General features: G+C 43.0%; 4 protein-coding genes across 10 annotated transcripts; 2 read left to right on the top strand and 2 right to left on the bottom strand.

The window, feature by feature from the left end:
- The first annotated feature begins 11,062 nt into the window (after positions 1–11,062).
- On the top strand, positions 11,063–23,979 carry LOC124011448. Of its 6 annotated transcripts, none has more exons than XR_006834581.1 (6): positions 11,063–11,239; positions 14,188–14,596; positions 21,807–22,042; positions 22,308–22,533; positions 22,671–23,107; positions 23,202–23,979. XR_006834581.1 is itself a non-coding variant. In XM_046324844.1 (5 exons), exons 2-5 carry the CDS (start codon positions 14,554–14,556, stop codon positions 22,793–22,795), a joined length of 630 nt encoding a protein of 209 aa, XP_046180800.1. In that variant the 5' UTR covers positions 11,063–11,239; positions 14,188–14,553; the 3' UTR covers positions 22,796–23,979. The 6 variants fall into 6 exon arrangements, 3 of the variants coding, with proteins under 3 accessions (XP_046180800.1, XP_046180801.1, XP_046180802.1); XR_006834580.1 differs by having other exon boundaries at positions 23,155–23,979; XR_006834579.1 differs by having other exon boundaries at positions 22,671–23,573; positions 23,666–23,979.
- A 27,665-nt stretch (positions 23,980–51,644) lies between these two features.
- Positions 51,645–54,830, bottom strand: LOC124011258 (CXXC-type zinc finger protein 5-like). The gene is made up of 3 exons (XM_046324450.1): positions 54,535–54,830; positions 52,884–53,820; positions 51,645–52,191 (listed from the first exon to the last, which is right to left on the bottom strand). The coding sequence occupies exons 2-3, from the start codon at positions 53,676–53,678 to the stop codon at positions 52,147–52,149; spliced, it is 840 nt and encodes a 279-aa protein (XP_046180406.1). The 5' UTR covers positions 53,679–53,820; positions 54,535–54,830; the 3' UTR covers positions 51,645–52,146.
- Positions 54,831–57,272: 2,442 nt separating this feature from the next.
- LOC124010604 (ubiquitin-conjugating enzyme E2 D2) lies at positions 57,273–63,803 on the bottom strand. 2 transcript variants are annotated; one of them, XM_046323259.1, is made up of 7 exons: positions 63,420–63,803; positions 61,915–61,978; positions 60,386–60,417; positions 60,149–60,226; positions 59,823–59,928; positions 59,506–59,599; positions 57,273–58,327 (listed from the first exon to the last, which is right to left on the bottom strand). In XM_046323259.1, the coding sequence occupies exons 1-7, from the start codon at positions 63,441–63,443 to the stop codon at positions 58,282–58,284; spliced, it is 444 nt and encodes a 147-aa protein (XP_046179215.1). In that variant the 5' UTR covers positions 63,444–63,803; the 3' UTR covers positions 57,273–58,281. The 2 variants fall into 2 exon arrangements, with proteins under 2 accessions (XP_046179215.1, XP_046179214.1); XM_046323258.1 differs by having other exon boundaries at positions 60,386–60,529; positions 63,420–63,746.
- A 1,572-nt stretch (positions 63,804–65,375) lies between these two features.
- Positions 65,376–115,915, top strand: LOC124010636 (serine/threonine-protein phosphatase 2B catalytic subunit alpha isoform-like). The gene is made up of 6 exons (XM_046323307.1): positions 65,376–65,779; positions 100,505–100,705; positions 109,310–109,434; positions 109,883–109,994; positions 115,078–115,223; positions 115,772–115,915. The coding sequence occupies exons 1-6, from the start codon at positions 65,731–65,733 to the stop codon at positions 115,913–115,915; spliced, it is 777 nt and encodes a 258-aa protein (XP_046179263.1). The 5' UTR covers positions 65,376–65,730.
- Positions 115,916–144,179: the final 28,264 nt, after the last annotated feature.

Here is a 144,179-nt window from a genome sequence, read left to right as displayed (position 1 = left end):
CTATATTACACCACACCACACTACACTACACCACACCACACATACCCACACTACACCACCCCACTACACCACACCACACTACACTACACTACACTACACTACACTACACTACAAAACACCAAAATACATTACACCACACCACACTATATTACACTACACCACTACATTACAACACAACATTACACCACACTACATTATATTACACTACATCACATTACATTACACTACTCTACACCACATTACACTACAAAACACCACAATACACTACATTACAGTACACCACACTACACCACCCCACTGCACTACACCACACTACATTACACGACATTACACCACACCACACCACACTACATTACATTACACACACTACACCACCCCAATAAACTACATAACCCTACATTACACAACCCCACACGACACTACAATACACCACACTATACTACTTTAAATTACATTACATTACATTACATTACATTACACACTACACCACATAACATTATTTTACATTGCACCACACCACACCACACTACATGACATTACACTACACTACATCACATTACACTACATTGCACTATACCACTCTTCATTACACTACACTATTTTACACCACACTACAGTACACCACACTACATTACACTACACTACGTTACACCACACTACTCTACATTACACTACACCACACTAACCACCACACTACACTACACCACACCACACCACTCTACGTTACACTACACTACACTACACCACACTAACCACCCCACTACACCACACTACACTACATTACATACACCACAATACACTCCCCACACTACACCACCCCACTACACAACCTCAGTACACTACATTATACCACAATACACTACAATACACCACAATACATTACACCACACTACACTACATTACACTTGACCACATTACACGACACCAAACTACACTTCCCCACACGACACCACTACATTACACCACCTCATTACACCACACTACATTATATTACACTTCACCACATTACATTACACTACACTACACCACACCACTCTACATTACACTAAACCACACTAACCAACAACACTAACCACACTACTTCACATTACACTACATCACATTACATTACATTACACTACTCTACACCACATTACACTACATTGAACTACACCACACTATTTTACACCACACTACATTATACTACACCACTCTACATTACACTACACCACACTAACCACCCCCCTACACTACACTACACCACACCACTCTACATTACACTACACCACACTAACCACCACACTACATTACACTACACCACTCTACATTACACTACACTATGGTACACCACACTACTCTACATTACACTACACCACACTAACCACCACACTACACTACACCACACCACTCTACACGACACCAAACTACACTCCCCACACTACACAACCTCAGTACACTACATTATACCACACTACACCACAATACACCACAATACATTACACCACACTACATTACACTAGACCACATTACACGACACCAAACTACACTTCCCCACACGACACCACTATATTACACCACCTCATTACACCACACTACATTATATTACACTTCACCACATTACGTTACACTACATTACATTACACCACACCACACTAACCACCCCACTACACTACACCACACCACTCTACATTACATTAAACCACACTAACCAACAACACTAACCACACTACTTCACATTACACTACATCACATTACATTACATTACACTACTCTACACCACATTACACTACATTGCACTACACCACTCTGCATTACACAATACTATTTTACACCACACTACATTATACTACACCACTCTACATTACACTACACTACATTACACCACCCCCCTACACTACACTACACCACACCACTCTACATTACACTACACCACACTAACCACCCCCTACACTACACTACACTACATTACACCATGCCACACCACACTACACTACACCACAATACACTACACTACACTACACTACATTACATTACACTACAGTACTACACTAAATTAAACTACACCACACTACACTACATAACAGCACACTACACTACTCTAAACCACACCACACTACACTACACCACCCCATATTACACCACACAACACTACAATACACTACACTACACTACATAACACTACTCTCAACTACACTAAATTACACTACATTACACTACACTCCACTACACTAAATTACACTACTCTCCACTACACTACATTACACTACACCACAATACACCCCACTACACCACATTACACTACATTGCACTACACCACTCTGCATTACACTATACTATTTTACACCATACTACTCTACGTTACACTACACCACACTAACCACCCCCCTACACTACACTACACCACAATACACCACTCCACACCACACTACACTACACTACACTACACCACACTACACTACATTACACTACAGTACTACACTAAATTAAACTACACCACACTACACTACATAACATCACACTACACTACTCTAAACCACACCACACTACACTACACCACCCCATATTACACCACACAACACTACAATACACTACACTACACTACATAACACTACTCTCCACTACAATAAATTACACTACTCTCCACTACACTACATTACACTACACTACAATACACCCCACTACACCACACAACACTGCATTACAACACAGCACACTACACCACACTACACCACACAACACTACACTACACCACCCCACTGCTCTACATTACACTACAGTACTACGCTAAATTACAATACACCACACTACACAAGACCACACTACACTACTCTAAACCACACCACACTACACTATACCAACCCATTACACTACCTTACACCATATTACACCACACTACACTACAATACACCACACTACACTACATTACACTACACTACATAACACTAATCTCCACTACACTAAATTACACTACATTACACTACTCTCCACTACACTAAATTCCACTACATTCCACTACTCTCCACTACACTCCATTACACTACACCACAATACACCACACTACACTACACTACACTACACTACACTACATTACACCACACTACATGACATTACACTACACTACACTACATTACATTAAACTACTCTACACCACATTACACTACATTGCACTACACAACTCTACACTACATTACACCACACTACACTACATTACACTACACCACAATACATGACATGACACTACATTACACCACACTACACTACATGACACTACACTACATTACACTACACCACACTACAACACCCAACTACACTACACCACACTACACTACATTACACCACACCACATCACCACCTCACTACACTACATTACACTATATTACACCACACTACACTACATTACATACACCACAATACACTACCCAAACTACACCACCCCACTACACTACACCACTACACTACATTACACCACACCACATTCAAATAAAATAAAATGTATTTATATAGCCCTTAATACATCAGCTGATATCTCAAAGGGCTGTACAGAAACCCAGCCTAAAACCCCAAACAGCAAGCAATGCAGGTGTAGAAGCACGGTGGCTAGGAAAAACTCCCTAGAAAGGCCAAAACCTAGGAAGAAACCTAGAGAGGAACCAGGCTATATGGGGTGGCCAGTCCTCTTCTGGCTGTGCCGGGTGGAGATTATAACAGAACATGGCCAAGCTGTTCAAATGTTCATAAATGACCAGCATGGTCAAATAATAATAATCACAGGCAGAACAGTTGAAACTGGAGCAGCAGCACGGCCAGGTGGACTGGGGACAGCAAGGAGTCATCATGTCAGGTAGTCCTGAGGCACGGTCCTAGGGCGTAGGCCCTCCGAGAGAGAGAGAGAAAGAAAGAGAGAAAGAGAGAATTAGATATAGCACACTTAAATTCACACAGGACACCAGATAGGACAGGAGAAGTACTCCAGATATAACAAACTGACCCTAGCCCCCCGACACATAAACTACTGCAGCATAAATACTGGAGGCTGAGACAGGAGGGGTCAGGAGACACTGTGGCCCCATCCGATGACACCCCCGGACAGGGCCAAACAGGAAGGATATAACCCCACCCACTTTGCCAAAGCACAGCCCCCACACCACAAGAGGGATATCTTCAACCACCAACTTACCATCCTGAGACAAGGCCGAGTATAGCCCACAAAGATCTCCGCCACGGCACAACCCAAGGGGGGTACAGGAAGATCACATCAGTGACTCAACCCACTCAAGTGATGGACCCCTCCTAGGGACGGTATGAAAGAGCCCTAGTAAGCCACATCACCACCTCACTACACTACATTACACTATATTACACCACACTACACTACAATACACTACACCACACTCACCACCCCACTACACCACACTACATTATACCACACCACACCACTGCATTACACCACAACATTACACCACACTACATTATATTACATTACACCACACCACACGCCATTAGACTACACTACACCATACCAAACTACACTACACCCCATCAAACTACAGCATACTACACCACATTACACTACAATGCACCACACTACATTACACTACATTATACCACAACACACCACACCACATGACATTACACTACACTACATCACATTACATTACATTACACTACTCTACACCACATTACACTACATTGTACTGCACCACTCTACATTACACTACACTATTTTACACCACACTACACTATACCACTCTACATTACACTACACAACACTAAATTACACCACACTTGTTACGGATACAGTTATCCTGTGTGTGTGTATCCTGTGTGTGTGTTTCTTTTCTCTCCTTCTCCCCTCACAGGTGAAAACCATCACTCCCCAATCAGTCAACAATCAATCATCAATCAGAAGACACACCTCCTCCTATTTCCTGACCTATCACAGTTCCTTCCCCATGGTTTAAAAACCCCATCATTTGTTCTAAAGCTCAGCTCAGCTCAATCTCTAGCTCAATCTCAATCTGTAAATGCCATGTCTGTAGGTCTCTGTGTTTCACTCTCGCTTTGTGTCTTAACCTCTCTTTTGTTTAAACACCTCCATAGCACTGTCATCCCCTGTGAGTATTGTTTTTGGTTATGGTGTTTGTTTGTTTGCTGGTGGGAAAAGGGGAAACCAAGACAAGTTGCCCATGGGCATACACTACCCGTAGGTGAACTTTGTTAAATACACTAGGTAGAACTGGGCGGACCACCCACTGTATTTTTGGTTAGTTAGTTAGCTGTTAAAGTAGGCTAGTCTAGCTTAGGGGTGTGTTTTTGTATATGTATTGTTTCTTTCCTTGGGTCCAGCTCAGCCCCTTTTCCTGCTCCCCCCATTACCGTGTGTTTATAAATAAACCTAGAGTTTGACGGTAGATTTCTGTTGTCGTGGTTATTTCGTTCACACTTTTACTTTGTCACAATAATAATTTGCATGAGTTATGTTACGGATCTCATTACCATCCCCCCTAGACTGTCGGGCCAAAAGGGATTCGTAACAACACTACTCTATATTACACTACACCACACTAACTACCCCACTACACTACAACACACTACACTACACTACACCACACCACTCTACATTACACCACACCACTCTACATTACACTACACCACTCTACATTACATTACACTACACTACACTACACTACACTACACTACACTACACTACACCACCCCACTACACTACATTACACTACAGTACTACACTTAAGTACACTACACTACACTACACTACACCACCCCATTACACTACACTAAACTACACCACACTACACTACACTACATTAAACTACACTACATGACTCTACGCTTCATTAAACTACATTACACTACATTACAATACATTACACTACAATACATTACACTACACTACACTACACTACATTACAATACATTACACTACACTACATTACAATACATTACACTTCACTACACTACATTACAATACATGACTCTACGCTTCATTAAACTACACTACATTACATTACACTTCACTACACTACATTACAATACTATTTCACTACACTACTAGCATCGAATAGCCCCTGCGATATGCAAATTTTCAGGCAAGTTAGAAACCAATATATACAGTCAGTTAGGAAAGCAAAGGCTAGCTCTTTCAAACAGAAATGTAGAGTTTTGGGACACTGTAAAGTCCATGGAGAATAAGAGCACCTCCTCCCAGCTGCCCACTGCACTGAGGCTAGGAAACACAGTCACCACCGAAAAATCTAGGATAACCGAGAAATTCAATAAGCATTTCTGTACAGCTTGCCATGCTTTCCAACCGGGCTTACTACCCCGGTCAAGCTGATGTTCTGAAAGAGTTGCCATGCTTTCCACCTGGCTAACTACCCCGGCCAAGCTGATGTTCTGAAAGAGTTGCCATGCTTTCCACCTGGCTAACTACCCCGGTCAAGCTGATGTTCTGAAAGAGTTGCTTTTCCACCTGGCTAACTACCCCGGTCAAGCTGATGTTCTGAAAGAGTTGCCATGCTTTCCACCTGGCTAACTACCCCGGTCAAGCTGATGTTCTGAAAGAGTTGCCATGCTTTCCACCTGGCTAACTACCCCGGTCAAGCTGATGTTCTGAAAGAGTTGCCATGCTTTCCACCTGGCTAACTACCCCGGCCAAGCTGATGTTCTGAAAGAGTTGCAAAATCTGGACCCCTACAAATCAGCAGGGTTAGACAATCTGTAACCTCTCTAAAATTATCCGCCGCAATTGTTTCAAACCCTATTACTAGCCTGTTCAACCTCTCTATCATATTGTCTGAGATCCCTAAAGATTGGAAAGCAGCCGCGGTCATCCCTGTCTTCAAAGAGGGTGACACTCTAGACCCAAACTGTTACAGACCTACATCCATCCTGCCCTGCGTTTCTAAAGTCTTCGAAAGCCAAGTTAACAAACAGATCACTGACCATTTCAAGTCCCACCGTACCTTCTCCGCTATGCAATCTGGTTTCAGAGCTGGTCATGTGTGCTCCTCAGCCACGCTCAAAGTCCTAAACGATATCATAACCGCCATCGATAAAAGACAGTACTGTACAGCTGTATTCATTGACATGGCCAAGGCTTTCAACTCTGTCAATCACCGCATTCTTATTGGCAGACTCAACAGCCTTGGTTTCTCTAATGACTGCCTCGCCTGGTTCTCAGATCGAGTTCAGCGTGTCAAATCGGAGTTCATGTTGTTCGAACCTCTTGGCAGTCTCTGGGGGTGCCACAGGGTTCAATTCTTGGGCCGATTCTTTTCTCTGTACATATAAATGATGTCGCTCTTGCTGCTGGTGATTCTCTGATCCACCTCTACGCAGACGACACCATTATGTATACTTCTGGCTCTTCTTTGGACACTGTGTTAATTAACAAACCTCCAGACGAGCTTCAATGCCATACAACACTCCTTCCGTGGCCTTAAACTGCTCTTAAATAGTAAAACAAAATGCATGCTCTTCAACCGATCGCTGCCAGCACCCGCCCGACTAGTTTCACTACTCTGGACGGTTCTGACTTAGAATATGTGGACAACTACAAATACCTAGGTGTCTGGTTAGACTGTAAACTCTCCTTCCAGACTCACATTAAGCATCTCCAATCCAAAATTAAATCTAGAATCGGCTTCCTATTTCGCAACAAAGCCTCCTTCACTCATGCTGCTAAACATACCCTCGTAAAACTGACTATCCTACCAATCCTTGATTTCGGCGACGTCATCTACAAAATAGCCTCCAACACTCTACTCAGCAAATTAGGTGTAGTCTATCACAGTGCCATCCGTTTTGTCACCAAAGCCCCATATACTACCCACCACTGCGACCTGTATGCTCTCGTTGGCTGGCCCTCGCTTCATATTCGTCGTCAAACCCACTGGCTCTAGTTCATCTATAAGTCTTTGCTAGTTAAAGCCTTGCATTATCTCAGCTCACTGGTCACCATAGCAACACCCACTCGTAACACACGCTCCAGCAGGTATATTTCACTGGTCACCCCCAAAGCCAACTCCTTCAACTACACTACACTACATTACATTACACTAGACTACACTACACTACACTAGACTACACTACACTACATTACACTACACTACATTACTCTCCACTACACTAAATTACACTACATTACACTACACTACATTACACTACACTACATTACTCTCCACTACACTAAATTACACTACATTACACTACACTACATTACACTACACTACATCACACTACACTGCACTACACCACATGACATTACACTACACTACACTACACTAGACTAGACTAGACTAGACTAGACTAGACTAGACTAGACTAGACTAGACTAGACTACATTACACTACATTACTCTCCACTACACTAAATTACACTACACTACACTACATTACACCACATCACATTACATTACACTACATCACACTACACTGCACCACACTACGTCACATTACATTACATTACACCACACTACACTACACCACCGTGCATTACACTACACTGCACTGCACTACACTGCACTACACCACATGACATTACACTACATTACACTGCACTACAGTATACCATACTACATTACACTACACTAATCTAGATTACACTACACTACACCACACCACCATTACACTACATTACACTACACTACTCTACATTATACTACACTACACCACACTACATTACACTACACTACAGTACACTACAACACAATACATTACACTACACTACACTGCACTACAGTATACTTCACTACATTACACCAGGTGAGTTAGACAGCTATTACTTGTTGTTATGTGAATGTGGTTTCTTTATAATCCTTCATGTATAATTAGTGTTTCTAAATGATAAGGAATCAAACGGTTACAGGAAAGGGTGTGAGTCATTTCCTGGTATTGAAATGCTACTTGGTACTTAGTGGCCAAGTGAAAACCAATAGGTCTGTACAAACATACTCTCCTGTTCACAATCACAACCTTAGACACATCAAGACTCACTTCTACATTTCTTTATCTGATTGCCCTGGAAAAAGAACCAACCTGTGCTGGGTGGTTTATGACTAATGTGTTTTGTGTTTCCCCCAAAACGTCTACATGGTGCTGCTGCTGGTCTGTGTTTTCCCTGAGACTACCTTGACCTGGCCGGCCTGATTCCAACGAAACAGGAAAAGGACCTTGAGCTTGCTGTCGCAATACAGAGTAAGCAGGAAAGACAGGGAAAGAGATAAGATATATTCATTTATTGTAAGTGATTGAAATTCCTCCAAACCAGCTAAATATTTCCTTTCCCTGCTTCAATTCAATCAAGACTCATACCCAACATGCTCTACCCCAAACAAACATACGTTTACATCACGTTGTTATTGTTGTGTACCGTAATTCGTCTTCCTGAGTTCATGTTTTGCTTTATCCGTGTATTGACTGGAAGTCATGAGGCGGCACCAGGAACCAGACATCTGAGAGATACATGACCCGAAGGCATATTCAGAGACTCTCAGTACCATAACGGCTATAGAGTTCAACAGAGACTCTCAGTACCATAACGGCTATAGAGTACAACAGAGACTCTCAGTACCATAACGGCTATAGAGTTCAACAGAGACTCTCAGTACCATAACGGCTATAGAGTTCAACAGAGACTAACAGTACCATAACGGCTATAGAGTACAACAGAGACTCTCAGTACCATAACGGCTATAGAGTACAACAGAGACTCTCAGTACCATAACGGCTATAGAGTACAACAGACACTAACAGTACCATAACGGCTATAGAGTACAACAGAGACTCTCAGTACCATAACGGCTATAGAGTACAACAGAGACTCTCAGTACCATAACGGCTATAGAGTACAACAGAGACTCTCAGTACCATAACGGCTATAGAGTACAACAGACACTAACAGTACCATAACGGCTATAGAGTTCAACAGAGACTCTCAGTACCATAACGGCTATAGAGTTCAACAGAGACTCTCAGTACCATAACGGCTATAGAGTACAACAGACACTAACAGTACCATAACGGCTATAGAGTACAACAGAGACTCTCAGTACCATAACGGCTATAGAGTACAACAGAGACTCTCAGTACCATAACGGCTATAGAGTTCAACAGAGACTCTCAGTACCATAACGGCTATAGAGTTCAACAGAGACTAACAGTACCATAACGGCTATAGAGTACAACAGAGACTCTCAGTACCATAACGGCTATAGAGTACAACAGAGACTCTCAGTACCATAACGGCTATAGAGTACAACAGACACTAACAGTACCATAACGGCTATAGAGTACAACAGACGACTCTCAGTACCATAACGGCTATAGAGTACAACAGACACTCTCAGTACCATAACGGCTATAGAGTACAACAGAGACTCTCAGTACCATAACGGCTATAGAGTACAACAGACACTAACAGTACCATAACGGCTATAGAGTACAACAGAGACTCTCAGTACCATAACGGCTATAGAGTACAACAGAGACTCTCAGTACCATAACGGCTATAGAGTACAACAGACACTAACAGTACCATAACGGCTATAGAGTTCAACAGAGACTCTCAGTACCATAACGGCTATAGAGTACAACAGAGACTCTCAGTACCATAACGGCTATAGAGTACAACAGAGACTCTCAGTACCATAACGGCTATAGAGTTCAACAGAGACTCTCAGTACCATAACGGCTATAGAGTACAACAGAGACTCTCAGTACCATAACGGCTATAGAGTACAACAGAGACTCTCAGTACCATAACGGCTATAGAGTACAACAGACACTCTCAGTACCATAACGGCTATAGAGTTCAACAGAGACTAACAGTACCATAACGGCTATAGAGTACAACAGAGACTCTCAGTACCATAACGGCTATAGAGTACAACAGAGACTCTCAGTACCATAGACCGGCATTAACCTGTCTAGACACTGACCAGTCATTAAACTATGGGTGGGGTCAGCCACTGATGATGACTACTTATGTAATCGTGTTTATCAATCCCTGTCAATGGCCTGTTATCATGCTTCCTCCTGCCTATAAGAGTTCCTGTGATATTACAACTAAGAGAGAGAGAGAGAGAGAGAGAGCAGTACACAAAGGGGCAGGGGATCATCATAGCCAGCATACCGACTCTGCTACACAGACTCAGACACACACACACACACGTCACCCAGATACAGTCAGTCACAGTGTAACTCACACCAGGACCAGGCATTTTTCAGGCTGGGCAGTCACAGTAAGTAAAGTACGCTTGATTTCTCAGGGTTTCTCCTCCTCTCTACATTCTTCTCCTTATAACTCGCTCGCTTTTCTTTCTCCTACTTTCTTGTTCTTGTCTGAGTTCATCCCCTCTCTGTCAGTTACAGTAAAACAGGCTCTGTTTGAAAACTCAACAAAATAAATACTTCTCCCTTAGTATGCAACACACATAGTCTTTCTCTCTCCATTCTGTCCTTTTGCCTCTGCTCTGGCATTCTCTATATGTGAACAGTGACGATGGTAAACCCTAAATGTATTCGCATGCTGGCATAGATTCAAAACTCCCCGCTTTGTGTTACTGTGTGCCTTTCTGCCATGGGTCAGTGTGTTACAGGTTCCTGTTAGTCTCTAGTTACACCAGTGCATGTCTTTTGTTGTGTATCAATGTTGTTATAATGAGGTTATAACAATGTTTTAATCACTGTAAGATTAGATTCCTGCAGTGCTTTATGTAGTGGTATTCCATATATGATAGTAATTGTTGTTGCAACTGTTCTGTCTTCACTGATGTCCTGTGACTGTGTGAATGTACAATACATGTTTGTTGGTAGTTTGGTGGTCTGGCCCTCTGTGTTGAGACATATACAAGGAGACTTATTGATCATTATCTCATTCCCTTGCTGATCATGTTTTAAAAACAATATGAGTATAAGTAAGGTAAGAGGGTAGGACCCATGAGCCTTAGGAGGGGTGATACATAGATCTCTCTGTCTCTTCTGGTTTTGTCATTAGATATAGCTGGTTATCTCTCTGTCTCTTCTGTTTTCATCATGAGAGATATCTGGTTATCTCTCTGTCTCTTCTGTCCTGGTCATGAGAGATAGCTGGTTATCTCTCTGTCTCTTCTGTCCTGGTCATGAGAGATAGCTGGTTATCTCTCTGTCTCTTCTGTCTTGGTCATGAGAGATAGCTGGTTATCTCCCTGTCTCTTCTGTCCTGGTCATGAGAGATAGCTGGTTATCTCTCTGTCTCTTCTGTCCTGGTCATGAGAGATAGCTGGTTATCTCCCTGTCTCTTCTGTCCTGGTCATGAGAGATAGCTGGTTATCTCTCTGTCTCTTCTGTCCTGGTCATGAGAGATAGCTGGTTATCTCTCTGTCTCTTCTGTCTTGATCATGAGAGATAGCTGGTTATCTCCCTGTCTCTTCTGTCTTGGTCATGAGAGATAGCTGGTTATCTCCCTGTCTCTTCTGTCCTGGTCATGAGAGATGCAAAGTCTCTTCCACCCCTTTTCTCTCTCTGTTTCTGTGTGTCCCTCTCTTTCTCTTCCTGTCTCTAAAAAAGTATAAACAGTGCCAGCATACTCTCTTTCTCTTCCTGTCTCTTCCTGTCTTCTGTCCTGGTCATGAGAGATAGCTGGTTATCTCTCTGTCTCTTCTGTCCTGGTCATGAGAGATAGCTGGTTATCTCTCTGTCTCTTCTGTCCTGGTCATGAGAGATTTTCTGGTTATCTCTCTGTCTCTTCTGTCCTGGTCATGAGAGATAGCTGGTTATCTCTCTGTCTCTTCTGTCTTGGTCATGAGAGATAGCTGGTTATCTCCCTGTCTCTTCTGTCCTGGTCATGAGAGATAGCTGGTTATCTCTCTGTCTCTTCTGTCTTGGTCATGAGAGATAGCTGGTTATCTCCCTGTCTCTTCTGTCCTGGTCATGAGAGATGCAAAGTCTCTTCCACCCCTTTTCTCTCTCTGTTTCTGTGTGTCCCTCTCTTTCTCTTCCTGTCTCTAAAAAAGTATAAACAGTGCCAGCATACTCTCTTTCTCTTCCTGTCTCTAAAAAAGTATAAACAGTGCCAGCATACTCTCTTTCTCTTCCTGTCTCTAAAAAAGTATAAACAGTGCCAGCATACTCTCTTTCTCTTCCTGTCTCTAAAAAAGTATAAACAGTGCCAGCATACTCTCTTTCTCTTCCTGTCTCTAAAAAAGTATAAACAGTGCCAGCATACTCTCTTTCTCTTCCTGTCTCTAAAAAAGTATAAACAGTGCCAGCATACTCTCTTTCTCTTCCTGTCTCTAAAAAGTATAAACAGTGCCAGCATACTCTCTTTCTCTTCCTGTCTCTAAAAAAGTATAAACAGTGCCAGCATACTCTCTTTCTCTTCCTGTCTCTAAAAAAAGTATAAACAGTGCCAGCATACTCTCTTTCTCTTCCTGTCTCTAAAAAAGTATAAACAGTGCCAGCATACTCTCTTTCTCTTCCTGTCTCTAAAAAAGTATAAACAGTGCCAGCATACTCTCTTTCTCTTCCTGTCTCTAAAAAAGTATAAACAGTGCCAGCATACTCTCTTTCTCTTCCTGTCTCTAAAAAAAGTATAAACAGTGCCAGCATACTCTCTTTCTCTTCCTGTCTCTAAAAAAGTATAAACAGTGCCAGCATACTCTCTTTCTCTTCCTGTCTCTAAAAAAGTATAAACAGTGCCAGCATACTCTCTTTCTCTTCCTGTCTCTAAAAAAGTATAAACAGTGCCAGCATACTCTCTTTCTCTTCCTGTCTCTAAAAAAGTATAAACAGTGCCAGCATACTCTCTTTCTCTTCCTGTCTCTAAAAAAGTATAAACAGTGCCAGCATACTCTCTTTCTCTTCCTGTCTCTAAAAAAGTATAAACAGTGCCAGCATACTCTCTTTTTTCTCCCTCCCTCTCTAAATCAAAAGGATGGAAATAATGTCAGGTTTATGTCTCTTTCTCTATTGACATGAAATGCCGTTCTGTCACCCAGCTAGGTTGTTCTCTGGTCTCTTCTTTACCTTCAAATGTTTAAAAGCAGTAGGGCAGCTCTCTGTGAGGGGGTAGTAGAGGGAGTGGACACACACACACACACACACACACACACACACACACGCACACCTACAATTGTGTTTTCCAAAGAGGGAAAAGCTGTGAAGAAAGGCAAACGATGTAATCATATGTATATACTCTCTACTGCTCTAGAGTACCAGCAAGGAATCAGTGACCATCCAAACTCCCAGCAGAAGCCATACAATATTACTGAGGGAACGTCTGAGAAGTTGCAAGAGAACTCTTCAGCATTTTGGAATTTGGACTGTACCAGATCCACCAGACGCTGGGATTTAAAGCCCTCTGTTGAACCAGGCCGGAAACAGCGTTTTAGACAGTCCCAACAGCACCAGAGGAAGGAGGTTAATCTAGGATCAGACAGTATGCTGGCTCAGATCCTACAGGAGATGTGGGTGGACCCAGAGGTTCTGGAGGCCCTGAGTGAAGACCAGAAGAGAATCTTATTCCTGAAGATGAGAGAGGAGCAGGTCAGACGCTGGGAAGAGAGGGAGGAGAAGGATGAGAGAGAGAAGAACCAGGGAACATGCCAGGTCTAAGAAAGGTACAGCACACACACACACGCACACACGCACACGCACACACGCACACACACACACCAGTGCTAGTGAGTACAGAATAAATGCAGATCATTTACTGTAAACTAGAGTATACTTCAGAACACGCCCCTGTTGTTAGGGTAAGGGTAAGAGGAGTTAGGAGTGTCTATTTTATAATTTAGGATTTCCTTTCCCTGGGTGGTCACACCCACCTCTGCCCCCCTCTGAATCCTCTCCTCTCTCTGCCTCCTCTCCTCTCTCTACTAAATGACTTAAATGTACCTACTCTCCTTTCTCTGTCTCCTCTCCTCTCTCTGCATCCTCTCCTCTCTCTACCTCCTCTCCTCTCTCTGCCTCCTCTCCTCTCTCTGCCTCCTCTCCTCTCTCTACCTCCTCTCCTCTCTCTGCATCCTCTCCTCTCTCTGCATCCTCTCCTCTCTCTACCTCCTCTCCTCTCTCTACCTCCTCTCCTCTCCTCTCTCTACCTCCTCTCCTCTCCTCTCTCTGCCTCCTCTCCTCTCTCTACCTCCTCTCCTCTCTCTGCCTCCTCTCCTCTCTCTACCTCCTCTCCTCTCTCTGCATCCTCTCCTCTCTCTGCATCCTCTCCTCTCTCTACCTCCTCTCCTCTCTCTGCCTCCTCTCCTCTCTCTGCCTCCTCTCCTCTCTCTACCTCCTCTCCTCTCTCTACCTCCTCTCCTCTCTCTGCCTCCTCTCCTCTCTCTGCATCCTCTCCTCTCTCTACCTCCTCTCCTCTCTCTACCTCCTCTCCTCTCTCTGCCTCCTCTCCTCTCTCTACCTCCTCTCCTCTCTCTGCATCCTCTCCTCTCTCTGCATCCTCTCCTCTCTCTACCTCCTCTCCTCTCTCTGCATCCTCTCCTCTCTCTGCATCCTCTCCTCTCTCTACCTCCTCTCCTCTCTCTGCCTCCTCTCCTCTCTCTGCCTCCTCTCCTCTCTCTACCTCCTCTCCTCTCTCTACCTCCTCTCCTCTCTCTGCCTCCTCTCCTCTCTCTGCATCCTCTCCCTCTCTCTACCTCCTCTCCTCTCTCTACCTCCTCTCCTCTCTCTGCCTCCTCTCCTCTCTCTACCTCCTCTCCTCTCTCTGCATCCTCTCCTCTCTCTGCATCCTCTCCTCTCTCTACCTCCTCTCCTCTCTCTGCCTCCTCTCCTCTCTCTGCCTCCTCTCCTCTCTCTACCTCCTCTCCTCTCTCTGCATCCTCTCCTCTCTCTGCATCCTCTCCTCTCTCTACCTCCTCTCCTCTCTCTGCATCCTCTCCTCTCTCTACATCCTCTCCTCTCTCTGCATCCTCTCCTCTCTCTGCCTCCTCTCCTCACTCTGCCTCCTCTCCTCTCTCTACCTACTCTCCTCTCTCTGCCTCCTCTCCTCTCTCTGCCTCCTCTCCTCTCTCTGTCTCCTCTCCTCTCTCTGCCTCCTCTCCTCTCTCTACCTACTCTCCTCTCTGCCTCCTCTCCTCTCTCTGCCTCCTCTCCTCTCTCTGCCTCCTCTCCTCTCTCTGTCTCCTCTCCTCTCTCTGCCTCCTCTCCTCTCTCTGCCTCCTCTCCTCTCTCTGCCTCCTCTCCTCTCTCTGTCTCCTCTCCTCTCTCTGCCTCCTCTCCTCTCTCTACCTACTCTCCTCTCTCTGTCTCCTCTCTCTCTCTCTCTGCCTCCTCTCCTCTCTTTACCTCCTCTCCTCACTCTGCCTCCTCTCCTCTCTCTCCTACTCTCCTCTCTCTACCTCCTCTCCTCTCTCTACCTCCTCTCTTCTCTCTGCCTCCTCTCTTCTCTCTACCTCCTCTCCTCTCTCTGTCTCCTCTCCTCTCTCTACCTCCTCTCTTCTCTCTACCTCCTCTCTTCTCTCTGTCTCCTCTCTCTCCTCTCTCTCTCTCTCTCCTCTCTCTCTGTCTCCTCTCTCTCTCTACCTCCTCTCCTCTCTTCTCTCTACTCTCTCTGTCTCCTCTCTCTCTCTACCTCCTCTCCTCTCTCTACCTCCTCTCCTCTCTTTACCTACTCTACTCTCTCTGTCTCCTCTCTCTGCCTCCTCTCCTCTCTCTACCTCCTTTACTCTCTCTACCTACTCTCCTCTCTCTGCATCCTCTCCTCTCTCTACATCCTCTCCTCTCTCTGCATCCTCTCCTCTCTCTGCCTCCTCTCCTCACTCTGCCTCCTCTCCTCTCTCTACCTACTCTCCTCTCTCTGCCTCCTCTCCTCTCTCTGCCTCCTCTCCTCTCTCTGCCTCCTCTCCTCTCTCTGCCTCCTCTCCTCTCTCTGTCTCCTCTCCTCTCTCTGCCTCCTCTCCTCTCTCTACCTACTCTCCTCTCTGCCTCCTCTCCTCTCTCTGCCTCCTCTCCTCTCTCTGTCTCCTCTCCTCTCTCTGCCTCCTCTCCTCTCTCTACCTACTCTCCTCTCTCTGTCTCCTCTCCTCTCTCTGCCTCCTCTCCTCTCTGCCTCCTCTCCTCACTCTGCCTCCTCTCCTCTCTCTACCTACTCTCCTCTCTTTACCTCCTCTCCTCTCTTTACCTCCTCTCCTCTCTCTGCCTCCTCTCTCTACCTCCTCTCCTCTCTGTCTCCTCTCCTCTCTCTACCTCCTCTCTTCTCTCTACCTCCTCTCTTCTCTCTACCTCCTCTCTTCTCTCTACCTCCTCTCCTCTCTCTACCTCCTCTCCTCTCTCTACCTCCTCTCCTCTCTTTACCTACTCTACTCTCTCTGTCTCCTCTCTCTGCCTCCTCTCCTCTCTCTACCTCCTTTACTCTCTCTACCTCCTCTCCTCTCTCTACCTACTCTCCTCTCTCTGCCTCCTCTCCTCTCTCTACCTACTCTCCTCTCTCTGCCTCCTCTCCTCTCTCTGCCTCCTCTCCTCTCTCTGCCTCCTCTCCTCTCTCTGCCTCCTCTCCTCTATCTACCTCCTCTCCTCTCTCTGCCTCCTTTCCTCTCTCTGCTTCCTCTCCTCTGCCTGCACAGATTGATCTGTCCGCAGATTCAACACACCAAAGGGTCTAAAGTGTAGGCTAGGGAGAGAGGAAAACCTTTCAAATATAGAAAGAGAGAGAGGGAACAGGAGGGGGGAATGAAAGATGTGGAGGTAGGGGGAGAGAAAGGGAGATCAGAAGTATGAGGGGAAAAGAGTGAGGACAGGAATAGAAAGAGGCAGAGAGAGGGAGAGACAGTGAGAGAGAGACAGGGAGAGAGAGACAAGGAGAGAGAGACAGGGAGAGAGAGACAGGGGGAGCGAGACAGGGAGAGAGAGAGAGAGACAGGGAGAGGGAGAGAGGGAGAGAGGGAGACAGGGAGAGAGAGACAGGGAGAGAGAGACAGGGAGAGAGAGACAGGGAGAGAGAGACAGGGAGAGAGAGACAGGGAGAGAGAGACAGGGAGAGAGAGACAGGAAGAGGAAGGGAAAGAGAGGCAGGGAGAGAGAGACAGTGAGAGAGAGACAGTGAGAGAGAGACAGGGAGAGAGAGACAGGGAGAGAGAGACAAGGAGAGAGAGACACACGGAGAGAGAGACAGGAAGAGAGAGACAGGGGGAGAGAGAGAGAGACAGGGAGAGAGAGAGAGAGACAGGGAGAGAGGGAGAGAGAGAGAGAGACAGGGAGAGAGGGAGAGAGGGAGACAGGGAGAGAGAGACAGGGGGAGCGAGACAGGGAGAGAGAGAGACAGGGAGAGAGAGAGAGAGACAGGGAGAGAGGGAGAGAGAGACAGGGAGAGAGAGAGAGAGACAGGGAGAGAGAGAGAGAGACAGGGAGAGAGGGAGAGAGGGAGACAGGGAGAGAGAGACAGGGAGAGAGAGACAGGGAGAGAGAGACAGGGAGAGAGAGACAGGGAGAGAGAGACAGGAAGAGGAAGGGAAAGAGAGGCAGGGAGAGAGAGACAGTGAGAGAGAGACAGTGAGAGAGAGACAGGGAGAGAGAGACAGGGAGAGAGAGACAGGGAGAGAGAGACAGGGAGAGAGAGACAGGAAGAGGAAGGGAAAGAGAGGCAGGGAGAGAGAGACAGTGAGAGAGAGACAGTGAGAGAGAGACAGGGAGAGAGAGACAAGGAGAGAGAGACACACGGAGAGAGAGACACACGGAGAGAGAGACAGGAAGAGAGAGACAGTGAGAGAGAGACAGTGAGAGAGAGGCAGGTTTACAGGGAGAGAAAGACAGTGAGAGAGAGACCGGGAGAGAGAGACCGGGAGAGAGAGACAGTGAGAGAGAGACAGGGAGAGAGACAGGGAGAGAGAGACAGGGAGAGAGAGACAGGGAGAGAGAGACAGGGAGAGAGAGACAAGGGAGAGAGAGACACACGGAGAGAGAGACAGGAAGAGAGAGACAGTGAGAGAGAGACAGTGAGAGAGAGGCAGGTTTACAGGGAGAGAAAGACAGTGAGAGAGAGACCGGGAGAGAGAGACCGGGAGAGAGAGACCGGGAGAGAGAGACCGGGAGAGAGAGACCGGGAGAGAGAGACCGGGAGAGAGAGACCGGGAGAGAGAGACAGGGAAAGAGAGACAGGGAGAGAAAGAGGCAGGGAGAGAGAGACAGGAAGAGAAAGAGACAGGAAGAGAAAGAGACAGGGAGAGAGAGACAGGAAGAGAGAGACAGCGAGAGAAAGAGACAGGGAGAGAGAGACAGGAAGAGAAAGAGACAGGAAGAGAAAGAGACAGGGAGAGAGAGACAGGGAGAGAAAGAGGCAGGGAGAGAGAGACAGGAAGAGAAAGAGGCAGAGAGAGACAGGGAGAGAGAGACAGGGAGAGAGACAGGAAGAGAAAGAGACAGGAAGAGAAAGAGACAGGAAGAGAGAGAGGGAGGGAGAGAAAGAGACAGGAAGAGAGAGACAGGGAGAGAAAGATGCAGGGAGAGAGACAGGAAGAGAAAGAGGCAGGGAGAGAGAGACAGGGAGAGAGAGACAGGGAGAGAGAGACAGGGAGAGAGATACTGGGAGAGAGAAAGAGTCAATGAGTAATTGAGCATGCTTGAGCACCCACTCCACTATTCTGAGAAACACAACCCTGAAACCACACTCTTATCTACAGAGAGAGCCTTCAGATCAGGCCTAGTTCCACATGTCTCTCTTTTCCATTCTATCCCCCTCTCTGTCTCTCTTTTACACATTCTATTCCTCTCTCCCCTTGTCCCTTTCTCTATCTGATAGGATATAGAATATAGAATCTCCATTGGTACTAATAGAACAGTATAGTGTAGTACCCAGCCCTCTATAATCATAAACACAGCGGCAGCGATTGATTCATTCCACATGCCTGCCTGCCTGGCAGATTGAATAGGAGTGAATAGAATTGAGTAAGCCCTGTGGTTTGGTGAGGCTCGCTGCTTTTAGCCCTGAATATCTCGTTACCACTATGTCTTTCCAATCTGTGTGTGTGTGTGTGTGTGTGTGTGTGTGTGTGTGTGTGTGTGTGTGTGTGTGTGTGTGTGTGTGTGTGTGTGTGTGTGTGTGTGTGTGTGTGTGTGTGTGTGTGTGTGTGTGTGTGTGTGTGTGCGCGCGCGTCATCTTAGTAGCAGAAGGTCAGGCCAGGTCACCTCTTAACACGTGGTGTCAAACTGACCAGCAGAACAGAGTGTTGAGCATCAAACACTTCACCATTCTTCTCACAGGCCCCATGGCCCAGAAAGACTCTCCTTATGTAAGATAGTAAGTAGGCAACACAGTACAACTCCTAAATGTCACACATGCACGAGCAGATATACGTACGCCCACACAGAAAGGGAAGGATGCAGGCGCACACACAGCTTGTGGTCCATCCTGTAGGCTTAAAAAATACATCACATATTTCCAAGATGATTTGCTTCCACACCTTTTCTTGCAATTGTGCTCTTCCCTTATTATATAGAGGCTTATTTTCAATTATCTGAATTGAAATGGGTCGTTTTTTCAAATTTAGGCTAGTAGCCTGTTCATGTGTATCGTGTTCATATCACTGTAATGGTGACCTGGCTGTAACTAGAGACTAGAGGTTGTAACTAGAGACAGGTTGAATCCCACTTATGACACCAATTAGCACAGGTCTAAGGTCAGATCGGAGTGATTACTGGAAGGTGAAGACCATAGTCTAGTGTGTCAGTAAGGGGGTTTTCACACTTGGTCCCTTTCAGACAATTTTTGTGAATTCAGTTGTGGATCGCTTAATGTGCAGTGTGAACTCAGACCCCTTAAGAGTCCCCAAAGCAAACCAAACTGAGACCATCTCGAGAGGCGGTCTGAGTTTGGTTCACTTGAATTCCGCGTTCCGGTTCCCTTTTTTTAGGGCAAAGTGAACACAAAGCTCCCCAGGTTCGCTTGTCACAAAAGAGACAAGATGATAATGTCTAGTTTCGCTGAAAAAGTGTGTGCTGTTTTTGGATATTGATTTGCGATTGTCAAGGATGCACAGAAATTCCCCAAAATGTGTGTAGTTTTGTACGGACTCGACGTTCAGATGATTTGTTTGACATATGTCATCTATAGGCTGAGAGCTTCACACACTGATTATTCCATTGTGGGCTTTGAATAGTGTGAGAAGACAATAGGGTACAAAATCAATGCTAGCTCTTAAAGGGGGTACAATTTTCAATTACATCGTTATTAAATCTGCAGTTATTCTTCGGCTATTTATTTTGTTACCAATAATATTTACATGTTAATATTATCTTTTGATTATAATAATGATGTCAAATAACTACATGCAATCTATTAGCTTCCGATAAGACAGAATGGCTTGTCTTGTACCCAGAGTGCATTGAGTAAATGTTGGAAAAAAATCTTGGTTCCTTTCTAAACATAGCAATGTGAATGCAAAGAGAACTCAGACCACAAAATAGGTGAACAGTGAACTGGAAAAATAGTTGAGTCCTCATTCAAAGGAGAGGACAGTGTGAATACAAAGACAACCGAGTTCTCTTGCTTTTTTTATTTTTACCTCAGAGTTCACTTTAAAGAGGACTGAGATTGGGTTCTTTTAAAGAGGACTATATGTGAAAACACCCTAAGGCAGTGTTTGTGTGGATCCTATTCACTGGACAAAAGATCAAACTAGGCAACTGCAGACGTCAGTGACGTGTTTGTTCACTGATAAGACAACAGCACCATCTGCTGGGCTGGAACCAGTATGACAACTTCATGATGAACTCTTGACAATGGATCTAAAATAGTGATAGGTTTGAAGAGTTACCTTCCATTGTATTATATATGATAATTACACAGTGTGGCATTCAAATTGTCTGAGTGTTTCTTTGTCTCCTCAGGTCACAGTAAGAGCGTGCGCTGGCTCTTGGGTCGTGATGGGGATGTGAGTGTGAGCGTGATCGGAGAGGTGGATGAATTTAGATCCTCCAAACTCCTCCAGACCCTTCGTACCAACACCAGACTACAGAGTACAGAAATTAACAACCTAGTGGTTGATATCCATACTGTGTCTCTACTGACAGACAGAGAGAACCACCAAACCATCTCACAATCAGCCATACTGATGCAACTCAGCGTAAGTGTGTGTGTGTGTGTGTGTGTGTGTGTGTGTGTGTGTGTGTGTGTGTGTGTGTGTGTGTGTGTGTGTGTGTGTGTGTGTGTGTGTGTGTGTGTGTGTGTGTGTGTGTGTGTGTGTGTGTGTGTGTGTGTGTGTGTGTGTGTGTGTGTGTGTGTGTGTGTGTGTGTATTTGCATTTGCATGAGACACAGAAAGAGAGGGAAAGAGAAAGATATCAGCTCTACCATACAGGATGTAGCTCACCATTCTTCTTCTATTTCCAGGAACACTCAGACGGGTCTAAGGACTCTGAGGAGGACCAGTACACAGGTAGTGCTGAGGTCGACCCAAAGGACACCAGGGAGGACAGCATCGACAGTGTGTCAGGCTACAGCACAGATGACCTAAAGGACTGGGGCCTCTGCTACAGACCCCACTGCAGCAACATCAGCCTCTGTCTCCAACCCCAGCTGTCAGCCAGAGAAAAGGCCTGCCCACAGAGCAGAAGAGGTGAGAGAGAAAGAGCGATAGAGAGAGAGTGTTTTTTGTGTATGCATAAGTGCGTGTGTATGACATACTCTACACTTGATTCAAGCTCATTGACTTAACATGTATTTTTACAATCGTTTCCCTCTCTATCTCTCTAGTGGTGGTCAGTCATGAAGAGGAGAGCCCAGCATTTGGTGGTCGGGTGGCCCAGCTCAGGAGAGCATTTGCCACGTCCTCTCCCACCTCCATGCCCCGTGTGGCCACCAAACCCTTTCACCTGTAGCCAGCAGCCAAATCTTCCCTCGGGTAACACCAGGGTCACCTCCAGTCAACCAACCACACAGAAGAGGTACTGCCCACTTGACGGGCTCATATGAATACCAGGTACAAGTGACCTACGGACAGACACTCACCTGAGGAACGGTGCTGAGAAATAGGAGCTCCAAACTTAGCCGAGTTAAAGGTGGACATGCACGGCTGAGTGGGAGGAATGCTTGGCGCTGGTATTCTGGTGAAACGGCTCCCTTTAAAGGTGCCTGGAGACTGAATGGTAGTCATACAGTTCTATCTCTCCTTGAAGCTAAATACACAAGAGGTTTGGACATGGCTAACACAAGAGCTATTTCTACATATGTACAAGAGGTTTGGACATGGCTAACACAAGAGCTATTTCTACATATGTACAAGAGGTTTGGACATGGCTAACACAAGAGCTATTTCTACATATGTACAAGAGGTTTGGACATGGCTAACACAAGAGCTATTTCTACATATGTACAAGAGGTTTGGACATGGCTAACACAAGAGCTATTTCTACATATGTACAAGAGGTTTGGACATGGCTAACACAAGAGCTATTTCTACATATGTACAAGAGGTTTGGACATGGCTAACACGAGCTATTTCTACATATGTACAAGAGGTTTGGACATGGCTAACACAAGAGCTATTTCTACATATGTACAAGAGGTTTGGACATGGCTAACACGAGCTATTTCTACATATGTACAAGAGGTTTGGACATGGCTAACACAAGAGCTATTTCTACATATGTACAAGAGGTTTGGACATGGCTAACACGAGCTATTTCTACATATGTACAAGAGGTTTGGACATGGCTAACACAAGAGCTATTTCTACATATGTACAAGAGGTTTGTATCTGATTTGTACATGGGGTGGAGGAAAAGATTTAGCTTCACGTTTCTTATCATGAATTATGTAAAAAAAGAAAAACCCCAGCTGTAATAAGGGGCGTGGTATGTTTGGGCTCTAGGTCAAACCATCCTGTCATGTTTTTAGTTGCCTGATCTTTTGCTTTGTTAGTTGTTGTTATCTAACGGTCTAACCTCGTAGATTTTCTGGTCATATTCTGTTTGGAATATCTGCGCTCTAACTACATTTGTTTGAGGAGGTTATTTCAATACTGTGTGTGAAACATGCTTGTGCAATACACAAATGAATTTGACCTGTTGTCATCTAATTCAGCTGAATACAAATGTGGGAAAAATGTGCGAGGGTGTTTAAGATAGAGAGAGGACTAATAAAGAGAGAGAGGATTAATAAAGATAGAGAGAGGACTAATAAAGAGAGAGAGAGGACTAATAAAGAGAGAGAGAGGACTAATAAAGAGAGAGAGAGAGGACTAATAAAGAGAGAGAGAGGACTAATAAAGAGAGAGAGAGGACTAATAAAGAGAGAGAGAGGACTAATAAAGAGAGAGAGAGGACTAATAAAGAGAGAGAGGACTAATAAAGAGAGAGAGAGGACTAATAAAGAGAGAGAGAGGACTAATAAAGAGAGAGAGAGGACTAATAAAGAGAGAGAGAGAGGACTAATAAAGAGAGAGAGAGAGGACTAATAAAGAGAGAGAGGACTAATAAAGAGAGAGAGAGGACTAATAAAGAGAGAGAGAGGACTAATAAAGAGAGAGAGAGGACTAATAAAGAGAGAGAGAGGACTAATAAAGAGAGAGAGAGAGGACTAATAAAGAGAGAGAGAGGACTAATAAAGAGAGAGAGAGGACTAATAAAGAGAGAGAGAGGACTAATAAAGAGAGAGAGAGGACTAATAAAGAGAGAGAGAGGACTAATAAAGAGAGAGAGGGGACTAATAAAGAGAGAGAGGACTAATAAAGAGAGAGAGGACTAATAAAGAGAGAGAGAGGACTAATGAAGAGAGAGAGAGGACTAATAAAGAGAGAGGATTAATAAAGAGAGAGAGAGGACTAATAAAGAGAGAGAGAGGACTAATAAAGATAGAGAGAGGACTAATAAAGATAGAGAGAGGACTAATAAAGAGAGAGAGAGGACTAATAAAGAGAGAGAGAGGACTAATAAAGAGAGAGAGAGGACTAATAAAGAGAGAGAGAGGACTAATAAAGATAGAGAGAGGACTAATAAAGAGAGAGAGAGGACTAATAAAGAGAGAGAGAGGACTAATAAAGAGAGAGAGAGGACTAATAAAGAGAGAGAGAGGACTAATAAAGAGAGAGAGAGGACTAATAAAGAGAGAGGATTAATAAAGAGAGAGAGAGGACTAATAAAGAGAGAGAGAGGACTAATAAAGAGAGAGAGAGGACTAATAAAGAGAGAGAGAGGACTAATAAAGAGAGAGAGAGGACTAATAAAGAGAGAGGATTAATAAAGAGAGAGAGAGGACTAATAAAGAGAGAGAGAGGACTAATAAAGATAGAGAGAGGACTAATAAAGATAGAGAGAGGACTAATAAAGAGAGAGAGGACTAATAAGGAGAGAGAGAGGACTAATAAAGAGAGAGAGAGGACTAATAAAGATAGAGAGAGGACTAATAAAGAGAGAGCGAGGACTAATAAAGAGAGAGAGAGGACTAATAAAGAGAGAGAGAGGACTAATAAGGAGAGAGAGAGGACTAATAAAGAGAGAGAGAGGACTAATAAAGAGAGAGAGAGGACTAATAAAGAGAGAGAGAGGACTAATAAAGAGAGAGGATTAATAAAGAGAGAGAGAGAGGACTAATAAAGAGAGAGAGAGGACTAATAAAGATAGAGAGAGGACTAATAAAGAGAGAGAGGACTAATAAAGATAGAGAGAGGACTAATAAAGAGAGAGAGAGGACTAATAAAGAGAGAGAGAGGACTAATAAAGAGAGAGAGAGGACTAATAAAGAGAGAGGATTAATAAAGAGAGAGAAAGGACTAATAAAGAGAGAGAGAGGACTAATAAAGATAGAGAGAGGACTAATAAAGAGAGAGAGGACTAATAAAGAGAGAGAGAGGACTAATAAAGAGAGAGAGAGGACTAATAAAGAGAGAGAGAGGACTAATAAAGAGAGAGGATTAATAAAGAGAGAGAGAGGACTAATAAAGTGAGAGAGGACTAATAAAGATAGAGAGAGGACTAATAAAGAGAGAGAGAGGACTAATAAAGAGAGAGAGGGGACTAATAAAGAGAGAGGATTAATAAAGAGAGAGAGAGGACTAATAAAGAGAGAGAGAGGACTAATAAAGAGATAGAGAGGACTAATAAAGATAGAGAGAGGACTAATAAAGAGAGAGAGAGGACTAATAAAGAGAGAGAGAGAGGACTAATAAAGAGAGAGAGAGGACTAATAAAGAGAGAGAGAGAGGACTAATAAAGAGAGAGAGAGGACTAATAAAGAGAGAGAGAGGACTAATAAAGAGAGAGAGACTAATAAAGGACTAATAAAGAGAGAGAGAGGACTAATAAAGAGAGAGAGAGGACTAATAAAGAGAGAGAGAGGACTAATAGAGAGAGAGAGAGACTAATAGAGAGAGAGAGGACTAATAAAGAGAGAGAGAGGACTAATAAAGAGAGAGAGAGGACTAATAAAGAGAGAGAGAGGACTAATAAAGAGAGAGAGAGGACTAATAAAGAGAGAGAGAGGACTAATAAAGAGAGAGAGAGGACTAATAAAGAGAGAATAAAGAGAGGACTAATAAAGAGAGAGAGACTAATAAAGAGAGAGAGAGGACTAATAAAGAGAGAGAGAGGACTAATAAAGAGAGAGAGAGAGGACTAATAAAGAGAGAGAGAGGACTAATAAAGAGAGAGAGAGGACTAATAAAGAGAGAGAGAGGACTAATAAAGAGAGAGAGAGGACTAATAAAGAGAGAGAGAGGACTAATAAAGAGAGAGGATTAATAAAGAGAGAGAGAGGACTAATAAAGAGAGAGAGAGGACTAATAAAGAGAGAGAGAGGACTAATAAAGAGAGAGAGAGGACTAATAAAGAGAGAGAGAGGACTAATAAAGAGAGAGGATTAATAAAGAGAGAGAGAGGACTAATAAAGAGAGAGAGAGGACTAATAAAGATAGAGAGAGGACTAATAAAGATAGAGAGAGGACTAATAAAGAGAGAGAGGACTAATAAGGAGAGAGAGAGGACTAATAAAGAGAGAGAGAGGACTAATAAAGATAGAGAGAGGACTAATAAAGAGAGAGCGAGGACTAATAAAGAGAGAGAGAGGACTAATAAAGAGAGAGAGAGGACTAATAAGGAGAGAGAGAGGACTAATAAAGAGAGAGAGAGGACTAATAAAGAGAGAGAGAGGACTAATAAAGAGAGAGAGAGGACTAATAAAGAGAGAGGATTAATAAAGAGAGAGAGAGAGGACTAATAAAGAGAGAGAGAGGACTAATAAAGATAGAGAGAGGACTAATAAAGAGAGAGAGGACTAATAAAGATAGAGAGAGGACTAATAAAGAGAGAGAGAGGACTAATAAAGAGAGAGAGAGGACTAATAAAGAGAGAGAGAGGACTAATAAAGAGAGAGGATTAATAAAGAGAGAGAAAGGACTAATAAAGAGAGAGAGAGGACTAATAAAGATAGAGAGAGGACTAATAAAGAGAGAGAGGACTAATAAAGAGAGAGAGAGGACTAATAAAGAGAGAGAGAGGACTAATAAAGAGAGAGAGAGGACTAATAAAGAGAGAGGATTAATAAAGAGAGAGAGAGGACTAATAAAGTGAGAGAGGACTAATAAAGATAGAGAGAGGACTAATAAAGAGAGAGAGAGGACTAATAAAGAGAGAGAGGGGACTAATAAAGAGAGAGGATTAATAAAGAGAGAGAGAGGACTAATAAAGAGAGAGAGAGGACTAATAAAGAGATAGAGAGGACTAATAAAGATAGAGAGAGGACTAATAAAGAGAGAGAGAGGACTAATAAAGAGAGAGAGAGAGGACTAATAAAGAGAGAGAGAGGACTAATAAAGAGAGAGAGAGACTAATAAAGAGAGAGAGAGACTAATAAAGAGAGAGAGAGGACTAATAAAGAGAGAGAGAGGACTAATAAAGAGAGAGAGAGGACTAATAAAGAGAGAGAGAGGACTAATAAAGAGAGAGAGAGGACTAATAGAGAGAGAGAGAGGACTAATAGAGAGAGAGAGGACTAATAAAGAGAGAGAGAGGACTAATAAAGAGAGACTAATAAAGAGAGAGACTAATAAAGAGAGAGAGAGAGGACTAATAAAGAGAGAGAGAGGACTAATAAAGAGAGAGAGAGACTAATAAAGAGAGAGAGAGGACTAATAAAGAGAGAGAGACTAATAAAGAGAGAGAGAGGACTAATAAAGAGAGAGAGAGGACTAATAAAGAGAGAGAGAGGACTAATAAAGAGAGAGAGAGAGGACTAATAAAGAGAGAGAGAGGACTAATAAAGAGAGAGAGAGGACTAATAAAGAGAGAGAGAGGACTAATAAAGAGAGAGAGAGGACTAATAAAGAGAGAGAGAGGACTAATAAAGAGAGAGAGAGAGGACTAATAAAGAGAGAGAGAGAGGACTAATAAAGAGAGAGAGGACTAATAAAGAGAGAGAGAGAGGACTAATAAAGAGAGAGAGAGGACTAATAAAGAGAGAGAGAGGACTAATAAAGAGAGAGAGAGGACTAATAAAGAGAGAGAGAGGACTAATAGAGACTAATAGAGAGAGGGACTAATAAAGAGAGAGAGAGACTAATAAAGAGAGAGAGAGGACTAATAAAGAGAGATAGAGGACTAATAAAGAGAGAGGATTAATAAAGAGAGAGAGAGGACTAATAAAGAGAGAGAGAGGACTAATAAAGATAGAGAGAGGACTAATAAAGAGAGAGAGAGGACTAATAAAGAGAGAGAGAGGACTAATAAAGAGAGAGGATTAATAAAGAGAGAGAGAGGACTAATAAAGAGAGAGAGAGGACTAATAAAGATAGAGAGAGGACTAATAAAGAGAGAGAGGACTAATAAAGAGAGAGAGAGGACTAATAAAGAGAGAGGATTAATAAAGAGAGAGAGAGGACTAATAAAGAGAGAGAGGACTAATAAAGATAGAGAGAGGACTAATAAAGAGAGAGAGAGGACTAATAAAGAGAGAGAGAGGACTAATAAAGAGAGAGAGAGGACTAATAAAGAGAGAGAGAGGACTAATAAAGAGAGAGAGAGGACTAATAAAGAGAGAGAGAGGACTAATAAAGAGAGAGGATTAATAAAGAGAGAGAGAGAGGACTAATAAAGAGAGAGAGAGGACTAATAAAGATAGAGAGAGGACTAATAAAGAGAGAGAGGACTAATAAAGAGAGAGAGAGGACTAATAAAGAGAGAGAGAGGACTAATAAAGAGAGAGAGAGGACTAATAAAGAGAGAGAGAGGACTAATAAAGAGAGAGGATTAATAAAGAGAGAGAGAGGACTAATAAAGAGAGAGAGAGGACTAATAAAGATAGAGAGAGGACTAATAAAGAGAGAGGATTAATAAAGAGAGAGAGAGGACTAATAAAGAGAGAGAGGACTAATAAAGATAGAGAGAGGACTAATAAAGAGAGAGAGAGGACTAATAAAGAGAGAGAGGGGACTAATAAAGAGAGAGGATTAATAAAGAGAGAGAGAGGACTAATAAAGAGAGAGAGAGGACTAATAAAGAGAGAGAGAGGACTAATAAAGATAGAGAGAGGACTAATAAAGAGAGAGAGAGGACTAATAAAGAGAGAGAGAGAGGACTAATAAAGAGAGAGAGAGGACTAATAAAGAGAGAGAGAGAGGACTAATAAAGAGAGAGAGAGGACTAATAAAGAGAGAGAGAGGACTAATAAAGAGAGAGAGAGGACTAATAAAGAGAGAGAGAGGACTAATAAAGAGAGAGAGGACTAATAAAGAGAGAGAGGACTAATAGAGAGAGAGAGAGGACTAATAGAGAGAGAGAGGACTAATAAAGAGAGAGAGAGGACTAATAAAGAGAGAGAGAGGACTAATAAAGAGAGAGAGAGGACTAATAAAGAGAGAGAGAGGACTAATAAAGAGAGAGAGAGGACTAATAAAGAGAGAGAGAGGACTAATAAAGAGAGAGAGAGGACTAATAAAGAGAGAGAGAGGACTAATAAAGAGAGAGAGAGGACTAATAAAGAGAGAGAGAGGACTAATAAAGAGAGAGAGAGGACTAATAAAGAGAGAGAGAGGACTAATAAAGAGAGAGAGGACTAATAAAGAGAGAGAGAGGACTAATAAAGAGAGAGAGAGGACTAATAAAGAGAGAGAGAGAGGACTAATAAAGAGAGAGAGAGAGGACTAATAAAGAGAGAGAGAGGACTAATAAAGAGAGAGAGAGGACTAATAAAGAGAGAGAGAGGACTAATAAAGAGAGAGAGAGGACTAATAGAGAGAGAGAGGGGACTAATAAAGAGAGAGAGAGGACTAATAAAGAGAGAGAGAGGACTAATAAAGAGAGATAGAGGACTAATAAAGAGAGAGGATTAATAAAGAGAGAGAGAGGACTAATAAAGAGAGAGAGAGGACTAATAAAGATAGAGAGAGGACTAATAAAGAGAGAGAGAGGACTAATAAAGAGAGAGAGAGGACTAATAAAGAGAGAGGATTAATAAAGAGAGAGAGAGGACTAATAAAGAGAGAGAGAGGACTAATAAAGATAGAGAGAGGACTAATAAAGAGAGAGAGGACTAATAAAGAGAGAGAGAGGACTAATAAAGAGAGAGAGAGGACTAATAAAGAGAGAGAGAGGACTAATAAAGAGAGAGGATTAATAAAGAGAGAGAGAGGACTAATAAAGAGAGAGAGAGGACTAATAAAGATAGAGAGAGGACTAATAAAGAGAGAGAGGACTAATAAAGAGAGAGATGACTCATAAAGAGAGAGAGAGGACTAATAAAGAGAGAGAGAGGACTAATAAAGAGAGAGGATTAATAAAGAGAGAGAGAGGACTAATAAAGAGAGAGAGGACTAATAAAGATAGAGAGAGGACTAATAAAGAGAGAGAGAGGACTAATAAAGAGAGAGAGGGACTAATAAAGAGAGAGAGAGACTAATAAAGAGAGAGAGAGGACTAATAAAGAGAGAGAGAGGACTAATAAAGAGAGAGAGAGGACTAATAAAGAGAGAGAGAGGACTAATAAAGAGAGAGAGAGGACTAATAAAGATAGAGAGAGGACTAATAAAGAGAGAGAGAGGACTAATAAAGAGAGAGAGAGGACTAATAAAGAGAGAGGATTAATAAAGAGAGAGAGAGGACTAATAAAGAGAGAGAGAGGACTAATAAAGAGAGAGGATTAATAAAGAGAGAGAGAGGACTAATAAAGAGAGAGAGAGGACTAATAAAGAGAGAGAGAGGACTAATAAAGATAGAGAGAGGACTAATAAAGAGAGAGAGAGGACTAATAAAGAGAGAGAGAGGACTAATAAAGAGAGAGAGAGGACTAATAAAGAGAGAGAGAGGACTAATAAAGAGAGAGAGAGGACTAATAAAGAGAGAGAGAGGACTAATAAAGAGAGAGAGAGGACTAATAAAGAGAGAGAGAGGATTAATAAAGAGAGAGAGAGGACTAATAAAGAGAGAGAGAGAGGACTAATAAAGAGAGAGAGAGGACTAATAAAGAGAGAGAGAGGACTAATAAAGAGAGAGAGAGGACTAATAAAGAGAGAGAGAGGACTAATAAAGAGAGAGAGAGGACTAATAAAGAGAGAGAGAGACTAATAAAGAGAGAGAGAGGACTAATAAAGAGAGAGAGAGGACTAATAGAGAGAGAGAGGGACTAATAAAGAGAGAGAGAGACTAATAAAGAGAGAGAGAGACTAATAAAGAGAGATAGAGGACTAATAAAGAGAGAGGATTAATAAAGAGAGAGAGGGACTAATAAAGAGAGAGAGAGGACTAATAAAGAGAGAGAGAGGACTAATAAAGAGAGAGAGAGGACTAATAAAGAGAGAGAGAGGACTAATAAAGAGAGAGGATTAATAAAGAGAGAGAGAGGACTAATAAAGAGAGAGAGAGGACTAATAAAGATAGAGAGAGGACTAATAAAGAGAGAGAGGACTAATAAAGAGAGAGAGAGGACTAATAAAGAGAGAGAGAGGACTAATAAAGAGAGAGAGAGGACTAATAAAGAGAGAGAGAGGACTAATAAAGAGAGAGGATTAATAAAGAGAGAGAGAGGACTAATAAAGAGAGAGAGAGGACTAATAAAGATAGAGAGAGGACTAATAAAGAGAGAGAGGACTAATAAAGAGAGAGAGGACTCATAAAGAGAGAGAGAGGACTAATAAAGAGAGAGAGAGGACTAATAAAGAGAGAGAGAGGACTAATAAAGAGAGAGAGAGGACTAATAAAGAGAGAGAGAGAGGACTAATAAAGAGAGAGAGACTAATAAAGAGAGAGAATACTAATAAAGAGAGAGAGAGGACTAATAAAGAGAGAGAGAGAGGACTAATAAAGAGAGAGAGAGGACTAATAAAGAGAGAGAGAGGACTAATAAAGAGAGAGAGAGGACTAATAAAGATAGAGAGAGGACTAATAAAGAGAGAGAGAGAGGACTAATAAAGAGAGAGAGAGGACTAATAAAGAGAGAGAGAGAGGACTAATAAAGAGAGAGAGAGGACTAATAAAGAGAGAGAGAGGACTAATAAAGAGAGAGAGAGGACTAATAAAGAGAGAGAGAGAGGACTAATAAAGAGAGAGAGAGGACTAATAAAGAGAGAGAGAGGACTAATAAAGAGAGAGAGAGGACTAATAAAGAGAGAGAGGACTAATAAAGAGAGAGAGAGGACTAATAAAGAGAGAGAGAGGACTAATAAAGAGAGAGAGAGGACTAATAAAGAGAGAGAGAGAGGATTAATAAAGAGAGAGAGAGGATTAATAAAGAGAGAGAGAGGATTAATAAAGAGAGAGAGAGGATTAATAGAGAGAGAGGATTAATAAAGAGAGAGAGGACTAATAAAGAGAGAGAGAGGATTAATAGAGAGAGAGGATTAATAACGAGAGAGACTAATAAAGAGAGAGAGAGGACTAATAAAGAGAGAGAGAGATTAATAGAGAGAGAGGATTAATAAAGAGAGAGAGAGACTAATAAAGAGAGAGAGAGGATTAATAGAGAGAGAGGATTAATAAAGAGAGAGGACTAATAAAGAGAGAGAGAGACTAATAAAGAGAGAGAGAGGACTAATAAAGAGAGAGAGAGGATTAATAGAGAGAGAGGATTAATAAAGAGAGAGAGGACTAATAAAGAGAGAGAGAGAACTAATAAAGAGAGAGAGAGGACTAATAAAGAGAGAGAGGACTAATAAAGAGAGAGAGAGGACTAATAAAGAGAGAGAGAGGACTAATAAAGAGAGAGAGAGGACTAATAAAGAGAGAGAGACTAATAAAGAGAGAGAGAGGACTAATAAAGAGAGAGAGAGGACTAATAAAGAGAGAGAGAGATTAATAAAGAGAGAGAGAGGATTAATAAAGAGAGAGAGAGGATTAATAAAGAGAGAGAGAGGATTAATAAAGAGAGAGAGGACTAATAAAGAGAGAGAGAGGATTAATAGAGAGAGAGGATTAATAACGAGAGAGGACTAATAAAGAGAGAGAGAGGACTAATAAAGAGAGAGAGAGGATTAATAGAGAGAGAGGATTAATAAAGAGAGAGAGAGGACTAATAAAGAGAGAGAGAGGATTAATAGAGAGAGAGGATTAATAACGAGAGAGGACTAATAAAGAGAGAGAGAGGACTAATAAAGAGAGAGAGAGGACTAATAAAGAGAGAGAGAGGATTAATAGAGAGAGAGGATTAATAAAGAGAGAGAGGACTAATAAAGAGAGAGAGAACTAATAAAGAGAGAGAGAGGACTAATAAAGAGAGAGAGGACTAATAAAGAGAGAGAGAGGATTAATAGAGAGAGAGGACTAATAAAGAGAGAGAGAGGATTAATAGAGAGAGAGGATTAATAACGAGAGAGGACTAATAAAGAGAGAGAGAGGACTAATAAAGAGAGAGAGAGGACTAATAAAGAGAGAGAGGGGATTAATAGAGAGAGAGGATTAATAAAGAGAGAGAGGACTAATAAAGAGAGAGAGAGGATTAATAGAGAGAGAGGATTAATAACGAGAGAGGACTAATAAAGAGAGAGGACTAATAAAGAGAGAGAGAGGACTAATAAAGAGAGAGAGAGGATTAATAAAGAGAGAGAGAGGATTAATAAAGAGAGAGAGAGGATTAATAAAGAGAGAGAGAGAGGATTAATAGAGAGAGAGGATTAATAAAGAGAGAGAGGACTAATAAAGAGAGAGAGAGGATTAATAGAGAGAGAGGACTAATAAAGAGAGAGAGAGGACTAATAAAGAGAGAGAGAGAGGATTAATAGAGAGAGAGGATTAATAAAGAGAGAGAGAGGACTAATAAAGAGAGAGAGAGGATTAATAGAGAGAGAGGATTAATAACGAGAGAGGACTAATAAAGAGAGAGAGAGGACTAATAAAGAGAGAGAGAGGATTAATAGAGAGAGAGAGGACTAATAAAGAGAGAGAGAGAACTAATAAAGAGAGAGGATTAATAAAGAGAGAGAGGACTAATAAAGAGAGAGAGAGGATTAATAGAGAGAGAGGATTAATAACGAGAGAGGACTAATAAAGAGAGAGAGAGGACTAATAAAGAGAGAGAGAGACTAATAAAGAGAGAGAGGGGGATTAATAGAGAGAGAGGATTAATAAAGAGAGAGAGGACTAATAAAGAGAGAGAGAGGATTAATAGAGAGAGAGGATTAATAACGAGAGAGAAGGACTAATAAAGAGAGAGAGAGGACTAATAAAGAGAGAGAGAGGACTAATAAAGAGAGAGAGAGGACTAATAAAGAGAGAGAGAGGACTAATAAAGAGAGAGAGAGGACTAATAAAGAGAGAGAGAGGACTAATAAAGAGAGAGAGAGAGACTAATAAAGAGAGAGAGAGACTAATAAAGAGAGAGAGACTAATAAAGAGAGAGAGAGGACTAATAAAGAGAGAGAGAGGACTAATAAAGAGAGAGAGAGGACTAATAAAGAGAGAGAGAGGACTAATAAAGAGAGAGAGAGGACTAATAAAGAGACTAATAAAGAGAGAGGACTAATAAAGAGAGAGAGAGGACTAATAAAGAGAGATAGAGGACTAATAAAGAGAGAGGATTAATAAAGAGAGAGAGAGGACTAATAAAGAGAGAGAGAGGACTAATAAAGATAGAGAGAGGACTAATAAAGAGAGAGAGAGGACTAATAAAGAGAGAGAGAGGACTAATAAAGAGAGAGGATTAATAAAGAGAGAGAGAGGACTAATAAAGAGAGAGAGAGGACTAATAAAGATAGAGAGAGGACTAATAAAGAGAGAGAGGACTAATAAAGAGAGAGAGAGGACTAATAAAGAGAGAGGATTAATAAAGAGAGAGAGAGGACTAATAAAGAGAGAGAGACTAATAAAGATAGAGAGAGGACTAATAAAGAGAGAGAGAGGACTAATAAAGAGAGAGAGACTAATAAAGAGAGAGAGAGGACTAATAAAGAGAGAGAGAGACTAATAAAGAGAGAGAGAGGACTAATAAAGAGAGAGAGAGGACTAATAAAGAGAGAGGATTAATAAAGAGAGAGAGAGAGGACTAATAAAGAGAGAGAGAGGACTAATAAAGATAGAGAGAGGACTAATAAAGAGAGAGAGACTAATAAAGAGAGAGAGAGACTAATAAAGAGAGAGAGAGGACTAATAAAGAGAGAGAGAGGACTAATAAAGAGAGAGAGAGGACTAATAAAGAGAGAGGATTAATAAAGAGAGAGAGAGGACTAATAAAGAGAGAGAGGACTAATAAAGATAGAGAGAGGACTAATAAAGAGAGAGGATTAATAAAGAGAGAGAGAGGACTAATAAAGAGAGAGAGGACTAATAAAGATAGAGAGAGGACTAATAAAGAGAGAGAGAGGACTAATAAAGAGAGAGAGGGGACTAATAAAGAGAGAGGATTAATAAAGAGAGAGAGACTAATAAAGAGAGAGAGAGGACTAATAAAGAGAGAGAGAGGACTAATAAAGAGAGAGAGAGGACTAATAAAGAGAGAGAGAGGACTAATAAAGAGAGAGAGAGGACTAATAAAGAGAGAGAGAGGACTAATAAAGAGAGAGAGAGGACTAATAAAGAGAGAGAGAGACTAATAAAGAGAGAGAGAGGACTAATAAAGAGAGAGAGAGGACTAATAAAGAGAGAGAGAGGACTAATAAAGAGAGAGAGACTAATAAAGAGAGAGAGAGGACTAATAAAGAGAGAGAGAGACTAATAAGAGAGAGAGGACTAATAAAGAGAGGACTACTAATAAGAGAGAGAGAGGACTAATAAAGAGAGAGAGAGGACTAATAAAGAGAGAGAGAGGACTAATAAAGAGAGAGAGAGGACTAATAAAGAGAGAGAGAGGACTAATAAAGAGAGAGAGAGGACTAATAAAGAGAGAGAGGACTAATAAAGAGACTAATAAAGAGAGAGAGAGGACTAATAAAGAGAGAGAGAGGACTAATAAAGAGAGAGAGAGACTAATAAAGAGAGAGAGAGGACTAATAAAGAGAGAGAGAGGACTAATAAAGAGAGAGAGAGGACTAATAAAGAGAGAGAGAGGACTAATAAAGAGAGAGAGAGGACTAATAAAGAGAGAGAGAGGACTAATAAAGAGAGAGAGAGAGGACTAATAAAGAGAGAGAGAGACTAATAAAGAGAGAGAGAGGACTAATAAAGAGAGAGAGAGGACTAATAAAGAGAGAGAGAGGACTAATAGAGAGAGAGAGGGGACTAATAAAGAGAGAGAGAGGACTAATAAAGAGAGAGAGAGGACTAATAAAGAGAGATAGAGGACTAATAAAGAGAGAGGATTAATAAAGAGAGAGAGAGGACTAATAAAGAGAGAGAGAGGACTAATAAAGATAGAGAGAGGACTAATAAAGAGAGAGAGAGGACTAATAAAGAGAGAGAGAGGACTAATAAAGAGAGAGGATTAATAAAGAGAGAGAGAGGACTAATAAAGAGAGAGAGAGGACTAATAAAGATAGAGAGAGGACTAATAAAGAGAGAGAGGACTAATAAAGAGAGAGAGAGGACTAATAAAGAGAGAGAGAGGACTAATAAAGAGAGAGAGAGGACTAATAAAGAGAGAGAGAGGACTAATAAAGAGAGAGGATTAATAAAGAGAGAGAGAGGACTAATAAAGAGAGAGAGAGGACTAATAAAGATAGAGAGAGGACTAATAAAGAGAGAGAGGACTAATAAAGAGAGAGAGGACTCATAAAGAGAGAGAGAGGACTAATAAAGAGAGAGAGAGGACTAATAAAGAGAGAGGATTAATAAAGAGAGAGAGAGGACTAATAAAGAGAGAGAGGACTAATAAAGATAGAGAGAGGACTAATAAAGAGAGAGAGAGGACTAATAAAGAGAGAGAGGGGACTAATAAAGAGAGAGACTAATAAAGAGAGAGACTAATAAAGAGAGAGAGAGGACTAATAAAGAGAGAGAGGACTAATAAAGAGAGAGAGAGGACTAATAAAGAGAGAGAGAGACTAATAAAGATAGAGAGAGGACTAATAAAGAGAGAGAGAGGACTAATAAAGAGAGAGAGAGGACTAATAAAGAGAGAGAGAGGACTAATAAAGAGAGAGAGATTAATAAAGAGAGAGAGGACTAATAAAGAGAGAGAGACTAATAAAGAGAGAGGATTAATAAAGAGAGAGAATAAAAAGAGAGAGAGGACTAATAAAGAGAGAGAGAGGACTAATAAAGAGAGAGGACTAATAAAGAGAGAGAGAGAGGACTAATAAAGAGAGAGAGAGGACTAATAAAGAGAGAGAGAGAGGACTAATAAAGAGAGAGAGAGGACTAATAAAGAGAGAGAGAGGACTAATAAAGAGAGAGAGAGGACTAATAAAGAGAGAGAGAGGACTAATAAAGAGAGAGAGAGGACTAATAAAGAGAGAGAGAGGACTAATAAAGAGAGAGAGAGAGGACTAATAAAGAGAGAGAGAGGACTAATAAAGAGAGAGAGAGGACTAATAAAGAGAGAGAGAGACTAATAAAGAGAGAGAGAGGACTAATAAAGAGAGAGAGAGACTAATAAAGAGAGAGAGACTAATAAAGAGAGAGACTAATAAAGAGAGAGAGGGACTAATAAAGAGAGAGAGAGGACTAATAAAGAGAGAGAGAGGACTAATAAAGAGAGATAGAGGACTAATAAAGAGAGAGGATTAATAAAGAGAGAGAGAGGACTAATAAAGAGAGAGAGAGGACTAATAAAGAGAGAGAGAGACTAATAAAGAGAGAGAGAGGACTAATAAAGAGAGAGAGAGGACTAATAAAGAGAGAGAGATTAATAAAGAGAGAGAGAGGACTAATAAAGAGAGAGAGAGGAAAATAAGAGAGGACTAAAGATAGAGAGAGGACTAATAAAGAGAGAGAGAGACTAATAAAGAGAGAGAGAGGACTAATAAAGAGAGAGAGAGGACTAATAAAGAGAGAGAGAGGACTAATAAAGAGAGAGAGAGACTAATAAAGAGAGAGGACTAATAAAGAGAGAGAGAGGACTAATAAAGAGAGAGAGAGGACTAATAAAGAGAGAGAGGACTAATAAAGAGAGAGAGACTAATAAAGAGAGAGAGAGGACTAATAAAGAGAGAGAGAGGACTAATAAAGAGAGAGACTAATAAAGAGAGAGGACTAATAAAGAGAGAGAGGACTAATAAAGAGAGAGAGAGGACTAATAAAGAGAGAGAGAGGACTAATAAAGAGAAGAGAGGACTAATAAAGAGAGAGAGACTAATAAAGAGAGAGAGAGGACTAATAAAGAGAGAGACTAATAAAGAGAGAGAGAGGACTAATAAAGAGAGAGAGAGGACTAATAAAGAGAGAGAGAGACTAATAAAGAGAGAGAGAGGACTAATAAAGAGAGAGAGAGAGGACTAATAAAGAGAGAGAGAGGACTAATAAAGAGAGAGAGAGGACTAATAAAGAGAGAGAGAGGACTAATAAAGAGAGAGAGGACTAATAAAGAGAGAGAGAGGACTAATAAAGAGAGAGAGAGGACTAATAAAGAGAGAGAGGACTAATAAAGAGAGAGAGAGGACTAATAAAGAGAGAGAGAGGATTAATAAAGAGAGAGAGATTAATAAAGAGAGAGAGAGGATTAATAAAGAGAGAGAGAGGACTAATAAAGAGAGAGAGGATTAATAAAGAGAGAGAGGATTAATAAAGAGAGAGAGACTAATAAAGAGAGAGAGAGGATTAATAAAGAGAGAGGATTAATAAAGAGAGAGAGAGACTAATAAAGAGAGACTAAAAGAGAGAGAGAGAGGATTAATAGAGAGAGAGGATTAATAAAGAGAGAGAGAGACTAATAAAGAGAGAGAGAGGACTAATAAAGAGAGAGAGAGAGGATTAATAAAGAGAGAGGACTAATAAAGAGAGAGAGAGGACTAATAAAGAGAGAGAGAGGACTAATAAAGAGAGAGGACTAATAAAGAGAGAGAGAGGACTAATAAAGAGAGAGAGAGGACTAATAAAGAGAGAGAGAGGACTAATAAAGAGAGAGAGAGACTAATAAAGAGAGAGAGGACTAATAAAGAGAGAGAGAGGACTAATAAAGAGAGAGAGAGGACTAATAAAGAGAGAGAGAGAGGATTAATAAAGAGAGAGAGGATTAATAAAGAGAGAGAGAGGATTAATAAAGAGAGAGAGAGGATTAATAGAGAGAGAGGATTAATAAAGAGAGAGGACTAATAAAGAGAGAGAGAGGATTAATAGAGAGAGAGGATTAATAACGAGAGAGGACTAATAAAGAGAGAGAGAGGACTAATAAAGAGAGGATTAATAGAGAGAGAGATTAATAAAGAGAGAGAGAGGACTAATAAAGAGAGAGAGAGGATTAATAGAGAGAGAGGATTAATAAAGAGAGAGGACTAATAAAGAGAGAGAGACTAATAAAGAGAGAGAGAGGACTAATAAAGAGAGAGAGAGGATTAATAGAAGAGAGGATTAATAAAGAGAGAGAGGACTAATAAAGAGAGAGAGAGAACTAATAAAGAGAGAGAGAGGACTAATAAAGAGAGAGAGGACTAATAAAGAGAGAGAGAGGATTAATAGAGAGAGAGACTAATAAAGAGAGAGAGAGGATTAATAGAGAGAGAGGATTAATAACGAGAGAGGACTAATAAAGAGAGAGAGAGGACTAATAAAGAGAGAGAGAGGACTAATAAAGAGAGAGAGGGGATTAATAGAGAGAGAGGATTAATAAAGAGAGAGAGGACTAATAAAGAGAGAGAGAGGATTAATAATAGAGAGATTAGAGAGAGACTAATAAAGAGAGAGGACTAATAAAGAGAGAGAGAGGACTAATAAAGAGAGAGAGAGGACTAATAAAGAGAGAGAGAGACTAATAAAGAGAGAGAGAGACTAATAAAGAGAGAGAGAGGACTAATAAAGAGAGACTAATAAAGAGAGAGAGAGGACTAATAAAGAGAGAGAGAGACTAATAAAGAGAGAGAGAGACTAATAAAGAGAGAGAGAGGACTAATAAAGAGAGAGGACTAATAAAGAGAGAGAGGACTAATAAAGAGAGAGAGAGAGGACTAAAGAGAGAGAGAGGACTAAAGAGAGAGAGAGGACTAATAAAGAGAGAGAGAGGACTAATAAAGAGAGAGAGAGGACTAATAAAGAGAGAGAGAGGACTAATAAAGAGAGACTAATAAAGAGAGAGGACTAATAAAGAGAGAGAGAGAGGACTAATAAAGAGAGAGAGAGGACTAATAAAGAGAGAGAGAGGACTAATAAAGAGAGAGAGAGGACTAATAAAGAGAGAGAGGACTAATAAAGAGAGAGAGAGGACTAATAAAGAGAGAGAGAGGACTAATAAAGAGAGAGAGAGGACTAATAAAGAGAGAGAGAGAGGATTAATAAAGAGAGAGAGAGGATTAATAAAGAGAGAGAGAGGATTAATAAAGAGAGAGAGAGGATTAATAGAGAGAGAGGATTAATAAAGAGAGAGAGGACTAATAAAGAGAGAGAGAGGATTAATAGAGAGAGAGGATTAATAACGAGAGAGGACTAATAAAGAGAGAGAGAGGACTAATAAAGAGAGAGAGAGGATTAATAGAGAGAGAGGATTAATAAAGAGAGAGAGAGGACTAATAAAGAGAGAGAGAGGATTAATAGAGAGAGAGGATTAATAACGAGAGAGGACTAATAAAGAGAGAGAGAGGACTAATAAAGAGAGAGAGAGGACTAATAAAGAGAGAGAGAGGATTAATAGAGAGAGAGGATTAATAAAGAGAGAGAGGACTAATAAAGAGAGAGAGAGAACTAATAAAGAGAGAGAGAGGACTAATAAAGAGAGAGAGGACTAATAAAGAGAGAGAGAGGACTAATAAAGAGAGAGAGAGGACTAATAAAGAGAGAGAGAGGACTAATAAAGAGAGAGAGAGGACTAATAAAGAGAGAGAGAGGACTAATAAAGAGAGAGAGAGGACTAATAAAGAGAGAGAGAGAGGATTAATAAAGAGAGAGAGAGGATTAATAAAGAGAGAGAGAGGATTAATAAAGAGAGAGAGAGGATTAATAGAGAGAGAGGATTAATAAAGAGAGAGAGGACTAATAAAGAGAGAGAGAGGATTAATAGAGAGAGAGGATTAATAACGAGAGAGGACTAATAAAGAGAGAGAGAGGACTAATAAAGAGAGAGAGAGGATTAATAGAGAGAGAGGATTAATAAAGAGAGAGAGAGGACTAATAAAGAGAGAGAGAGGATTAATAGAGAGAGAGGATTAATAACGAGAGAGGACTAATAAAGAGAGAGAGAGGACTAATAAAGAGAGAGAGAGGACTAATAAAGAGAGAGAGAGGATTAATAGAGAGAGAGGATTAATAAAGAGAGAGAGGACTAATAAAGAGAGAGAGAGAACTAATAAAGAGAGAGAGAGGACTAATAAAGAGAGAGAGGACTAATAAAGAGAGAGAGAGGATTAATAGAGAGAGAGGACTAATAAAGAGAGAGAGAGGATTAATAGAGAGAGAGGATTAATAACGAGAGAGGACTAATAAAGAGAGAGAGAGGACTAATAAAGAGAGAGAGAGGACTAATAAAGAGAGAGAGGGGATTAATAGAGAGAGAGGATTAATAAAGAGAGAGAGGACTAATAAAGAGAGAGAGAGGATTAATAGAGAGAGAGGATTAATAACGAGAGAGGACTAATAAAGAGAGAGGACTAATAAAGAGAGAGAGAGGACTAATAAAGAGAGAGAGATGATTAATAAAGAGAGAGAGAGGATTAATAAAGAGAGAGAGAGGATTAATAAAGAGAGAGAGAGAGGATTAATAGAGAGAGAGGATTAATAAAGAGAGAGAGGACTAATAAAGAGAGAGAGAGGATTAATAGAGAGAGAGGACTAATAAAGAGAGAGAGAGGACTAATAAAGAGAGAGAGAGAGGATTAATAGAGAGAGAGGATTAATAAAGAGAGAGAGAGGACTAATAAAGAGAGAGAGAGGATTAATAGAGAGAGAGGATTAATAACGAGAGAGGACTAATAAAGAGAGAGAGAGGACTAATAAAGAGAGAGAGAGGATTAATAGAGAGAGAGAGGACTAATAAAGAGAGAGAGAGAACTAATAAAGAGAGAGGATTAATAAAGAGAGAGAGGACTAATAAAGAGAGAGAGAGGATTAATAGAGAGAGAGGATTAATAACGAGAGAGGACTAATAAAGAGAGAGAGAGGACTAATAAAGAGAGAGAGAGGACTAATAAAGAGAGAGAGGGGATTAATAGAGAGAGAGGATTAATAAAGAGAGAGAGGACTAATAAAGAGAGAGAGAGGATTAATAGAGAGAGAGGATTAATAACGAGAGAGGACTAATAAAGAGAGAGAGAGGACTAATAAAGAGAGAAAGAGGACTAATAAAGAGAGAGAGAGGATTAATAGAGAGAGAGGATTAATAAAGAGAGAGAGGACTAATAAAGAGAGAGAGAGGACTAATAGAGAGAGAGGATTAATAAAGAGAGAGAGGACTAATAAAGAGAGAGAGAGGATTAATAAAGAGAGAGAGAGGATTAATAAAGAGAGAGAGGAATAATAAAGAGAGAGAGGACTAATAAAGAGAGAGAGAGGATTAATAGAGAGAGAGGATTAATAACGAGAGAGGACTAATAAAGAGAGAGAGAGGACTAATAAAGAGAGAGAGAGGACTAATAAAGAGAGAGAGAGGATTAATAGAGAGAGAGGATTAATAAAGAGAGAGAGGACTAATAAAGAGAGAGAGAGAACTAATAAAGAGAGAGGATTAATAAAGAGAGAGAGAGGACTAATAAAGAGAGAGAGAGAGGATTAATAGAGAGAGAGGATTAATAACGAGAGATGATTAATAAAGAGAGAGAGAGGATCAATAAAGAGAGAGAGAGGATCAATAAAGAGAGAGAGAGGATTTATAAAGTGGGAGAGAGAGGATTAATAAAGAGAGAGAGAGGATTAATAAAGAGGGAGAGGATTAATAAAGAGGGAGAGGATTAATAAAGAGGGAGAGGCTTAATAAAGAGGGAGAGGATTAATAAAGAGGGAGAGGATTAATAAAGAGAGAGAGAGGATTAATAAAGAGGGAGAGAGGATTAATAAAGAGGGAGAGGCTTAATAAAGAGGGAGAGAGGATTAATAAAGAGGGAGAGGATTAATAAAGAGGGAGAGGATTAATAAAGAGGGAGAGAGGATTAATAAAGAGGGAGAGGATTAATAAAGAGGGAGAGGATTAATAAAGAGCGAGAGAGAGGATTAATAAAGAGGGAGAGGATTAATAAAGAGGGAGAGGATTAATAAAGAGAGAGATGATTAATAAAGAGGGAGAGATGATTAATAAAGAGGGAGAGGCTTAATAAAGAGGGAGAGAGGATTAATAAAGAGGGAGAGGATTAATAAGGAGGGAGAGGATTAATAAAGAGGGAGAGAGGGTTAATAAAGAGGGAGAGGATTAATAACGAGGGAGAGGATTAATAAAGAGAGAGAGAGAGGATTAATAAAGAGAGAGAGAGGATTAATAAAGATGGAGAGAGGATTAATAAAGAGGGAGAGGCTTAATAAAGAGGGAGAGGCTTAATAAAGAGGGAGAGAGGATTAATAAAGAGGGAGGGGATTAATAAAGAGAGAGAGGATTAATAAAGAGAGAGAGAGAGGATTAATAAAGAGGGAGAGGCTTAATAAAGAGGGAGAGGATTAATAAAGAGGGAGAGAGGATTAATAAAGAGGGAGAGGCTTAATAAAGAGAGAGAGGATTAATAAAGAGGGAGAGGATTAATAAAGAGAGAGAGAGAGGATTAATAAAGAGGGAGAGGCTTAATAAAGAGGGAGAGAGGATTAATAAAGAGGGAGATGATTAATAAAGAGAGAGAGGATTAATAAAGAGGGAGAGGATTAATAAAGAGAGAGAGAGAGGATTAATAAAGAGGGAGAGGATTAATAAAGAGGGAGAGGATTAATAAAGAGAGAGAGAGAGGATTAATAAAGAGGGAGAGGCTTAATAAAGAGGGAGAGGCTTAATAAAGAGGGAGAGAGGATTAATAAAGAGGGAGATGATTAATAAAGAGGGAGAGGATTAATAAAGAGGGAGAGGATTAATAAAGAGAGAGAGAGAGGATTAATAAAGAGGGAGAGGATTAATAAAGAGGGAGAGGATTAATAAAGAGGGAGAGGCTTAATAAAGAGGGAGAGAGGATTAATAAAGAGGGAGAGGCTTAATAAAGAGGGAGAGGATTAATAAAGAGGGAGAGGATTAATAAAGAGAGAGAGAGATGATTAATAAAGAGAGAGAGAGGATTAATAAAGAGGGAGAGGCTTAATAAAGAGGGAGAGAGGATTAATAAAGAGGGAGAGGATTAATAAAGAGGGAGAGAGAGGATTAATAAAGAGGGAGAGGATTAATAAAGAGGGAGAGGATTAATAAAGAGAGAGAGAGAGTATTAATAAAGAGGGAGAGGATTAATAAAGAGGGAGAGGATTAATAAAGAGAGAGAGAGAGGATTAGTAAAGAGGGAGAGGATTAATAAAGAGGGAGAGGATTAATAAAGAGAGAGAGGTTTAATAAAGAGGGAGAGGATTAATAAAGAGGGAGAGGATTAATAAAGAGGGAGAGGATTAATAAAGAGAGAGATGATTAATAAAGAGGGAGAGGATTAATAAAGAGGGAGAGGCTTAATAAAGAGGGAGAGAGGATTAATAAAGAGGGAGAGGATTAATAAAGAGGGAGAGGATTAATAAAGAGAGAGAGAGGATTAATAAAGAGAGAGAGAGGATTAATAAAGAGGGAGAGGATTAATAAAGAGAGAGAGAGAGGATTAATAAAGAGGGAGAGGATTAATAAAGAGAGAGAGAGAGGATTAATAAAGAGAGAGAGAGGATTAATAAAGAGGGAGTGGATTAATAAAGAGGAGAGGATTAATAAAGAGGAGAGAGAGATTTAATAAAGAGGAGAGGATTAATAAAGAGAGAGAGAGAGGATTAATAAAGAGGGAGTGGATTAATAAAGAGAGAGAGATAGGATTAATAAAGAGGGAGAGGATTAATAAAGAGAGAGAGAGAGGATTAATAAAGAGGGAGAGGATTAATAAAGAGAGAGAGAGAGGATTAATAAAGAGGGAGAGGATTAATAAAGAGAGAGAGAGAGGATTAATAAAGAGAGAGAGAGAGGATTAATAAAGAGGGAGAGGATTAATAAAGAGAGAGAGAGGATTAATAAAGAGGGAGTGGATTAATAAAGAGAGAGAGAGAGGATTAATAAAGAGGGAGAGGATTAATAAAGAGGGAGTGGATTAATAAAGAGGGAGAGGATTAATAAAGAGGGAGATGATTCATAAAGAGGGAGTGGATTAATAAAGAGAGAGAGGATTAATAAAGAGGGAGATGATTAATAAAGAGAGAGAGAGAGGATTAATAAAGAGAGAGAGAGAGGATTAATAAAGAGGGAGTGGATTAATAAAGAGAGAGAGAGAGGATTAATAGAGGGAGAGGATTAATAAAGAGAGAGAGAGGATTAATAAAGAGAGAGAGAGGATTAATAAAGAGGGAGTGGATTAATAAAGAGAGAGAGAGAGGATTAATAAAGAGGGAGAGAGAGGATTAATAAAGAGGGAGAGGATTAATAAAGAGAGAGAGAGAGGATTAATAAAGAGAGAGAGAGAATTAATAAAGAGGGAGTGGATTAATAAAGAGAGAGAGGATTAATAAAGAGGGAGTGGATTAATAAAGGAGAGGAATAATACAGAGGGAGAGAATTAATAAAGAGAGAGAGAGAGGATTAATAAAGAGGGAGAGGATTAATAAAGAGGGAGAGGATTAATAAAGAGAGAGAGAGAGGATTAATAAAGAGGGAGAGGCTTAATAAAGAGGGAGAGGCTTAATAAAGAGGGAGAGAGGATTAATAAAGAGGGAGATGATTAATAAAGAGGGAGAGGATTAATAAAGAGGGAGAGGATTAATAAAGAGAGAGAGAGAGGATTAATAAAGAGGGAGAGGATTAATAAAGAGGGAGAGGATTAATAAAGAGGGAGAGGCTTAATAAAGAGGGAGAGAGGATTAATAAAGAGGGAGAGGCTTAATAAAGAGGGAGAGGATTAATAAAGAGGGAGAGGATTAATAAAGAGAGAGATGATTAATAAAGAGAGAGAGAGGATTAATAAAGAGGGAGAGGCTTAATAAAGAGGGAGAGAGGATTAATAAAGAGGGAGAGGATTAATAAAGAGGAGAGAGAGGATTAATAAAGAGGGAGAGGATTAATAAAGAGGGAGAGGATTAATAAAGAGAGAGAGAGAGTATTAATAAAGAGGGAGAGGATTAATAAAGAGGGAGAGGATTAATAAAGAGAGAGAGAGAGGATTAGTAAAGAGGGAGAGGATTAATAAAGAGGGAGAGGATTAATAAAGAGAGAGAGGTTTAATAAAGAGGGAGAGGATTAATAAAGAGGGAGAGGATTAATAAAGAGGGAGAGGATTAATAAAGAGAGAGATGATTAATAAAGAGGGAGAGGATTAATAAAGAGGGAGAGGCTTAATAAAGAGGGAGAGAGGATTAATAAAGAGGGAGAGGATTAATAAAGAGGGAGAGGATTAATAAAGAGAGAGAGAGGATTAATAAAGAGAGAGAGAGGATTAATAAAGAGGGAGAGGATTAATAAAGAGAGAGAGAGAGGATTAATAAAGAGGGAGAGGATTAATAAAGAGAGAGAGAGAGGATTAATAAAGAGAGAGAGAGGATTAATAAAGAGGGAGTGGATTAATAAAGAGAGAGAGAGAGGATTAATAAAGAGGGAGAGGATTAATAAAGAGGGAGTGGATTAATAAAGAGGGAGAGGATTAATAAAGAGAGAGAGAGAGGATTAATAAAGAGGGAGTGGATTAATAAAGAGAGAGAGATAGGATTAATAAAGAGGGAGAGGATTAATAAAGAGAGAGAGAGAGGATTAATAAAGAGGGAGAGGATTAATAAAGAGAGAGAGAGAGGATTAATAAAGAGGGAGAGGATTAATAAAGAGAGAGAGAGAGGATTAATAAAGAGAGAGAGAGAGGATTAATAAAGAGGGAGAGGATTAATAAAGAGAGAGAGAGGATTAATAAAGAGGGAGTGGATTAATAAAGAGAGAGAGAGAGGATTAATAAAGAGGGAGAGGATTAATAAAGAGGGAGTGGATTAATAAAGAGGGAGAGGATTAATAAAGAGGGAGATGATTCATAAAGAGGGAGTGGATTAATAAAGAGAGAGAGGATTAATAAAGAGGGAGATGATTAATAAAGAGAGAGAGAGAGGATTAATAAAGAGAGAGAGAGAGGATTAATAAAGAGGGAGTGGATTAATAAAGAGAGAGAGAGAGGATTAATAGAGGGAGAGGATTAATAAAGAGAGAGAGAGGATTAATAAAGAGAGAGAGAGGATTAATAAAGAGGGAGTGGATTAATAAAGAGAGAGAGAGAGGATTAATAAAGAGGGAGAGAGAGGATTAATAAAGAGGGAGAGGATTAATAAAGAGAGAGAGAGAGGATTAATAAAGAGAGAGAGAGAATTAATAAAGAGGGAGTGGATTAATAAAGAGAGAGAGGATTAATAAAGAGGGAGTGGATTAATAAAGGAGAGGAATAATACAGAGGGAGAGAATTAATAAAGAGAGAGAGAGGATTAATAAAGAGAGAGAGGATTAATAAAGAGGCAGATGATCAATAAAGAGAGAGGATTAATAAAGAGAGAGGATTAATAAAGAGAGAGAGAGAGGATTAATAAAGAGGGAGAGGATTAATAAAGAGAGAGAGAGAGGATTAATAAAGAGAGAGAGAGAATTAATAAAGAGGGAGTGGATTAATAAAGAGAGAGAGGATTAATAAAGAGAGAGAGAGGATTAATAAAGAGGGAGTGGATTAATAAAGGAGAGGAATAATACAGAGGGAGAGAATTAATAAAGAGAGAGAGAGGATTAATAAAGAGAGAGAGGATTAATAAAGAGGCAGATGATCAATAAAGAGAGAGGATTAATAAAGAGAGAGGATTAATAAAGAGAGAGAGAGGATCAATAAAGAGAGAGAGAGAGAGGATTAATAACGTGGGAGAGGTTTAATAAAGAGGGAGAGGATTAATAAAGAGGGAGAGGAATAATAAAGAGGGAAAGGATTAATAAAGATAGAGAGGATTCATAAAGAGGGAGAGGATTAATAAAGAGAGAGGGGATTAATAAAGAGGGAGAGGATTAATAAAGAGAGATAGAGGATTAATAAAGAGAGAGAGGGGATTAATAGAGAGAGGCTTAATAAAGAGAGAGAGGGGATTAATAAAGAGAGAGGGGATTAATAAAGAGAGAGAGGGGATTAATAAAGAGAGAGGATTAATAAAGAGGGAGAGAGGATTAATAACGAGGGAGGATTAATAAAGAGGGAGAGAGGCTTAATAAAGAGGGAGAGGATTAATAAAGAGAGAGACAGGATTAATAGAGACAGGCTTAATAAAGAGAGAGAGGGGATTAATAAAGAGAGAGAGGATTAATAAAGAGAGAGAGGGGATTAATAAAGAGAGAGGGGATTAATAAAGAGAGAGAGGGGATTAATAAAGAGAGAGAGAGGATTAATAAAGAGGGAGAGAGGATTAATAAAGAGGGAGGATTAATAAAGAGGGAGAGAGGCTTAATAAAGAGAGAGGATCAATAAAGAGAGAGAGGATTAATAAAGAGAGAGGATTAATAAAGAGGGAGGATTAATAAAGAGAGAGAGAGGATTAATAAAGAGAGAGAGAGGATTAATAAAGAGAGGATTAATAAAGAGAGAGGATTAATAAAGAGAGAGGATTAATAAAGAGGGAGGATTAATAAAGAGAGAGAGAGGATTAATAAAGAGAGAGAGGATTAATAAAGAGAGAGAGGATTAATAAAGAGAGGATTAATAAAGAGAGAGGATTAATAAAGAGAGAGAGGATTAATAAAGAGAGGATTAATAAAGAGAGAGGATTAATAAAGATAGAGCATCAATAAAGAGAGAGGATTAATAAAGAGAGAGAGAGGGTCAATAAAGAGAGAGAGAGTGAGGATTAATAACGTGGGAGTGGATCAATAAAGAGAGAGGATTAATAAAGAGAGAGAGAAGATTAATAAAGAGGGAGAGGTTTAATAAAGAGGGAGAGGATTAATAAAGAGGGAGAGGAATAATAAAGAGGGAAAGGATTAATAAAGATAGAGAGGATTAATAAAGAGGGAGAGGCTTAATAAAGAGGGAGAGGATTAATAAAGAGAGAGAGGATTAATAAAGAAAGAGTTGATTAATAAAGAGGGGGAGGATTAATAAAGAGAGAGAGAGGATTAATAAAGAGGGAGAGGATTAATAAAGAGAGAGGCTTAATAAAGAGAGAGAGGGGATTAATAAAGAGAGAGAGGATTAATAAAGAGGGAGACGATTAATAAAGAGAGAGACAGGATTAATAGAGAGAGGCTTAATAAAGAGAGAGAGGGGATTAATAAATAGAGAGAGGATTAATAAAGAGAGATAGGGGATTAATAGAGAGAGGCTTAATAAAGAGAGAGAGGGGATTAATAAAGAGAGAGAGGATTAATAAAGAGGGAGACGATTAATAAAGAGAGAGACAGGATTAATAGAGAGAGGCTTAATAAAGAGAGAGAGGGGATTAATAAAGAGAGAGAGGATTAATAAAGAGGGAGACGATTAATAAAGAGAGAGACAGGATTAATAGAGAGAGGCTTAATAAAGAGAGAGAGGGGATTAATAAAGAGAGAGAGGATTAATAAAGAGAGATAGGGGATTAATAAAGAGAGAGAGAGGATTAATAAAGAGGGCGAGAGGATTAATAAAGAGGGAGGATTAATAAAGAGAGAGACAGGATTAATAGAGAGAGGCTTAATAAAGAGAGAGAGGGGATTAATAAAGAGGGAGAGAGGAATAATAACACACACACACCAACACACACACACACAAAAGGATCAAAAGGACCTAGTGGTAACTTGATTAGCTAGTGGCGGCATGGTGGCGACAGAAACAGGCTGGCTGCATGAGCACATTCAGCACAACTATATCTCTACCAACTCAATAAAGCATGTCTCATGTACCACCAGCACAGATGAAAGTGTGTCTTTAGGATTCAGGAACAATGGCCTCTTCTTCTATGATGCCCTGCTAGCACTGCTGTAGTAGGATCCAACCAGTGTAGCATTACTGAGCCATGCAACAGCTGGCTGCAGGGACTAACATAGCTAGGTCCAACTGTGGATTGAGAGGACAGACTTAGAACCAGGGTCATTCTATATTTTCAACAATGCATCCATCTTTATTCCTCCATCTCTCTACCTCTCCATTTCTCTAGGGATCGGTCCGACCACTTCCCTTTTTTTACTTGCCCCTTCACTCTTCCCCTACTATCTCCATCTCCTGTCTCCCCTCCCCCTCCCCTCCCCTCCCCCTCTCCTCTCCCTCCTGCCATCTAGCAGGGCATCAGAGCTAGACTCTGCAGGCGTTTGGGGAGGCTCCAGACCTCACGGCCAGAGGGTGACACAGATTTCCGGAGGAAGGGGGATTCATCTCCAAATGACTGGAAAGGCACAAGGGGAAAGTGGAGATCCGGGAATATAAAATCCCTTTGTACGCGAGAAAGCGATGCACAATAGGACATGTTTTTTATTCAGTGGGATTAGTAATAGCGTGCTACCTGATTATTTGCCTGAGTGGGCAGTACCTCTGTAAGACACACCAACAAGCAGACACACACACACACGCACAGGTTCTCTGACTGAAGGCACACAGGAAGTGTAAGCAATTGCCCAATTATAGCGTGACACCTCACCCTGCCATTTCCATGGTTACGCCATCCACCCGTCCCCCTGAGTGAGCGGTGGAGGAAGAAAGTCCTATCTCATCAACAATCGTCACGGCAACCTCCAAACCCCCTGTCTGTGTGAGCCATACTCTCTGCAATCACAATATTACTGTGTGAGAGAGTATGAGTGTGTCTGCATACTGCATGATCAGGAATAGAATTTAAACATTTGAATCAGTGTGTGAATGGGAATGAGTGTGAATGGGAATGAGTGTGAATGGGGAGTCACATTTTCATATATTTTGTTTGTGTAAGTTTTGGTTGTGTGTGTGTGTGTGTGTGTGTGTGTGTGTGTGTGTGTGTGTGTGTGTGTGTGTGTGTGTGTGTGTGTGTGTGTGTGTGTGTGTGTGTGTGTGTGTGTGTGTGTGTGTGTGTGTAATGTAGTGATAAGGCTCTCCACTCTGTCAGGCCATCATGCATGCCTCCCCCAAGACACACTACATAAAGCCCCACTGGAAATAGACAGGGATCAGTCAGCCCCTAAAATACACACAGAGACACTCATCCCAACACACACATAGACAGGCAGTTTCCTTGTCTTTATTCAGAAGGCAGACCGTAGAGGTGTAAGAACTAGACACTAATCAGGACTTAAGTACATCTACTACTCATCATTGTATTAGCTGTGACATGAATAGAAAAACAAACATAAACATCATATTATGACCAGTCTGTCCTTGGTTTAGCTTATATGGAAACGTCCAGGTCAGAAACTTCGATGACAAAATGTTCCAAAATGGAGTATAAAAAGGAGTTACATTTTCAATGAATAAACAACTCTGTGGTTAATGAGGTGGTTCATTTTGGGCCCAACAATATGTAAATCCATTGGTATGACTTATCTTTTCTTTATTGAGTTTTCATCTTCATGTTTTTGATTGTCGAAGATACTGTACTCTCCAAGCCAATCCAACAAGGCCACCTGAATTGACTTTGTACGCCCAGAGTATCCATGATCACATTCCAAATGGGCGGAGTCTATTTAATTTGACTGGCAGTTCATGGGAAAGATAGGTGGAATCCTATTGTAGCCATGGAAACGCTGCTCTTGACGGAAACACCATCTTCTATGAAAGCAGAGGAGAAAGGTCAGAAGGCAGTGGTCCACTCAAAACACAAACACATGTATACAGACTATTACACCTCAAGACCATTGACAGTAACAAATGAACACAGTACTATTAAAGAGGTATACACTGAGTGTACAAACATTAAGAACATCTTCCTAATATTGAGTTGCACCCCCATTTGCCCTCAGAACAGCCTCAATTCATGGACTCTACAAGGTGTCGAAAGTGTTCCACGGCGATGCTGGACCATGTTGACTCCAATGCTTCCCACAGTTGTGTCAAGTTGGCTGGATGTCCTTTGGATGGTGGACCATTCTTGATACACACAGGAAACTGTTGAGCCTGAGAAACTCAGCATGGTTGAGCCTGGAATTTACTACCATACTCCGTTCAAAGGCACTTAAATATTTTGTTTTGCCATTCACACACACAAAACCATGTCTCAATTGTCTCATGGCTTAAAAATCCTTCTTTAACCTGTCTCCTATCCTTGATATACATTGATTCAAGTGGATTTTACAGGTGAAATCAATAAGGGTTCGTCCCCTGGATTCACCTGGTCAGTCTACGTCATGGAAATAGCACTCAGTGTATATTACTTTGGACAGCAGTTGTAAAACCTGAAATAAAGTCAGAATGGCCATTCCAATAGTGTGTATTTAGGTGAGTGTTTCTCCACTTCCTCTCACCTCTAACCCAGTGGCTGCCTTCTTCTTCAGCTGCTCACACTTCCTGTACTTGCAGATCTGGTGTCCGGTCTTACGGTTGCGGCAGGCGCTGCACTCTTCACAGTTCCCCATCCGTCGACATGGCACACACTCTCCACATCGCTTCCTCTTCCTTCTCCCAGCTCCCCCCCCGCCGCCAGGGGACGAGCTCTCGCCTCGCAACCCCTCCACACCCTCCCCAACGCCAGCCATTCCCATTGACCCTCCACCACCAGTCAGGAATCCCCCTCCTCCCGCTGTCAGAGCAAACAGGCCTGGGTTCAAGGAGAACCAGGAGCAGCCTAGCAGTGGCAGGAAGTCTGTCACACAACCCATGCTGTCCCCTTCAACCCTGGACCCACCTTCCACCTCCTCCCCATTCCCCCCAGCCCCCAGCCCGCCCAGAGGGCCCTGGTTCTTGGGTGTGGGGGTCAGTGTCAAGGCCCCAGCCCTCATCAGCAGCTCTGCAGCATGAGCCAGGTGAAGCCCACTGGGGGAATCCCAGAGGTCTATGTTGGAGGAGGGGGCCCGGTGAGGCTTGGGCTGCCTGGGCTGGTTGGGCCTGTGCTGCACTGCGGTGGGGTGGAGGAAGCCTCTGATAACCGTACTACTGGACCTACTATGGTGGTGGGCTATTCTGTTGGTGTTGTTGAGATACTCTGAGAGGGAGCAGGGATGAGAGCGCTTCAGGCTTCGTCTTAGAGGCTCACTGAGGATCCTATTGGCTCTCTGCTGTTCCGGAGAGGAAGGGCCAGACATGTCCAAAGTATCTGCCATACTGGGTGGGAGGTGGGGAGGTGGTGGGCTAATGCCAAGGTAAGAACAGTGACAGCAGTCCAGCTGTCAGTTAGCCAATCACAACACACTGACAGCTGTTATATTCCCATGATCCTCTCTGATACCTTTATACCCTGTGGAGCTGAGCAGAGGGAGATGGAGGAGAGGGGGAAGGAGACAGAGGAGACAAAGAATGGGGAGAGAGGCGGAGAAAAGAGGTAGATAATATTAGAGAGGCATTGGTGGATGGTTGGTTTTATTTTCAGTGAATGAAAGACAATGATGACATAGGCTTAAGTGTAATTAAGGGAATAATAACCTATGTTTGAGAGAGCTTGTAAAATGTGTCCAAAATATAGGCTACATCTGAGGCTTATAAAACGATATGCCTTGAATAACGTGACGCTTTCTACATTCAAGTTAAGATAGACCAGGGTGTTGTTGCACCTGAGTTCCAAGGGGGACAAATCTATGCAATAATGGAATACCACAAACAAATAGCCTATTGCGCATATGCGCCAGTCAAATTTGGAGCGCGCATTTCGATTTGACTACAGTAGTTGTGATGTGAGCCATGCTTGAGAAAATACAATCTCTACCTCTAAATGGCATCGAGTTCGAAAAGGATAAAAAAATACCTTTTGTCTAGACACAGTGACAGTCCAGGGTACGCGCGTGCACGACACGGTCGCAGTGGATAAATAAAACACGCTATGTTTCCTCACTAAACGACTACTTGTGTGTTTGGGTGATGTAATTCTTACAATTGATAATATTGCAAAAGTATGAATAGGTCTTATCTCTCTTCAATATATGATATGATATTATCACAGCCTTTCGTAATTCGTGCACCTACCAATGCGACGCGAGCTGACCAGAGCCCCACCGTCCAGTGGTTTGTCCGTGGTGCCTTCCACGAATATTGGAATAAATAAAGGGAGACAGAAAAAAATCATAAGAAATGGTCAACTATTAGACACATCCAATCTTTATCTACAGTGATCAACCGAGAAAACGGAGCCGTAAATCATTTGTCCAGTTCGGTGGCTGCATAGGTCCTTCGCCTTTACCGTCTCGCATTCCCACCTCCTCGTCCCCGCCACTCGCTGAGCGGAACACGCAAACACTCTTCGTAGATTTGGGGGGCGTCACACAAAAAGCGAACTGGAGTCATGGTCGTGAGACGCAGAAAATGACCCCATGACCACAATTATGTCCGAACAGCGAATTCCTGTGTACATTTCATTTCTGTGTCGTCATATAAAATGTTACAAAAACATAGAGATAGACAGATAACAGATAACGCCAAAGGGCTAATTCTTTTTTTAAATAAAATTAATGACAGGAAATGTTTTCTTATGCCTACAATAACTCTTGATTGAAATAGATCACTGTTAAGAAATTGGAAAAGGCTGTTTGAGGAATCACTTTTTGTTATGAATGAAATTCATCAGACTGGCAGGTGAGTGATTGTATGTTGTGTGTGTTCCTTGCATGGTGTCATGGTGTTGGAAGCCTGACTGTAACGAACAGGGTAGTCGCCATCAGGGAAGATTGGCCAATTTAGAGGCGCACCGGAAAATCCACTCCACCTCTTGTGAGAGTCCTGTTTGGCACACATCCAGTTGTGGTGTGAGGCTGAGTGTGTGTGCGCGTAGTGTGGCCTGGGCAACAGTAAAATGGAGAGGGGCTGCGTAATCCTCACGCCTGCTAGTGGAGCGAGAGCAGCTCCCAGCGGCTAGAGAAAATATTGCATTGTATAAGTGGGTAAAATGGCATACATCATCGGAGCACATAAGCTGCTTTGCAGCGAGACAAAATCAGCACCACATAATGTCGGCCTTCTAGGTCTTCAGGAAACGAATGAGTCAACACTCAAGTCTGACCACTTTGACAACGTTTATTCACAATATACAGGACAAAATACATCACCGTCAACTCAGCCATAATCAGTAGAAAATGTATCTGTTGGACATAAAAAAAAATATATTCCTATAGGCTTTACTTTGAACAGTGGAATGGACAAGTCAGACTTGACATAAGACCAGGCCTTCATCTGTAACCTTACAATAAAGGTCTATAAACACTAATTAGTCAAAGCTCCGCTTTCTGAAATACTATTATTATGGAACCCTTCTAGACCTATAGGACAGTTCCCGTCTGAAAATCCTATTCTCTGTGATTTAATCCACGAAGATATGCGTACGAAGGCTATTGTGTATTACAACACAATAAATGTGTCTAGACTCAACGCCTTTTATTTTAAGATGTGTAAAGATAGTAGGCTACTATAGACCTGCCTATGGTACATTACCATGGTGAATGGAATATAAATCCTAGTCACAACAGCCCCTCTCCACTGCCTGGACCGTGGCCCCACATAACCTGCTCTATGAAATCTGAGATCGGGGCACCGCTCTGAGATCATGGCAAAGATAAGTAGCTAACTAAAAGCCGGCCACACCTTGGACTATATGAATCAGCGACTATCTGTCGCGGGATTAAATGACAGGGGGGTTAGCGCGCCCACTGCCGTGCCAAGCGCAATCACAAGGCGCGCTCTTAAGGATTCAATCGGGCAGAACAAACAAATACTGTGGAACACAATGGCCACACAAACCTGGGCAGACTGGTGGCAAGGTTGTCCTACTTGAGGATACAACCTGGTTAAAATGATTGGTAAGTGTCCACTGTCCTGGCGGATTTATTTATGGCTCCTCTCAACAGGTTGCTTTGAGGTGTAATTGGGTGCAGTGGGCTAGTGAATGTAGTAAACAATTACAATGTCCTTATATCTAGGCTACATAACTTCAGTTGTGCTTACAGTGTGAAGGTATGGCTAAGTGTGGCGAGTGTTTTGAATTGATCAATTGTTCACATGGGTATTCCTAACGTTCACTTATTCAGACATTAACCTGGAGAATAAAATTAATAGCTTTACCTTTAGATATCTGGAATCGATGAGTTTCAAATACTACTGGGATTGACATTTGCAATGATGGAAGTTGAGGTAAAGGTAAACCTGGGGGGTTTGCATCCTGTCCGTTGGCCGGTGAGATGTTCTGATCTCGCGCACCAAGGTCAGTCAGAATACATCTGAACAGTCTTTTCTGACAGACTGGACCAGTCCAGACTGAGCGACATCACTGGTGCGATGACCAATCAATCCAATCATCAAAAATGGTTACAAAGTAACTAACTGCAAGGTTGTCAAATCGGACATAAATTAGATGTTTTGGGATAAAAACAGTAAGCTACTACATAAGTAGAATTTGATCTGAAAAACTGGGTAATCATAAAAATTATCAAACGTAATCACCTTTTCAACTATTGTAGAATCTATTATTTAAGATGTGATTCGATGTATTGACAGGCAGATATTTGTAAGGCCAGTGGTAAAGTAACATTTTATGGCATTGAAGTGCAATTTCCCAGAGCCAAGGTTTTAGGTTATTTACATTTTAGAGGAAGCCTTAAAATCTGCCCCCCCCCCCCCCCCTTTTAACTTGACTGGGGAAAACAAAGGCAAAACCAGTAGCTGAACAACATGTCTTCCATCCATCTCTCCAGCCAGTGATGTTTGAAACTCAAGTGGACGCTTGAGTCGTGGTTTTTATTACACAGTTTAATCAACACACAAAGCTCAAAGAGCCTCTCAGGTAATTCAATATACAGAGTTTGTTTGGGCGAGGAGCATTTGTGTCCTCACACCCAGAGCCCAAGCCAGCCCCACAGCCTGAAGATGTTGTTCGCCTCCAATTTCAGCAATAGCAAAAATACAACCTAAGAGTTATAGGGAAATAATAAAACACAAGATAAACTAAGAAAACTCTTTAAATACCTGGTCCAAAACCTCCAGTTTGTGAATGTAATGAAGGTGGTGGTCTGAAGGTGGGGAAAGGGTGTTTGGGGGGGGGGGGTGCACAGAAACAATCTTGGTTTATGGGAATGGTGGGGGACAGTGGATCAATTAAAGTCCTTTCATATAATTTGAGAGAAGACCAGAAGGCCATTCAGTTTTCCATTTTATAGCCTGCTATGATTTTTAAATAATTCCTTTGTAGATTTTATACAAAATACATGAGTGCCCTCAACTCAACATGTGATAAGCTTTCCTGAAATCATGTCTATATGGCTGGGATATCAGGAGACAAAATAAGGTATAAGAGTGTAAAAATCCTTCAATTTTAGACACCCCTCCCCACCAAAAAAAAAAACAGCCCCCTAGTCATAGAGATGATAAGGAATGCTTTTAGAGTCAAGAACATTTGGAGTGAAGGCGCAGGCAGGGCCCTATGGAAACATCAGGGGGAGAGTAGCCCAGCCTGCATCAGAGATATGACCAGGAATAAGGAGGGGAGCGCAAGGGGCATGATTGCGGTTTGAGAATATGTACACCATGGCTGCCAGGTTAAGTGGGGTGGAGAATTGGTCGTAAAGGGAGGGGGGAAAGGAAAGAGGGAGGTGCTCTGGTTAAGGGGAGGCGTGGCTCAAAGAAAGCACTCCAATGGAAACCAACAAGATCCGCTTTAACTTCTCTTTACTTTCAAAGCTCCCCTAACCTTAGTTGTACAGGTGGTTTCGCCATGATTCTACTCCAACACTACATTGCATACTTTTGTGTCCATTCCCGAGCTATTCTGTTGTACCTGGAAGCAAAGAGAAAGAGTGTGAGTTTCTGGTTCATGAATAGAGTAAGTGTTCAGATTAACACACGGAACAAAAATATAAACGCAACATGTAAAGTGTTGGTCCCATGTTTCATGAGCTGAAATAAAAGATCCCAGAAATGTTTCACAACAACAAAATACTTAGTTCTCTAAAATGTTGTTGCACAAATGTCTTTATGTCCTTGTTAGTGAGCATTTCTTCTTTGCCAAGTTAATCCATCCACCTGACAGGTATGGCATATCAAGAAGCTGATTAAACAGCATGATCATTACACGGGTGCACCTTGTGCTGGGGACAACAAAAGGCCACTAAAATGTGCAGTTGTGTCACACAATACCACATATGTCTCAAATTGAGGGAGTTTGAAATTGGCATGCTGACTGCAGGCAAACTATGGACAACGAACACAATTGCATTTTATCGATGGCAATTTGAATGCACGGAGATACCGTGACAAGATCCTGAGGCTCTTTGTTGTGCCATTCATTCGCCGCCATCACTTGATGTTTCAGCATGATCATGCACAACCCCATGACCAAGGATCTGTACACAATTCCTGGAAGCGGAACATTTCCCAGTTCTTCCATAGCTTGCCTACTCAGACATGTCACCCATTGAGCATGTTTGGGATGCTCTGGATCGCTATGTATAACAACGTGTCCCAGTTCTCCCAATATCCAGCAACTTCGCACACCCATTTAAGAGTGGGACAACATTCCACAAACAAATCTATGCAAAGGAGAAGTGTCGCACTGCATGAGGCAAATGGTGGGCACACCAGATACCGACTGGTTCTGTTCCACACCCCTTCCCTTTTTTAAGGTAACTGTATACCCAGTCATGTGAAATCCATATAGTAGAGCCTAATTAATATATTTTGATTAACTGATTGTCTTATATGAACTAACTCAGTAAAAATCTTTGCAATTGTTGCGTTTATATTTTTCTTCAGTGTATATTTTTGTTCAGTGTGTATATATATATATATATATATATAAGCAAACATATTCAACAGTTGCAGCATACAGACATATACACCCAGAGGATTATCTAAAGGATCTAACAAGATCATCCTGTTTAACCACTGACTCGAGAGCTTGTATGACATCCTATAGTACACCTTCATCTGAAGCAAGATATTTAGTTAGTTACTCACTTTTCCCTGTCCGTCTTGTAGATGCGGGCGATCTCCGGTACTAAGGGGTCGTCCGGGTTTGGGTCGCACAGCAGAGAGCAGATTGACAGGAGAACTAAGGGAAGGTTCGATGTTAATGGTTCGGCTTAGGACAGAGGTAAGGAGAGCTGAACTTAAATGAGATAGGCAGTTACTGTGACAAAACAGAAACAGGAAGTTCAGTCAGTCACTCAGATACCTCACCAGACACAGGTTCCAAAACAAACAGCAAAAAGGACATATTCATATTTTACAGTCTTAGTAACATAAAAACAAAGTGTTTTTTCTTCTCCGTGTACCTTTGGAGATGGTTAGGGCGGGAGACCACTGTGATCGCAGGATGTCGAGACAGATGCTGCCGTTGCTGTTGATATTTGGGTGGTAGATTCTTGTGGTAAACGCAACCTGCACACCCAGAGAAACAAACAGAATGGACATGGTTGAGTTAAGAGGAAGAAACAACTAAATGACAGGTACAGAGAAGGAGCATCATGAAATGACACAGTTACAGCCACCAGAGAAAAGATGCAGAAACAAATGATTGTGTGTGCTGGTGTGTATGAGAAACTACGATCAGTGGATGTCATCTGTCACTTCAGTGTGTGTACACACATTTCTGTCTCACCTTTGGCGGTTTGAAGGGGTAGTCTGTGGGAAAGTGAATGGTCAGGAAGAATACCCCACCCTGATAAGGACTGTCGTTCTGTTAGAGAGAGCAGAATATTCAGCACTATTAGTATCAAGTCAATCTTAGCAGAGTTGAACAGGTCTTTAGTATAATTTAATCATGTCGAGAAACACTGTCCTATACAACATTACATAAGCTAATATTTATGGTAGTGTGATTGTCGTCAGTACTTACAGGTCCCATTATTGTGGCTTGCCAGTGAAACACTGAAAAACAGAAGTGAAACCACCAGATGTAGTCAGCCAGAGTAGCGAGAGGTAGTAGGAATGTTATGAAGTCAGGCTGAGGCAAAGCCCAGGATGGGGCTGGATACTTATTCTAGAAGATTTATAATACAATTCCAGCAGTATAAAAAATGGATTGACGTAATATCATGAATGATGTCAGTGCAGTAGTTAAGCAAATGGATATTTGAATTCAAGCAAATGTTCTATTGCTGACGTAATCCATCCTAAAAACTCAGGGGAGTGGCCGAATGCCATCTAAAGATAAGAATGAATGCAAAGCTCTCAACGAAAAGAACTAACTAGAACATTACAACATTTTAAACAAAGATACTGTTACCACACTGAGCTTAAATGCAGAAATGTGAGAAAATCTATAAGGAATAAGAGAACATCCGAGTTTAGAACCATTAGACAACTATTATCTTGGAAAGACCCAGGTTGCTCTACTGTAGCCTATCTGGGATGTTATATCAGCCCAAAAGAAGTTGTGGACATTGGTGACAAAGCTCAAATTCGTCCAATTTTCGAGCTGAGCACATCAGAGGGCACAGGGCAGTATATACCAGATCAGATGGTTGCCGGAGAGTTCTTGAGAGCTAGTGATTCTCAAGCAGGCAGACAAAAAAAGTGGAATAACGTTTTCTCGAGACAATACTGGTACAATAAGCCAATTTGTTTCATCACTGTGGTCCCTGATAAGACATATCATTTAGCAGCATATTTGACAGATCTCAGATGGCATTTGACACTTGTCTGAGTGAACCACTCAGTTTGTTAATGGCTTTGAACTTTATATCTTCTTATAAATCAACAAGCAGTCACAGTCATTACTATGCATCTAAGACAATGATTTGACTAAAAGAGTGACTTGAGAAGTATGTTCAGTGATGCTCTCACAAACTGGGTGTTTATTCCACACAATAAGCTAAATAAATCTCATTGTAAAAATTGCGTATTTTTTTGTAATTTGTAAGACAAGGAAAAATGTGCAATCCGTCCAATCAATTAACATAATCTAGTATCAATGGTGTCCAGGTATGGTAAGGCAGTTAGTGACATGCTGCTCCTGGCTATGATTGACATCTTACCTCACCTACCTTAATGTAACCATAGAACCATTGGTAAACCAGCACAGACTTCCTGGTATCTGACCCAATACCAAAAGTGAAACTGATTTAAAGGGAAGGCATTTCACTGAGCCTGTAGATTCTAGAACAAACATGTGGCATTAAAGTAATCATTTTGAGATAAGCAGTCCAGATACTCTGTGGTTCTGGTTGGTTGAGAGATTTTACTGATAAACCAGACTGCACAAGACTCACCACATTTCAGAATAATTATGGATTAGCTGCATCTAGACTACTTTTTTAACACAAATCATGTGGAGAGCAGGAAGCCTAAAATGTTGAACAGGATGTCAGGACAAAAGCGATAACTGACATTTATTGTTGTGTTGCCTGATGACGAGCTACTTACTGTCATCTCCTACTGGTCCTGCAGAACACTGGGCTGGTGGGTCCCGTGCCAAGTCATTCAACTCCTGAGAGATGAGAATACAAGCAGTTAGCAATACTAGTTGAATGCATTTGTCTGCAAAGGGGCAGCCAAATGTTCATCATGAACAAGCACAGGCTCCAGAGAAACTTACAGAAGCAATTAAGGTTAAATGCCTTTATCAACAGATTCTTCAACCTAGTCAGCTCAGGGATTCAAACCATTGACCTTTCGGTTACTGGCCCAATGCTCTTAACCACTAGGCTACCTGCCTAACACAGACAAATCATGTATTCACGGGTAATGTGACACCAGAGTTTAGAACATATAGAAAATGACTAACAAGAGTTCACCTACAAACAGTCAAACATTGTTAGATTTAACTGCCTGATCACACAGCTTCATTCTACTGAGTTTTAGTAATCGAAATGAACTAACTAAAAAAATATAGGTAACAATATACATATTCCCCAAGCAACACACATGACAACCAAAGATCATAACCATGATGATAATAGTTAAGTCAACGTCATGGAAGCTACTACTGGGATTTCCTGGTATCTATTTGGCTAGCCATCTTTTGTCAACATGACTACCAGAAGTAATGAATCCGTATCTTTAGCTGGTTAACGATGCCCAAATGTTAGCCAACTGCCACGCATTCTGGTTGATCACTATTATGAGTGAAGATATTAACATGTAAAAAAATAAAATTAAAAAAGGCCCATCTGGTGATATATCTAGCTAACATACAACTTACTGGTTAGTTAGCTAGTTCCATTATGTAGTTAGTTGACATGAGGATTATTTTATATATATATATATATATATATTATATATATACACCTCATCTGGTCAGTTAGCTACCGCTACTCTGGGCCCAGTTTGACACTAATATGTCAAATTACAGCGGAGTGGAAGGTTGGAAAAATGTTTTTAGCTAGTTAGGGCACGATATTCCCAGCCATAACCTAGCAAGTTATCACATAATTAGGTAGCTAGGTGAGTGATTACTGAATTTGTGGGACAAATATTAAATATATTTAGCTGGCTAGTTACTAACTAGCAAGCTAACTAACGTAGCCGACTGCTCTAGCAGTGCTAGCTAGCAAACTGCAGAAGCCGTTAGCTGGCTAACGACTATTATGTAAACCAGTTATTTTGGATTCTAAATATGTAAATACACAGATCTCCTCTGAATAAAGATAACAAAATTACTAGCCAAGTTCACGTTCGCTATCTAACGTTAATTGGCAAACTGGCAGTAAAAGGTGGAGGGCCCAAAATGTGGATCGAACACCGAAAGAGGCGCATTGGTTAACGCCGTCAGCCCAGCATTAGCCGTACCTCCGTGGGTAACAAGCTTTTAAAGGCACAACATTTAATACCGACATCATTCAGATGACACATATACCAGACAAAATTCAAATATCACTTATTTATTGTAACTGCGAAACATTGGGCCTTGTCGTTGACTTCCTTCTTACCTTGTGAATTCTTTTAAGAGCCATTGTATTGTGCTAGCGCTGCCGTCACCGAAAACGTGTTATACTCGATTAAAATGGCGGTTCCGGTCTCTGTCCGGAAGGAAATTATTCGAAATATATCTCAAATAATACCTTGGTCTAATACTCAAATCACCAATTACTATCAAAATTGGCACACCGATATAATGTTCTGGCTAAACTGAAAGACACTAGGGGTAGAACCACCGTCCTTCCTCCTGCTGCTGCAGCCGCTACCAAACCACTCACTCTGCGCTGTTTGTAGGAACCCTTCCGCCTACATGCGCATCCATCACTGATGTTTCAGCACCATAGATTGCGCGCCGACAACATAGCGGTGCAATTGACGTCATTTCGGCTCTCGACAAGCGACAAGATATGAATAGTTCGCATGAATGATTTGAGCCAAAATGGCTTTCAAGCATATATTTTGCACCGTTGCGAGCTCATATAAGAGCCTAGCAAATCGTTTAAAACATCTAGCAGCAAATTATTCGCAATAGAAAGGGGTTGGACACACCACCATCAGGAAATCGTTTACAAAATATGATTTATTATTATGTATATGGGTTATTACACGACATTTATACGGGACAGTTAAATAATAAGCGCGGAGGGATATAAGGACTATTCGAGGTTCTTATCGCGAGAATGTAGTGCCACTACATAAGAAATTGAGCAGTGAGAACTTTCCTTCACCCTAAATACAATTTTACAGAGTATAAATAGGTCAAATATTAAGCATTTAGCTCTTTACTAATGCCCTGTTTTGTGTCTGTTTTGACATATCGTTAATTCGTTTTTCACATGAACATTATATATCTTGACCTATGTGGAAAACAGCCTAATAATACTAATAATGGAAATAAGATAATATGGCTAAAGAATAAAGTAATAACAGATAATGGTCCTCTTATTCATGTTCATGCTCTATACTCATATGCATTATATGCCGTTATAAACTGGGTGGTTTGAGCACTGAATGCTGATTGGCTGAAAGCCGTGATATATTTAAGCAATAAGGCACGAGGGGGTGTGGTACTGTATATGGCCAATATACCAAGCCTAAGGGATGTTCTTAATCTCAACAACGCAGAGTGTCTGGATGCAGCCTTTGGCCGTGGTATATTGATCATATACCACAAACCCCTGAGGTGCCTTATTGTTATTATAAACAGGTTACCAACATAATTAGAGCAGTACAAACACATGTTTTGTCATAGCTGTTGTATATGATCTGATAAAAATTATCTGTACTGTTCTAATTACCTTGGTAACCAGTTTAGAATAGTAATAAGGCACTTGGGGGGTTTGTGGTATATGGCCAATATACCACAATCCAAGCAGGTGTACAAGGTCATTCATTGTGCTTCAGTTGATGTCTCTACACCCCACTACCATAAAGCAGGTTTGAAGTTTTAATAAAGAGGGTGTGCACTACCAGGCAGGCACTACCCCCTGTGCTATAAATGTTCAGACCTCTTGGTATAGAGGACAAGTGTAGTGCACTGTGTGTAGCCTAGGCTACTGAGAAGCTACTGCTATTTATGATGGAACATAACTTTTTCTTATAAAAAATACACAAAATGTTGTTATATACAAAGGTCTGTTTGCAATGACCTGTACTAGTGTGTATTCTCACACAAAAGGCCACAGCAGAGGACAATATGTATTGTTAGGCCTATGTGTTGCGTTCCCTAAACCTGATACCCTTTACAGATAGATGGGTAATGCTTCCACAATAATGAATGCTCTTATCTAAGCTTTGAGGCAGATCCCCCATAGGGCCAGATCACGTATAATAAAATAAATCAACCATTATTATTGTTATGAACACACACGCACACCAGTAATAACAGCATATCAGGGGGCTGGTTGATATGCGGAAAGGGGGAAGACCCGCATTAGAACCCCCACCGGATGGCGGTATGAGGCAGTCCCTGTATGAATGTGTGCGTGGGAGTTCCTCCTTTCTCCATTCCGGGGTGTCGCCACACCACGGAGAGTACTGAGGGAGTCCTGCGAAGAGACCGCCTAGTCCCCTCCAGGCCTCTTCACACCTCTCCACTCCTTCATCCAGCCACACACGGTGCCCCGGCATGCCCCAGAAGACAGGTATCCGCTCTTTATTTCCTCAGAGAACCGCCGCAGACCTCCCCGGCCGCCCTGTTTGAAAGATTACGGAGACACCGAGGGATGCTACTGCAGCAAACGCACCCCGCACCGCGAAAATTCTCGACGTCTGCCGGAGGAACATAAACATTTGGTTGGCCCTTGACCGAAGCCCCTGAGGATGTCCGACAGCGGTGGGAACATGAACTCCGACGATCGGCCGGTTAAAAGTACGCACAATTATATAATGATGCTTAGGCCTATGCTTTATTGTTTTGGGGCATTGGCTTTACAATGGCTGCACTAATGTCGATATGTGATTGCATGTGTGTGCGTCCCCATGTTATTTTCCCCCAATAAAACAACAACAACACTTTAGGCTATTGTATGGTGAGTCACTGATGAAAATGCAACATTGTCGAGTTATTGATGCCAAGTGATTGATGATTGACAGAAACTAAAATATGTTTTAGGCGCTGAATCCCGAGAGGATGATGTGACCTGTCCACTGTATGGAAATACCCCCTTATTTTGTATTATGGGGATGTCTCTCGGCGCGCACTGAGTGATATGGTGATGCTGCATGAGTCGCGCCTGGTGGTGGGTACATGTACTGTTCAGTCAGAGTCAGAATACCCGAGAGAGAGAGAGAGAGAGAGAGAGAGAGAGAGAGAGAGAGAGAGAGAGAGAGAGAGAGAGAGAGAGAGAGAGAGAGAGAGAGAGAGAGAGAGAGAGAGAGAGAGAGAGAGAGAGAGGAGATCAGCGTCTCTTTCCAATGAAACATTCCTGGCAGTTTGACGATGACAGCTAAAGGAAGACTCAAAGGTAAAATGATCATTGTTTACATTGTGTGTTTTTCTTCATTTAGGGATCAAAGGGATGCATGTAGGATATTTGATGTTAATTAAATTGGTAGGTGTTACAAGTTAATGCATGGAAACGTGGAAGTAACGATGTGAATATAATATGTTTTGGGACTTGCCATAGGCGACCCTGAACACGTTATGTTGAGTTCCCCTACGTTGGTCTTATCGGAGTGCTAATAGCCATGCCATTGGCTGCTGTGAAAGCTCTATAACTTGGCCTACATTGTCAATTTCTAGATGTATTTTTAGACAGCCAAATTTCACTCACATCGCCAGGCAATTGATTGGTTTGGTTGTTAGGTTGCAACTTGCGAGGTAGAAGAGACTCGATAAGGTTGCTTATGGCTTTAATATGGGAGCTCATCATGTCATCCATCCTGCACCCATGGCTGTGTTCTTATTTTTGTGAGTTTGAAAAGTAATATGGTCATATGTCACTTAATTTACTTTATTTGCTCCCTCATGTCAAATTATGCTTAAAGAAATTATGTGCATCTGCACAAATTGTGTGTTTAAGGACTCACTTCCTTCCCTATCCTATATTTATAAGCGTCCCCTGATTCTTCTTCTGTCTCACTGACAGCCAAATGACACAAAATGGAGTTTCGGAATGCTTAGTTGCGTATCAGCATATTGTAGCCTATTGCCTTCATCAAGGCAGCATATAATGCTGTTATTGTATCATTGGATTATGGAATATTTAATGTGTTTATGAACAGTGGCTTTTATGAGTGGGCGGCATCAGACTAGGTGATGGAGGTTCAGCGAGCCTTGATACACCGTTTCCACACAGATTGTCATGTTTATTGGGGTCACAACAACCCTGGCAGTGTGTGCACTTGTGCACAAAGTCACATGTGACCATGCCTTTTTCTTCAACTGGGAGATTGTGGCGGGTTTCTGGTGTGGAAGAAAAAGGGGACGCGGGCTGAGTGTAGGGTGCGTTTGTGCGCGTGCATTTCGCTGAGTGTACATACATGTGCGCCACGCGTGCACATAAATGTGCATGTTAGTGTGCATGCCTGTATGTGTGTGTTTGTGTGTGTGTCTTGGAGCGCAGCTGGGATATATTGCTCAGCTGCAATAGTGAACTAAACACAGTCTGACTCTGCACACCATACACACACCATCTACCACAATGCCACAGTGAGAATATAATGTGTCAGAGAGAGACACGTTAAAGCATCAAAGTGAGAGACAACATTTTATATGAGGAGTGAGCCAAGAGAGGAGGAGAGCATGTGTGTAGAGCAGGCCTATAGTGAAATGAACACAGTATATAGGCACTAGGCCTATGGATGGTACAGGAGCCCAGACAGTTGATTTGTTACATCCAGAGATCGGTGTGTGTAGACTACTGTAGATGGATTAGGAGAGCGTGGGATAGGACAGAGGGATGAGGAAGATTTGGGAGAGAAAGAGAGAGAGAGCAGCACAATGAGCACAGCACACAGGCAGGCGAATGGAGGCACTGGACCAAGACTGAGTGTGGACAAGGTGAGGAAAGGAAAGAGAGAATGTGACAAGCACATGAAGGAGGTGAAGTAGATGAGAAGCGAGAGAGAAAGATGGAGAGATTACATGATGTAGGCTGATAGACAGACAGAATTCCACAGGGCTATTGGATCTTCTGATCCTGTTGACTATATTCAATCTAATGGCTCATACTTGCAAATCATTCTCACCTGATTTTATACAACCCAGTGATCGTCAGTCATGGAGAACCATATGATGTGCAGGATTTTATTCCAGCCAATCACTAACACATGATTCAACGAATCAACTATCATCAAAGCCCAAGAGAAGGCATGCCTGTTGGCATTTTGAGGAGGCGGGGAAAGGACAGGAGGTTAGGACAAAAGGAATCAAGGAGTACATATTCAAAAAGAGCCCGATTGACCAATCCTAACCAACCATTGATAATTACTGTACTTCCTGGTGTCTTTCCATGGCCACACTAGCGCTCTACTCAAGGCCCACTTTCTGAGCAAAGTTGCTACTAACCCAGCAGTTTTATTTCTCTAGTGACTCATGCAATCTCTTGCAAAGGGTGCTTCAAATTGATAGGCTATTACATTAGAGTGTTTTCAGGCTAAGAGATTGAGCTTTTCATAGCTGTATACCATTCAGAGAACAGAAGCAGTCCTCAGAGATTGAGCTTTTCATAGCTGTATACCATTCAGAGAATAGAAGCAGTCCTCAGAGATTGAGCTTTTCATAGCTGTATACCATTCAGAGAACAGAAGCAGTCCTCAGAGATTGAGCTTTTCATAGCTGTATACCATTCAGAGAACAGAAGCAGTCCTCAGAGATTACATAATACAGAACATTAATAGACAAGAACAGCTTCAGGACAGAACTAAATACATTTAAAGCTAGAATCCTTAGTTGCTACATCAATTTTGGGATTGATAAATTAATGATATATACCCATTGATTCTTGAAGAATATAACTGGTAAATGCCTCATGAGCTTAGTTGAACTGTTGTACCATCAGAGAACAGAACAGTCCTAGAGATTGTTTTCAGTGTTTGTAAACAATGTAAATATTAACAAACACAAAATAGCCTCAAGACATGATGATATGATTATAGAATGTTGATACAGTATCATGGATGGTCAGTCCTTTCGTCTGTGAATTTGAGACTGGTTACATTTCTCCAGGCCCATCCCTCAGCTTTTTACCAAAACAAAGGCTGGGTGTCCGTTTTGTTACATTATTCAGCACTGTCAGGTCAGTGATCTGTAATTGAGCTTTTCAAGGAAGTAAATTCAGAGAACAGAAGGAAAAGGGATGGATGAATACAGAACATTTAGACAAGAACAGCAAGGATCAGAACTAAATACATTTAAAGCAAATCCTTAGGTGCTACATCAATTTTGGGATTGATAAATTAAATATATACCCAAACGATTCTTGAAGAACATAACATGTAAATGCAAATGAGTGCACACAACTGTTGTCCACATCAGAACACAACATGTACAAATTGGTGCACACAAACGCAGTGTTTGTAAACAATGTAAAATATTAACAAACACAAAATCCACAAGACATGATGATATGATTATAGAATGCATACAAATCATGGATGGTCACCTTTCACACACACATGTAAAACTGGTTACATTTCAAACCCATCCACACACACACACAACAAATAGGCTGCACACATTATTCAGCATCCAGTGATCTGTACACACACACATGTACAAATAGGTGACACAAAGGAAAAAGGGATGGATGAAAGGATGTTTTGTTAATGAATACAAGCATCCACACACACACACATGTACAAATAGGTGCACACAAACGCATCCACACACACACACATGTACAAATAGGTGCACACAAACGCATCCACACACACACACATGTACAAATAGGTGCACACAAACGCATCCACACACACACACATGTACAAATAGGTGCACACAAACGCATCCACACACACACATGTACAAATAGGTGCACACAAACGCATCCACACACACACACATGTACAAATAGGTGCACACAAACGCATCCACACACACACACATGTACAAATAGGTGCACACAAACGCATCCACACACACACACATGTACAAATAGGTGCACACAAACGCATCCACACACACACATGTACAAATAGGTGCACACAAACGCATCCACACACACACACATGTACAAATAGGTGCACACAAACGCATCCACACACACACACATGTACAAATAGGTGCACACAAACGCATCCACACACACACACATGTACAAATAGGTGCACACAAACGCATCCACACACACACACATGTACAAATAGGTGCACACAAACGCATCCACACACACAAACATTCACACCGCTTCTGGCATGGCTCGGGCACTACTTTGAATGTTTTCTTCTGGATTCCCATGCTGTCTTATGTGGTACTCTTGCGCCCTGTGGATGTCTGGGTGTGTGGGTGTGTGGATGTGTGGGTGTGTGGATGTGTGTGTGTGTGTGTGTGTGTGTGATGTGTTTTTTATTTTTATTTTATTTCACCTTTATTTAACCAGGTAGGCTAGTTGAGAACAAGTTCTCATTTGCAACTGCGACCTGGCCAAGATAAAGCATAGCAGTGTGAACAGACAACACAGAGTTACACATGGAGTAAACAATTAACAAGTCAATAACACAGTAGAAAAAAACGGGAGTCTATATACAATGTGTGCAAAAGGCATGAGGAGGTAGGCGAGTAATTACAATTTTGCAGATTAACACTGGAGTGATAAATGATCAGATGGTCATGTACAGGTAGAGATATTGATGTGCAAAAGAGCAGAAAAGTAAATAAGTAAAAACAGTATGGGGATGAGGGAGGTGAAAATGGGTGGGCTATTTACCAATAGACTATGTACAGCTGCAGCGATCGGTTAGCTGCTCAGATAGCTGATGTTTGAAGTTGGTGAGGGAGATAAAAGTCTCCAACTTCAGCGATTTTTGCAATTCGTTCCAGTCACAGGCAGCAGAGAACTGGAACGAAAGGCGGCCAAATGAGGTGTTGGCTTTAGGGATGATCAGTGAGATACACCTGCTGGAGCGCGTGCTACGGATGGGTGTTGCCATCGTGACCATTGAACTGAGATAAGGCGGAGCTTTACCTAGCATGGACTTGTAGATGACCTGGAGCCAGTGGGTCTGGCGACGAATATGTAGCGAGGGCCAGCCGACTAGAGCATACAAGTCGCAGTGGTGGGTGGTATAAGGTGCTTTAGTGACAAAATGGATGGCACTGTGATAAATTGCATCCAGTTTGCTGAGTAGAGTGTTGGAAGCCATTTTGTAGATGACATCGCCGAAGTCGAGGATCGGTAGGATAGTCAGTTTCACTAGGGTAAGCTTGGCGGCGTGAGTGAAGGAGGCTTTGTTGCGGAATAGAAAGCCGACTCTTGATTTGATTTTCGATTGGAGATGTTTGATATGAGTCTGGAAGGAGAGTTTGCAGTCTAGCCAGACACCTAGGTACTTATAGATGTCCACATATTCAAGGTCGGAACCATCCAGGGTGGTGATGCTAGTCGGGCATGCGGGTGCAGGCAGCGATCGGTTGAAAAGCATGCATTTGGTTTTACTAGCGTTTAAGAGCAGTTGGAGGCCACGGAAGGAGTGTTGTATGGCATTGAAGCTCGTTTGGAGGTTAGATAGCACAGTGTCCAATGATGGGCCGAAAGTATATAGAATGGTGTCGTCTGCGTAGAGGTGGATCAGGGAATTGCCCGCAGCAAGAGCAACATCATTGATATATACAGAGAAAAGAGTCGGCCCGAGAATTGAACCCTGTGGCACCCCCATAGAGACTGCCAGAGGACCGGACAGCATGCCCTCCGATTTGACACACTGAACTCTGTCTGCAAAGTAATTGGTGAACCAGGCAAAGCAGTCATCCGAAAAACCGAGGCTACTGAGTCTGCCGATAAGAATATGGTGATTGACAGAGTCGAAAGCCTTGGCAAGGTCAATGAAGACGGCTGCACAGTACTGTCTTTTATTGATGGCGGTTATGATATTGTTTAGTACCTTGAGTGTGGCTGAGGTGCACCCGTGACCGGCTCGGAAACCAGATTGCACAGCGGAGAAGGTACGGTGGGATTCGAGATGGTCAGTGACCTGTTTGTTGACTTGGCTTTCGAAGACCTTAGATAGGCAGGGCAGGATGGATATAGGTCTGTAACAGTTTGGGTCCAGGGTGTCTCCCCCCTTTGAAGAGGGGGATGACTGCGGCAGCTTTCCAATCCTTGGGGATCTCAGACGATATGAAAGAGAGGTTGAACAGGCTGGTAATAGGAGTTGCGACAATGGCGGCGGATAGTTTCAGAAATAGAGGGTCCAGATTGTCAAGCCCAGCTGATTTGTACGGGTCCAGGTTTTGCAGCTCTTTCAGAACATCTGCTATCTGGATTTGGGTAAAGGAGAACCTGGAGAGGCTTGGGCGAGGAGCTGCGGGGGGGGGGGGGGAGCTGTTGGCCGAGGTTGGAGTAGCCAGGCGGAAGGCATGGCCAGCCGTTGAGAAATGCTTATTGAAGTTTCCGATAATCATGGATTTATTTTCATTTCATTTAAGTCATTTAGCAGACGCTCTTATTGACCGTGTTATACCTAGCCTCAGTGCTGTGGGCAGCTGGGAAGAGGTGCTCTTGTTCTCCATGGACTTCACAGTGTCCCAGAACTTTTTTGGAGTTGGAGCTACAGGATGCAAACTTCTGCCTGAAGAAGCTGGCCTTAGCTTTCCTATTGGTTCCTGACTTCCCTGAACAGTTGCATATCGCAGGGACTATTCGATGCTATTGCAGTCCGCCACAGGATGTTTTTGTGCTGGTCGAGGGCAGTCAGGTCTGGAGTGAACCAAGGGCTGTATCTGTTCTTAGTTCTGCATTTTTTGAACGGAGCATGCTTATCTAAAATGGTGAGGAAGTTACTTTTAAAGAATGACCAGGCATCCTCAACTGACGGGATGAGGTCAATGTCCTTCCAGGATACCCGGGCCAGGTCGATTAGAAAGGCCTGCTCACAGAAGTGTTTTAGGGAGCGTTTGACAGTGATGAGGGGTGGTCGTTTGACTGCGGCTCCGTAGAGGATACAGGCAATGAGGCAGTGATCGCTGAGATCCTGGTTGAAGACAGCGGAGGTGTATTTGGAGGGCCAGTTGGTCAGGATGATGTCTATGAGGGTGCCCTTGTTTACAGAGTTAGGGTTGTATCTGGTGGGTTCCTTGATGATTTGTGTGAGATTGAGGGCATCTAGCTTAGATTGTAGGACTGCCGGGGTGTTAAGCATATCCCAGTTTAGGTCACCTAAGAGAACAAACTCTGAAGCTAGATGGGGGCGATCAATTCACAAATGGTGTCCAGGGCACAGCTGGGAGCTGAGGGGGGTCGGTAGCAGGCGGCAACAGTGAGAGACTTATTTCTGGAGAGAGTAATTTTCAAAATTAGTAGTTCGAACTGTTTGGGTATGGACCTGGAAAGTATGACATTACTTTGCAGGCTATCTCTGCAGTAGACTGCAACTCCTCCCCCTTTGGCAGTTCTATCTTGACGGAAGATGTTATAGTTGGGTATGGAGATCTCTGAATTTTTGGTGGCCTTCCTGAGCCAGGATTCAGACACGGCAAGGACATCAGGGTTAGCAGAGTGTGCTAAAACAGTGAGTAAAACAAACTTAGGGAGGAGGCTTCTGATGTTGACATGCATGAAACCAAGGCTTTTTCGATCACAGAAGTCAACAAATGAGGGTGCCTGGGGACATGCAGGGCCTGGGTTTACCTCCACATCACCCGCGGAACAGAGAAGGAGTAGTATGAGGGTGTGGCTAAAGGCTATCAAAACTGGTCTCCTCGAGCGTTGGGGACAGAGAATAAGAGGAGCAGGTTTCCGGTCATGGTAGAATATATTCAGGGCATAATGCGCAGACAGGGGTATGGTGGGGTGCGGGTACAGCGGAGGTAAGCCCAGCCACTGGGTGATGATGAGAGAGGTTGTATCTCTGGACATGCTGGTTGTAATGGGTGAGGTCACCGCATGTGTGGGAGGTGGGACAAAGGAGGTATCAGGGGTATGAAGAGTGGAACTAGGGGCTCCATTGTGAACTAAAACAATGATAACTAACCTGAACAACAGTATACAAGGCATATTGACATTTGAGAGAGACATACAGCGAGGCATACAGTAATCACAGGTGTTGAATTGGGAAAGCTAGCTAAAACAGTAGGTGAGACAACAACAGCTAATCAGCTAGCACAACAACAGCAGGTAAAATGGCGTTGACTAGGCAACGGGACCAACAGATAAAACAAACAAGCAGAATGGAGTACCGTGATTAATGGATGCATCAGCTATGTGGATGGGGCAGGGAAGCTGGACTGGTTATCGAGTGTTATCCAGGTTTTAAAAAAACTAACAATGACTAAATAGCTTGTAGCTAGTTAGCTGGTTAGCTTCTGGAGGTTCTTGAGTGTGTTCTAAAAATTCAAAATAATAGCGATTCCGTATCACATTGGGTGAGGCAGGTTTCCGGAAGGTATAAACAAATTAAAAATCGAAAAGAGATAGAAAGTAAATATGGGTCCAGTGAGTGTTTGGGATGCGGTGATTCAGACGGTTAGCAGGCCTGTGCTAACAAGCTAACAGTTCGTAGGCCGGGGGTAAACAAGGTAGCAGTTAGCGGACCGGAGCTAAACAAGCTAGCAGTTAGCAGGCCGAATTAGCAAGCAAGAAGATAGCAAGGGCTAGAGAGTTAGCCTTTGGGGGACGTCGCGATGGGGTGAGTCTGTTTATTCCTCTTCATGCTATGACATCGATAGACCGGTCGTGGGCCCGGGTATTGTAGCCCAGGAGTATGCTACGGTGGTAGCACAGGTGCTCTGGCCGGACTAGCTTCAAGCTAAGTGGGTGGAAACGCTAGCCAGGAGTAATCATCCGGGGTTGCGGTTTAGCTAGATAGCTAGTTGTGAAGATCCAGCTGAAAAATGTTCCGTTTGCGGTGGGAATCCGGGGATGAAAAATAAATAGGTCCGTTATGCTCTGGTTAGAGTCGCGTTGTTCGAACTGGCGAGAGCTTTCCGAGCTAAAGGTTAGCTGATGACCGGTTAGCTGAAGACCGCTAGCATAGCTGGTGGTTAGCTGGCTAGCTTCAGTTGAGGGGTTCCGGTTCCGAAGTAAATATAAATACTTTAGGAAAAATAGCTACATTGGGTGAGGCGGGTTGCAGGAGAGTATTTGGAAGCTTAGGTTTAGCAAAATGTTTTTAAAGAGATATGCGAAGAAAAATATGTAAAAACGAAAAAGAAACAATATATACAAGGGACACGACACGACAGGACGACTTACTGCTACGCCATCTTGGAATCTAAGTGTGTGTGTGTGGATGTGTGTGTGTGATGATGTGTGTGTGGGTGTGTGGAACTGTGTGTATGTGGATGTGTGTGTGTGGATGTGTGGATGTGTGAGTGTGCACATGTGTACAGTAAGTATATTTGTGTGTGTTAGGGGGGCTTTGTGTGAGTGTACCTTGAAAGTTCTCTCAGTCCTGTACTATGGCAGGACAGAGTATTTATAGCCCTTTAGAGAGACAGAAGGAGAGAGAGAGAAGGAGACAAGGAGGGAGAGAGGTAGAGGTAGAGAGAGATAAGCGGAGAGAGAGGGAGAGAGGTAGAGATTGAGAGAGGGATTGTCTAATGAGGGCATGTTATTTGGGGATAGTTTCTGTTAGTGTGCGTCTGTGTATCTGTACACAGGCCCTTCGTGTGTGAAGCATACATTAATTACACAACTTCAACCCCCCCCCATCATCAAAGATGGTAGACACACACACACACACACACACACACACACACACACACACACACACACACACACACACACACACACACACACACACACACACACACACACACACACACACACACACACACACACACACACACACACACACACACACACACACACACACACACACACACATGCACTGTCACAACCCTCCCCATTTTCCATATTCCCCCTTCTTCTGCTCTCTTACCCTTCTCTTTCATTGCCCCATTGTTTCATCACTCTGTTCCTCACTCTTTAATTTATTTATGCAGAGACAGGCTGTAGGAAGAGCGGATCTCCTGAGGTGTGTCATATCATTCTCTGCGAGGTCCTGCAGAGGCCAAAATTTTCAGACAGAAACAGGTTCCTCACACTAAGACACCACGGGAAAACACAGCGATAGATTCACTAAGTGTTTGAACCAATGGCCAACGCAGAACTGTCAGGTCTACCTACAGTACAGTAGATGTATTGATAAAAGGTACTTTTGTGTTTTTCAACACTCTGTAATGTGGGCTATTCTCCTATAAAGCTGTTTTTACCCAACTACGCTGTACATTCTCTGTCAATCTGCCCTACTTTTTTTATCTATCTCAATCACAGTCTCTTTCACACACCCTCACACACACTCTCCTTTTCTCACTTGCACACTCACACACCATCACACACACTCACACACCCTCACACCATAGTAGTTTGGTGGTGGGACTAGGACAGTACATGGGACAGGACCTTCCTTGCATTGGTGATAGAACAGTGTGGGTTAGTTCCCTGAAGGGCTAACCCTACCGTAGAGGAGCTGGTGCAGTGACCTGACCTGGTTAGCCTTTAGCTCAGTGGACTATGGGCTGTCTCTGCCGGTGTGGAATGCCCTCAATACATCATTGACACATGACTAGTGGGGGGGCTGCAGGGCCTGGAGAAATGGTGTGTGTGTGTGGTGTGGGGTGGTGTTGGGTGGGGTGGGGTGGTGTTGGGTGGGGTGGGGTGGGGTGATTCATTAGTTTGATTTAAGATTTAAGTGATGGGGAGGTCAGGAGGTAGTAGCGGAATGTTAGACGGTGATGGATGGAAGGCAGAAAGGTAGCGAGATAGAGAGAGAGAAAGATAGAGCGAAAGGCCTACTTGTGAACTAGGCCATTATCTGTGTTAGTACTGGTGGGGCTCCAATGAGGTTCTGTAGATCCTGCAGAACAATACCGTTGTGTGTGTGTGTGTAAGTGCGTGTGCACACAAGTGTGTTTCTGTGATTTGGCAACTTTATTTGAATGTGTGAATTTCTGTCTCTGTATTTCTTTTTGCATGTGTGTGCATGTGTGTGCATGTGTGTGCATGTGTGTGCATGTGTGTGCATGCATGCATGTATGTGTGTTTCTACCTCTGTGTGTGTGTGTGTGCATGTGAATGTGTTTTTGCCTTTGTGCCTGTGTGTGTGAGTCCTCACGTGCAGCTGGGCGCTCTTGCTGTATCTCTTCTGGTCAGTCATCCCTCTCTCTCCAGATGTGCCCGAGGGACCTTCATTATGTAAGGGAAACACCGCTGCAAAGCACAGGCCGATAACTCAGCCATGCCCTGAAATAAAGCCTGCTAGACTGTCTATAACACAGACAGTACATTCACATGTACATACATGTATGCATGCAAACATGCACATTGCAAAAGAAAAGAGGAGGGGAGAGGAGAGGAGGAGGGGGAAGGGGAGAGGAAAGGAGGGGAGGTGAGAGGAGAGGAGAGGAAATGAGGGGAGAGGAGAGGAGGAGAGAGGAGGTGAGAGCAGAAGAGAGGAGATGAGAGGAGTGGAAAAGAGAAGAAAAGAGACGAGGGGAGCGGATAGGAAAAGAGAGGAGGGGAGAGGAAAGGAGGGGAGGTGAGAGGAGAGGAGAGTAAATGAGGGGAGAGGAGAGGAGGAGAGAGGAGGTGAGAGGAGAGGAGAGGAGGGGACAGGAAAGGAGGTGAGAGGAGAGGAGAGGAGGGGAGAGGAAAGGAAAGGAGGGGAGAGGAGGGGAGGTGATGAGGAGAGAGGAGGGGAGGTGAGAGGAGAGGAGAGAGGGGTGGAAAGGAAAGGTGGGGAAGTGAGAGGAGAGGAGGGGAGAGGAAAGGAGGGTAGGGGAGGGGAGAGGAGAGGAGAGCAGAAGAGAGGAGACAAGGGGAGCGGTGTTGTTCCTTTAGATGCTTTGATGTTGTTTATTACCTCAGCCTGGTACTCTGTGGAGAGATGGTTGGAGGTAGACAAATAGATAGAGAGGAGACTGGAGGAGTGGATAGGAAAAGAGAGGAGATGAGATTAGAGGAGGGGAGAGGACAGGACAGGAGAGGAGAAGAGACGAGAGCAGAAGATAGGAGTGGAGAGGAGAAGAGGAGATAAGATTAGAGGAGAGGAGGGAAGTGGAGAGGAGGGGATAGGAAAAGAGAGGAGATGAGATTAGAGGAGGGGAGAGGGCAGGACATGACAGGAGAGGAGAAGAGATGAGAGCAGAAGATAGGAGTGGAGAGGAGAAGAGGATATAAGATTAGAGGAGAGGAGGGAAGTGGAAAGGAGGGGATAGGAGAGGAGTTGAGGGAGAGGAGGGGATAGGAAAAGAGAGGAGATGAGATTAGAGGAGGGGAGAGGGCAGGACAGGACAGGAGAGGAGGGAAGAGGACAGGAGAGGAGAAGAGGGGAAAGGACAGGAGAGAGAGAAGAGAACAGGGAGAAGAGGACAGGACATGAGAGGAGAAGAGAGAGGGAGGGGAGAGAGGGAGAACAGCAGAGGGAGAAGAGGAGGAGGGAAGAGGGACATGAGGGAGAATAGAGGAGGGGAGAGGACAGGAGGGAGGAGAGGGAAGAGGAGGGGAAGAGGACAGGAGGAGAAGAGAGGAACAGGAGAAGAGGACAGGAGAGGAAGAGGAGGAGGATAAGAGGGAGGGGAGGGGAGAAAGAGGACAGGAGAGAGAGGAAGGAGAGGAGGGAGGGAGGGAAGAGGACAGGAGAGGAGAATAGAGGAGGGGAAGGACAGGAGAGGAGGAGAGAGGGGAAAGGACAAGAGAGGAGGGAGATGAGAAGGACAGAGGGAAGAGGACAGAGAAGAGAAGAGAGGAGGGAAGAGGACAGGAGAGGAGAAGAGAGGAGGGGAGGGCAGAGGGGAAGAGGACAGGAGAAGAGAGGAAGGAAGAGGACAGGAGAGGAGAGGAGAGGAGGGAAGAGGAGAGGAGGGAAGAGGAGAAGAGAGGAGGGGAGAGGACAGGAGAGGAGAAGAGAGGAGGGAAGAGGACAGGAGAGGAGGGGAGAGGACAGCAGAGGAGAAGAGAGGAGGGAAGAGGACAGGAGAGGAGGGGAGAGGACAGGAGAGGAGAAGAGAGGAGGGGAAAGGACAGGAGAGGAGAAGAGAGGAGGGGAAAGGACAGGAGAAGAGAGGAGGGAAGATAACAGGAGAGGAGAAGAGAAAAGGGAAGAGGACAGGAGAGGAGGGGAGAGGACAGGAGAGGAGAAGAGAGGAGAGAAGAGGACAGGGGAAGAGAAGAGAGGAGGGAAGAGGACAGGAGAGAAGAGAGGAGGGGAGGGGAGAGGGGAAGAGAAGAGAGGAGGGGAAAGGACAGGAGAGGAGAAGAGAGGAGGGGACATGAGAGGAGAAGAGAGGAGGGGAAAGGACAGGAGAAGAGAGGAGGGAAGAGAACAGGACAGGAGAAGAGAAGAGAGGAGGGAATAGGAGAGGAGAAGAGAGGAGGGGAGGGGAGAGGGGAAGAGAAGAGAGGAGGGGAAAGGACAGGAGAGGAGAAGAGAGGAGGGGACAGGAGAGGGGAAGAGAAGAGAGGAGGGGAAAGGACAGGAGAGGAGAAGAGAGGAGGGGAGGGGAGAGGAGAGGAGAAGAGAGGAGGGAAGAGAACAGGAGAGGAGAAGAGAGGAAGGAAGAGGACAGGAGAGGAGGAGAGAGGACAGGAGAGGAGAGGAGAAGAGAGGAGGGAAGGGGACAGGAGAAGAGAAGAGAGGAGGGAAGAGGACAGGAGAGGAGAAGAGAGGAGGGGAGGGGAGAGGGGAAGAGGACAGGAGAAGAGAGGAAGGAAGAGGACAGGAGAGGAGAGGAGAGGAGAGGAGAGGAGAGGAGAGGAGAGGAGAGGAGAGGAGAGGAGAGGAGGGAAGAGGACAGGAGATGAGAAGAGAGGAGGGGAGAGGACAGGAGAGGAGAAGAGAGGAGGGAAGAGGACAGGAGAGGAGGGGAGAGGACAGGAGAGGAGAAGAGAGGAGGGAAGAGGACAGGAAAGGAGGGGAGAGGAGGGGAAATGACAGGAGAAGAGAGGAGGGGAAAGGACAGGAGAAGAGAGGAGGGAAGAGGACAGGAGAGGAGGGGAGAGGACAGGAGAGGAGGGGAAAGGACAGGAGAAGAGAGGAGGGGAAAGGACAGGAGAAGAGAGGAGGGAAGAGAACAGGAGAAGAGAAGAGGGAAGAGGACAGGAGAGGAGGGGAGAGGACAGGAGAGGAGAAGAGAGGAGGGGAAAGGACAGGAGAAGAGAGGAGGGGAGAGAACAGGAGAGGAGGGGAGAGGAGAGGAGAAGAGAGGAGGGGAAAGGACAGGAGAAGAGAGGAGGGAAGAGGACAGGAGAGGAGAAGAGAGGAGGGGAGAGGACAGGAGAGGAGAAGAGAGGAGGGAAGAGGACAGGAGAAGAGAAGAGAGGAGGGAAGAGGACTGGAGAGGAGAAGAGAGGAGGGGAGGGGAGAGGTGAAGAGGACAGGAGAAGAGAGGAGGGAAGAGGACAGCAGAGGAGAAGAGAGGAGGGGAAAGGACAGGAGAAGAGAGGAGGGAAGAGAACAGGAGAGGGGAAGTGAGGAGGGAAGAGGACAGGAGAGGAGGGGAGAGGACAGGAGAGGAGAAAAGAGGAGGGATGAGGACAGGAGAAGAGAGGAGGGAAGAGAACAGGAGAGGAGAAGAGAGGAGGGAAGAGGACAGGAGAGGAGGGGAGAGGACAGGAGAGGAGAGGAGAAGAGAGGAGGGAAGAGGACAGGAGAAGAGAAGAGAGGAGGGAAGAGGACAGGAGAGGAGAAGAGAGGAGGGGAGGGGAGAGGGGAAGAGGATAGGAGAAGAGAGGAAGGAAGAGGACAGGAGGGGAGAAGAGAGGAGGGAAGAGGACAGGAGAGGATAAGAGAGGAGGGGAGAGGACAGGAGAGGAGAAGAGAGGAGGGAAGAGGACAGGAGAGGAGGGGAGAGGACAGGAGAGGAGAAGAGAGGAGGGAAGAGGACAGGAGAAGAGAAGAGAGGAGGGAAGAGGACAGGAGAGGATAAGAGAGGAGGGGAGGGGAGAGGGGAAGAGGACAGGAGAAGAGAGGAGGGAAGAGGACAGGAGAGGAGAAGAGAGGAGGGGAGAGGACAGGAGAGGAGAAGAGAGGAGGGAAGAGGACAGGAGAGGAGAAGAGAGGAGACGAGGGGAGCGGTGTTGTTCCTGTACTGGTACTGTGTGGAGAGATGGTTGGAGGTACATTTACATTACATTTAAGTCATTTAGCAGACACTCTTATGCAGAGCGACTTACATATTGGTGCATTCACCTTATGACATCCAGTGGAACAGTCACTTTACAATAGTGCATCTAAATCTTAAAGGGGGGTGAGAAGGATTACTTATCCTATCCTAGGTATTCCTTAAAGAGGTGGGGTTTCAGGTGTCTCCGGAAGGTGGTGATTGACTCCGCTGTCCTGGCGTCGTGAGGGAGTTTGTTCCACCATTGGGGGGCCAGAGCAGCGAACAGTTTTGACTGGGCTGAGCGGGAACTGTACTTCCTCAGTGGTAGGGAGGCGAGCAGGCCAGAGGTGGATGAACGCAGTGCCCTTGTTTGGGTGTAGGGCCTGATCAGAGCCTGGAGGTACTGAGGTGCCGTTCCCCTCACAGCTCCGTAGGCAAGCACCATGGACTTGTAGCAGATGCGAGCTTCAACTGGAAGCCAGTGGAGAGAGCGGAGGAGCAGGGTGACGTGAGAGAACTTGGGAAGGTTGAACACCAGACGGGCTGCGGCGTTCTGGATGAGCTGTAGGGGTTTAATGGCACAGGCAGGGAGCCCAGCCAACAGCGAGTTGCAGTAATCCAGACGGGAGATGACAAGTGCCTGGATTAGGACCTGCGCCGCTTCCTGTGTGAGGCAGGGTCGTACTCTGCGGATGTTGTAGAGCATGAACCTACAGGAACGGGCCACCGCCTTGATGTTATTTGAGAACGACAGGGTGTTGTCCAGGATCACGCCAAGGTTCTTAGCGCTCTGGGAGGAGGACACAATGGAGTTGTCAACCGTGATGGCGAGATCATGGAACGGGCAGTCCTTCCCCGGGAGGAAGAGCAGCTCCGTCTTGCCGAGGTTCAGCTTGAGGTGGTGATCCGTCATCCACACTGATATGTCTGCCAGACATGCAGAGATGCGATTCGCCACCTGGTCGTCAGAAGGGGGAAAGGAGAAGATTAATTGTGTATCGTCTGCATAGCAATGATAGGAGAGACCATGTGAGGTTATGACAGATCCAAGTGACTTGGTGTATAGCGAGAATAGGAGAGGGCCTAGAACAGAGCCCTGGGGGACACCAGTGGTGAGAGCGCGTGGTGAGGAGACAGATTCTCGCCACGCCACCTGGTAGGAGCGACCTGTCAGGTAGGACGCAATCCAAGCGTGGGCCGCGCCGGAGATGCCCAACTCGGAGAGGGTGGAGAGGAGGATCTGATGGTTCACAGTATCGAAGGCAGCCGATAGGTCTAGAAGGATGAGAGCAGAGGAGAGAGAGTTAGCTTTAGCAGTGCGGAGCGCCTCCGTTATACAGAGAAGAGCAGTCTCAGTTGAATGGCTAGTCTTGAAACCTGACTGATTTGGATCAAGAAGGTCATTCTGAGAGAGATAGCGGGAGAGCTGGCCAAGGACGGCACGTTCAAGAGTTTTGGAGAGAAAAGAAAGAAGGGATACTGGTCTGTAGTTGTTGACATCGGAGGGATCGAGTGTAGGTTTTTTCAGAAGGGGTGCAACTCTCGCTCTCTTGAAGACGGAAGGGACGTAGCCAGCGGTCAGGGATGAGTTGATGAGCGTGGTGAGGTAAGGGAGAAGGTCTCCGGAAATGGTCTGGAGAAGAGAGGAGGGGATAGGGTCAAGCGGGCAGGTTGTTGGGCAGCCGGCCGTCACAAGACGCGAGATTTCATCTGTAGGGAGAGGGGAGAAAGAGGTCAGAGCACAGGGTAGGGCAGTGTGAGCAGAACCAGCGGTGTCGTTTGACTTAGCAAACGAGGATCGGATGTCGACCTTCTTTTCAAAATGGTTGACGAAGTCATCTGCAGAGAGGGAGGAGGGGGAGGAGGATTCAGGAGGGAGGAGAAGGTGGCAAAGAGCTTCCTAGGGTTAGAGGCAGATGCTTGGAATTTAGAGTGGTAGAAAGTGGCTTTAGCAGCAGAGACAGAGGAGGAAAATGTAGAGAGGAGGGAGTGAAAGGATGCCAGGTCCGCAGGGAGGCGAGTTTTCCTCCATTTCCGATCGGCTGCCCGGAGCCCTGTTCTGTGAGCTCGCAATGAGTCGTCGAGCCACGGAGCGGGAGGGAGTAGCGGGGGAGAGAGAGCGGAGGTTGGGACGGCGCGATACCATCCGAGTAGGGGCAGTGTGGGAAGTGTTGGATGAGAGCGAGAGGGAAAAGGATACAAGGTAGTGGTCGGAGACATAGAGGGGAGTTGCAATGAGGTTAGTGGAAGAACAGCATCTAGTAAAGATGAGGTCGAGCGTATTGCCTGCCTTGTGAGTAGGGGGGGAAGGTGAGAGGGTGAGGTCAAAAGAGGAGAGGAGTGGAAAGAAGGAGGCAGAGAGGAATGAGTCAAAGGTAGACGTGGGGAGGTTAAAGTCGCCCAGAACTGTGAGAGGTGAGCCGTCCTCAGGAAAGGAGCTTATCAAGGCATCAAGCTCATTGATGAACTCTCCGAGGGAACCTGGAGGGCGATAAATGATAAGGATGTTAAGCTTGAAAGGGCTGGTAACTGTGAAGGCATGGAATTCAAAGGAGGAGATAGACAGATGGGTAAGGGGAGAAAGAGAGAATGACCACTTGGGAGAGATGAGGATCCCGGTGCCACCACCCCGCTGACCAGAAGCTCTCGGGGTGTGCGAGAACACGTGGGCGGACGAAGAGAGAGCAGTCGGAGTAGCAGTGTTATCTGTGGTGATCCATGTTTCCGTCAGTGCCAAGAAGTCAAGGGACTGGAGGGAGGCATAGGCTGAGATGAACTCTGCCTTGTTGGCCGCAGATCGGCAGTTCCAGAGGCTACCGGAGACCTGGAACTCCACGTGGGTCGTGCGCGCTGGGACCACCAGATTAGGGTGGCCGCGGCCACGCGGTGTGGAGCGTTTGTATGGTCTGTGCAGAGAGGAGAGAACAGGGATAGACAGACACATAGTTGACAGGCTACAGAAGAGGCTACGCTAATGCAAAGGAGATTAGAATGACAAGTGGACTACACGTCTCGAATGTTCAGAAAGTTAAGCTTACGTAGCAAGAATCTTATTGACTAAAATGATTAAAATGATACAGTACTGCTGAAGTAGGCTAGCTGGCAGTGGCTGCGTTGTTGACTTTGTAGGCTAGCTGGCAGTGGCTGCGTAGACAGCTAAATAGAGAGGAGATGAGAGGAAAAGAGAGGAGATGAGATTAGAGGAGAGGAGGGGAGTGTAGTTGAGAGGAGGGGGAGGAGGGGACAGGAAAAGAGAGGAGAAGAGGAGATGAGATTAGAGGAGAGGAGGGGAGATGAGAAGAGAGGCGGGAGGAGAGTAGATGAGGGGAGATGAAAGAGAGGAGAGGAGGGGAGGTGAAAGAGAGGATATGAGATCAGAAGAGAGGAGACGTCGGGAGACGAGAGGAATGGAGAGGAGAAGAAGGGAGACGAGGGGAGTGGATAGGAGAAGAGAGGAGAGGAGAGGAAAGGAGAAGAGCTGATTAGAGGAGGGGAGTGGAGGGGATAGGAATAGTTGAGAAAAAGAGAGGAGACGAGATGAGTGGAGAGGAGATGAGATTAGAGGAGAGGAGTGGAGTGGAGGGAGGAGGGGAGTGGAGGGGAGAGGAGAGAAGAGGAGGAGAAGTGAAGAGATGAGGAGAGGAGTGGAGTTGAGAAGAGAGGAGATGAGAGGTGGGGAGAGGAGGCATGAAGCAGAAAAGAGGGGAGAGGAAAAGGATGGAAAAGAGATGAAGAGAGGAGGTAAGATTAGAGGAGAGGAGATGAGAGGGTTGGAGAGGAGGTGAGATTAGAGGAGATGAGGAGGGGAGAGGAAAAGAGAAGAGATAAGATTAGAGGAGCGAAGGGGAGGGTAGTTGGGAGGAGGGGACAGGAAAAGAGAGGAGAAGAGAGGAGACGAGAGCAGAATAGAGGGGTGGAGAGGAGAAGAGGAGATGAGATTAGAGGAGAGGAGGGGAGAAGAGAGGAGAGGAAAGAGAGGAGAGGAGAGGATGGGAGATGACAGGTGGGAGGAGAGGAGGTGAGGGGAGAAGTGGGGAACGGAGAGGAGAAGAAAGGAGATGAGAAGTGCTGATTAGAGGAGGGGAGTGGAGGCGATAGGAAAAGCGGGGAAAAGAGAGGAAAAGAGTGGAGATGAGATTAGAGAGGAGGGGAGTGGAGAGGAGGGGAGGGGAGGGAGAGGAGAGGAGGGGAGTGGAGGCGTGAAGCAGAAAAGAGGGGTAGGAAAAGGATGGAAAAGAGACGAGAGAAGTGGAGAGGAGAAGAGAGGAGGGTAGATTAGAGGAGATGAGATGAGAGGGGTGGAGAGGAGGGGAAGAGGGTATTGTTCCTGTAGCTGCTGTGATGTTGTTTATTACCTCAGCCTGGTACTTTGTGGAGAGATGGTTGGAGGTAGACAGGTAGATAGAGAGGAGACGAGGGGAGTGGATAGGAAAAGAGAGGAGAAGAGATTAGAGGAGGATGAGAGAGGAGAGGAGGGGAGAAGAGAGAAGAGATAAGAGAGGAGTGAAGAGTAGGGGAGGGGGTAGGAGAGGAAGGGAGGGCATAGGAGGGGAGTGGAAAAGAGAGGAGGAGACGAGATTAGAGGAGCGTAGAGGAGAGGAGAGGAGAGGAAAGGAGGGGAGAGGCAAAGAGGGGAGAGGAGAAGAGGGGAGAGGAGAGGATGTGAGAAGAGAGAAAGGGAGAGGAGAGGAGACAAGGGGATGGGATAGGATAGGAGGGGAGATAGGGGAGATAGGGAGGGGAGAGGAAACGAGAGGAGACGAGATTAGAGGAGAGGAGAGGGAGAGGAGAAAAGAGGAGGGGAGAGGAAATGAGAGGAGGAGACGAGAGGCGACAAGATTAGAGGGGAGGAGGGGAGAGGCAAAGAGGGTAGAGGAGAGGAGCGGAGAGGAGGGGAGTTGAGATGAGAGAAGGGGAGAGAAGAGAAGAGATGAGTAGAAGAGGGGATGGGATAGAATTGGAGGGGAGAGGAGATGAGAGAAGTAGAGAGGAGGGGAGAGGAGAGGAGAGGAGATGAGAGAAGTAGAGAGGAGGGGAGAGGAGAGGGTGTTCCTGTATGTGCTGTGATGTTGTTTATTACCTCAGCCTGTTACTGTGTGAAGAGATGGGTGGAGGTAGATAGATAGATAGATAGATAGATAGATAGATAGATAGATAGATAGATAGATAGATAGATAGATAGATAGATATTAACATTTTATTCTCTGGAAAACACCATTCTTTACAGTGCACCTGATAGCGGTTCCATATGTTAAACATTAAGAAAGAGAGGATGCAACAACTAGTATGGGTTTCTAATATGACTAGGATTTTGAATTTGGCTTCTCGACAGCAACAAAAAGTTGATATTTGTATTTATTATGATCCCCAATTCTCTTCCTGGAGTCCAGCAAAATTAAGGCAGTTATACAATTTTTAAAAATGTACAATACATTCACAACAGATTTCACAACACACTAAGTGTGTGCCCTCAGGCCCCTACTCTACTACCACATACTGTATCTACAACACACTAAGTGTGTGCCCTCAGGCCCCTACTCTACTACCACATACTGTATCTACAACACACTAAGTGTGTGCCCTCTGGCCCCTACTCTACTACCACATACTGTATCTACAACACACTAAGTGTGTGCCCTCAGGCCCCTACTCTACTACCACATACTGTATCTACAACACACTAAGTGTGTGCCCTCAGGCCCCTACTCTACTACCACATACTGTATCTACAACACAAAATCCACGTGTACGTGTGTATAGTGGGTATGTTATCGTGTGTGTGTGTGTATGCATGTGTCTCTGCCTATGTTTGTGTTGCTGTCCCTGCTGTTCCATAAGGTGTATTTTTATCTGTTTTTTAAAATCAAATTTGACTGTTTCCATTAGTTACTTGATTATGAATAGAGTTCCATTTAGTCATAGCTCTATGTAGTACTGTGTACCTCCCATAGTCTGTTCTGGATTTGGGGACCGTGAAGAGACCTCTAGTGGCATGTCTTGTGGGGTATACATGGGTTTCCGGGCTGTGTGCCAGTATGTCAAACAGAAAGCTTGGTGAATTCAACAACGAGACTTATATTTCCCTCACTAACTTTAAACATCAGCTATCGGAGCAGCTAACCGATCGCTGCAGCTGTACACAGCCCATCTGTAAATAGCCCACCCAATCTACCTACCTCGTCCCCATATTGTTTTGATTTACTTTCTGCTCTTTTGCACACCAGTATTTCTACTTGCACATCATCATCTGCTCATCTATCACTCCAGTGTTAATCTGCTAAATTGCCTACCTCCTCACGCCATTTGCACACACTGTATATAGACTTTCTTTTTTTCTATTGTATTATCGACTGTACACTTGTTTATTCCATGTATAACTCTGTATTGTTGTATGTGTCAAACTGCTTTGCTTTATCTTGGCCAGGTCGCGGTTGCAAATGAGAACTTGTTCTCAACTAGCCTACCTGGTTAAATAAAGGTGAAATAAAATAAATACATAAAAAATGTCACAAATACAAGCGAGCCAGGAGAGACTGACATCCATATTATTAATGTTTGCTTTCTGTGTACATCCAAGGGCCAGCCGTGCTGCCCTGTTCTGAGCAAACTTTAGTTTTCCTAAGTCCCTCTTTTTGCCACCTGACCACAGGACTGAACTGTAGTCCAGGTGCTACAAAACGAGGGCCTGTAGGAGGATTTTAGTTACTGATGTATCAATATGTTTTGACCACAGTTTACAACCCAGGGTTACTCCAAGCAGTTTAGTCACCTCAACTTGCTCAACATCCACGTTATTCATTACAATATTTATTTGAGGTTTTAGTGAATGATTTGTCCCAAATACTATGATTTTAGTTTTATAAATATTTAGGACTAACTGATTCCTTGGCACCCACTCTGAAACTAAGTGCAGCTCTTTGTTAAGTGTTGCAGTCATTTCAGTCTCTGTAGTAGCTGACGTGAATAGTGTTGAGTCATCCACATACATAGACACACTCAAAGCCAGTGGCATGTCATTAGTAAAGATGGAAAAAAGTACATTTTCACAGTCATTGTCTTAATGCGTGTAATACTTATTAGTAACTGGAATAAGTAGTTTCATAAATGTGTCAAGTGCAGCGTCTGGTTGCTCTTCATTACACACCACGGACCAACAAATATTATTTTCATAAACAATATAGGAATCTCTACAAAACTTATTGTATGACCTCTTATGCACGATAATAGGCCCAGACTTTGGAACTTTGTTTTTCTTAAATATGGCTACTATATTTTGATCACTACATCTGATTTAAGTCCTGTGCTGTTTGTAACTACCCTGGTAGGTTACTGATAACCTGAACCAGATTGCAGGCACTGGTTACAGTTTGAAGCTTACTCTTAAGTGAGCAGCCTGATGAAAGCCAGTCAATATTTAAATCACCCAGAATATATACTTATCTGTTGATATCACATACATTGTCAAGCCTTTCACACATATTATCCAGATACTGACTGTCAACACTTGGTGGTCTATAGCAGTTTCCATCCAGAATGGGCTTTAGGTGAGGCAGATGAAACTGTAGCCATATTACTTCAACAGTGTTATGCTGGTGAATGAGGACCCAAAAGCGACTTAACGAAAACAGAGTCTTTATTCCAGCATTTGACAAAAGTAATAATCCTGGAAAAATCAAGAAGAAAACAAAACAGGAAAAAACTTAAATCCACTCGTAGTAACGAGGACAGACTGGAGACTCGACCATTGACTGCAGGTTGCTTCAGGAAGGCACCGACCGTAGCAGACTAACACATCTGCTCACACGCAGCATCTGAAGGAGACAAAACACGACAGGGCGAGACAAGGACACAGAACAGCGAACATCATACAAGGATCCGACAAGGACAGAAGCGGAAAACAAGGGGAGAAATAGGGGCTCAATCAGAGGGCAAAATAGGGGACAGGTGTGAAAAGAGTAAATGAGTGAGTTAGGAGAATGAGGAACAGCTGGGAGCAGGAACGGAACGATAGAGATAAGAGAGAGAGGGAGGGGGAAAGAGAGGGATAGAAAAAGGGAACGAACCTAATAAGACCAGCAGGGGGAAACGAACAGAAGGGAAAGCACAAGGACAAGACAATATATGACAAAACATGACAGTACCCCCCCACTCACCGAGCGCCTCCTGGCGCACTCGAGGAGGAATCCTGGCGGCAACGGAGGAAATCATCAATCAGCGAACGGTCCAGCACGTCCCGAGATGGAACCCAACTCCTCTCCTCAGGACCGTAACCCTCCCAATCCACTAAGTACTGGTAACCACGTCCCCGAGAACGCATGTCCATGATCCTACGTACCTTGTAAATAGGTGCGCCCTCGACAAGGACGGGGGGGGGAAGACGAACGGGGGCGCGAAGAAAGGGCTTGACACAGGAGACATGGAAGACAGGATGGACGCGACGAAGATGTCGCGGAAGAAGCAGTCGCACAGCGACAGGATTGACGACCTGGGAGACACGGAACGGACCAATGAACCGCGGAGTCAACTTACGAGAAGCTGTCGTAAGGGGAAGGTTACGAGTGGAAAGCCACACTCTCTGGCCGCGACAATACCTAGGACTCTTAATCCTACGTTTATTGGCGGCTCTCACAGTCTGCGCCCTGTAACGGCAAAGTGCAGACCTCACCCTCCTCCAGGTGCGCTCACAGCGGTCTGAGACGACCGGCAGGAGGAGAGTTACCTGACTTAGTCTGCGCGCAGTCCGAACAAGCAGCCACGAAACGACGCGTGTCACGCTCCTGAGTAGGCCACCAAAACCGCTGGCGAATAGAAGCAAGTGTACCTCGAACTCCGGGATGGCCAGCTAACTTGGCAGAGTGAGCCCACTGAAGAACAGCCAGGCGAGTAGAAACAGGAATGAAAAGAAGGTTACTAGGACAAGCGCGCGGCGACGCAGTGTGAGTGAGTGCTTGCTTAACCTGTCTCTCAATTCCCCAGACAGTCAACCCGACAACACGCCCATAAGGAAGAATCCCCTCGGGATCGGTAGAAGCCACAGAAGAACTAAAGAGACGGGATAAGGCATCAGGCTTGGTGTTCTTATTACCCGGGCGATAAGAAATCACAAACTCGAAACGAGCGAAAAACAACGCCCAACGAGCTTGACGTGCATTAAGTCGTTTGGCAGAACGGATGTACTCAAGGTTCTTATGGTCAGTCCAAACGACAAAAGGAACGGTCGCCCCCTCCAACCACTGTCGCCATTCGCCTAGGGCTAAGCGGATGGCGAGCAGTTCGCGGTTACCCACATCATAGTTGCGTTCCGATGGCGACAGGCGATGAGAAAAATAAGCGCAAGGATGGACCTTATCGTCAGACTGGAAGCGCTGGGATAGAATGGCTCCCACGCCCACCTCTGAAGCGTCAACCTCGACAATGAATTGTTTAGTGACGTCAGGGGTAACGAGGATAGGAGCGGACGTAAAACGCTTCTTGAGGAGATGAAAAGCTCCCTGGGCGGAACCGGACCACTTAAAGTACGTCTTGACAGAAGTAAGAGCTGTGAGAGGGGCAGCAACTTGACCGAAATTACGAATGAAACGCCGATAGAAATTAGCGAAACCTAGAAAGCGCTGCAACTCGACACGTGACCTAGGAACGGGCCAATCACTGACAGCCTGGACCTTAGCGGGATCCATCTGAATGCCTTCAGCGGAAATAACAGAACCGAGAAATGTGACAGAGGAGACATGAAAGGCGCACTTCTCAGCCTTCACGTAGAGACAATTCTCTAAAAGGCGTTGGAGTACACGTCGAACGTGCTGAACATGAATCTCGAGTGACGGTGAAAAAATCAGGATATCGTCAAGGTAGACAAAAACAAAGATGTTCAGCATGTCTCTCAGTACATCATTAACTAATGCCTGAAAAACAGCTGGAGCATTAGCGAGACCAAACGGCAGAACCCGGTACTCAAAATGCCCTAACGGAGTGTTAAACGCCGTTTTCCACTCGTCCCCCTCTCTGATGCGCACGAGATGGTAAGCATTACGAAGGTCCAACTTAGTAAAGAACCTGGCTCCCTGCAGAATCTCGAAGGCTGACGACATAAGGGGAAGCGGATAACGATTCTTAACCGTTATGTCATTCAGCCCTCGATAATCCACGCAGGGGCGCAGAGTACCGTCCTTCTTCTTAACAAAAAAAAAACCCCGCTCCGGCAGGAGAGGAAGAAGGCACTACGGTGCCGGCGTCAAGAGAAACAGACAAATAATCCTCGAGAGCCTTACGTTCGGGAGCCGACAGAGAGTATAGTCTACCCCGAGGGGGAGTGGTCCCCGGAAGGAGATCAATACTACAATCATACGACCGGTGAGGAGGAAGGGAGTTGGCTCTGGACCGACTGAAGACCGTGCGCAGATCATGATATTCCTCCGGCACTCCTGTCCAATCACCAGGTTCCTCCTGAGAAGAGGGGACAGAAGTAACAGGAGGGATAGCAGACATTAAACACTTCACATGACAAGAAACGTTCCAGGATAGGATAGAATTACTAGACCAATTAATAGAAGGATTATGACATACTAGCCAGGGATGACCCAAAACAACAGGTGTAAAAGGTGAACGAAAAATCAAAAAGGAAATGGTCTCACTGTGGTTACCAGATACTGTGAGGGTTAAAGGTAGTGTCTCATATCTGATACTGGGGAGAAGACTACCATCTAAGGCGAACATGGGCGTGGGCTTCCCTAACTGTCTGAGAGGAATGTCATGTTTCCGAGCCCATGCTTCGTCCATAAAACAACCCTCAGCCCCAGAGTCTATCAAGGCACTGCATGAAGCAGCCGAACCGGTCCAGCGTAGATGGACCGACATGGTAGTACAGGATCTTGATGGAGAGACCTGAGTAGTAGCGCTCACCAGTAGCCCTCCGCTTACTGATGAGCTCTGGCTTTTACTGGACATGAATTGACAAAATGTCCAGCAGAACCGCAATAGAGGCAAAGGCGGTTGGTGATCCTCCGTTCCCTCTCCTTAGTCGAGATGCGAATACCTCCCAGCTGCATGGGCTCAGTCTCTGAGCCGGAGGGAGGAGATGGTTGCAATGCGGAGAGGGGGAACACCGTTAACGCGAGCTCTCTTCCACGAGCTCGGTGACGAAGATCTACCCGTCGTTCTATGCGGATGGCGAGTGCAATCAAAGAGTCCACACTGGAAGGAACCTCCCGGGAGAGAATCTCATCCGTAACCTCAGCGTGGAGTCCCTCCAGAAAACGAGCGAGCAGCGCCGGCTCGTTCCAGTCACTAGAGGCAGCAAGAGTGCGGAACTCTAGAGTAATCCGTTATGGATCGATCACCTTGACATAGGGAAGCCAAGGCCCTAGAAGCCTCCCTACCAAAAACTGAACGATCAAAAACCTGTATCATCTCCTCTTTAAAGTTCAGATAATTGTTAGAACACTCAGCCCTTGCCTCCCAGATAGCTGTGCCCCACTCTCGAGCCCGACCAGTAAGGAGTGAAATGACGTAAGCAATCCGAGCTCTCTCTCTTGAGTATGTGTTGGGTTGGAGAGAGAACACAATATCACACTGGGTGAGAAAGGAACGGCACTCAGTGGGCTGCCCAGAATAACATGGTGGGTTATTAACCCTAGGTTCCGGAGACTCGGAAGACCAGGAAGTAGCTGGTGGCACGAGACGAAGACTCTGAAACTGTCCTGAGAGGTCGGAAACCTGTGCGGCCAGGGTCTCAACGGCATGACGAGCAGCAGACAATTCCTGCTCTTGTCTGCCGAGCATAGCGCCCTGGATCTCGACGGCAGTGTTACGAGAATCCGTAGTCGCTGGGTCCATTCTTGGTCGGATCCTTCTGTTATGCTGGTGAATGAGGACCCAAAAGCGACTTAACGAAAACAGAGTCTTTATTCCAGTATATGACAAAAGTAATAATCCTGGAAAAATCAAGAAGAAAACAAAACAGGAAAAAACTTAAATCCACTCGTAGTAACGAGGACAGACTGGAGACTCGACCATTGACTGCAGGTTGCTTCGGGAAGGCACCGACCGTAGCAGACTAAGACACCTGCTCACACGCAGCATCTGAAGGAGACAAAACACGACAGGGCGAGACAAGGACACAGAACAGCGAACATCATACAAGGATCCGACAAGGACAGAAGCGGAAAACAAGGGGAGAAATAGGGGCTCAATCAGAGGGCAAAATAGGGGACAGGTGTGAAAAGAGTAAATGAGTGAGTTAGGAGAATGAGGAACAGCTGGGAGCAGGAACGGAACGATAGAGAGAAGAGAGAGAGGGAGGGGGAGAGAGAGGGATAGAAAAAGGGAACGAACCTAATAAGACCAGCAGGGGGAAACGAACAGAAGGGAAAGCACAAGGACAAGACAATATATGACAAAACATGACAAACAGTATTTAACACGAGATCCTCTAAGCTTTACAGGAATGTGGTTCTGAATATAGACACCACCTCCGTTGACATTTCTGTCTTTTCTGTAGATGTTATAATCATGTATTGCTACCACTGTATCAGAGGTATTATCTAGGTGAGTTTCAGAGATAATCTGAATATGAATGTCATCTGTTACTAGTAAATTATTGTTTTCATAAACCTTGTTTCCTAAGCTACATATGTTAACGTGGGCTATTTTGAGCACTTTTTTTCTGGAATGATTGATTGCACACAGTGGTCTTCCTACTAGGCCACACTGCCTCAGTGCTAACAGTATTACTCTGGTTCATAGGCACATGATTACTGCATACAATAGCTGTAGGATCAGCTGAGGCATTCAGGGTAGTAAGAGAGACATTAATTAGGTTACTTACTGTAACGTTCGTCTGTTGTATGAAGAGAGTCAGACCGAAATGCAGCGTGTAGGTTACTCATGACTTTTAAGGAAAGTATTGTGGTACATGAAATAACTGATAAACGAAAACAACAAACGAAACGTGAAACTAATTACAGTCTATCTGGTGACTACTACACAGAGACAGGTACAAACACCCTCAAAATACAACGCGAACTCAGGCTGCCTAAATACAGTTCCCAATCAGAGACAACGATAAGCAGCTGACTCCAATTGAGAATCGCCTCAGGCAGCCAAGCCTAACTAGACACACCCCTAATCATACACAATCCCAATTACTACAAACCCCAATACGAAAACACAACATATAAACCCATGTCACACCCTGGCTTACCCAAACATATACAAAAACATATACCAAAAACACTGACCAGGGCGTGACAGAACCCCCCCTAAGGTGCGGACTCCGGGACGCACCTCAAGAGCATAGGGAGGGTCCGGGTGGGCGTCTGTCCATGGTGGCGGTTCTGGCTCGGGACGTAGACCCCACTCCATTAATGTCCTATTTCCTCTCCTTCGCGTCCTGGGATAATCCACTTTCTCCGCCGACCATGGCCTAATAGTCCTCACCCTGATCCCCACATAACTGAGGGGGAGCTCGGGACCGAGGGGTAGCTCGGGACAGAGGGGCAGCTCGGGACAGAGGGGCAGCTCAGGACAGAGGGGCAGCTCAGGACAGAGGGGCAGCTCGGGACAGAGGGGCATCTCAGGACAGAGGGGCATCTCAGGACAGAGGGGCAGCTCAGGACAGAGGGGCATCTCAGGACAGAAGGGCATCTCAGGACAGAGGGGCAGCCCGGGACTGAGGGGCAGCTCGGGACAGAAGCAGCCTGGTACTGAGAGGAAGCCTAGTACTGAGAGGAAGCTCAGTACTGAGAGGAAGCTCAGTACTGAGAGGATCTTGGCAGACTGGCACTTCTGGCGGATCCTGGCAGACTGGCACTTCTGGCGGATCCTGGCAGACTGGCGACGCTGGGCAGACTGGGAGCGCTGGGCAGACTGGGAGCACTGGGCAGACTGGGAGCACTGGGAGCACTGGGCAGACTGGGAGCACTGGGCAGACTGGGAGCACTGGGCAGACTGGGAGCACTAGATGCGCTGGGCAGACTGGGAGCACTGGGCAGACTGGGAGCACTGGGCAGACTGGAGACTCCGGCAGCGCAGGAGAGGAGAAAGGCTCTGGCTGCGCTAAACAGGCGGAAGACTCCAACAGCGCAGGAGAGGAGAAAAGCTCTGGCTGCGCTAAACAGGCGGGAGACTCCAACAGCGCAGGAGAGGAGAAAAGCTCTGGCTGCGCTAAACAGGTGGGAGACTCCAACAGCGCAGGAGAGGAGAAAGGCTCTGGCTGCGCTAAACAGGCGGAAGACTCCAACAGCGCAGGAGAGGAGAAAAGCTCTGGCTGCGCTAAACAGGCGGGAGACTCCAACAGCGCAGGAGAGGAGAAAGGCTCTGGCTGCTCTAAACAGGTGGGAGACTCCAACAGCGCAGGAGGGGAGAAAAGCGCTGGCTGCGCTGAACAGGCGAGGCGCACTGGAGGCCTGGTGCGTGGTGCTGGAACTGGTGGTACTGGCGCGAGGACACGCACAGGAAGCCTGGTGCGGGGAGCTGCTACCGGAGGACTGGTGTGTAGAGGTGGCTCTGGATAGACCGGACCGTGCAGGCGCACTGGAGCTCTTGAGCACCGAGCCTGCCCAAGCTTACCTGGCTCGATGCCCACTCTAGCCCGGCCAATAGGAAGGGCTGGTATGTGTCGCAGCTGGCTCTGCACCCGCACTGGAAACACTGTGCGCTCCATAGCATAACACGGTGCCTGCCCGGTCTCTCTAGCCCAACGGTGAGCACAGGGAGTATGCGCAGGTCTCCTACCTGGCATAACTATTCTCCCCTCTAGCCCCCCCCAATACATTTTTTGGGGTGACTTTCCGGTTTCCAACCGCGTCGCCGTGCTGCTTCCTCATACCTGCGCCTCTCCGCTTTAGCTGCTTCTATTTCCTCCTTGGGACGGCGATATTCTCCCGGCTGCGCCCAGGGTCCTTTACCGTCTAATTCCTCCTCCCATGTCCAAATCTCCAAATGGTGCAGTCTCTCCCACTGCAACTGTTCATCACGATTAACAGGGAGAGTAGGCTCAGGTCTGACTCCTGACTCAGCCACTCCAAGAAACTCCCCAGACCTTAATCCCATTGAGATTTTGTGGTTCTCAATCCTCAAGAGGCGGGTGGACAAACAAAAAACCAAGCATTGATTATGCAAGAATGGGTTGCCATCAGTCAGGATGTGGCCCAGACGTTAATTGACAGCATGCCAGGATGGATGCCAGGGGAGGATGCCAGGAGAGGTCTTGAAAAAGAAGGGTCAACACTGCAAATACTGACTCTTTGCATCAACTTCATGTAATTGTCAATAAAAGCTTTTGACACTTAAGAAATTGTCACGACTTCCGCCGAGGTCGGTCCCTCTCCTTGTTCGGGCGGCGTTCTGCGTTTCGACGTCACTGGTCTTCTAGCCATCGCCGATCCACCTTTCATTTTCCATTTGTTTTATCTTGTTTTCCTGCACACCTGGTTTGCATTCCCTCATTACTCATCTTGCATATAACCTTCTGTTTCCCCCCATGTCTGTGTGTGGCATTGTTAAATGTAAATGTATGTGTACTCCAGGCTGGTTTGCGCCGGGTTATTGTAACCCAGGTGGGTTTAGTTTTCTGAGTCCCATGTTTTGTTCGCCTCAAAAAAGGGCTCCTTTTGCTCCCCATTTCTGTGTCCGTAAACACTCTAGCCAGCTGGTCAGCACATGCTCTGAAGACACGGCTATGGATGCCGTCTGGGCTGGCAGCCTTGCGAGGGTTGACACGCTTAAATGTCTTACTCACGTCGGCCACGGAAAGGAGAGCACACAGACCTTGGTAGCGGGCCGCGTCGGTGGCATTGTGTTATCCTCAAAGATGTTAAGGTGTTAAGCTTGTCCGGAAGCAAGACGTCGGTGTCTGCGACATGGCTGGTTTTCCCTTTGTAGTCCGTGATTGTCTGTAGACCTCATGTCTGAGCCGTTGAATTGCAACTCCACTTTGTCTCTATTCTGATGGTTTGCCTGTTTGATTGCCTTATGGAGGGAATGACTACACTGTTTGTATTCAACCATATTTCCAATCACCTTGCCATGGTTTATTGCGATTGTTTGCGCTTTCAGTTTTGAGCGAATGCTGCCATCTATCTACGGTTTCTGGTTAGGGTAGGTTTTAATAGTCACAATGGATACAACAGAGATATTTGTTACAGTCTGTGCGATGAACTGAGAACCCAACTGGCTGGACAGACTCAGACAGTATATCATGAGAGCCATGTTTCCGTGAAACAGAGTATGTTACAATCCCTGATGTCTCTCTGGAAAGAAATCCTCACCCTGAGCTTGTCAACTTTATTATCCAGAGACTGAACATAAGCGAGTAGTATACGCTGACGTGGTGGGAGGTGTACGCACCTCCTAAACCGAACTAGAAGACCACTCTGAGTACCTCTCCTCCACTGGCAGGGTTTTGGATCGGCCTCTGGATTCAGTCCAATTGCCCTGGGGGTTGCGAACAACGGATCCGATTCGGGAAAGTCGTATTCCTGGTCGTAATGCTGGTAGTGCTGGTGAGTTAACACCACTGATATCCAATAGTTCTTCCCGGCAAAACAAATCTGGGCTAATAATGTAAGAAATAACACGTAAAAAAACAAATACTGCAAAGTTTCCTAAGAGCTAGAGCCACAGCAGCTCTCTCTGTCGGAGCAATTTTTTTCAATAATCTTGTCACGTGGCTAGGGTGGGTTATCTAGGTGTTTATCGTTGTCTCTGGTCGGGGATTATATTTAGGCAGCCGTTTCCCCATTATGCTTTGTGGGATCTTGACTATATATAGTTGCCTGTGAGCACTATAGCAGCTTCACGTTTCGTTTTGCATTTATTGTTTTCTTTGAATTTCACTTCAAAATAAAGAGGATTGAACCATATCATGCTGCGTCTTGGTCCACTCATTATAACGTCCGTGACAAATCTCCGTATGTGATATTTGTGTTGGATAAATAAGATACATGATGACGAACAAAAATACAGGCACCAATTTAATTCCACAAAATTATGCAAATGACCCTAAACCCCATATTTCCATTAATTAATAAAAAGCATTATTTTGCAATGGCATTTTTGTTCTCCTGGTCATTTTGCCTGGCAACAGTTTCATTTATCGACTTTTCATTTTTTTAACGGTCAAATTTGGCTGTTGCCGGCTAGCAGTAACCCTGGTAGGTAGATAGGTAGGTTAGGTACGTAGGTAGGGAGTGCAAAAGGTAGTGCACTGGGCCTTTACTAGTATTAGTGGACCGATATAGCCGTCTGTAGCCCCCAAAATAAATAAATCCCCGAACATCTTCCTGCGGCTATGCAAACAGGATGCATGTTTTGGAGAAATGTTATTCTGTACAGGCTTCCTTTTTTCTTTCTGTCATTTAGGTTAGTATTGTTGAGTAACTACAATGTTGTTGATCCATCCACAGTTGTCTCCTATCACACCCATTAAACTGTAACTATTTTAAAGTCACCATTGGCCTCATGGTGAAATCCCTGAGCGGTTTCCATCCTTTCCAGCAACTAAGTTAGGAAGGACGCCTGTATCTTTGTAGTGAAATGTAATTAATAACTTTGCTCAAATGGATATTCACTGTATACTTTTTACCCATCTACCAATAGGTGCCCTACTTTGTGAGGCATTGGAGACCTCCCTGGTCTTTGTGGTTGAATCTGTCTTTGAAATTCACTTGTAGATGTGGGGTACAGAGAGGGTAGTAGTCATTCAAAAACCATGTTAAACACTATTATTGCACACAGAGCGATTTCATGCAACTTATTGTGACTTGTTAAGCAAATGTTTACTCCTGGACTTATTTCGGCTTTCCATAACAAAGAAGTTGAATACTTATTGACTCAAGACATTTCATGTTTTGATTTCTAATTAACTTGTAACAATATAATTCCACTCTGACATTATGGTGTATTGTGTGTAAGTGACACAACATCTAAGTTTAATACATTTTAAATTCAGGCTGTTACACAACAAAATGTGGAAAAAGTCAAGGGGTGTGAATACTTCCTGAAGGCACTGTGGGTAGGTACAGTGCATTCAGAAAAGTATTCACACCACTTCACTTTTTGTTACGTTACAGCCTTATTCTAAAATTTAGCAATCTACATAAAATTACCCATCATGACAATGCAAAAACAGGTTTTTAGAAAGTTTTGCAAATGTATTCAAAATAAAAAATGGAAATATTACATTTACATAAGTATTCAGGGCCTTTACTCAGTACTTTGTTGAAGCACCTTTGGCAATGATTACAGCTGCAAGTATTCTTCGGTATAACGCTTCAAGCTTGGCACACCTGTATTCTTCTCTGCAGATCCTCTCAAGCTCTGTCAGGTTGGATGAGGAGCGTCGGGCTCTGGCTGGGCCACTCAAGGACATTCAGAGACTTGTCCTGAAGCCACTCCTGCATTGTCTTGGCTGTGTGCTTAGGGTTGTCGTCCTGTTTGAAGGTGAGCCTTCGCCCCAGTCTGAGGTCCTTTGTGCTCTGGAGCAGGTTTTCATCAAGGATCTCTCTGTACTTTACTCTGTTCATCTTTCCCTCGATCCTGACTAGTCTCCTAGTCCCTCCCGCCGAAAAACATCTCCACAGCATGATGCTGCCACCACCATGCTTCACCGGTAGGGATAGTATTGGCCAGGTGATGAGCGGTGGCTGGTTTCCTCAACAATTGACACTTGGCATTCAGGCCAAAGAGTTCAATCTTTGTTTCATCCTATTTCTCATGGTCTGAGAGTCTTTAGGTGCCTTTTGGCAAACTCCAAGCTGGCTGTCATGTGCCCTTTTACTGAGAAGTGGCTTCCGTCTGGCCATAAAGGCCTGATTGGTGGAGTACTGCAGAGATGGTTGTCCTTCTGGAAGGTTCTACCATCTCCACAGAGGAACTCTGGAGCTTCGTTAGAGTCACCATCGGGTTCTTGGTCACCTCCCTGACCCAGGCCCTTATTCCCTGATTGATCAGTTTGGCCGGGCGGCTAGCTTTAGGAAGAGTGCCTTTCCAAATCATGTCCAATCAAATGAATTTACCACAGGTGGACTCCAATGAAGTTATAGAAATATCTCAAGGATGATCAATGGAAATAGGATGCACCTGAGCTCAATTTCGAGTGTCTGAATACTTGTGTATTTCTGTATTTTCTGTTTCACATCGTCATTATGAGGTATTGTGTGTAGATGTAGGAGGAACATTTTTACACATTTTTATTAATTGACTACATTTTTTAATAAGGCTGTAACATAACAATGTGTGTAAAAACATTTATCTCCCTTATACTTTTTGTCATCCTGTCCCCCCATCTTTCTCCCTTTTCCCTTTTCCTCTATCTATCCTTCCTCCTCCCTCTAGCGGTCCCCTTCCCTCTGAGCCACAGGCTCTCCATGAAGGAAGTGTTTGACTGTGAGGGGAAGCCTAGAGTAGACCTGCTAAAAGCCCACCTCACCAAGGAGGGCCGTCTGGAGGAGGTGGTGGCCCTACGCATCATCAATGAGGGAGCCGCCATCCTGTGCCAGGAGAGGACCATGCTGGATATAGAAGCCCCAGTCACAGGTGAGGAGGGAGAGGGGGAAGGAAAGGAGGAGAGTGGAGAGGAAGGAGAGGACCATGCTGGATATAGAGGCCCCAGTCACAGGTGAGGAGAGGTGAGGTATGGGAGAAGAGGTGAAAGGAGGTGGAGAGGTGAAGGGAGGGAGAGAAAAAGGGAGAGTGATGGACAATGAGAAGGGTGAGGGAGGGAGATGGGTAAGAAGAGAAAGGAAGAGAGACAAAAGCACCACACACCAAGGAAAGAGAGAGGGAGGGAGGGTTAAAGAGAGAGGGAGGGAGGGTTAAATAGAGAGGAGGTAGGGTTAAAGAGAGGGAGATGTAGAGTTGAAGAGAGGGGGAGGTAGGGTTAAAGAGAGGGGGAGGTAGGGTTAAATAGAGAGGAGGTAGGGTTAAAGAGAGGGGGAGATAGGGTTAAATAGAGAGGATGTAGGGTTAAAGAGAGGGGGAGGTAGGGTTAAATAGAGAGGAGGTAGGGTTAAATAGAGAGGAGGTAGGGTTAAATAGAGAGGAGGTAGGGTTAAATAGAGAGGAGGTAGAGTTAAATAGAGAGGAGGTAGAGTTAAATAGAGATGAGGTAGAGTTAAAGAGAGGGGGAGGTAGGGTTAAATAGAGAGGAGGTAGAGTTAAATAGAGAGGAGGTAGAGTTAAATAGAGATGAGGTAGGGTTAAAGAGAGGGGGAGGTAGGGTTAAATAGAGAGAAGGTAGGGTTAAATAGAGAGGAGGTAGGGTTAAAGAGAGGGGGAGGTAGGGTTAAATAGAGAGGAGGTAGGGTTAAAAAGAGAGGAGGTAGGGTTAAAGAGAGGGGGAGGTAGGGTTAAATAGAGAGGAGGTAGAGTTAAAGAGAGGGGGAGGTATGGTTAAATAGAGAGGAGGTAGAGTTAAAGAGAGGGGGAGGTAGGGTTAAATAGAGAGGAGGTAGGGTTAAATAGAGAGGATGTAGGGTTAAAGAGAGGGGGAGGTAGGGTTAAATAGAGAGGAGGTAGAGTTAAAGAGAGGGGGAGGTAGGGTTAATTAGAGAGGAGGTAGGGTTAAATAGAGAGGATGTAGGGTTAAAGAGAGGGAGATGTAGAGTTGAAGAGAGGGGGAGGTAGGGTTAAAGAGAGGGGGAGGTAGGGTTAAATAGAGAGGAGGTAGGGTTAAATGGAGATGAGGTAGGGTTAAAGAGAGGGGGAGGTAGGGTTAAATAGAGAGGAGGTAGGGTTAAATAGAGAGGAGGTAGGGTTAAAGAGAGGGGGAGGTAGGGTTAAATAGAGAGGAGGTAGAGTTAAAGAGAGGGGGAGGTAGGGTTAAATAGAGAGGAGGTAGAGTTAAAGAGAAGGGGAGGGAGGGTTAAATAGAGAGGAGGTAGAGTTAAATAGAGAGGAGGTAGAGTTAAAGAGAGGGGCGGTAAGGTTAAAGAGAGGGGGAGGTAGGGTTAAATAGAGAGGAGGTAGGGTTAAAGAGAGGAGGAGGTAGGGTTAAATAGAGAGGAGGTAGGGTTAAATAGAGAGGAGGTAGGGTTAAAGAGAGGGGGAGGTAGGGTTAAATAGAGAGGAGGTAGGGTTAAATAGAGAGGAGGTAGGGTTAAAGAGAGGGGGAGGTAGGGTTAAATAGAGAGGAGGTAGGGTTAAAGAGAGGAGGTAGGGTTAAATAGGAGGAGGTAGGGTTAAAGAGAGAGGAGGTAGGGTTAAATAGAGAGGAGGGTTAAAGAGAGGGGAGGTAGGGTTAAATAGAGAGGAGGTAGAGTTAAAGAGAGGGGGAGGGAGGGTTAAATAGAGAGGAGGTAGAGTTAAATAGAGAGGAGGTAGAGTTAAAGAGAGGGGGCGGTAAGGTTAAAGAGAGGGGGAGGTAGGGTTAAATAGAGAGGAGGTAGGGTTAAAGAGAGGAGGAGGTAGGGTTAAATAGAGAGGAGGTAGGGTTAAATAGAGAGGAGGTAGGGTTAAAGAGAGGGGGAGGTAGGGTTAAATAGAGAGGAGGTAGGGTTAAATAGAGAGGAGGTAGGGTTAAAGAGAGGGGGAGGTAGGGTTAAATAGAGAGGAGGTAGGGTTAAATAGAGAGGAGGTAGGGTTAAAGAGAGGGGGAGGTAGGGTTAAATAGAGAGGAGGTAGGGTTAAATAGAGAGGAGGTAGGGTTAAAGAGAGGGGGAGGTAGGGTTAAATAGAGAGGAGGTAGGGTTAAATAGAGAGGAGGTAGGGTTAAAGAGAGGGGGAGGTAGGGTTAAATATAGAGGAGGTAGGGTTAAATAGAGAGGAGGTAGGGTTAAAGAGAGGGGGAGGTAGGGTTAAATAGAGAGGAGGTAGAGTTAAAGAGAGGGGGAGGTATGGTTAAATAGAGAGGAGGTAGAGTTAAAGAGAGGGGGAGGTAGGGTTAAATAGAGAGGAGGTAGAGTTAAAGAGATGGGGAGGGAGGGTTAAATAGAGAGGAGGTAGAGTTAAATAGAGATGTGGTAGAGTTAAAGAGAGGGGGAGGTATGGTTAAATAGAGAGGAGGTAAAGTTAAAGAGAGGGGGAGGTAGAGTTAAATAGAGAGGAGGTAGGGTTAAATAGAGAGGATGTAGGGTTAAAGAGAGGGGGAGATAGGGTTAAATAGAGAGGAGGTAGAGTTAAATAGAGATGTGGTAGAGTTAAAGAGAGGGGGAGGTAGGGTTAAATAGAGAGGAGGTAGAGTTAAATAGAGATGAGGTAGGGTTAAAGAGAGGGGGAGGTAGGGTTAAATAGAGAGGAGCTAGGGTTAAATAGAGAGGAGATAGGGTTAAAGAGAGGATGGAGATAGGGTTAAATAGAGAGGAGGTAGAGTTAAATAGAGATGTGGTAGAGTTAAAGAGAGGGGGAGGTAGGGTTAAATAGAGAGGAGGTAGAGTTAAATAGAGATGAGGTAGGGTTAAAGAGAGGGGGAGGTAGGGTTAAATAGAGAGGAGGTAGAGTTAAAGAGAGGGGGAGGGAGGGTTAAATAGAGAGGAGGTAGAGTTAAATAGAGAGGAGGTAGAGTTAAATAGAGATGAGGTAGAGTTAAAGAGAGGGGGATGTAGGGTTAAATAGATAGGAGGTAGGGTTAAATAGAGGGGGAGGTAGGGTTAAATAGAGAGGAGGTAGGGTTGAAGAGAGTGGAGGTAGGGTTAAATAGAGAGGAGGTAAAGTTAAAGAGAGGGGGAGGTAGGGTTAAATAGAGAGGAGGTAGGGTTAAATAGAGAGGAGGTAGGGTTAAAGAGAGAGGAGGTAGGGTTAAATAGAGAGGAGGTAGGGTTAAAGAGAGGGGGAGGTATGGTTAAATAGAGAGGAGGTAAAGTTAAAGAGAGGGGGAGGTAGGGTTAAATAGAGAGGAGGTAGGGTTAAATAGAGAGGATGTAGGGTTAAAGAGAGGGGGAGATAGGGTTAAATAGAGAGGAGGTAGAGTTAAATAGAGATGTGGTAGAGTTAAAGAGAGGGGGAGGTAGGGTTAAATAGAGAGGAGGTAGAGTTAAATAGAGATGAGGTAGGGTTAAAGAGAGGGGGAGGTAGGGTTAAATAGAGAGGAGGTAGAGTTAAAGAGAGGGGGAGGGAGGGTTAAATAGAGAGGATGTAGAGTTAAATAGAGAGGAGGTAGAGTTAAAGAGAGGGGGAGGGAGGGTTAAAGAGAGAGGAGGTAGAGTTAAAGAGAGGGGGAGGGAGGGTTAAAGAGAGAGGAGGTAGGGTTAAAGAGAGGGGGAGGGAGGGTTAAATAGAGAGGAGGTAGAGTTAAAGAGAGGGGGAGGGAGGGTTAAAGAGAGAGGAGGTAGGGTTAAATAGAGAGGAGGTAGAGTTAAAGAGAGGGGGAGGGAGGGTTAAAGAGAGGGGAGGGAGGGTTAAAGAGAGGGGGAGGTAGGGTTAAATAGAGGGGGAGGGAGGGTTAAATATAGAGGAGGTAGAGTTAAAGAGAGGGGGAGGTAGGGTTAAATAGAGAGGAGGTAGGGTTAAATAGAGAGGAGGTAGAGTTAAAGAGAGGGGGAGGGAGGGTTAAAGAGAGATTACAAGTCAAATGAATGTACATCTTCCATAATGAGTAATTGTTTCTGGCTTAATCATAACTGTTGTGCCGAATGTCACTTAATGGAATTAATCGCCTCTAGATATTCTCAATAATAGCAGAACAATCTCCTTGCCAATAATATGGTGAACTGAATTGAATTGAGAGAGTGATGGGAAAGGGGGACGGGAGGTAGAGAGATGCTGACAGAGGAACAGAAGATGGTTTGGCAGATAAATAGAGAGAGGGACAATGAAAGGGGAGAAAGAGAGAATGGTCTTGTGCCGCTGCCTACATTAAAACTACCAGCGGAAAAGCTCTGTTTTAGTTTTGACTTGTGTATCTACTGGATAGCTTTGGTGTGTGTCTTTCTCCATGGAAACGGTAGCTGTAAGATAATTCCTTGATAGCACACATCCCACAAACACAGTGAGAGAAGAGACAGTAGCTAGCTACTCTATGGTTTTCACAGTAACTGCTAGTCCCCAGAGAGAAGAGGTGGTAGGCAGGCTGGGAGGCAGGCTGGGAGGCAGGCTCGGAGGCAGGCTGGGAGGCAGGCTGGGAGGCAGGCTTCACACACAGACAGACAGCAGCCATTACGCTTCTCCCTAACGCTCTATGCTGTTTGTTCTGTAGGAACATATGACAGAAACGAGTGAGTGTAGTGGGGGTTGTGCCACTGTCAGAGTAGAGCTTTTCTTATGTGACAATTTACATTTTCATGGAAATTACTTGAAAAATATGAGAAAGGGTTGATGTTTATCTTTCTGCTTTGTTGTCACTTCCAGAGACTGGTTGGAATATATTCAGGTTGTAATCTATTGTAAGACTAGATGAAACTAAAGTATTATACTCAGGTTGGCATCTATTGTAAGACTAGATGGAACTAAAGTAATATACTCAGGTTGGCATCTATTGTGAGACTAGATGAAACTAAAGTAATATACTCAGGTTGGCATCTATTGTAAGACTAGATGAAACTAAAGTAATATACTCAGGTTGGCATCTATTGTGAGACTAGATGAAACTAAAGTATTATACTCAGGTTGGCATCTATTGTGAGACTAGATGAAACTAAAGTAATATACTCAGGTTGGCATCTATTGTGAGACTAGATGAAACTAAAGTAATATACTCAGGTTGGCATCTATTGTGAGACTAGATGAAACTAAAGTATTATACTCAGGTTGGCATCTATTGTGAGACTAGATGAAACTAAAGTAATATACTCAGGTTGGCATCTATTGTGAGACTAGATGAAACTAAAGTATTATACTCAGGTTGGCATCTATTGTGAGACTAGAGGAAACTAAAGTAATATACTCAGGTTGGCATCTATTGTGAGACTAGATGAAACTAAAGTATTATACTCAGGTTGGCATCTATTGTGAGACTAGATGAAACTAAAGTAATATACTCAGGTTGGCATCTATTGTGAGACTAGATGAAACTAAAGTATTATACTCAGGTTGGCATCTATTGTGAGACTAGATTAAACTAAAGTAATATACTCAGGTTGGCATCTATTGTGAGACTAGATGAAACTAAAGTATTATACTCAGGTTGGCATCTATTGTGAGACTAGATGAAACTAAAGTAATATACTCAGGTTGGCATCTATTGTGAGACTAGATTAAACTAAAGTAATATACTCAGGTTGGCATCTATTGTGAGACTAGATGAAACTAAAGTAATATACTCAGGTTGGCATCTATTGTGAGACTAGATGAAACTAAAGTATTATACTCAGGTTGGCATCTATTGTGAGACTAGATGAAACTAAAGTAATATACTCAGGTTGGCATCTATTGTGAGACTAGATTAAACTAAAGTAATATACTCAGGTTGGCATCTATTGTGAGACTAGATTAAACTAAAGTATTATACTCAGGTTGGCATCTATTGTGAGACTAGATTAAACTAAAGTATTATACTCAGGTTGGCATCTATTGTGAGACTAGATTTACATTTACATTTAAGTCATTTAGCAGACGCTCTTATCCAGAGCGACTTACAAATTGGTGCATTCACCTTATGATGAAACTAAAGTAATATACTCAGGTTGGCATCTATTGTGAGACTAGATGAAACTAAAGTAATATACTCAGGTTGGCATCTATTGTGAGTCTAGATGAAACTAAAGTAATATACTCAGGTTGGCATCTATTGTGAGACTAGATGAAACTAAAGTATTATACTCAGGTTGGCATCTATTGTGAGACTAGATGAAACTAAAGTAATATACTCAGGTTGGCATCTATTGTGAGACTAGATGAAACTAAAGTATTATACTCAGGTTGGCATCTATTGTGAGACTAGATGAAACTAAAGTAATATACTCAGGTTGGCATCTATTGTGAGACTAGATGAAACTAAAGTATTATACTCAGGTTGGCATCTATTGTGAGACTAGAGGAAACTAAAGTAATATACTCAGGTTGGCATCTATTGTGAGACTAGATGAAACTAAAGTATTATACTCAGGTTGGCATCTATTGTGAGACTAGATGAAACTAAAGTAATATACTCAGGTTGGCATCTATTGTGAGACTAGATGAAACTAAAGTATTATACTCAGGTTGGCATCTATTGTGAGACTAGATGAAACTAAAGTAATATACTCAGGTTGGCATCTATTGTGAGACTAGATGAAACTAAAGTATTATACTCAGGTTGGCATCTATTGTGAGACTAGATGAAACTAAAGTAATATACTCAGGTTGGCATCTATTGTGAGACTAGATTAAACTAAAGTAATATACTCAGGTTGGCATCTATTGTGAGACTAGATGAAACTAAAGTAATATACTCAGGTTGGCATCTATTGTGAGACTAGATGAAACTAAAGTATTATACTCAGGTTGGCATCTATTGTGAGACTAGATGAAACTAAAGTAATATACTCAGGTTGGCATCTATTGTGAGACTAGATTAAACTAAAGTAATATACTCAGGTTGGCATCTATTGTGAGACTAGATTAAACTAAAGTATTATACTCAGGTTGGCATCTATTGTGAGACTAGATTAAACTAAAGTATTATACTCAGGTTGGCATCTATTGTGAGACTAGATTTACATTTACATTTAAGTCATTTAGCAGACGCTCTTATCCAGAGCGACTTACAAATTGGTGCATTCACCTTATGATGAAACTAAAGTAATATACTCAGGTTGGCATCTATTGTGAGACTAGATGAAACTAAAGTAATATACTCAGGTTGGCATCTATTGTGAGTCTAGATGAAACTAAAGTAATATACTCAGGTTGGCATCTATTGTGAGTCTAGATGAAACTAAAGTAATATACTCAGGTTGGCATCTATTGTGAGACTAGATGAAACTAAAGTAATATACTCAGGTTGGCATCTATTGTGAGACTAGATGAAACTAAAGTATTATACTCAGGTTGGCATCTATTGTGAGACTAGATGAAACTAAAGTATTATACTCAGGTTGGCATCTATTGTGAGACTAGATGAAACTAAAGTAATATACTCAGGTTGGCATCTATTGTGAGACTAGATGAAACTAAAGTATTATACTCAGGTTGGCATCTATTGTGAGACTAGAGGAAACTAAAGTAATATACTCAGGTTGGCATCTATTGTGAGACTAGATGAAACTAAAGTATTATACTCAGGTTGGCATCTATTGTGAGACTAGATGAAACTAAAGTAATATACTCAGGTTGGCATCTATTGTGAGACTAGATGAAACTAAAGTATTATACTCAGGTTGGCATCTATTGTGAGACTAGATGAAACTAAAGTAATATACTCAGGTTGGCATCTATTGTGAGACTAGATGAAACTAAAGTATTATACTCAGGTTGGCATCTATTGTGAGACTAGATTAAACTAAAGTAATATACTCAGGTTGGCATCTATTGTGAGACTAGATGAAACTAAAGTAATATACTCAGGTTGGCATCTATTGTGAGACTAGATGAAACTAAAGTATTATACTCAGGTTGGCATCTATTGTGAGACTAGATGAAACTAAAGTAATATACTCAGGTTGGCATCTATTGTGAGACTAGATTAAACTAATGTAATATACTCAGGTTGGCATCTATTGTGAGACTAGATTAAACTAAAGTATTATACTCAGGTTGGCATCTATTGTGAGACTAGATTAAACTAAAGTATTATACTCAGGTTGGCATCTATTGTGAGACTAGATTTACATTTACATTTAAGTCATTTAGCAGACGCTCTTATCCAGAGCGACTTACAAATTGGTGCATTCACCTTATGATGAAACTAAAGTAATATACTCAGGTTGGCATCTATTGTGAGACTAGATGAAACTAAAGTAATATACTCAGGTTGGCATCTATTGTGAGTCTAGATGAAACTAAAGTAATATACTCAGGTTGGCATCTATTGTGAGACTAGATGAAACTAAAGTAATATACTCAGGTTGGCATCGATTGTGAGACTAGATGAAACTAAAGTAATATACTCAGGTTGGCATCTATTGTGAGACTAGATGAAACTAAAGTAATAGGAATGTGATTATGTAGAACTGAGGTTGTGTGTTTAACATTGTTGTGTTTGACGTTGTATGTTAGTCTAAGCATAGAGTTCCTTCAAATGACGATTCTATTATGTCCACTTCTATGAGAGTAACGTTGTTGTTTCAGTGTGTGGAGACGTCCATGGTCAGTTCTTTGACCTGATGAAGCTGTTTGAGGTAGGTGGTTCCCCCGCGACGACACGCTACCTCTTCCTAGGGGACTACGTGGACCGGGGTTACTTCAGTATTGAGGTGAGGGCACACTACAGTACCTGCACACTGTCTAGTCCACACTACCTGGTCCACACTATCTAGTGCACACTACCTAGTCCACACTATGTAGTGCACACTACCTAGTCCACACTATCTAGTGCACACTGTCTAGTCCACACTATCTAGTGCACACGGTCTAGTCCACACTATCTAGTGCACACTACCTAGTCCACACTATCTAGTGCATACTACCTAGGGACACAATACCTACTGCATATTTTCTAGGGGCACACTATCTAGTGCACACTAGCTACTGCATACTTTCGTAGAGGCACACTACTTTCTGCATACTAGGAAGTGTTTAACCAGGTAGCTTTGAATCTAGGACTTTAAGCCTGACATCAAGTGAGTAGCTAACTGGTCATTTTTTCCTCTGAGCCGTACTGTTACTAACAGATCTTTCTGTGTCCTCTCTCTCCTCTCTCAGTGTGTGTTGTATCTGTGGTCGTTGAAAATCCTCTACCCGAAGACGTTATTTCTTCTACGGGGAAACCATGAATGTAGACACCTGACAGAATATTTCACTTTCAAAACTGAATGTGAGTATTTGCCCACTGAGCACAGACTTCAATTCAAAGTATTTGACTATCCCCATAGGAGATACCTTTTTGGTTCCAGTTAGAACCATTTTTGGTTTTAGGTAGAACCCTTTTAGGTTCCATGTAGAACCCTCTGTGGAGAGGGTTCTTCCTGGAACCTAAAGGGTTCTTCAATGGGGACATTTTTGACTGTTTTATTTAACCTTTATTTAACTAGACAAGTCAGTTAAGAACAAATTCTTATTTACAATGACGGCCTACCCTGGTCAAACCCTAACCCGGATGACGCTGGGCTGTTGTGCCCCACCCTATGGGACTCCCAATCACAGACGTTTGTGATGCAGCCTGGAAATGAACCAGGATCTGTAGTGACGCCTCTAGCACTGAGATGCAGTACTTTAGACCGCTGCGCCACTCGGGAGCCTCAACAATGTTAGGTTCTAGATAGCACTTTTTTTCTAAGAGTGTATTCCACGTTGGTTCAACATAATTTCATTGAAATGAAGTAGAAACTTTGATTCAACCAGTGTGTGTCCAGTGGGTGTGTTCTCTTTCCTCCCCTCCCTTAATACTAGCGTCCTAGCTTCTCCGTTGTTCCATCTCTCTCATCCATCCATCCTCCTCTCTGTCTCTCCCCGTCAGAGAACAGGTGATTAGAAGGAAATTAATTTGGCCCTTAATGATTGGCCCAGGGACGTAGTCTGCTGTGTGTGATTGGCCAGGGGACGAGGAGTCTAATTTCCCCTGATGCTTATGGCGAATAGTGTGCGCCCTCAATTACCATCTGCTGTGTGTGTGAGAGAGAGAGAGAGAGAGAGAGAGAGAGAGAGAGAGAGAGAGAGAGAGAGAGAGAGAGAGAGAGAGAGAGAGAGAGAGAGAGAGAGAGAGGCAGAATGAGAGAGGGAGAGAGAGAGAGAGGCTGATGAAATGGTATTGATGATCCCTCTCTACAGTAATAATCTCTCTGACAAACATATCAGATATACATATGCACACTAGTACTGTACACACACATACTGTACAGTACACACACATACTGTACAGTACACACACATACTGTACAGTACACACACATACTGTACACATGTACACACACATACTGTACAGTACACACACATACTGTACACATGTACACACACATACTGTACAGTACACACACATACTGTACACATGTACACACACATACTGTACAGTACACACACATACTGTACAGTACACACACATACTGTACAGTACACACACACACACTGTACAGTACACACACACACTGTACACATGTACACATGTACACACACATACTGTACAGTACACACACATACTGTACAGTACACACACATACTGTACACATGTACACACACATACTGTACAGTACACACACATACTGTACAGTACACACACATACTGTACAGTACACACACATACTGTACAGTACACACACACTGTACACATGTACACACACATACTGTACAGTACACACACACACTGTACACATGTACACATGTACACACACATACTGTACAGTACACACACATACTGTACAGTACACACACATACTGTACACATGTACACACACATACTGTACAGTACACACACACACTGTACACATGTACACATGTACACACACACATACTGTACAGTACAGTACACACTGTACACATGTACACATGTACACACATACAGTACACACATACTGTACAGTACACACACACACTGTACAGTACACATGTACACATGTACACATGTACACACACATACTGTACAGTACACACACATACTGTACAGTACACACACATACTGTACACATGTACACACACATACTGTACAGTACACACACATACTGTACACATGTACACACACATACTGTACACATGTACACACACATACTGTACAGTACACACACATACTGTACACATGTACACACACATACTGTACAGTACACCCACATACTGTACAGTACACCCACATACTGTACAGTACACACACATACTGTACAGTACACACACATACTGTACACATGTACACACACATACTGTACAGTACACACACATACTGTACAGTACACACACATACTGTACAGTACACACACATACTGTACAGTACACACACATACTGTACACATGTACACACACATACTGTACAGTACACACACACTGTACACATGTACACACACATACTGTACAGTACACACACATACTGTACAGTACACACACATACTGTACACATGTACACACACATACTGTACAGTACACACACATACTGTACAGTACACACACACACTGTACAGTACACACACATACTGTACAGTACACACACATACTGTACAGTACACACACATACTGTACAGTACACACACACACACTGTACACATGTACACATGTACACACACATACTGTACAGTACACACACATACTGTACAGTACACACACATACTGTACAGTACACACACATACTGTACACATGTACACACACATTCTGTACAGTACACACACACATACTGTACAGTACACACACATACTGTACAGTACACACATACTGCACAGTACACACACACTGTACAGTACACACACATACTGTACACATGTACACACACATACTGTACAGTACACACACACTGTACACATGTACACATGTACACACACATACTGTACAGTACACACACATACTGTACAGTACACACACACACTGTACAGTACACACACATACTGTACAGTACACACACATACTGTACAGTACACACACACACACTGTGCACATGTACACATGTACACACACATACTGTACAGTACACACAGATACTGTACAGTACACACACATACTGTACACATGTACAAACACATACTGTACAGTACACACACATACTATACAGTACACACACATACTGTACAGTACACACACATACTGTACAGTACACACACATACTGTACAGTACACACACACACACTGTACACATGTACACATGTACACACACATACTGTACAGTACACACACATACTGTACAGTACACACACATACTGTACACATGTACAAACACATACTGTACAGTACACACACATACTGTACAGTACACACACATACTGTACACATGTACACACACATACTGTACAGTACACACACACATACTGTACAGTACACACACATACTGTACAGTACACACATACTGCACAGTACACACACACTGTACAGTACACACACATACTGTACAGTACACACACATACTGTACACATGTACACACACATACTGTACAGTACACACACACTGTACACATGTACACATGTACACATGTACACACACATACTGTACAGTACACACACATACTGTACAGTACACACACACACTGTACAGTACACACACACACTGTACACATGTACACATGTACACACACATACTGTACAGTACACACACATACTGTACAGTACACACACATACTGTACAATACACACACACACTGTACAGTACACACACACACTGTACACATGTACACATGTACACACACATACTGTACAGTACACACAGATACTGTACAGTACACACACATACTGTACACATGTACACACACATACTGTACAGTACACACACATACTGTACACATGTACAAACACATACTGTACACATGTACAAACACATACTATACAGTACACACACATACTGTACAGTACACACACACATACTGTACACATGTACACACACACACTGTACACATGTACACATGTACACACACATACTGTACAGTACACACACATACTGTACAGTACACACACATACTGTACAGTACACACACACTGTACAGTACACACACACACTGTACAGTACACACACACACACACACACACACTGTACATACACACACACACACTGTACACATGTACACATGTACACAAACTGTACAGTACACACACATACTGTACAGTACACACACATACTGTACACACACACTGTACAGTACACACACACACACTGTACACATGTACACATGTACACACACATACTGTACAGTACACACACATACTGTACAGTACACACACATACTGTACAGTACACACACACACACTGTACACATGTACACATGTACACACACATACTGTACAGTACACACACATACTGTACAGTACACACACATACTGTACACATGTACACACACATACTGTACAGTACACACACACACACTGTACACATGTACACATCTACACACACATACTGTACAGTACACACACATACTGTACAGTACACACACATACTGTACAGTACACACACATACTGTCCACATGTACACACACATACTGTACAGTACACACACATACTGTACAGTACATACACATACTGTACAGTACACACACATACTGTACACATGTACACACACATACTGTACAGTACACACACATACTGTACAGTACACACACATACTGTACAGTACACACACATACTGTACAGTACACACACATACTGTACACATGTACACACACATACTGTACAGTACACACACACTGTACACATGTACCTACACATACTGTACAATACACACACATACTGTACAGTACACACACATACTGCACAGTACACACACACTGTACACATGTACACACACATACTGTACAGTACACACACATACTGTACAGTACACACACACTGTACACATGTACACATGTACACATGTACACATGTACACACACATACTGTACAGTACACACACATACTGTACAGTACACACACACACTGTACAGTACACACACATACTGTACAGTACACACACATACTGTACAGTACACACACACACACTGTACACATGTACACATGTACACACACATACTGTACAGTACACACACATACTGTACAGTACACACACATACACAGCATAATTTGGCTACTTCACTATGGTGTTTTGATTCACTCTCTCCCTCCCTCTTTTTCTTTCTTTCTTTCTTTCTTTCTTTCTTTCTTTCTTTCTTTCTTTCTTTCTCTCTCTCTCTCTCCCTCTCCCTCTCTCCTCTGTCTCTCTCTCTGTTTCTCTCTCTGTTTCTCTCTCTCTGTCCCCCCCCCCGTCCTTTCACTCCGCCCCCATCCTCTCTCTCCCCTCCCCCTCCTCAGGTAAGATAAAGTACTCTGAGCAGGTGTATGACTCGTGTATGGATGCGTTTGACTGCTTGCCGCTGGCTGCTCTGATGAATCAGCAGTTCCTGTGTGTCCATGGAGGGCTCTCGCCAGAGATCCACACGCTCGACGACATCAAAAAGGTTCAGACACAACGCCCACTGTACTGTCAATGTTTTCTATAACACATAAACACTGTCAATGCCCTGGTTACCATGGAGATTCAACCCTTGTTTTGACTCCACTTCCTGTACAGTACATGCTGTTCTCTCTCTCTCTCTCTCTCTCTCTCTCTCTCTCTCTCTCTCTCTCTCTCTCTCTCTCTCTCTCTCTCTCTCTCTCTCTCTCTCTCTCTCTCTCTCTCTCTCTCTCTCTCTCTCTCTCTCTCTCTCTCTCTCTCTCTCTCTCTCTCTCTCTCTCTCTCTCTCTCTCTCTCTCTCTCTCTCTCTCTCTCTCTCTCTCTCTCTCTCTCTCTCTCTCTCTCTCTCTCTCTCTCTCTCTCTCTCTCTCTCTCTCTCTCTCTCTCTCTCTCTCTCTCTCTCTGTTATTTCTGTGTGTTCTGTTTCTTTCTCTAGTACAGTTGAACAGGTTCTGTTATCCCTGTGTTCTGGTTGTCTCTTGTGTAGATAGGAATATATTGTATCTATACAGCGAATGCATCTGTTGTGCTGTCATTGTCTCTGTAATCCAGTTGGACAGGTTCAAGGAGCCTCCAGCTTTCGGGCCCATGTGTGACCTGCTGTGGGCCGACCCACTCGAAGACTTTGGCAACGAGAAGACGCAAGAGTACTTTGGCCACAACACAGTCAGAGGCTGCTCCTACTTCTACAGGTAAATACATGTTTTAACATGACAACGCACACAGACACCAATACGGATACACACACACTCACATCTGGTGTGTCTTTAGGTGTGATATACAGGGGAACGGTGAGGAACAACGTATTGGAGGTGAGATGGAAACATGATGTACTGGTAAACTACAAGCTGCTTCAGAGATACAACAACCAAAGACTAATTGGGATTTGTACAACAGCTGCAGAACCACACACACATATTTCAGCTTAAACCATATCCCACTGCTTTAAGGTTTCCCAGTAGGTATTCCCAGCAGTCATAGGTACAGTCATCAATATAATGCTATCCAGTCCAATCAAGTTTGTTGAAAGTTTACTGATCATTTATTTAATGATTTGTTTGTTTTTGTTGCTCCACTTTTTGTATCTGTATCTTGTGTGTTTAGTTGTTTGTATGTGAGACTAATGATTCCCCCTGTATCTTGTATGTTGAGTTGTTTGTATGTGAGACTAATGATTTCCCCCCCTGTATCTTGTATGTTGAGTTGTTTGTATGTGAGACTAATGATTCCCCCCCTGTATCTTGTATGTTGAGTTGTTTGTATGTGAGACTAATGATTTCCCCCTGTATCTTGTGTGTTGAGTTGTTTGTATGTGAGACTAATGATTTCCCCCTGTATCTTGTGTGTTGAGTTGTGAGTTGTTTCCCCCTGTATCTTGTGTGTTGAGTTGTTTCTACTAATGATTTCCCCCTGTATCTTGTGTGTTGAGTTGTTTGTATGTGAGACTAATGATTTCCCCCCTGTATCTTGTGTGTTGAGTTGTTTCTATGTGAGACTAATGATTTCCCCCCCTGTATCTTGTGTGTTGAGTTGTTTGTATGTGAGACTAATGACTTACCCCCTGTATCTTGTATGTTGAGTTGTTTCTATGTGAGACTAATGATTTCCCCCTTGTATCTTGTATGTTGAGTTGGGTCTACGTGAGACTAATGATTCCCCCCTGTATCTTGTGTGTTGAGTTGTTTGTATGTGAGACTAATGATTTCCCCCCTGTATCTTGTATGTTGAGTTGTTTCTATGTGAGACTAATGATTTCCCCCCTGTATCTTGTGTGTTGAGTTGTTTGTATGTGAGACTAATGATTTCCCCCCCATGTATCTTGTATGTTGAGTTGTTTGTATGTGAGACTAATGATTTCCCCCCTTGTATCTTGTGTGTTGAGTTGTTTGTATGTGAGACTAATGATTTCCCCCCTTGTATCTTGTATGTTGAGTTGTTTGTATGTGAGACTAATGATTTCCCCCTGTATCTTGTGTGTTGAGTTGTTTGTATGTGAGACTAATGATTTCCCCCCCTGTATCTTGTATGTTGAGTAGTTTGTATGTGAGACTAATGATTTCATTTTACATTTACATTTACATTTAAGTCATTTAGCAGACGCTCTTATCCAGAGCGACTTACAAATTGGTGCATTCACCTTATGACATCCAGTGGAACAGTCACTTTACAATAGTGCATCTAAATCTTAAAGGGGGGGAGGAATACTTATCCTATCCTAGGTATTCCTTAAAGAGGTGGGGTTTCAGGTGTCTCCGGAAGGTGGTGATTGACTCCGCTGTCCTGGCGTCGTGAGGGAGTTTGTTCCACCATTGGGGGGCCAGAGCAGCGAACAGTTTTGACTGGGCTGAGCGGGAGCTGTACTTCCTCAGTAGTAGGAAGGCGAGCAGGCCAGAGGTGGATGAACGCAGTGCCCTTGTTTGGGTGTAGGGCCTGATCAGAGCCTGGAGGTACTGAGGTGCCGTTCCCCTCACAGCTCCGTAGGCAAGCACCATGGTCTTGTAGCGGATGCGAGCTTCAACTGGAAGCCAGTGGAGAGAACGGAGGAGCGGGGTGACGTGAGAGAACTTGGGAAGGTTGAACACCAGACGGGCTGCGGCGTTCTGGATGAGTTGAAGGGGTTTAATGGCACAGGCAGGGAGCCCAGCCAACAGCGAGTTGCAGTAATCCAGACGGGAGATGACAAGTGCCTGGATTAGCACCTGCGCCGCTTCCTGTGTGAGGCAGGGTCGTACTCTGCGGATGTTGTAGAGCATGAACCTACAGGAACGGGCCACCGCCTTGATGTTGGTTGAGAACGACAGGGTGTTGTCCAGGATCACACCAAGGTTCTTAGCGCTCTGGGAGGAGGACACAATGGAGTTGTCAACCGTGATGGCGAGATCATGGAATGGGCAGTCCTTCCCCGGGAGGAAGAGCAGCTCCGTCTTGCCGAGGTTCAGCTTGAGGTGGTGATCCGTCATCCACACTGATATGTCTGCCAGACATGCAGAGATGCGATTCGCCACCTGGTCATCAGAAGGGGGAAAGGAGAAGATTAGTTGTGTGTCGTCTGCATAGCAATGATAGGAGAGACCATGTGAGGTTATGACAGAGCCAAGTGACTTGGTGTATAGCGAGAATAGGAGAGGGCCTAGAACAGAGCCCTGGGGGACACCAGTGGTGAGAGCGCGTGGTGAGGAGACAGATTCTCGCCACGCCACCTGGTAGGAGCAACCTGTCAGGTAGGACGCAATCCAAGCGTGGGTCGCGCCGGAGATGCCCAACTCGGAGAGGGTGGAGAGGAGGATCTGATGGTTCACAGTATCGAAGGCAGCCGATAGATCTAGAAGGATGAGAGCAGAGGAGAGAGAGTTAGCTTTAGCAGTGCGGAGCGCCTCCGTGATACAGAGGAGAGCAGTCTCAGTTGAATGATTAGTCTTGAAACCTGACTGATTTGGATCAAGAAGGTCATTCAGAGAGAGATAGCGGGAGAGCTGGCCAAGGACGGCACGTTCAAGAGTTTTGGAGAGAAAAGAAAGAAGGGATACTGGTCTGTAATTGTTGACATCGGAGGGATCGAGTGTAGGTTTTTTCAGAAGGGGTGCAACTCTCGCTCTCTTGAAGACGGAAGGGACGTAGCCAGCGGTCAGTGATGAGTTGATGAGCGAGGTGAGGTAAGGGAGAAGGTCTCCGGAAATGGTCTGGAGAAGAGGGGAGGCGATAGGGTCAAGCGGGCAGGTTGTTGGGCGGCCGGCCGTCACAAGACGTGAGATTTCATCTGGAGAGAGAGGGGAGAAAGAGGTCAGAGCACAGGGTAGGGCAGTGTGAGCAGAACCAGCGGTGTCGTTTGACTTAGCAAACGAGGATCGGATGTCGTCGACCTTCTTTTCAAAATGGTTGACGAAGTCGTCTGCAGAGAGGGAGGAGGGGGGAGGAGGATTCAGGAGGGAGGAGAAGGTGGCAAAGAGCTTCCTAGGGTTAGAGGCAGATGCTTGGAATTTAGCGTGGTAGAAAGTGGCTTTAGCAGCAGAGACAGAGGAGGAAAATGTAGAGAGGAGGGAGTGAAAGGATGCCAGGTCCGCAGGGAGGCGAGTTTTCCTCCATTTCCGCTCGGCTGCCCGGAGCCCTGTTCTGTGAGCTCGCAATGAGTCATCGAGCCACGGAGCGGGAGGGGAGGACCGAGCCGGCCTGGAGAATAGGGGACATAGAGAGTCAAAGGATGTAGAGAGGGAGGAGAGGAGGGTTGAGGAGGCAGAATCAGGAGATAGGTTGGAGAAGGTTTGAGCGGAGGGAAGAGATGATAGGATGGAAGAGGAGAGAGTAGCGGGGGAGAGAGAGCGAAGGTTGGGACGGCGCGATACCATCCGAGTAGGGGCAGTATGGGAGGTGTTGGATGAGAGCGAGAGGGAAAAGGATACAAGGTAGTGGTCGGAGACTTGGAGGGGAGTTGCAATGAGGTTAGTGGAAGAACAGCATCTAGTAAAGATGAGGTCGAGCGTATTGCCTGCCTTGTGAGTAGGGGGAAGGTGAGAGGGTGAGGTCAAAAGAGGAGAGGAGTGGAAAGAAGGAGGCAGAGAGGAATGAGTCAAAGGTAGACGTGGGGAGGTTAAAGTCGCCCAGAACTGTGAGAGGTGAGCCGTCCTCAGGAAAGGAGCTTATCAAGGCATCAAGCTCATTGATGAACTCTCCGAGGGAACCTGGAGGGCGATAAATTATAAGGATGTTAAGCTTGAAAGGGCTGGTAACTGTGACAGCATGGAATTCAAAGGAGGCGATAGACAGATGGGTAAGGGGAGAAAGAGAGAATGACCACTTGGGAGAGATGAGGATCCCGGTGCCACCACCCCGCTGACCAGAAGCTCTCGGGGTGTGCGAGAACACGTGGGCGGACGAAGAGAGAGCAGTAGGAGTAGCAGTGTTGTCTGTGGTGATCCATGTTTCCGTTAGTGCCAAGAAGTCGAGGGACTGGAGGGAGGCATAGGCTGAGATGAACTCTGCCTTGTTGACCGCAGATCGGCAATTCCAGAGGCTACCGGAGACCTGGAACTCCACGTGGGTCGTGCGCGCTGGGACCACCAGATTAGGGTGGCCGCGGCCACGCGGTGTGGAGCGTTTGTATGGTCTGTGCAGAGAGGAGAGAACAGGGATAAACAGACACATAGTTAACAGGCTACAGAAGAGGCTACGCTAATGCAAAGGAGATTGGAATGACAAGTGGACTACACGTCTCGAATGTTCAGAAAGTTAAGCTACGTAGCAAGAATCTTATTGACTAAAATGATTAAAATGATACAGTACTGCTGAAGTAGGCTAGCTGGCAGTGGGTGCGTTGTTGACACTACACTAATCAAGTCGTTCCGTTGAGTGTAATAGTTTCTACAGTGCTGCTATTCGGGGCTAGCTGGCTAGCTAGTAGTGTTGTTTACGTTACGTTGCGTTAAAAGAACGACAATAGCTGGCTAGCTAACCTAGAAAATCGCTCTAGACTACACAATTATCTTTGATACAAAGACGGCTATGTAGCTAGCTATGTAGCTAGCTACGATCAAACAAATCAAACCGTTGTACTGTAATGAAATGAAGTGAAAATGTGATACTACCTGTGAATGCGACCGGGTTGTTGAGTTCTATTCAGAAGACGTTGGCTAGCGTTGGCTAGCTGTTGGCTAGCTAGCAGAGTCTCCTACGTTAAGGACGACAAATAGCTGGCTAGCTAACCTCGGTAAATTAAGATAATCACTCTAAGACTACACACTCTAAACCTAAACAACACAATTATCTTGGAACGAAGATACGAAGACAGCAAAGACAGCTATGTAGCTAGCTAACACTACACTGATCAAGTCGTTCAGTTGAGTGTAATAGTTTTCCCAGTGCAGCTAATCAGTGGACGTTAGCTAGCTGGCTAGTGAAGACTACGTTAGGACGGCGAAATACGATAATTACGCAATTATCTTTGATACAAAGACGGCTATGTAACTAGCTGACAAGAAATTGCTAAGATTAGACAAATCAAACCGTTGTGCTATAATGAAATGTAAAAAGTTATACTACCTGCGGGAGCGAAGCGCCGATGCGACCACTCGCTCCAAAACGGAAGCAATCCCCCCCGTATCTTGTATGTTGAGTTGTTTGTATGTGAGACTAATGATTTCCCCCCTGTATCTTGTATGTTGAGTTGTTTGTATGTGAGACTAATGATTTCCCCCTTGTATCTTGTATGTTGAGTTGTTTGTATGTGAGACTAATGATTTCCCCCCCTGTATCTTGTATGTTGAGTTGTTTGTATGTGAGACTAATGATTTCCCCCCTGTATCTTGTATGTTGAGTTGTTTGTATGTGAGACTAATGATTCCCCCCCCCCTGTATCTTGTATGTTGTGTTGTTTGTATGTGAGACTAATGATTTCAAATCAAATCAAATCAAATCAAATTTTATTTGTCACATACACATGGTTAGCAGATGTTAATGCGAGTGTAGCGAAATGCTTGTGCTTCTAGTTCCGACAATGCAGTGATAACCAACAAGTAATCTAACTAACAATTCCAAAACTACTGTCTTATACACAGTGTAAGGGGATAAGGAACATGTACATAAGGATATATGAATGAGTGATGGTACAGAGCAGCATACAGTAGATGGTATCGAGTACAGTATATACATATGAGATGAGTGTGTAGACAAAGTAAACAAAGTGGCATAGTTAAAGTGGCTAGTGATACATGTGTTACATAAGGATGCAGTCGATGATGTAGAGTACAGTATATACATATGCATATGAGATGAATAATGTAGGGTAAGTAACATTATATAAGGTAGCATTGTTTAAAGTGGCTAGTGATATATTTACATCATTTCCCATCAATTCCCATTATTAAAATGGCTGGAGTTGGGTCAGTGTCAATGACAGTGTGTTGGCAGCAGCCACTCAATGTTAGTGGTGGCTGTTTAACAGTCTGATGGCCTTGAGATAGAAGCTGTTTTTCAGTCTCTCGGTCCCAGCTTTGATGCACCTGTACTGACCTCGCCTTCTGGATGATAGCGGGGTGAACAGGCAGTGGTTCGGGTGGTTGATGTCCTTGATGATCTTTATGGCCTTCCTGTAACAACGGGTGGTGTAGGTGTCCTGGAGGGCAGGTAGTTTGCCCCCAGTGATGCGTTGTGCAGACCTCACTACCCTCTGGAGAGCCTTACGGTTGAGGGCGGAGCAGTTGCCGTACCAGGCGGTGATACAGCCCGCCAGGATGCTCTCGATTGTGCATCTGTAGAAGTTTGTGAGTGCTTTTGGTGACAAGCCGAATTTCTTCAGCCTCCTGAGGTTGAATAGGCGCTGCTGCGCCTTCTTCACGACGCTGTCAGTGTGAGTGGACCAATTCAGTTTGTCTGTGATGTGTATGCCGAGGAACTTAAAACTAGCTACCCTCTCCACTACTGTTCCATCGATGTGGATAGGGGGGTGTTCCCTCTGCTGTTTCCTGAAGTCCACAATCATCTCCTTAGTTTTGTTGACATTGAGTGTGAGGTTATTTTCCTGACACCACACTCCGAGGGCCCTCACCTCCTCCCTGTAGGCCGTCTGGTCGTTGTTGGTAATCAAGCCTACCACTGTTGTGTCGTCCGCAAACTTGATGATTGAGTTGGAGGCGTGCGTGGCCACGCAGTCGTGGGTGAACAGGGAGTACAGGAGAGGGCTCAGAACGCACCCTTGTGGGGCCCCCGTGTTGAGGATCAGCGGGGAGGAGATGTTGTTGCCTACCCTCACCACCTGGGGGCGGCCCGTCAGGAAGTCCAGTACCCAGTTGCACAGGGCGGGGTCGAGACCCGGGGTCTCGAGCTTGATGACGAGCTTGGAGGGTACTATGGTGTTGAATGCCGAGCTGTAGTCGATGAACAGCATTCTCACATAGGTATTCCTCTTGTCCAGGTGGGTTAGGGCAGTGTGCAGTGTGGTTGAGATTGCATCGTCTGTGGACCTATTTGGGCGGTAAGCAAATTGGAGTGGGTCTAGGGTGTGATATGGTCCTTGACTAGTCTCTCAAAGCACTTCATGATGACGGAAGTGAGTGCTACGGGGCGGTAGTCGTTTAGCTCAGTTACCTTAGCTTTCTTGGGAACAGGAACAATGGTGGCCCTCTTGAAGCATGTGGGAACAGCAGACTGGTATCTGTATCTTGTATGTTGAGTTGTTTGTATGTGAGACTAATGATTTCCCCCCTGTATCTTGTATGTTGAGTTATTTGTATGTGAGACTAATGATTTCCCCCCTGTATCTTGTATGTTGAGTTGTTTCTATGTGAGACTAATGATTTCCCCCCTGTATCTTGTGTGTTGAGTTGTTTGTATGTGAGACTAATGATTTCCCCCCTGTATCTTGTATGTTGAGTTGTTTGTATGTGAGACTAATGATTCCCCCCCTGTATCTTGTATGTTGAGTTGTTTGTATGTGAGACTAATGATTTCCCCCCCTGTATTTTGTATGTTGAGTTGTTTCTATGTGAGACTAATGATTTCCTCCCCACCTGTATCTTGTGTGTTGAGTTGTTTGTATGTGAGACTAATGATTCCCCCCCTGTATCTTGTATGTTGAGTTGTTTGTATGTGAGACTAATGATTTCCCCCTGTATCTTGTGTGTTGAGTTGTTTGTATGTGAGACTAATGATTTCCCCCCTGTATCTTGTGTGTTGAGTTGTTTGTATGTGAGACTAATGATTTCCCCCCTGTATCTTGTGTGTTGAGTTGTTTGTATGTGAGACTAATGGTTTCCCCCCCTGTATCTTGTATGTTGAGTTGTTTGTATGTGAGACTAATGGTTTCCTCCCCTGAATCTTGTATGTTGAGTTGTTTGTATGTGAGACTAATGATTTCCCCCCTGTATCTTGTGTGTTGAGTTGTTTGTATGTGAGACTAATGGTCCACCCCCTTGTATCTTGTGTGTTGAGTTGTTTGTATGTGAGACTGTTGATTTCCCCCCTGTATCTTGTGTGTTGAGTTGTTTGTATGTGAGACTAATGGTTTCCCCCCTTGTATCTTGTGTGTTGAGTTGTTTGTATGTGAGATTAATGGTTTCCCCCCCATTGTATCTTGTGTGTTGAGTTGTTTGTATGTGAGACTAATGGTTTCCCCCCTTGTATCTTGTATGTTGAGTTTTTTGTATGTGAGACTAATGATTTCCCCCTGTATCTTGTATGTTGAGTTGTTTGTATGTGAGACTAATGATTTCCCCCTGTATCTTGTGTGTTGAGTTGTTTGTTTGTGAGACTAATGATTTCCCCCTGTATCTTGTGTGTTGAGTTGTTTGTATGTGAGACTAATGGTTGCCCCCCCCTTGTGTGTTGAGTTGTTTGTATGTGAGACTAATGGTTTCCCCCTTGTATCTTGTATGTTGAGTTGTTTGTATGTGAGACTAATGATTCCCCCTGTATCTTGTATGTTGAGTTGTTTGTATGTGAGACTAATGATTTCCCCCCCTGTATTTTGTTTGTTGAGTTGTTTCTATGTGAGACTAATGATTTCCTCCCCACCTGTATCTTGTGTGTTGAGTTGTTTGTATGTGAGACTAATGATTCCCCCCTGTATCTTGTATGTTGAGTTGTTTGTATGTGAGACTAATGATTTCCCCCCCTGTATCTTGTGTGTTGAGTTGTTTGTATGTGAGACTAATGATTTCCCCCCTGTATCTTGTGTGTTGAGTTGTTTGTATGTGAGACTAATGGTTTCCCCCCTTGTATCTTGTGTGTTGAGTTGTTTGTATGTGAGACTAATGATTCCCCCCCCCTGTATATTGTGTGTTGAGTTGTTTGTATGTGAGACTAATGGTTTCCCCCCCTGTATCTTGTATGTTGAGTTGTTTGTATGTGAGACTAATGGTTTCCTCCCCTGAATCTTATATGTTGAGTTGTTTGTATGTGAGACTAATGATTTCCCCCCTGTATCTTGTGTGTTGAGTTGTTTGTATGTGAGACTAATGGTCCCCCCCCCCTTGTATCTTGTGTGTTGAGTTGTTTGTATGTGAGACTGTTGATTTCCCCCCTGTATCTTGTGTGTTGAGTTGTTTGTATGTGAGACTAATGGTTTCCCCCCTTGTATCTTGTGTGTTGAGTTGTTTGTATGTGAGATTAATGTAATGGTTTCCCCCCCATTGTATCTTGTGTGTTGAGTTGTTTGTATGTGAGACTAATGGTTTCCCCCCTTGTATCTTGTATGTTGAGTTGTTTGTATGTGAGACTAATGATTTCGCCCCTGTATCTTGTATGTTGAGTTGTTTGTATGTGAGACTAATGATTTCCCCCCCTGTATCTTGTGTGTTGAGTTGTTTGTATGTGAGACTAATGGTTCCCCCTCCCTTGTATCTTGTGTGTTGAGTTGTTTGTATGTGAGACTAATGGTTTCCCCCCTTGTATCTTGTATGTTGAGTTGTTTGTATGTGAGACTAATGATTTCCCCCCTTGTATCTTGTATGTTGAGTTGTTTGTATGTGAGACTAATGATTCCCCCCTGTATCTTGTATGTTGAGTTGTTTCTATGTGAGACTAATGATTTCCTCCCCACCTGTATCTTGTGTGTTGAGTTGTTTGTATGTGAGACTAATGATTCCCCCCCTGTATCTTGTATGTTGAGTTGTTTGTATGTGAGACTAATGATTTCCCCCCCTGTATCTTGTGTGTTGAGTTGTTTGTATGTGAGACTAATGATTTCCCCCTGTATCTTGTGTGTTGAGTTGTTTGTATGTGAGACTAATGGTTTCCCCCTTGTATCTTGTGTGTTGAGTTGTTTGTATGTGAGACTAATGATTCCCCCCTGTATCTTGTGTGTTGAGTTGTTTGTATGTGAGACTAATGGTTTCCCCCCCTGTATCTTGTATGTTGAGTTGTTTGTATGTGAGACTAATGGTTTCCTCCCCTGAATCTTATATGTTGAGTTGTTTGTATGTGAGACTAATGATTTCCCCCCTGTATCTTGTATGTTGAGTTGTTTGTATGTGAGACTAATGATTTCCCCCTGTATCTTGTGTGTTGAGTTGTTTGTATGTGAGACTAATGATTTCCCCCTGTATCTTGTGTGTTGAGTTGTTTGTATGTGAGACTAATGATTTCCCCCTGTATCTTGTGTGTTGAGTTGTTTGTATGTGAGACTAATGGTTTCCCCCTGTATCTTGTATGTTGAGTTGTTTGTATGTGAGACTAATGGTTTTCTCTCCTGAATCTTGTATGTTGAGTTGTTTGTATGTGAGACTAATGATTTCCCCCCTGTATCTTGTGTGTTGAGTTGTTTGTATGTGAGACTAATGGTCCACCCCCTTGTATCTTGTGTGTTGAGTTGTTTGTATGTGAGACTGTTGATTTCCCCCCTGTATCTTGTGTGTTGAGTTGTTTGTATGTGAGACTAATGGTTTCCCCCTTGTATCTTGTGTGTTGAGTTGTTTGTATGTGAGATTAATGGTTTCCCCCCTTGTATCTTGTGTTTGAGTTGTTTGTATGTGAGACTAATGGTTTCCCCCTTGTATCTTGTATGTTGAGTTGTTTGTATGTGAGACTAATGATTTCCCCCTGTATCTTGTATGTTGAGTTGTTTGTATGTGAGACTAATGATTTCCCCCTGTATCTTGTATGTTGAGTTGTTTGTATGTGAGACTAATGATTTCCCCCTGTATCTTGTGTGTTGAGTTGTTTGTATGTGAGACTAATGATTTCCCCCTGTATCTTGTGTGTTGAGTTGTTTGTATGTGAGACTAATGGTTTCCCCCCTTGTATCTTGTGTGTTGAGTTGTTTGTATGTGAGACTAATGGTTTCCCCCTGTATCTTGTATGTTGAGTTGTTTGTATGTGAGACTAATGATTTCCCCCCCTGTATCTTGTATGTTGAGTTGTTTGTATGTGAGACTAATGATTTCCCCCCCTGTATTTTGTATGTTGAGTTGTTTCTATGTGAGACTAATGATTTCCTCCCCACCTGTATCTTGTGTGTTGAGTTGTTTGTATGTGAGACTAATGATTCCCCCCCTGTATCTTGTATGTTGAGTTGTTTGTATGTGAGACTAATGATTTCCCCCTGTATCTTGTGTGTTGAGTTGTTTGTATGTGAGACTAATGATTTCCCCCTGTATCTTGTGTGTTGAGTTGTTTGTATGTGAGACTAATGGTTTCCCCCTGTATCTTGTATGTTGAGTTGTTTGTATGTGAGACTAATGAGTCCCTGAATCTTGTATGTTGAGTTGTTTGTATGTGAGACTAATGATTTCCCCCTGTATCTTGTGTGTTGAGTTGTTTGTATGTGAGACTAATGGTTTCCCCCCTTGTATCTTGTGTGTTGAGTTGTTTGTATGTGAGACTGTTGATTTCCCCCCTGTATCTTGTGTGTTGAGTTGTTTGTATGTGAGACTAATGGTTTCCCCCTTGTATCTTGTGTGTTGAGTTGTTTGTATGTGAGACTAATGGTTTCCCCCATTGTATCTTGTGTGTTGAGTTGTTTGTATGTGAGACTAATGGTTTCCCCCTTGTATCTTGTATGTTGAGTTGTTTGTATGTGAGACTAATGATTTCCCCCCTGTATCTTGTATGTTGAGTTGTTTGTATGTGAGACTAATGATTTCCCCCCTGTATCTTGTGTGTTGAGTTGTTTGTATGTGAGACTAATGGTTCCCCCCCTTGTATCTTGTGTGTTGAGTTGTTTGTATGTGAGACTAATGGTTTCCCCCCCATTGTATCTTGTGTGTTGAGTTGTTTGTATGTGAGACTAATGGTTTCCCCCTTGTATCTTGTATGTTGAGTTGTTTGTATGTGAGACTAATGATTTCCCCCTGTATCTTGTATGTTGAGTTGTTTGTATGTGAGACTAATGATTCCCCCCTGTATCTTGTATGTTGAGTTGTTTGTATGTGAGACTAATGATTTCCCCCTGTATCTTGTATGTTGAGTTGTTTGTATGTGAGACTAATGATTTCCCCCTGTATCTTGTATGTTGAGTTGTTTGTATGTGAGACTAATGATTTCCCCCTGTATCTTGTATGTTGAGTTGTTTGTATGTGAGACTAATGATTTCCCCCTGTATCTTGTATGTTGAGTTGTTTGTATGTGAGACTAATGATTTCCCCCTTGTATCTTGTATGTTGAGTTGTTTGTATGTGAGACTAATGATTTCCCCCTGTATCTTGTATGTTGAGTTGTTTGTATGTGAGACTAATGATTTCCCCCTGTATCTTGTATGTTGAGTTGTTTGTATGTGAGACTAATGATTTCCCCCTGTATCTTGTATGTTGAGTTGTTTGTATGTGAGACTAATGATTTCCCCCTTTATCTTGTATGTTGAGTTGTTTGTATGTGAGACTAATGATTTCCCCCTGTATCTTGTATGTTGAGTTGTTTGTATGTGAGACTAATGATTTCCCCCTGTATCTTGTATGTTGAGTTGTTTGTATGTGAGACTAATGATTTCCCCCCTGTATCTTGTGTGTTGAGTTGTTTCTATGTGAGACTAATGATTTCCCGCCCACCTGTATCTTGTGTGTTGAGTTGTTTGTATGTGAGACTAATGATTCCCCCCCTGTATCTTGTATGTTGAGTTGTTTGTATGTGAGACTAATGATTTCCCCCTTGTATCTTGTGTGTTGAGTTGTTTGTATGTGAGACTAATGATTTCCCCCCTGTATCTTGTGTGTTGAGTTGTTTGTATGTGAGACTAATGATTTCCCCCCTGTATCTTGTATGTTGAGTTGTTTGTATGTGAGACTACTGATTTCCCCCTGTATCTTGTGTGTTGAGTTGTTTGTATGTGAGACTAATGATTTCCCCCTGTATCTTGTGTGTTGAGTTGTTTGTATGTGAGACTAATGATTTCCCCCTGTATCTTGTGTGTTGAGTTGTTTGTATGTGAGACTAATGGTTTCCCCCCACTTGTATCTTGTGTGTTGAGTTGTTTGTATGTGAGACTAATGGTTTCCCCCTTGTATCTTGTGTGTTGAGTTGTTTGTATGTGAGACTAATGATTTCCCCCTGTATCTTGTGTGTTGAGTTGTTTGTATGTGAGACTAATGGTTTCCTCCCCTGAATCTTGTATGTTGAGTTGTTTGTATGTGAGACTGTTGATTTCCCCCCTGTATCTTGTGTGTTGAGTTGTTTGTATGTGAGACTAATGGTTTCCCCCCTTGTATCTTGTGTGTTGAGTTGTTTGTATGTGAGACTAATGGTTTCCCCCTTGTATCTTGTGTGTTGAGTTGTTTGTATGTGAGACTAATGGTTTCCCCCTTGTATCTTGTGTGTTGAGTTGTTTGTATGTGAGACTAATGGTTTCCCCCTTGTATCTTGTGTGTTGAGTTGTTTGTATGTGAGACTAATGATTTCCCCCTGTATCTTGTGTGTTGAGTTGTTTGTATGTGAGACTAATGGTTTCCCCCCTGTATCTTGTATGTTGAGTTGTTTGTATGTGAGACTAATGATTTCCCCCCTGTATCTTGTATGTTGAGTTGTTTGTATGTGAGACTAATGATTTCCCCCTGTATCTTGTGTGTTGAGTTGTTTGTATGTGAGACTAATGGTTCCCCCCCTTGTATCTTGTGTGTTGAGTTGTTTGTATGTGAGACTGTTGATTTTCCCCCTGTATCTTGTGTGTTGAGTTGTTTGTATGTGAGACTAATGGTTCCCCCCTTGTATCTTGTGTGTTGAGTTGTTTGTATGTGAGACTAATGGTTTCCCCCCCCTGTATTGTATCTTGTGTGTTGAGTTGTTTGTATGTGAGACTAATGATTTCCCCCTGTATCTTGTATGTTGAGTTGTTTGTATGTGAGACTAATGATTTCCCCCCCTGTATCTTGTATGTTGAGTTGTTTGTATGTGAGACTAATGATTTCCCCCCTGTATCTTGTATGTTGAGTTGTTTGTATGTGAGACTAATGATTTCCCCCTGTATCTTGTATGTTGAGTTGTTTGTATGTGAGACTAATGATTTCCCCCTGTATCTTGTATGTTGAGTTGTTTGTATGTGAGACTAATGATTTCCCCCTGTATCTTGTATGTTGAGTTGTTTGTATGTGAGACTAATGGTTTCCCCCCTTGTATCTTGTGTGTTGAGTTGTTTGTATGTGAGACTAATGATTTCCCCCTGTATCTTGTGTGTTGAGTTGTTTGTATGTGAGACTAATGGTTTCCCCCTTTATCTTGTATGTTGAGTTGTTTGTATGTGAGACTAATGTTTCCCCCCTGAATCTTGTATGTTGAGTTGTTTGTATGTGAGACTAATGATTTCCCCCTGTATCTTGTGTGTTGAGTTGTTTGTATGTGAGACTAATGATTTCCCCTTGTATCTTGTGTGTTGAGTTGTTTGTATGTGAGACTAATGATTTCCCCCTGTATCTTGTGTGTTGAGTTGTTTGTATGTGAGACTAATGGTTTCCCCCCCACTTGTATCTTGTGTGTTGAGTTGTTTGTATGTGAGACTAATGGTTTCCCCCTTGTATCTTGTGTGTTGAGTTGTTTGTATGTGAGACTAATGATTTCCCCCTGTATCTTGTATGTTGAGTTGTTTGTATGTGAGACTAATGATTTCCCCCCTGTATCTTGTATGTTGAGTTGTTTGTATGTGAGACTAATGATTTCCCCCTGTATCTTGTATGTTGAGTTGTTTGTATGTGAGACTAATGATTTCCCCCTGTATCTTGTATGTTGAGTTGTTTGTATGTGAGACTAATGATTTCCCCCTGTATCTTGTATGTTGAGTTGTTTGTATGTGAGACTAATGATTTCCCCCTGTATCTTGTATGTTGAGTTGTTTGTATGTGAGACTAATGGTTTCCCCCTTGTATCTTGTGTGTTGAGTTGTTTGTATGTGAGACTAATGATTTCCCCCTGTATCTTGTGTGTTGAGTTGTTTGTATGTGAGACTAATGGTTTCCCCCCCTTTATCTTGTATGTTGAGTTGTTTGTATGTGAGACTAATGGTTTCCTCCCCTGAATCTTGTATGTTGAGTTGTTTGTATGTGAGACTAATGATTTCCCCCCTGTATCTTGTGTGTTGAGTTGTTTGTATGTGAGACTAATGGTCCCCCCTTGTATCTTGTGTGTTGAGTTGTTTGTATGTGAGACTGTTGATTTCCCCCCTGTATCTTGTGTGTTGAGTTGTTTGTATGTGAGACTAATGGTTTCCCCCCACTTGTATCTTGTGTGTTGAGTTGTTCGTATGTGAGACTAATGGTTCCCCCCCCCCCTTGTATCTTGTGTGTTGAGTTGTTTGTATGTGAGACTAATGATTTCCCCCTGTATCTTGTGTGTTGAGTTGTTTGTATGTGAGACTAATGGTTTCCCCCCTTGTATCTTGTGTGTTGAGTTGTTTGTATGTGAGACTAATGATTTCCCCCTGTATCTTGTGTGTTGAGTTGTTTGTATGTGAGACTAATGGTTTCCCCCCTTGTATCTTGTGTGTTGAGTTGTTTGTATGTGAGATTAATGGTTTCCCCCCTTGTATCTTGTGTGTTGAGTTGTTTGTATGTGAGACTAATGGTTTCCCCCTTGTATCTTGTGTGTTGAGTTGTTTGTATGTGAGACTAATGGTTTCCCCCTTGTATCTTGTGTGTTGAGTTGTTTGTATGTGAGACTAATGATTTCCCCCTGTATCTTGTGTGTTGAGTTGTTTGTATGTGAGACTAATGATTTCCCCCCTGTATCTTGTGTGTTGAGTTGTTTGTATGTGAGACTAATGGTCCCCCCCCTTGTATCTTGTGTGTTGAGTTGTTTGTATGTGAGACTGTTGATTTTACCCCTGTATCTTGTGTGTTGAGTTGTTTGTATGTGAGACTAATGGTTCCCCCTTGTATCTTGTGTGTTGAGTTGTTTGTATGTGAGACTAATGGTTTCCCCCCCATTGTATCTTGTGTGTTGAGTTGTTTGTATGTGAGACTAATGATTTCCCCCCTGTATCTTGTATGTTGAGTTGTTTGTATGTGAGACTAATGATTCCCCCCTGTATCTTGTATGTTGAGTTGTTTGTATGTGAGACTAATGATTTCCCCCCTGTATCTTGTATGTTGAGTTGTTTGTATGTGAGACTAATGATTTCCGCCTTTGTATCTTGTATGTTGAGTTGTTTGTATGTGAGACTAATGATTTCCCCCTGTATCTTGTATGTTGAGTTGTTTGTATGTGAGACTAATGATTTCCCCCTGTATCTTGTATGTTGAGTTGTTTGTATGTGAGACTAATGATTTCCCCCTTGTATCTTGTATGTTGAGTTGTTTGTATGTGAGACTAATGATTTCCCCCCTGTATCTTGTATGTTGAGTTGTTTGTATGTGAGACTAATGATTTCCCCCCTGTATCTTGTATGTTGAGTTGTTTGTATGTGAGACTAATGATTTCCCCCTGTATCTTGTGTGTTGAGTTGTTTGTATGTGAGACTAATGATTTCCCCCTGTATCTTGTGTGTTGAGTTGTTTGTATGTGAGACTAATGATTTCCCCCTGTATCTTGTGTGTTGAGTTGTTTGTATGTGAGACTAATGATTTCCCCCCTGTATCTTGTGTGTTGAGTTGTTTGTATGTGAGACTAATGGTTTCCCCCCCTTGTATCTTGTGTGTTGAGTTGTTTGTATGTGAGACTAATGATTTCCCCCCCTTGTATCTTGTGTGTTGAGTTGTTTGTATGTGAGACTAATGATTTCCCCCTTGTATCTTGTGTGTTGAGTTGTTTGTATGTGAGACTAATGGTTTCCCCCCCTGTATCTTGTGTGTTGAGTTGTTTGTATGTGAGACTAATGATTCCCCCCCCTGTATCTTGTATGTTGAGTTGTTTGTATGTGAGACTAATGGTTTCCCCCTGTATCTTGTATGTTGAGTTGTTTGTATGTGAGACTAATGGTTTCTCCCCCTGTATCTTGTATGTTGAGTTGTTTGTATGTGAGACTAATGATTTCCCCCCTGTATCTTGTGTGTTGAGTTGTTTGTATGTGAGACTAATGGTTTCCCCCCCTTGTATCTTGTGTGTTGAGTTGTTTGTATGTGAGACTAATGATTTCCCCCTGTATCTTGTATGTTGAGTTGTTTGTATGTGAGACTAATGATTTCCCCCCACCTGTATCTTGTGTGTTGAGTTGTTTGTATGTGAGACTAATGATTTCCCCCCTGTATCTTGTATGTTGAGTTGTTTGTATGTGAGACTAATGATTTCCCCCCTGTATCTTGTGTGTTGAGTTGTTTGTATGTGAGACTAATGGTTTCCCCCCCATTGTATCTTGTATGTTGAGTTGTTTGTATGTGAGACTAATGGTTTCCCCCCTTGTATCTTGTATGTTGAGTTGTTTGTATGTGAGACTAATGATTTCCCCCTGTATCTTGTGTGTTGAGTTGTTTGTATGTGAGACTAATGGTTTCCCCCCTGTATCTTGTGTGTTGTTGTTTGTAGTTGTTTTTCCCCCTGTATCTTGTGAGTTGTTTGTATGTGAGACTAATGGTTTCCCCCCTTGTATCTTGTGTGTTGAGTTGTTTGTATGTGAGACTAATGGTTTCCCCCCCTTGTATCTTGTGTGTTGAGTTGTTTGTATGTGAGACTAATGATTTCCCCCTTGTATCTTGTATGTTGAGTTGTTTGTATGTGAGACTAATGATTTCCCCCTGTATCTTGTGTGTTGAGTTGTTTGTATGTGAGACTAATGATTTCCCCCCACCTGTATCTTGTGTGTTGAGTTGTTTGTATGTGAGACTAATGATTTTGTGTGTTGAGTTGTTTGTATGTGAGACCCCCCCTGTATCTTGTGTGTTGAGTTGTTTGTATGTGAGACTAATGATTTCCCCCTTGTATCTTGTATGTTGAGTTGTTTGTATGTGAGACTTGTTTCCCCCTGTATCTTGTTGAGTTGTTTGTATGTGAGACTAATGATTTCCCCCTGTATCTTGTATGTTGAGTTGTTTGTATGTGAGACTAATGATTTCCCCCTGTATCTTGTATGTTGAGTTGTTTGTATGTGAGACTAATGATTTCCCCCTGTATCTTGTATGTTGAGTTGTTTGTATGTGAGACTAATGATTTCCCCCCTGTATCTTGTATGTTGAGTTGTTTGTATGTGAGACTAATGATTTCCCCCCTGTATCTTGTATGTTGAGTTGTTTGTATGTGAGACTAATGATTTCCCCCTTGTATCTTGTATGTTGAGTTGTTTGTATGTGAGACTAATGATTTCCCCCTTTATCTTGTATGTTGAGTTGTTTGTATGTGAGACTAATGATTTCCCCCCTGTACCTTGTATGTTGAGTTGTTTGTATGTGAGACTGAAATCCCCCCTGTATCTTGTATGTTGAGTTGTTTGTATGTGACACTAATGATTTCCCCCCCTATCTTGTATGTTGAGTTGTTTGTATGTGAGACTAATGATTTCCCCCTGTATCTTGTATGTTGAGTTGTTTGTATGTGAGACTAATGATTTCCCCCCTGTATCTTGTGTGTTGAGTTGTTTCTATGTGAGACTAATGATTTCCCCCTGTATCTTGTGTGTTGAGTTGTTTCTATGTGAGACTAATGATTTCCCCCTGTATCTTGTGTGTTGAGTTGTTTGTATGTGAGACTAATGATTTCCCCCTGTATCTTGTATGTTGAGTTGTTTGTATGTGAGACTAATGATTTCCCCCCTGTATCTTGTATGTTGAGTTGTTTGTATGTGAGACTAATGATTTCCCCCTGTATCTTGTGTGTTGAGTTGTTTGTATGTGAGACTAATGATTTCCCCCTGTATCTTGTGTGTTGAGTTGTTTGTATGTGAGACTAATGATTTCCCCCTGTATCTTGTGTGTTGAGTTGTTTGTATGTGAGACTAATGATTTCCCCCTGTATCTTGTGTGTTGAGTTGTTTGTATGTGAGACTAATGATTTCCCCCTGTATCTTGTGTGTTGAGTTGTTTGTATGTGAGACTAATGATTTCCCCCTTGTATCTTGTGTGTTGAGTTGTTTGTATGTGAGACTAATGGTTTCCCCCTGTATCTTGTATGTTGAGTTGTTTGTATGTGAGACTAATGGTTTCCCCCCCTGTATCTTGTATGTTGAGTTGTTTGTATGTGAGACTAATGATTTCCCCCCTGTATCTTGTGTGTTGAGTTGTTTGTATGTGAGACTAATGGTTTCCCCCACTTGTATCTTGTGTGTTGAGTTGTTTGTATGTGAGACTAATGATTTCCCCCCTGTATCTTGTGTGTTGAGTTGTTTGTATGTGAGACTAATGGTCCCCCCCTTGTATCTTGTGTGTTGAGTTGTTTGTATGTGAGACTAATGGTTTCCCCCTTGTATCTTGTATGTTGAGTTGTTTGTATGTGAGACTAATGATTTCCCCCTTGTATCTTGTATGTTGAGTTGTTTGTATGTGAGACTAATGATTTCCCCCCCTGTATCTTGTATGTTGAGTTGTTTGTATGTGAGACTAATGATTTCCCCCCCTGTATTTTGTATGTTGAGTTGTTTCTATGTGAGACTAATGATTTCCTCCCCACCTGTATCTTGTGTGTTGAGTTGTTTGTATGTGAGACTAATGATTCCCCCCCTGTATCTTGTATGTTGAGTTGTTTGTATGTGAGACTAATGATTTCCCCCCTGTATCTTGTGTGTTGAGTTGTTTGTATGTGAGACTAATGGTTTCCCCCCTTGTATCTTGTGTGTTGAGTTGTTTGTATGTGAGACTAATGATTTCCCCCTGTATCTTGTGTGTTGAGTTGTTTGTATGTGAGACTAATGATTTCCCCCCCTTTATCTTGTATGTTGAGTTGTTTGTATGTGAGACTAATGATTTCCCCCCTGTACCTTGTATGTTGAGTTGTTTGTATGTGAGACTGAAATCCCCCTGTATCTTGTATGTTGAGTTGTTTGTATGTGACACTAATGACCCCCCTTTATCTTGTATGTTGAGTTGTTTGTATGTGAGACTAATGATTTCCTCTCCTATATCTTGTATGTTGAGTTGTTTGTATGTGAGACTAATGATTTCCCCCCCTGTATCTTGTGTGTTGAGTTGTTTCTACGTGAGACTAATGATTTCCCCCTGTATCTTGTGTGTTGAGTTGTTTGTATGTGAGACTAATGATTTCCCCCTGTATCTTGTGTGTTGAGTTGTTTGTATGTGAGACTAATGATTTCCCCCTTGTATCTTGTGTGTTGAGTTGTTTGTATGTGAGACTAATGATTCCCCCTGTATCTTGTGTGTTGAGTTGTTTCTACGTGAGACTAATGATTTCCCCCCTGTATCTTGTGTGTTGAGTTGTTTGTATGTGAGACTAATGATTTCCCCCCTGTATCTTGTGTGTTGAGTTGTTTGTATGTGAGACTAATGATTTCCTCCCCACCTGTATCTTGTGTGTTGAGTTGTTTGTATGTGAGACTAATGGTTTCCCCCCCTGTATCTTGTATGTTGAGTTGTTTGTATGTGAGACTAATGGTTTCCCCCCCTGTATCTTGTATTGTTTGTATGTGAGACTTGTTTTGTGTGTTGAGTTGTTTGTATGTGAGACTAATGATTTCCCCCTGTATCTTGTGTGTTGAGTTGTTTGTATGTAATGTTTTGTATTGTTTGTATGAGACTAATGATTTCCCCCTTGTATCTTGTATGTTGAGTTGTTTGTATGTGAGACTAATGATTTCCCCCTTTATCTTGTATGTTGAGTTGTTTGTATGTGAGACTAATGATTTCCCCCTGTATTGTGTGTTGAGTTGTTTGTATGTGAGACTAATGATTTCCCCCTTTATCTTGTATGTTGAGTTGTTTGTATGTGAGACTAATGATTTCCCCCCCTGTATTTTGTATGTTGAGTTGTTTCTATGTGAGACTAATGATTTCCTCCCCACCTGTATCTTGTGTGTTGAGTTGTTTGTATGTGAGACTAATGATTCCCCCCCTGTATCTTGTATGTTGAGTTGTTTGTATGTGAGACTAATGATTTCCCCCCCTGTATCTTGTGTGTTGAGTTGTTTGTATGTGAGACTAATGATTTCCCCCCTGTATCTTGTGTGTTGAGTTGTTTGTATGTGAGACTAATGGTTTCCCCCTTGTATCTTGTGTGTTGAGTTGTTTGTATGTGAGACTAATGATTTCCCCCTGTATCTTGTGTGTTGAGTTGTTTGTATGTGAGACTAATGATTTCCCCCTGTATCTTGTATGTTGAGTTGTTTGTATGTGAGACTAATGGTTTCCCCCTGTATCTTGTGTGTTGAGTTGTTTGTATGTGAGACTAATGATTTCCCCCCTGTATCTTGTGTGTTGAGTTGTTTGTATGTGAGACTAATGGTTTCCCCCCTTGTATCTTGTGTGTTGAGTTGTTTGTATGTGAGACTAATGATTTCCCCCTGTATCTTGTGTGTTGAGTTGTTTGTATGTGAGACTAATGGTTTCCCCCCCTGTATCTTGTATGTTGAGTTGTTTGTATGTGAGACTAATGGTTTCCCCCTGTATCTTGTATGTTGAGTTGTTTGTATGTGAGACTAATGATTTCCCCCCCCTGTATCTTGTATGTTGAGTTGTTTGTATGTGAGACTAATGATTCCCCCCCTGTATCTTGTATGTTGAGTTGTTTGTATGTGAGACTAATGATTTCCCCCCCCCGTATCTTGTATGTTGAGTTGTTTGTATGTGAGACTAATGATTTCCCCCTGTATCTTGTATGTTGAGTTGTTTGTATGTGAGACTAATGATTTCCCCCTGTATCTTGTGTGTTGAGTTGTTTCTATGTGAGACTAATCCCCCTTGTATCTTGTGTTGAGTTGTTTGTATGTGAGACTAATGATTTCCCCCCTGTATCTTGTGTGTTGAGTTGTTTGTATGTGAGACTAATGATTTCCCCCCTGTATCTTGTGTGTTGAGTTGTTTGTATGTGAGACTAATGATTTCCCCCTGTATCTTGTGTGTTGAGTTGTTTGTATGTGAGACTAATGATTTCCCCCTTGTATCTTGTGTGTTGAGTTGTTTGTATGTGAGACTAATGATTTCCCCCTGTATCTTGTGTGTTGAGTTGTTTGTATGTGAGACTAATGATTTCCCCCTGTATCTTGTGTGTTGAGTTGTTTGTATGTGAGACTAATGATTTCCCCCTGTATCTTGTGTGTTGAGTTGTTTGTATGTGAGACTAATGGTTTCCCCCTTATCTTGTATGTTGAGTTGTTTGTATGTGAGACTAATGATTTCCCCCTGTATCTTGTATGTTGAGTTGTTTGTATGTGAGACTAATGATTTCCCCCCCCCCTGTATCTTGTATGTTGAGTTGTTTGTATGTGAGACTAATGATTTCCCCCTGTATCTTGTATGTTGAGTTGTTTGTATGTGAGACTAATGATTTCCCCCCCCGTATCTTGTATGTTGAGTTGTTTGTATGTGAGACTAATGATTCCCCCCTGTATCTTGTATGTTGAGTTGTTTGTTGAGACTAATGATTTCCCCCCTGTATCTTGTGTGTTGAGTTGTTTGTATGTGAGACTAATGATTTCCCCCTGTATCTTGTGTGTTGAGTTGTTTGTATGTGAGACTAATGATTTCCCCCTGTATCTTGTGTGTTGAGTTGTTTGTATGTGAGACTAATGATTTCCCCCCTTGTATCTTGTGTGTTGAGTTGTTTGTATGTGAGACTAATGATTTCCCCCTGTATCTTGTGTGTTGAGTTGTTTGTATGTGAGACTAATGATTTCCCCCTGTATCTTGTGTGTTGAGTTGTTTGTATGTGAGACTAATGATTTCCCCCTGTATCTTGTGTGTTGAGTTGTTTGTATGTGAGACTAATGATTTCCCCCTGTATCTTGTGTGTTGAGTTGTTTGTATGTGAGACTAATGATTTCCCCCTGTGTGTTGAGTTGTTTGTATGTGAGACTAATGATTTCCCCCCTTGTATCTTGTGTGTTGAGTTGTTTGTATGTGAGACTAATGATTTCCCCCTGTATCTTGTGTGTTGAGTTGTTTGTATGTGAGACTAATGGTTTCCCCCTGTATCTTGTATGTTGAGTTGTTTGTATGTGAGACTAATGATTTCCCCCTGTATCTTGTGTGTTGAGTTGTTTGTATGTGAGACTAATGGTTTCCCCCTTGTATCTTGTGTGTTGAGTTGTTTGTATGTGAGACTAATGATTTCCCCCTGTATCTTGTGTGTTGAGTTGTTTGTATGTGAGACTAATGGTTGTGTGTTGAGTTGTTTGTATGTGAGACTAATGGTTTCCCCCCTTGTATCTTGTATGTTGAGTTGTTTGTATGTGAGACTAATGATTTCCCCCTTGTATCTTGTATGTTGAGTTGTTTGTATGTGAGACTAATGATTCCCCCTGTATCTTGTCTGTTGAGTTGTTTGTATGTGAGACTAATGATTTCCCCCTGTATTTTGTATGTTGAGTTGTTTGTATGTGAGACTAATGATTTCCCCCCACCTGTATCTTGTGTGTTGAGTTGTTTGTATGTGAGACTAATGATTCCCCCTGTATCTTGTATGTTGAGTTGTTTGTATGTGAGACTAATGATTTCCCCCTGTATCTTGTGTGTTGAGTTGTTTGTATGTGAGACTAATGGTTTCCCCCTTGTATCTTGTGTGTTGAGTTGTTTGTATGTGAGACTAATGATTTCCCCCCTGTATCTTGTGTGTTGAGTTGTTTGTATGTGAGACTAATGATTTCCCCCCTTTATCTTGTATGTTGAGTTGTTTGTATGTGAGACTAATGATTCCCCCCTGTATCTTGTATGTTGAGTTGTTTGTATGTGAGACTAATGATTTCCCCCTGTATCTTGCATGTTGAGTTGTTTGTATGTGACACTAATGACCCCCCTTGTATGTTGAGTTGTTTGTATGTGAGACTAATGATTTCCCTCCTGTATCTTGTATGTTGAGTTGTTTGTATGTGAGACTAATGATTTCCCCCTGTATCTTGTGTGTTGAGTTGTTTGTACCTAATGATTTCCCCCTGTATCTTGTGTGTTGAGTTGTTTCTATGTGAGACTAATGATTTCCCCCTGTATCTTGTGTGTTGAGTTGTTTTTATGTGAGACTAATGATTTCCCCCCCTTGTATCTTGTGTGTTGAGTTGTTTGTATGTGAGACTAATGATTCCCCCCTGTATCTTGTGTGTTGAGTTGTTTCTACGTGAGACTAATGATTTCCCCCCTGTATCTTGTGTGTTGAGTTGTTTGTATGTGAGACTAATGATTTCCCCCCTGTATCTTGTGTGTTGAGTTGTTTGTATGTGAGACTAATGATTTCCTCCCCACCTGTATCTTGTGTGTTGAGTTGTTTGTATGTGAGACTAATGGTTTCCCCCCCTGTATCTTGTATGTTGAGTTGTTTGTATGTGAGACTAATGGTTTCCTCCCCTGAATCTTGTATGTTGAGTTGTTTGTATGTGAGACTAATGATTTCCCCCCTGTATCTTGTGTGTTGAGTTGTTTTATGTGAGACTAATGGTCCCCCCCTTGTATCTTGTGTGTTGAGTTGTTTGTATGTGAGACTAATGATTTCCCCCTTGTATCTTGTATGTTGAGTTGTTTGTATGTGAGACTAATGATTTCCCCCCCTTTATCTTGTATGTTGAGTTGTTTGTATGTGAGACTAATGATTTCCCCCTGTATCTTGTATGTTGAGTTGTTTGTATGTGAGACTAATGATTTCCCCCTGTATCTTGTATGTTGAGTTGTTTGTATGTGAGACTAATGATTTCCCCCTTTATCTTGTATGTTGAGTTGTTTGTATGTGAGACTAATGATTTCCCCCTGTATCTTGTGTGTTGAGTAATGTTTCCTATATCTTGTGTGTTGAGTTGTTTGTATGTGAGACTAATGATTTCCCCTCCTGTATCTTGTATGTTGAGTTGTTTGTATGTGAGACTAATGATTTCCCCCTGTATCTTGTGTGTTGAGTTGTTTGTATGTGAGACTAATGATTTCCCCCTGTATCTTGTGTGTTGAGTTGTTTGTATGTGAGACTAATGGTTTCCCCCCTGTATCTTGTGTGTTGAGTTGTTTGTATGTGAGACTAATGATTTCCCCCTGTATCTTGTGTGTTGAGTTGTTTGTATGTGAGACTAATGGTTTCCCCCTGTATCTTGTATGTTGAGTTGTTTGTATGTGAGACTAATGATTTCCCCCTGTATCTTGTGTGTTGAGTTGTTTGTATGTGAGACTAATGATTTCCCCCCTGTATCTTGTGTGTTGAGTTGTTTGTATGTGAGACTAATGGTTTCCCCCCTTGTATCTTGTATGTTGAGTTGTTTGTATGTGAGACTAATGGTTTCCCCCTTGTATCTTGTATGTTGAGTTGTTTGTATGTGAGACTAATGATTTCCCCCTTGTATCTTGTATGTTGAGTTGTTTGTATGTGAGACTAATGATTTCCCCCCTGTATCTTGTATGTTGAGTTGTTTGTATGTGAGACTAATGATTTCCTCCCCACCTGTATTTTGTATGTTGAGTTGTTTCTATGTGAGACTAATGATTTCCTCCCCACCTGTATCTTGTGTGTTGAGTTGTTTGTATGTGAGACTAATGATTCCCCTCCTGTATCTTGTATGTTGAGTTGTTTGTATGTGAGACTAATGATTTCCCCCTGTATCTTGTGTGTTGAGTTGTTTGTATGTGAGACTAATGATTTCCCGCCTGTATCTTGTGTGTTGAGTTGTTTGTATGTGAGACTAATGGTTCCCCCCCCCTTGTATCTTGTGTGTTGAGTTGTTTGTATGTGAGACTAATGATTTCCCCCCCTGTATCTTGTGTGTTGAGTTGTTTGTATGTGAGACTAATGGTTTCCCCCCCTGTATCTTGTATGTTGAGTTGTTTGTATGTGAGACTAATGGTTTCCCCCCCTGTATCTTGTATGTTGAGTTGTTTGTATGTGAGACTAATGATTTCCCCCCTATCTTGTATGTTGAGTTGTTTGTATGTGAGACTAATGATTTCCCCCTGTATCTTGTATGTTGAGTTGTTTGTATGTGAGACTAATGATTTCCCCCCTGTATCTTGTGTGTTGAGTTGTTTCTATGTGAGACTAATGATTTCCCCCTGTATCTTGTGTGTTGAGTTGTTTCTATGTGAGACTAATGATTCCCCCCTGTATCTTGTGTGTTGAGTTGTTTGTATGTGAGACTAATGATTTCCCCCTGTATCTTGTGTGTTGAGTTGTTTGTATGAGACTAATGGTTTCCCCCTGTATCTTGTGTGTTGAGTTGTTTGTATGTGAGACTAATGATTTCCCCCCTGTATCTTGTGTGTTGAGTTGTTTGTATGTGAGACTAATGATTTCCCCCTGTATCTTGTATGTTGAGTTGTTTGTATGTGAGACTAATGATTTCCCCCGATGTATCTTGTATGTTGAGTTGTTTGTATGTGAGACTAATGGTTTCCCCCTGTATCTTGTATGTTGAGTTGTTTGTATGTGAGACTAATGATTTCCCCCTGTATCTTGTGTGTTGAGTTGTTTGTATGTGAGACTAATGATTTCCCCCTGTATCTTGTGTGTTGAGTTGTTTGTATGTGAGACTAATGGTTTCCCCCTTGTATCTTGTGTGTTGAGTTGTTTGTATGTGAGACTAATGATTTCCCCCTGTATCTTGTGTGTTGAGTTGTTTGTATGTGAGACTAATGATTTCCCCCTGTATCTTGTATGTTGAGTTGTTTGTATGTGAGACTAATGGTTTCCCCCTGTATCTTGTATGTTGAGTTGTTTGTATGTGAGACTAATGATTTCCCCCTGTATCTTGTGTGTTGAGTTGTTTCTTGTGAGACTAATGTTGATCTTGTTGTTTTGTTTGTATGTGAGACTAATGATTTCCCCCTTGTATCTTGTATGTTGAGTTGTTTGTATGTGAGACTAATGATTTCCCCCTGTATCTTGTATGTTGAGTTGTTTGTATGTGAGACTAATGATTTCCCCCTGTATCTTGTATGTTGAGTTGTTTGTATGAGACTAATGATTTCCCCCTGATCTTGTATCTTGTATGTTGAGTTGTTTGTATGTGAGACTAATGATTTCCCCCTTTATCTTGTATGTTGAGTTGTTTGTATGTGAGACTAATGATTTCCCCCTTGTATCTTGTGTGTTGAGTTGTTTGTATGTGAGACTAATGATTTCCCCCTTGTATCTTGTGTGTTGAGTTGTTTGTATGTGAGACTAATGATTTCCCCCTGTATCTTGTGTGTTGAGTTGTTTGTATGTGAGACTAATGATTTCCCCCCTGTATCTTGTGTGTTGAGTTGTTTGTATGTGAGACTAATGGTTTCCCCCCTTGTATCTTGTGTGTTGAGTTGTTTGTATGTGAGACTAATGATTTCCCCCTGTATCTTGTGTGTTGAGTTGTTTGTATGTGAGACTAATGATTTCCCCCTGTATCTTGTGTGTTGAGTTGTTTGTATGTGAGACTAATGGTTTCCCCCTGTATCTTGTATGTTGAGTTGTTTGTATGTGAGACTAATGGTTTCCCCCCTGTATCTTGTATGTTGAGTTGTTTGTATGTGAGACTAATGATTTCCCCCTGTATCTTGTGTGTTGAGTTGTTGTTTGTATGTGAGACTAATGGTTTCCCCCTTGTATCTTGTATGTTGAGTTGTTTGTATGTGAGACTAATGGTTTCCCCCTTGTATCTTGTATGTTGAGTTGTTTGTATGTGAGACTAATGATTTCCCCCCTTGTATCTTGTATGTTGAGTTGTTTGTATGTGAGACTAATGATTTCCCCCCTGTATCTTGTATGTTGAGTTGTTTGTATGTGAGACTAATGATTTCCCCCTGTATCTTGTATGTTGAGTTGTTTGTATGTGAGACTAATGATTTCCTCCCCACCTGTATCTTGTGTGTTGAGTTGTTTGTATGTGAGACTAATGATTCCCCCCCTGTATCTTGTATGTTGAGTTGTTTGTATGTGAGACTAATGATTTCCCCCCCTGTATCTTGTGTGTTGAGTTGTTTGTATGTGAGACTAATGATTTCCCCCTGTATCTTGTGTGTTGAGTTGTTTGTATGTGAGACTAATGGTTTCCCCCTTGTATCTTGTGTGTTGAGTTGTTGTATGTGAG

This window comes from Oncorhynchus gorbuscha, linkage group LG23 (genome assembly GCF_021184085.1).
Source record: "Oncorhynchus gorbuscha isolate QuinsamMale2020 ecotype Even-year linkage group LG23, OgorEven_v1.0, whole genome shotgun sequence".
Taxonomy (NCBI): Eukaryota; Metazoa; Chordata; class Actinopteri; order Salmoniformes; family Salmonidae; genus Oncorhynchus; species Oncorhynchus gorbuscha.
This window is presented reverse-complemented; position numbering and strand designations above follow the sequence as displayed.

Excerpts from the sequence above, each read along its gene's own strand:
- LOC124011448 (XM_046324844.1), top strand. The coding sequence starts at position 14,554 with ATGAGAGAGAGAAGAACCAGGGAACATGCCAGGTCTAAGAAAG. Across the intron at positions 22,043-22,307 it reads CCATACTGATGCAACTCAGC|GAACACTCAGACGGGTCTAA; the intron begins GTAAGTGTGTGT and ends TTCTATTTCCAG. Across the intron at positions 22,534-22,670 it reads CTGCCCACAGAGCAGAAGAG|TGGTGGTCAGTCATGAAGAG; the intron begins GTGAGAGAGAAA and ends CTATCTCTCTAG.
- LOC124011258 (XM_046324450.1), bottom strand. The coding sequence starts at position 53,678 with ATGGCAGATACTTTGGACATGTCTGGCCCTTCCTCTCCGGAACAGCAG. Across the intron at positions 52,192-52,883 it reads AGGCAGCCACTGGGTTAGAG|AAGATGGTGTTTCCGTCAAG; the intron begins GTGAGAGGAAGT and ends CTGCTTTCATAG.
- LOC124010604 (XM_046323258.1), bottom strand. Across the intron at positions 59,929-60,148 it reads ACCCCTTCAAACCGCCAAAG|GTTGCGTTTACCACAAGAAT; the intron begins GTGAGACAGAAA and ends CTGGGTGTGCAG. Across the intron at positions 59,600-59,822 it reads CGCCCTAACCATCTCCAAAG|TTCTCCTGTCAATCTGCTCT; the intron begins GTACACGGAGAA and ends ACCTTCCCTTAG.
- LOC124010636 (XM_046323307.1), top strand. The coding sequence starts at position 65,731 with ATGTCCGACAGCGGTGGGAACATGAACTCCGACGATCGGCCGGTTAAA. Across the intron at positions 65,780-100,504 it reads CGACGATCGGCCGGTTAAAA|CGGTCCCCTTCCCTCTGAGC; the intron begins GTACGCACAATT and ends TCCTCCCTCTAG. Across the intron at positions 100,706-109,309 it reads TATAGAAGCCCCAGTCACAG|TGTGTGGAGACGTCCATGGT; the intron begins GTGAGGAGGGAG and ends TTGTTGTTTCAG.